The sequence below is a fragment of the Tyto alba genome, unplaced genomic scaffold (assembly GCF_018691265.1).
Source record: "Tyto alba isolate M040663 unplaced genomic scaffold, T.alba_DEE_v4.0 Super-Scaffold_13, whole genome shotgun sequence".
Classification (NCBI taxonomy): domain Eukaryota; kingdom Metazoa; phylum Chordata; class Aves; order Strigiformes; family Tytonidae; genus Tyto; species Tyto alba.
The window spans coordinates 20,518,846-20,663,024 of NW_024881275.1; the positions used below are offsets into that span (position 1 = coordinate 20,518,846).

Below are 144,179 nucleotides of genomic sequence, written 5' to 3' on the forward strand. Positions count from 1 at the left end.
AAGTGTTTATCAGAAGGCAATGAAGTACACAACATTATTCTTTCATGTGGAGTGGACTGCAAGAACCAGGATCTGTCAGGATAATCACTTTTTCTTCTGGGTTCGTGTCTACAAGTAGTTAAGACTGACATCTGGGCCTCTCCCACTTTTAACATTTTTTGAAGTATCACGTCAGTTCTCTGCTTCTCTGAGCAGAAAATGAGAAGGTCCTACCTGCTCTCCACAGGATTTTCTGTAGTTTCAAGCACTAGCGTAGGATTAGTGAACTCTGCTAAAATTGTTTAATCTTGTCTGCTATTGTTTCCAAACTGCATGGATGGCTTTTAATATACAATTGTTAGCATACCTCTACACAGGACAGTATTGTTTTGCTTGCAAGACAGTATTGTGAAAAGAAAGTTGCAGAGTGTGGAGTTGTATAAATTGGTCCACATCTGAGCATGAAACTAGGCAGCTGCCATCTATAAAACTGACTGAGTAGCAGCTCAAAATCAGATGACTTCCTGAAAGCATCAGCTTCTAGTTAAAAAAGCTTTCTAATTAAGTAGTTGTAGAGGAAATGATACTTACAAATGCTTCAAGATCAGAATTTGGAAGAACTGAATTCTGTACATAGGGGCTCAGAGCAGAGGGGAATGGAAAGGCTGTGATTCATTATTTTTGCATGCTTATGGTTGACATGCAAAACTTTTCCATTCAGTGTATCTACTCACAAAGCTCATAGTATAAACATGTCTATGACAGAAATTGTATGTAATCTTTAGAAATCTGTTCCTTATTAATTTTTACTAGAAAGAACATGATTGATGTTAGATCATCAGTTTCTACTGAAATGTTGATTTTCCTGAAGGCTATTGGATTCTGTTGTGGTTTGAGCCTGGTCGGCAGCCAACCACCACGCAGCCACTCTCTCTCCCTTCTCTTCTGGCAATAGGAAGGGACAGAGAACCAGGCTTGTGGTTTGAGATAGGACTGGGATGGGGAAAAAAATCACCCTTTATGGTCACAAGCAAAAGGCAGACTTGTTAGGGGAATTTAAAAAAGAACATAAATTTATTACAGACACTAACAACACTTAACAGAGTAGGACAGTGAGAAGCATTGCCACATCTTGAGAACACCTTCCCCCCACCCCTTTCCTTCTTCCTGGGCTCAGTTCTGCTTCCGATATCATCTCTACATCCTCCCCTCAGCGGCGCAGGGGCAGGGAATGTGGGCTGCAGTGAGTGCTGCTGCTTCTTCCATCGTGGGGGAGGGGGGGGGGGGGGGGGGAGGAGAGATTCTGGAACTTGTTCCCCCTGCTCCATTCTCGTCCCTCTCTCACAGGAGACAGTCCTCCACAAACTTTCTCCGGTGCAAGTCTCTCCCATGGGCTGCAGTGTTTCCTTACACTGCTCCGGCATGGGACACCAACTTTCTGCAACTGGAGCCCCTCCCACATGCTGCAGCACTTCCCGAGCTGCTCTGGCGTTGGACACCCCCGCATGCTGCAATCCTCCCAGCGCTGAGCTACAACAGCGTGGTCTAACTTCTCCCACAAGACCCCGGCCTTCTTCGGGCACAGCACCTTGATCAACCAGGTGAAAAACACAGGCCATAAATCAGTGTCTGCTCCACCGTATATCTCCATGGGTGGCAGGGGGGGCTGCCCTGCCGTCTCACCACAAGATACAGGGGGGTCTCTGCTCCGGCACACCTCCCCCCTCCTTTCTTCCTCCGTTCCTCCACTGACCTTGGTGTTCACCCAGCTGCTGCAACTCCTCCTCACAAGTCCGACTCTTCCTCACCACGTCCCTTCTTAAACATGTTATCGTAAAGGTGCATCTGATTGGCTCAGCTTTGGTGCAGAGGTGGAGCTGACTTGGAGCTGGGGGAGCTTCAAGAATCTTCTCACAGGGGGACACGCCTATAGCCCCCTCCCCTGCCACCAAAAAACCCCACCACTCACTCAAACCCAGGACAGATTCAGATTGAAAATTTACTAGGGCTACTTCAGGTCCACATGTTTAGTGAATAAACAGTTGTTTAATTAGAATTAATACTAGAGCTTGTTGTTAATTTTCCACAGGAATGATTTTACCTAAAAACTGGGTTTCTGATGTAAAGACTAAATCAAATATTTCACTGTAGGTGTCTCTCACTCATACATTTTATACTGTGCCAAAAAGGACATTCTTGGTTTTGAAATAACAAAATATTAAATAGCATTTCCCAGGCACTAAACTGCATTACAGAAATTATATGTCAGGCTTCCATTCCATTTTGGCCTAGGCTCTCCCAGCAATTTTTCCCACAATGCAATAAGAACTTCTTGTTTGAGCTGGCTGGTGCTACATGAGAGAGAAATTTTAATTCATTTTAGAAAGAACTGGAAAACAGGAAGGACCTGGATGCAAAGGCATTGCATAACATGTTTAAATTAGGCTTTTCTTCCCTTGTTGACTACTGGAACACCAAAATGACACCATACATTAGCTTAAAAAAAAAAAAAAAAAAAAAGCTGAGAGCTGACTAGTACCTCTCAAAGCAGTGTCTGTCTCAACTCCTGTCTGGACAAAACAGATCCTAGCCTCCATTAAACTTCCTTTACCACACCTTGTGCATAGCACACTCTTCTAACTCCTTGTATTTCACCTTTTGTGTTGGACCATGCTGCAAATACTCCAACTTTGTTATCATTTATGTGCATTCTTAGTGTCAGAGTGGTTTGTGTCAGAGTTCTTTTTCCTGGCAGCCCACGAATGACCTGCCAATGTGCTCTAAAGAAATTTCAGTTTACAGAATTCTAAGGAAAATTTTTACTCTTTTAGAAAAATATCCTATACAATTTTATTCTCATATCCCATTTATTTGTAAAAACCCTCTAGAATTTTCTGACAATATTTATCTGCCTTTTTTAAAAAAAGAAAATCCAGAGACTTGTCAATCACTAAATCTTAAGAATCATATTCCTAAAATGTTTCCACTGGACATTTGATGAGGAGGAAGATGGGTAGTACTGCAAGCTCTTGTCAGTGAAACCTGGAACAGCTCTAGCAGAGTGCCACATCCTGACAACTCTTTGGAGAATCTTGGTTCTTCTGAGGTAAGCACTATTGAAAAAAGGATTACTGCCCACTGAGTCCTGGTAGGCGATTTTCCTGTGAAGGATGACTTAGTCCAGATCAACAGACTGGCAGATCTATTTGCAGAACACAATCTCTAAAACATCTTTTGTAACCTGAGAGTCATCTATCAGCCTTTTTTGCTGTGTTTCTTGCATCATAAAGTTGGTTAGTTTTTCCTGAGAGAAAAAAAATGTAGAATAAAGGTGAGCACATATTTGCATGTCTGGTGGTGTAAAGAGAAAACTGCAGAACATTGTTGCCTGACCACAGCTTCAGGGGACCAGAAACTTCTTTTTATTTCTTCTTCCTTTTGGCAGCTCCATTTCACAGTGAGGCCCAGACAGGGCAGGGAAATAAGGGAGTACAGAAATTTCAAATACGAAACAGATGTTGGGAAAAAGTGTTAAAACAATGTCCCAACAGCTATTTGTTTCAGCACCCTGAATATCCCAAGAATGTAATGAAAATATATTATAACAAAGCATATATCAGCCTGGTGATGGAAATTAATAACACAGCAGCTTTTAAAAGTAACATTATAAAGTAAAAAGTATTGAAAACAGTGTTCCATATTTAAATAATTATTTATGAACTAATTAATTTATGTTTTACATAATTACATTCTAACCTAACAATACACAGCTTGGTAATATAATTTTGTAAGTTATTAATCAGTAAATTATTCTTAAATTAATACGCAAAAGCATAACTGATATGAGAGCTAGCAATGAAATGTTAACTTTCCAGCAGCTTCAGCAGGAACTTTTGTGACTACCATGGTTTTAATATCTGCAGAGTAAACTAAATGCCATAATATCAAAACACTGATGACTATGAAGACTTTTCTGAACTGAAAGTCCTATTTTGTTTCAAAAGTTACAATGTAGACTGACCCAACTAAGGATATTCATGCACCTTTTTTTATGTCTACAGGCAAGCTGACTGCTCTTTTTAGTTAGATGAACACAGACAGCTTTTCTATCACACCTTTATATATACTTCCTGCTTCATACGATACAGGATTTTGGGAAGAGAACATGCAATATGGAATACTTGCTCCTTCATTTTCTTCCCTTGCAAGAGGTCTATGTCATATTATCTTGTATCCGTGTGATTTGATTGCAGGTGGTTGGTTAGGCTATCTAAAGGTTTTTCAAGGGTACTTTGCCCACTTATATTTTACTGAAGGGAATGCCACCTCAGTCCCATTACTGCTTGCTATCATATCTTTTAAAGAAGTGAAAAGAAACAACTGAAGAAACATATTTCTTACCTTGGTTGATCTATATCTGGTTGTATATCTGACTACTTCATATACACTTACAAATATTTATTATGTTGGTTGAGCTGGATTATGGTATACATCTCACTACTTCATGTATTACAAATCTTGATTTTTGTCACATTTTCTGAAGTATTGAAGAGCCCTTTTCTAAAAGAGTTCAAACATTTGAGTAATTTTTAAACTCTACCCTCTAACGTCAGCTGCTGTAATATGATGTTGCAATATTTCTTTCAGCTACTGACTATCATATTCTTTGTCAGAAATCATATTGACAAGAACCATTTGCAACAACAGCTCCCCTACAGAGGGCTGCTGCAATAATGACCCTGGTATCAAGCAATTTGAAGTGAATCAACAGTAATAGTATTGTTAGTACAATTGTGTTTCTCACATTCCTTGTTCTATCAAGAACTAGAGATTACAGATGTGAGCTGGTGCTCATATCTAAACCAGAATAACAGTGCTTTGTAGACAGAAGGATCGGTGTCACATATTTCAGAAAATCCCAAAGTTCTGACTGTAATTTATTTTTACTTATAAGGAGGTGAATATTAAAGTAACTCTTAGACAAACCTTGGTGGACTTTTTAAGGAAAAGTTTTATATTCCCAAGAAAGCATTGGGTTTAAGGATGAATATACAAAACTGATTTCTACCAATATACAAAGCTACAAGGTCTTCATGAAAGAAAAGTTTTACAACTAAGTCCCTCCTTATTCATAAAAACTGTGAAATACATCCTTAAAGTCAATATCATATCTAAGCATTACATTATATGTATATAGGCATTTTATACATATGTGCTTATATATGTATATTATATGTAAATATTATATATTCTAAATAAACCAGAGGCTAAATTTTGGAAGAACAGATGTTAAACTTGTAATACTAGTTAATACATACTTTCAAAACAAAGTGAAAACACCTGACTAGTTTCTCATAACTAAATAATATCAAAGATCTTGTGATTGAATTCAACTTTCAAAAAATTATTCATAGATTTTTACTCAGATATTTTCTGGGTCTCAGATATTAAAAAGCTAAGAGAATAAACTCCAGGGCAGTGAAATCTAATGATACACAAGTGTTAAGATTTTTCTTATCTTGAAAAAGGGATCTCTCACGACCATCATGAATATCTCTGCATCTCATCCCTGCTGTCAAGATTTCTCCTGAAGAATTAAAAAGAAATAATTATCTTAAACAGTGTGAATATTCAGAAAAATAGTGTGAATGTTTAGAAAGCTGTCCCTTCTAGCAGTGGCAAGTCCTTGAATAACTCCAGCAGTAGTCTAAATTTTCTTTATTGTAAATAAAAGGATTTCAGTATCAACACAACAAAAGATGGGACATATATACTTATAAATGTATAAAAGTCTCCTTCAGTCACTGAATACTTCCTTCCCAAAGGTGCGTCCAGGTCTCGGTGGTAGAACACAGGCTATTTATTTGTTAGTGGGTAAAATTTGTAAGAACAGCTGTAATATATGATTCGATCTGACAGTTGAGTGATGTCTGAATGCATTTCTTGGTGATATTAAAAGCTGAAGAATTTCTCCTTCCATGTCCACCTTAATTAGTAGCTGCATAACATAAAGCTACAAATACCAGCTTCACATTTTCACTCTTTCTTGTAAGAGAAAGAAAACACATACAGTTCCAATACATGTGGTGTGCCTCATGGCTAACTATTTTCACAGGTTACTGTTTCTACCATGTAGAATTACCACACATTAGACATGTGACACAAAACCTGCTCACCAAGCACTTTCATCGATTTATATTCACAAAGCAGATAGAATTTGGTCAGTATTACTTTAAAATTATTATAAACTATTTTCTCTCTGCTGACTTAAGCAGACTGAAAATCCATCTGATCAGTGTATCACTAAAAATATGCTACAAAATGCATCTGAACATCTATGTAAATGAATATTGGTGGGTTTTGGACCTCCTACTGATAATAGCCAATAACAAACTCTGTAGGATTTCTTCATTTAGAAGCATTATCTTAATTGCAAACTGGCCTTCTGAGAGTCATATAAAATAAGTTTTTGCAAGATTTGTGCATTTTTTCAGCTTTCAAACCATTAGGGCAAGTACTGAGTTCTGCTGCCAGTACAATCATTCCTCAATTTACTGAACATGTTCAAAATGTATTTAACACATCTTGACATTGAACTGACAAATGTAACAATGAAAAAGGTTTAGTTACAGAGACTGTAAATTATATGCTGCAGGGATGAGCAAATTTGAATAAATTATTTGCTGAAAAATCCAGATGTTGCAAACTGAGACCCATCAAAAAATTTGGGTTAAACTTTCTCATTTCAGAGAAAAATAATGGGGGAATAGAAAGTGGAATTCAGAAACCAAGGGAGAAGAGATTGTATTGTTTACTCAAAGTCCAATGGTTGGGTCTATTTCTACTTTATCCTTCACCACAGGCACTAGAACACCTATTTCCTATGACAGTATTCTAACCATCATGTTAGGGTATATTCCAAGGTGGATTTTTTTTCTTTCTGAAGTTGATCCATGAATGTTTTTACTGGGTTGGCGAGACTGAGAAAGTGATGAAGATTCTAAACCCATTCCATAAGGAATATATCACAGAGAATACCAAAACCCTCACTCTAGACATAACTTCAGAAGGTGGATCCACAGAATAGCTCAGAAATTAATTCACAAGATCTATGAGGACAAACCAAAAGAAACTGCAATACCTAATGCATCATCAAATTTTAAATTAAGTTGCTATAACAGATTTGATTAAAATATTAAACTGACTGGAATATTAATGTTGATATTAATATTAATTAAGGACGTGAGCAGTATCTTCTTGTGTATCAAGAACACATACGTTTTCTCTACTGTTCAGGATGCAGAGGGAAATCTGATGAAAATATCTAAACGCTGATAAAATTGGAAAATTAGAATGTTTCACTTAGTAGTGATAATGTTACAAGAGTAATCTACCACAGACAACCCAAATCAGGAAACTCAGGTGGAGCAGGCATCTTCTGAGTCAATAATAGAATCATCCAAACCATCACACATGGCAGCAACTGGGAATTTTTAACCGTTCACACATCCAACTTCAAAACAAAATGGCAAAACAAAGACTATACAGAAACTCTTGGATAAAGTGGGGGTAATTTATCGATAACTTTTCAATAATTTGTCAGACTAATACAAACAAAGATGTAGGAAGAAAAATTTTTCTTTACTAGAGGCTCTTTCAAATGCTATTCTACACAATAGAAAAGATGTGGTTTAAATAGGAAGTGCAAAATTGGTGTAAATGACCACTATTTTAAATTTATAATGAGGTAATTTTGAACTTTTCTCCTTCAAGTTGCCAGGTTTGACACCAGGCCACAAAAATAAACTATTCACACAGCATTTTTCAGGCTATGAGTACAAAGTGGGTCTCCTCATTCCTTGCTCTACTTGCATTAGCCTGTGGAGCCTCGTGTATTACTTTAATGACTGTATAATCACTCAAAAAGCAGTGTGGAAATTGGCTTCTGGTCTTTTTCACGAATTTTTCATTTTAAGGGTATCATAAACAAACTCATCACCTCTAAAAGAAATACCTCCTAGAGGTAGTCAAAAAATCCCCATTGATCAGGTCATTCTCCCCCTCCCAAACCACTCAGGACTCAAGAGTAATCTTCGTGAGCTTTAACAAGAGACTTGAAATTAATTTGTATAACAAAGGTTATACAAGTGGATGAATTGCTTATATGAGCTGAAAGCCAACTCCTGATGTGTGAAGCCTACACACTAGGGTGCTACAGGTTCAGATACACTGATTCCAGCCTAGATTTTCTGGTTCCCAGTTGAGCTATGCTCAGCAGTAAGTTTTTGCCAGTTTTGAACTTCCAGCAGCCCTGAAACAGGTTTACTTGACCCTCACAGAGATTAAAGCATCCTGATAGCCTGCTGCCAGTAATTGCAGAGAACAACTGAGTGGCAAAGTACTATCCTGACCTTGCTTCCTCTTCCCAGGAGCTTCCATGTCAGGGTGAGGAGTACAACCAGAATCCATTAGCATTCTTTACCCCCCTGAATGTTATGTACAGAAGTCATATGGAGGCTGAGCTATCAACTTGCTATCTACCTTCCAAAACCATTGCACCGCACAACAGTCATGCAGAGTCTGGCCTTTTACCTATAAATCAGTGAGGAACCAGAAAGAGGACTGACAAAATCTTCCTTTGGAAATGAGTGGTTAAAGAGTTAATGCAGTAGGCAGGCCATAAAGATGGAAAACAGAAATCAAATCTATTTCCTTGGCTTGATCACAAACTTGAGCAAGAACTTTGAGCAAGACACTTAGGACCTTAAAAAGTGTTAAAATCGAATTTTATATTGAGTTAAGATTTATTGCCTACTCCTATCAGAATGAATCTCACATTGGTGAAGAAACTACTACAACATGATGACCTGTGTCAGCTGCTAGAACACAACCAAAACAAAAGACGCAAAGCTCTAATCACCATCTATCATGATACTGAAGAAATACACCATGTCTTCGAAAGAGTGAAGAAGGATGGAGAACATCATTGGTGGGAAACTCTTGGATGGTCACAGCAACAGGAGTGTTTAATCTTATGCTTCCTTCAGCTGAGATTTTGCTGACTCTACTATGCTCATTGTTTATAATTGTGTTGTATATAAAGATTTAGTACATGATAAAATAAATAATCCAACTTCAACCATCCAAAACATACAAATTAACGAATAACAAATAGCAGTGCTTCATTCTCTACTTACCGTGGATCTATAAGCACACAAATTATCAATATACTATTTATAGCACAGTTACAAGTGTTGACCATACCACCACTCTGTAACTGTAAGATGAATGGACTATAGTCACAGGGTGGATTGTGGTGGTGTGCTCCCCCTCACCACCCCCTTCTTAAGCCACAACCACCAGTGTGGGTTGTGATGGCTGCATCCAGCTTACTCTGGACTTTGGGGGATGGATAGCAACACAGTAGCCAAGGGCTGTCTGGAACAGAGATCTTGATGGTATGCAAATATAAGTCGATCATCTCACTTTATAGTGGACAGTCCAGGGCCCGTTGAGCTCTCCTGCACAGCAGCAAGCTGCATGCTAGGACCTCCTCTTGCGTAGCGATGCCTCTCAAGGATACTCCTCAAGGTTGAGAGATACCTTGCCACAACAGATTCTTGGTAAGTGATTAACAGTATGTGAAACTTTGAAATCTTAGCTAAGTGATATAAAGGATTGATTGTGCATGTATAATCCTTTAGATGTAAACTGTTGGTCAAATCTAGGACTAGGATCCAGTCACCTAGACTCCTATCTGAGAAGGAGTTTAGAAAGCAAGTGGTTCATTTCTGAACCTCATGCTTTAATAGGAGGGTCTCCCTGATGGTTTTGTCTGACCCTGTCCTCTATGCAGTAAATACTCAAGTGTACCTTGCCACCCAATCCTGTTAAACCACTGTCACATTTAACAATTTAACTCTGTTAACTTATTGTTTTATATCAATAAAGTATATTGTTGCTTCTCTCTTGTGAGTAAAGTTCATGACTCCATCCATGGTAAGTTAAATTCTTAAATCCTGAGCAGTATGAAAAGACCTTCTTAACGTGTCTGTTATGGCTGACCTCTCTAAAATTATCCCAGAGGTGAGTATGCATCATTGGACGGCAAGAAATCAGATGATGTGAAATCATTTCGCAGGACATCTTATTCATACATGCATGTGAAAATTTTTCTTGAAATATGCTTCTTTCTGATTGAAACACACTGAATATACTTGTTCATCTTTCAAGAATGACTGCCATGAATGGAAGAATTACAATCAGGTATTAATCAATACCCTATTACGGACTGTAAGGATTTTGTACATTCACTGGTCAAGAACCAGACAAGATCACTACGCGCATGCATTTCTTTGTAAAATAAATGCTATTCATTCAGAGCCTTCTGTCACCAGAACTGCCATCCACTTATGGATATTCACTTATGGTGACCATTTCAGGAGAACTCATATGCATATTTACTTACTATATTAAGACAGTCACCACTTTCCAAAGCTAAGAAAATCCAAGAGCCAGTCCCAGAATATTGTGACTGAATGATTGCTTGCCACTGTTGCCAATGTTAATTGTAGTTTTCTATCACAACAGAAGCATCAGAGAGGCCAGGTAATTCACTTAGCTCCTCTCCTGTTCTATTTGCTTCAAAAGAAACAAAATCTGGGCAGAGCTGTGTCTGCACTTTCAGCTATGCAGATGCTGCTGCACTAGCCTTATAAAGACCTTATGAATAAGTTTCTCTAATTTTTTCTCAGTAGTACAGAAGACTTTTCTATTTATTTTCTTATGTAGTATCAAAACAAAGTCACAGGTCCATGGCACCCATGTGCACGCACACACAGAAGTCAAACAGTGATAAAAAAGAACCACTAATGTATGATAACATAGATATTAGCAGGCTTAACAAATTTGCTAATGTTAAAAAGTAAATGTAAAAAGCAAGTAAGAAATTACACTATTCTTCCTGCAGTTATTATAAATTATAATGCAGAGGTCATAAAAGTGTTGGACTGCTAGCTGAAAACTTCAATGCATTTGCAAGAGAAAATGAAAACAGAAATGTCATGGTTTGGGCCTGGTTAGCAGCCAAACACCACGCAGCCACTCTCTCTCCCTTCTCTTCTGGCAATAGGAAGGGACAGAGAACCAGGCTTGTGGTTTGAGATAGGACTGGGATGGGGAAAAAATCACCCTTTATGGTCACAAGCAAAAGGCAGACTTGTTAGGGGAATTTAAAAAAGAACATAAATTTATTACAGACACTAACAACACTTAACAGAGTAGGACAGTGAGAAGCATTGCCACATCTTGAGAACACCTTCCCCCCACCCCTTTCCTTCTTCCTGGGCTCAGTTCTGCTTCTGATATCATCTCTACATCCTCCCCTCAGCAGCGCAGGAGCAGGGAATGGGGGCTGCAGTGAGTGCTGCTGCTTCTTCCATCTTGGGGGAGAGGGGGGGGGGGGGGGGGGGGGGGGGAGGAGAGATTCTGGAACTTGTTCCCCCTGCTCCATTCTCGTCCCTCTCTCACAGGAGACAGTCCTCCACAAACTTTCTCCGGTGCAAGTCTCTCCCATGGGCTGCAGTGTTTCCTTACACTGCTCCGGCATGGGACACCAACTTTCTGCAACTGGAGCCCCTCCCACATGCTGCAGCACTTCCCGAGCTGCTCTGGCGTTGGACACCCCCGCATGCTGCAATCCTCCCAGCACTGAATTACAGTAGTGGGGCTGCCTTTTCCCATGAGACCCCGGCCTTCTTCGGGCACAGCACCTTGATCAACCAGGTGAAAAACACAGGCCATAAATCAGTGTCTGCTCCACTGTAGATCTTCATGGGTGGCAGGGGGGGCTGCCCTGCCGTCTCACCACAGGATACAGGGGGGTCTCTGCTCCGGCACACCTCCCCCCTCCTTTCTTCCTCCGTTCCTCCACTGACCTTGGTGTTCACCCAGCTGCTGCAACTCCTCCTCACAAGTCCGACTCTTCCTCACCGCGTCCCTCCTTAAACATGTTATCGCAAAGGTGCATCTGATTGGCTCAGCTTTGGTGCAGAGGTGGAGCTGACTTGGAGCTGGGGGAGCTTCGAGAATCTTCTCACAGGGGGCCACCCCTATAGCCCCCTCCCCTGCTACCAAAAAACCCCACCACCCACTCAAACCCAGGACAAGAATACCAACAGGTGTTTTTACTTATACATTCTGTTTCACAGTTCATTGCATCAAAGACAGGCTTTTATTACAGAAGTGAAAGATAAACCAAGTAAGAACCAAGACCAAATGTATGTAATTTAGACAACTTGAAAAGAGAGGAAGAAAAGTCAGGAAAACCCTGACAATCACCAAGAGGAGCCTGTACACAGTCTACTCTTCAGTGGACTGAAAAGTCAGGCCTAATTTGGTGAGTGTGAAGAAAATCATGGCAGGTGCCCAAACTATTGATACAATAATACCATCCATGAGTCTTACGTATTCTAGCATATTCTTTCACTCACTTGGTACAGAAAGGAAAGGCCACCTTGTTAGAAAATTACATGTCAGAAATGAAAAATCAGAAATAGGAAGTCATCTTCTTTGTCCAAATCATTCAAGTCTATTGACTAACATCTCTTTACCATTCTAGTAGAAAGCTGGATAACCAAAATACAAGATTCTACAACTGATGTCTTCCCCCAAGATATGACAATAAATGTTCCTCAGAAAACCCAAATAGTTGAGACTTGCATCATAAATACTCATAAGCAGGAACTGCATATATTCTAGTTTCCAACACTTACTTATGCCGTTTCAAAATAGGAAAATAAACACTCAAAATTCACTTATACCCTGGGTTTTGTTGTTATTATCAGTTTGTGCCCACTGCCTTTTGTCCTACCAGTGCGCACCACTATTTCCATTGGACATTTATACATATTGATAAGATCTGTCCTGAGTCTTTTCAAGGCTGAACAATCCCAGCTCTATCATCTTCCCCTTGATGCTCTAGTCCCATAGGCATCCTCAAGTCCTTCACTGGACTTGACTCAGGATGTCTATATCTTTCTTGCAGTGGGGAGCCCAGAATTGGACTGAGCACTTCAGATGGCTCTCACCAGATCTGAGGTGAAGATCACCACCTTCAACCTACTGGCAATGCCTTTCTTAATGTAACCCAGAATACTGGTGGCAACACATTTGCCATGAGGGTGCACTGCTTGCTCGTGGTCAGCTAGTATCCATGAGGACACCAAGGCCCTCCCCTGCTTTCCAGCCTGTCAGCCCCCAGCATAGATGGATACAGGAGCATACTGCTAAAGAGGGACAGGACTTAACATGTTCCTTTGCTAAACTTCATGAGATTTCTTCCCTGTCCATTTCTCCAGCCTGTCCATGTTCCTCTGAATGTCAGTACAACCACCAGGTATACAATTCCCAATTTTTTATCTTCTGCAAACTTGATGAGCATGTGCTCTATCCTAACATTAGTGAAGACGTTACATACCATTGTCTCCTGTATTGAACTCTGCAGTACACCATCAGTTACTGGACTCCAGACAGGTGATCTTTGAGTTGCTATCAAAACACGTCTTGCTCAGCAGTGCAGCCAGTTTTTGATCCACTTCACTGGCCCTTTAACTACTCCATGCTACTTCAGTGTGTCCATGAGGATGTTACGGCACACAGAGTCAGAAGCTTTACTGAAGTACAGATCAACAACCACTCCATCTCGCCCACCAAGCTAGTCACCTCACCATAGAAGGCTATGAGGTTAGTCAAATGTGATTTCCCCATTGTATATCTATGCCAAATCAGCTACTTGTCTTTTATATTTTTTTCAATGCTTTTCAGTATTATTTGCTCCGTTCATCACCTCAGCCATTGAGGAGGGCCTGTCCAGCCTGCGGTATCCCTGATTTTCCATCTTCCCTTTCCAGAAGACAGGAGTGACATTTGCTTCTTCCCAGCTGTCAGGAATATCTCTCCCAAGTTGGTCCCGCCAGGACCTTTCAAAAATGACCAGGACTGGTGACAATGGCCAGCTTCCTCATCAACTATGGCTGCATTCCAACAGGTCTCAGGGACTTGTCTATGTTCACTTTGTTTAAACATTCCCTAAACTGACCCTCCTTCGACAAGGATAAGTATTCCTTGGTCTGGACTTTCCCACTGGTATCAGAGACCCAGGATTCCTGAAGGCTGCTCTTACCAGTGAAGACTGCAATAAAGAATGATTCATTACCTTGGACTTGTGAATGTCCTTTATCAGAAATCTCCTGTGCACTCATCGGTGGGCTCACATTTTCCACAGTCTGCCTTTGGCTCCCAACATTCCTGTAGAAGCCCTTCGTGTTGCCCTTCATGACCCGCACCACATTCAGCTACAGGTGCACACTTGCACAGTGTCTCTGTACTCCCCCCAGGCCATCCGTCTCTGTTTCCACCTTGTATGCTTTCCTTACACATCTGAGTTGGTCATGATCTTTCTGTTCATCCAGCAGGCCTCCTGCTGCCTTTGCTTGACTTCCTTTTCATTCCTGAGGTCGGAGGTGGCGATAACTGAAAAAAAAAACCTCTTCTGGACACCCCTCCAGGACTGTATCCCCATGGCATTCTTCCAAGCAGCTGGCCGAGAAGGCCACACTCTGCTCTCCTCAAGCCCAGGGTTGTGATCCTGCTTATCTGTCTTCTTCCTTTCTCTCAGGATCCTGAAGGCCACCACCTCGGGATCACTGCTAGCAATGCCAACCCTGACCTTCCTCTTGCTGACCGGTTCCTCCTCGTTTATATCTACCAGGTCCAGAAGAGCACCTTCCGTCACCGGCTCCTCAATCACCTGCGTTAAGAGCGTCACCATCAGTGCTCCCCAAAATCTCCAGGATTGCCTGAGAGCTGTGGTTTATGATCACTGCAGCAGATAGTGGGGCAATTCTAGTCTGCAAGGTTGTGTGCCGCGATTGAGAGACGGGACACAGCTTGATGCAAGCAGAATGTCGGTCTTATTATGATTCTTCACATACATTTATACTAGTTCTTAAATAGCGTGTTACAAACTACTTGGTTTCTTTAAAATATGCCAAAGGCTGATTGGCTTACATTCTACAATAGGCATTCACATATTGGTTAACGCTAAAGATATTTCTCTAAACATTTACTTCCTCTATCTACAACAATCTATCTTGTGCAAAGACAATAGCTCCTTTTTTACAGGGTGATTGTTTTACAGTCTCACCAACCCATGATTCTTGTATAAACATAGAGTCAGCACTCTCTGTTCCTTCTAAACAAAGTTCTTATCTTATCCTTCCCAGGGCCTGTGGCTGACAAGTTCCAGCACGTCTCCTTCTATCAGTTGTGCAGTGCTGGGGTTTTTTCTGAGACCAGCCAAACCCTGCCCTACAGTTGTGGACATGAGGCTTCCTGGGGATGTCTGAAGAAGGCCTCACTTATGCCCCGGGGAGGGGGTGCGCCACCGTGAGCGAAAGCTGGTGGTGGGCAAAGCGGGGCTGGGGCCGGGCCAGGGGGCTCAGGCAGTGCTGGCAGAGGACAGTGGGTGCAGCCACAGTACCCCCTGACGTGCCCCGTCTCCGGAGCTAAGCAGGGCTGGGCCTGGCTACCACTGGGATGGGACACCACCCAGAGACACCCTTTGCTGTCCCTTTCCATTTGGGGTTTTTCCCCTTCCTCTCTTCACCTGGCTTTCATTCAGAAGGACCTGTCGTCCTTCTGAAGCCTCCTCGCACGCAATGTGGAAAATGGCCAGATGGGTGCTAACAGGTGTAGGACCATCCACCCACCTCCTTTTTTCCTGCTGGTGTCACGATCTGCAGCGTCAGCACCTCTGGTGCTGCCTCGTAGACCACGAGACGCGTCCGCCACCTCCTTGGGGTGGGGTGGGTGGAGGCGCGAAGAGGTTTTCACTCCTCCCTAGCTAGGGTGGCGGGGGAGGCCTCCTTCACCCCCCCAGAGCAGCTGGGCAGGACCCCGCACCTGAGCCAGGTGGAGCATGTGGTGTCCTGGGAGGTGGTGGGAGGCAAGGGCAGGAGGAGGCAGGCAGGGCACTGGTGGCAGACTGCCGGTGCTGTGGGTGCTGGTGGAAAGTCCTCTCCAAGGGGATCCTCACCTCTGTATCAGAAATGCTGTGGCCAGCAGGACTAGGGAAGTGATTGTCCCCCTGTACACGGCCCTGGTGACGCTGCACATCCAATACTGGGTTCAGGTTTGGGCCCCTCACTACAAGAAAGATGCTGAGGTGCTGGAGCATGTCCAAAGAAGAGCAACCACTCTGGTGAGTGGTCTTGAGCACAAGTCTTATGAGGAGTGGCTGAGGGAACTGGGGGTTCTTTAGTCTGGAGAGGAGGCGGCTGTAGGGAGACTTTAGCACTCTCTGCAGCTGCCTGAGACTCTGGCAAGGTGGGTCTTGGTGTCTTCTCCCAAGCAGTAAGTGACGGAACAAGAAGAAATGGCCTCAAGTTGCACCAGAGGAGGTTTAGATTGGGTATTAAGAAAAGTTTCTTCACCGAAAGGGTTCTCAAGCACTGGAACAGGCTGCCCATGGAAGTGGTTGAGTCGCTATCCCTGCAGTTATTTAAAAGATGTGTAGACATTGTGCTTAGCAACATGTTTTAGTGGTAGACTTGGGAGTGTTAGGTTTATTGTAGGACTCCGTGGTCTTAAGTGTCCTTTTCCAACCTAAATGATTCTATGATTCTATCATCTGTTCCTGACCAGGCAGTGTGGAGTAGATACCAACAATAATATCTCACGTGTTTATCTGTATGAGAGTTCCAACCCTTATGTTCTTGTTCATTATCCGTCCCAAGGAAGAGTTCCATGAATTCCTTCTGCCTTGTCACATGACGGGCAATTTTCCCTTCCTTTTCTTCCTGGCCCTAGTTTGGCTATAAGGAGATTACAGGAGATTGTTTCACCGTCTTCACTAAACTCAAGGTATACAAAATCTGCTGCTTCCTTACTGTCCATACAGACAATCATCTCATCACAGAAGGTACTCGGGTCAGTCAAACACAGTTCAGCCTAGGTAAATCCATTCTGGATATTCCCAGTCATCTTACTGTTGCTGGAATTAGCTTCCAGAAAGACTCGCTCCATAACCTTCCCAGAGATTAAGCTGAGACTGACCAGCCTGTATTTGCTCAGATATATCTTGATGTTAAGCATGGTGTTTGCCTCTTTGCAAACATCAGTAACCTTGTTCAATTGTTGTGACCTTTCAAAAATGATGAAAGCAGCCTCATCATGACATCAGTCGGCTCCTTCTGCATGCCATGTACAAGGTATCTGGTCCCACGCACTTGTATATGTCCAAGCGATTTACGCATTCCTCAGCAGCATCATTTTCTGCTGTGGGTAACACTTCACTCCACAGACTTTGCTTGTTGGCTTTTGAAACTGAGAAGACCAAGGGTGGAACTGACCAGTAAAAACCAAGAGGAAAAAAAAGCCCCGAGTATCTCACCCTTTCCATATCCTCTCACTGAGCTGTGGATCCTTATTTTCCTTTAGCTTTCCCTTTGCCCTCAGTGCACTTACAGAAGCCATTCCTACAGACCTTCATATTGCTCGTGAGTTGGAAATCCATCCGAGTTCTGTATTTGCTAACACTACACGTGCACTCAGGCAGTGTCTCTACATTACTCCCAGATAGTCTGCTCTTGCTTCCACCTTTGGAGGACCTCCTTTTTGTGTTTCAGCTTAGGAACACAGTGTTTAGCCATGCTGTCTTCTGTGTTATGTTAGATGCTCTTTACATTGTATTTCCTACTTGAAAGAGCTTTCTGTCAGCCCTGACAGAATCTGAGGTATCTGTTAAAAGAATATTCAGAGTTTGTATAACAAAAATAATCCTCCTTACTAGGGCATACGTTACCTTGAAGAACCACGTAAATAAAGAGCCATTTGCAAAGTAGAACGTGCTGTTGAGAACACAAGCAGTAAAATTCAGTGTTTCCTAGAAGTGCTTGACTTCTTGCACATATGCACCTGAGTAATACACATACGGATTTATCCACCACTCAAGGCACCATGTTTCCTGGATTACTACAGAGAAATGCAGCATGCATGGATAACAACTCAGGCACTTGCCAAAGCAAGAATCTGCACTGCTCCATTGAAGGAGGGCTGAATGACTTGGAGTTCTACCCTTTCTTCCTTCCCTGAAATAGTCTAAGTGGCATCTTGCCCATATCATTGTGAAAGCTGGACCACCCCGCCTCTGTCTTTTGTTGAGAAGCATCAAGGACCCTTCCTAAACTGATTACACTAGAGTTTAAGAGCTTCCCATTACTATTTCAAAAACCTTCAAAAAGTTAAAGATTCTATGACATTAATATGAAAGTCTGCTACCTATTATGAAAGAAAATATGCAATACTGTTGTTAGAAACGTATGCTAGGATGATAAAAAAAAACAACCCCAGAACTGAAAAAAAGTACTTTAGGCCTCACTCTTAGGACAATTCTACACTGAGATGTTATCTGAAACCAAGGCCACAGAAGATGAAACCACTACTGTTAAAAGAAAAGGCTTTTTGAAAAAGCCTCATATTTCAGGATGCAAAAATTCCATGCAAAAGGACCGTACTAAAAGAAAGATCTATCAAACTCCTTAGGCTGACCTACTCTAAAGTTATCAGTTACCCAATCCTGAGCAAAAGCCCTTTCTGACCCATATCACTATTACTTTCATGAAATTGGATGATTTTTGTTCCAAGAGAGAACAAAAATCTCTCCCTTTAGAGATGATCTTAAGGGTCTTTTCCGACCTAAATGATTCTACGATTCCATTATTTACCTGAGAACAAAGCCCAATCCTAAAAAAACAATACTTCCTACTTCAGGGGACACTTAATCATATTCAGAATCCATGCTCCAATGTTCATGATCCCATAACAGTTCTGTCTTTGTAACTTTTTTAAAAAAAGAAACGAGGGTTTTTTTTTTTTCCAAATTGGAAATTTCTGAAAGATTCTTTTTCAAACAACTCTCTAATTTTTGTATTCTGCTGGTAATATTGAAAGTGAGTTAAAAATTCAATGAGTTTGTTTATGTGTGATTTTTAAAGATTTTCAAAACCAGCCAAATCCCAATGAAAATTAAGCTCAAATGATTTAATTATCTCACAAATTAGAAGTAATCGGTAGAACAGATTAAGAAATATAAATTGTTTATTGGTAGAAATTTTGTATATAAATTCCCAGAAATAATTAATTTTTCACCGAAAACAAAAAACTGAAACATAAAGTCAGCACCATATATTTCCTGGAAGCTCAAAAATAAGGAATATCTCTGTGTGTAGCATAAACATTATAGCAGTGATTTCCTTATCACCTCTTTCCTAACAAAACTACCTCTCCTCAAACTGAATATAGAAACTAGTGTGTAGACACTGTTGATACTTTGAAACATTGCTGTAATAGAGAAAAGATGTATTTGAAGTCAAAAATAATATACTTTTAAGTATTCAGAATAAAGGAAATTATGTCCTGTTTTTACTGGTTTCACAGCAAACATTCAACAATTGCTTTGACATTGGAAAGACACCAGATTTTTTCCATTATTTTGTGGCTTGGAAGTTCAGTAAGTTTAATTTTTGCCAAAGGATCACACGTTCCATAAATTCTGGGTATATAACATAATGTACTCTTTTACAGTGATACAGAGTGCTTTTAAATCAAACCCTTTTTGATGGTTTTAATGGTTCAACAATCTTGTAAATTAAGAAGACTTAATAATTTTCGTCTGTATTTTTCATCTTCATTTATAAAAACCTCAAAACACAATTCTGCAAATGCTGCTGCAGGTACAGATTCCTCAGTCAGAATTTCCACTACAGGTCTTACTCTCAAAGCTACATCATTAAATTGTATTTAGGCATTAACATTAGCTTCAGATTGTTCTCCAACTACTATAAACTATTTCTAATTCAGGACTACTGTCGTGGTTTGAGCCTGGTCGGCAGTCAAACACCACGCAGCTACTCTCTCTCCCTTCTCTTCTGGCAATAGGAAGGGACAGAGAACGAGGCTTGTGGTTTGAGATAGGACTGGGATGGGGAAAAAATCACCTTTTATGGTCACAAGCAAAAGACAGACTCATTAGGGGAAGAAAAAAAAGAACATAAATTTATTACACACACTGACAATACATAACAGACTAGGACAGTGAGAAACATTGCCACATCTTGAGAACACCTTTCCTCCACCCCTCCCTTCTTCCTGGGCTCAGTTCTGCTTCCGATATCTCTACCTCCTCCCCCAGTGGTGCAGGGGCAGGGAATGTGGGCTGCAGTGAGTGCTGCTGCTTCTTCCATCTTTGGGGGGGGATTCTGGAATTTGTTCCCCCTGCTCCATTCTCGTCCCTCTCTCACAGGAGACAGTCCTCCACAAACTTACTCCGATGTGAGTCTCTCCCATAGGCTGCAGTGTTTCCTTACACTGCTCCGGCATGGGACACCAACTTTCTGCAACTGGAGCCCTTCCCACATGCTGCAGCACTTCCCGAGCTGCTCTGGCATTGGACACCCCCGCGTGCTGCAATCCTCACAGCACTGAGCTACAACAGTGGGGTCTAACTTCTCCCACAAGACCCCGGTGTAGGTAGTTAGGGTCCGGGGACCGGAAGATATCACGCTGTACGGAAAGGTAGGACCCCTCTCCCTATAGTGTTTAGTTTATGATGTAAGCAGACGGAAGTGATGTTGTAAACTCAACCTATATAAGGCTGTGTCATTCAGTAATAAAACGCCATTTGCCGTCCACCACATTGGTGTCTGTGAGCAGATGGACCGAGCGGCCTGGGGTTGGCCGCCGTGCCGTTCCTGAACCAGGTCGCCACGCCAACAATAGGCAACAAGTGGTGCCGAAACCCGGGATCGTCATCTGGATTCGGGTGAACGGCGGCCGGAGCGGCTGGACCAGCCCGGCAGGGGAGGTCAGGGGAGGACGCTCCCAGACCAGGACCAACAAGGAGGATGGAAGCCCTTGTGAAGGTCGTATCCCAAATACATAAGCAATGGGGGATTGATTGTAAAGCCAAAGATTTTATCCTTGCAGTTGCGAGGTTTTTACAAATTGGGGTCACTGACCAGCGTGGGATAAATGCACTAAGGTGTTAGCGGAGGAGACTATGTCTTCAGGCACGGCGAAACACCTTAAGGCATGGGGGAAGGTCGTTCAGGCCTTGAAAAAAGCCCTGCAGGAGCAGGAAACATGGAGGGCGGTAAAGGACTGTTTATTAGCTGTCCCGAAACTTGGGGTCGGAGCAGCCATGCAGACCTTACCCCCTTTTAATGATAATAATCCAGCGGAGCCCGGGGATGGGCAGGAGGGCGATACCCGCCCCCCTAAATCCTTAAACCATCCTATTCCACTCGCGAAGGATCAAAAACAAGCAGAATCCTTCTGGGGGGGGCTAGCGGAGGAGGCCAGAAGCATAGCAGAGAAATTTGAATCTGATAACATTTGGGTGAGACCACCGCCTTATGCACCTCAAAATGGCGCCACCCGGGGAGAGGAAGGGAGGTGTGAAGATGCCTTTGCAGAAGATAAGGGAGGAATGTTGGAATCCATGAATATGCATAGACAAGAGGAGGGGGAGACTAAAGAGGAGAAGGGCGGTACAGACAACAAAAAAGGAAATGGGAATGTAAACCAGATAAGAGAAAACAATCAGAGCATTTACTCAGTAATATGCCCTAATACGGAGAGTGAGGAGGAGGAGAATGGTTGGGATGATCAAAAAGGGGAGGCGGAGACAAAGAAGGAGAAGAAGACTACTCAGAATGTCCGTTTACAAATATGCCCTTATCGAGTAACCCCCCCTCTGGTCGGACAAAGGGGCGGATCAAGAGGAAGGGAATTGCTTGATCACAAAGAAAACAGGAGGGGCAGAAGTCCCAAAAAGGAATGTAGGCGGGACAGAAGCTCAAAGAAAAAGCATCAGAGCCCGGAAGAGACCAGTCAGTTGAGTTCCGGCTCTGAGTCAGATATTATTGGAGACGACTGGCTTACAACAGATTTGAAATCAAATGAGGATGAGATAAGAATTGGGACTCGAAATATTACTATCCACAGCAAAAAGGAAATACAAGAGGATAAAATCCCTCTTACGGACTGGAGGAAAATAAAAATTGCGTGTGCAGATTGGGCCCCCTCTGCAGCGTTAGCATACCCGGTCAGAGTAATGGGAGAAAGTGACGGGGCACGAAGAGTGTACTCTCCTATAAATCCTAAGGATATACAAACAATCATCAAGGCGATAGCAGATAAGGGACTCAATTCTGCTATGGTCTCTACTCTAATAGATGGTATTTTCGGAGGAGATGACATGCTCCCATTTGATATAAAACAAACTTGTAGGTTGATTTTTGATGGGGCAGGAATGATAGTTTTCAAACAAGACTGGGAGGATAACTGTGCGAGACAATTGACTCAGGTAACAGGAGCGGACCATCCATTGTATGGTTCTAGTCTACAACGATTGATGGGAACAGATCCAACAATGATTACACCTCAAGCGCAGGCTCAAGGTTTACGAGCCTATGAGGTGATGGCAACTACCCGTGCTGCTAGAGAAGCTATTTGTACAGCTTCTAAGGTTATTATCAAGCCGTCTCCATGGTCAACTATAAAACAAAATGAGAGTGAAAGTTTCGCACAGTTTGTGGATCGCCTTCAAGCGGCGATTGATTCCTCCTCCCTACCGGTAGAAGCAAAAGGTCCAGTCGTTGCAGACTGCTTGCGCCAACAGTGCAATGCTAGTACTAAAGAAATTCTACGATCCCTACCGGTAGGGTCGAGCTTGGCAGACATGATTAGACATGTCGTGAAAGAAGAACATCTAATTCCAATTCAGACAGCTGTTCATACTGCAATATCTAGTATAATGGCATGTTTCGAATGCGGCCAAGCAGGCCATGTTATGGCAAACTGCCCGCATTCTCCACCAGGGACGAGGGTATGCAGCTGTTAAAAAAGATGGCAAAGTTAAATGATGTCCACTCAAGTCTATCAAACCAGATCTTCAGGCTGACAATAATAGCAACAATAATAATAATGTAAATAATGCCAGTAGTGGAATGAAACTAACAGAAACTGTAAGTTTTTATTCACAGGACCAACTTATCGGACACCCTCGTAACCCATACGCCCCGGTGACAGGAGAGGAAGAGAAGCCAGCAATCACTCTATCTGCTCCCTGGAGCTCCACACCGATGGAACTTAAACAAGGGCGAAATAGCTCCCATAAAAAGGGGCTGCAACGTCTTTGTGTGATTTTCATCTTAATCCTGGGGTTTGTAACGCCATCTCATGGCTCACATAAACATCAACCGTGGGAATAGATGTTGATAAGATGGGAGGACCATAAAATAGTACAGAGAGTTGTTACCACAGGACTCCCTAGTTTCTCGGTGCACCTCTGTGATTTAGCTCCAATAGAACCCTGTTTTAATCAGATAATGTACTATATGTGCCCCGGCTCTAATCCCGGCAAATCTTACTGCAACTTCCCTAATTCATATTATTGTTCCTACTGGGGCTGTGAAACCATCGCGTCTGGCTGGAAGGTAGTGGAACCAGACCAGTTTCTTAAGACCAGCTGGGGTCCAATAGGCTGTACCCCCTATACAACAGACTTTTCGGGGGGGTTAGTATGCCCGCGTGGCAAGCAGTGCAAATGTCAATATATTTTTTTAAATGTAACCAATGAAAACGACCTAGGGTGGACTGTTGGCAAAATTTGGGGCTTTAGATACTGGGAACCTAGCAAAGATAGAGGAGGACTGATAAGGATACAAAAGAGATCTGCACCACAGGAACCTCATGCTATCGGGCCTAATCCAGTTCCTAATCCACAAACACCTAAGCCTATAAAACATGACACCGTAACCACTGCCAAAAAAGCCACCCCTACGGAAAACACTACCAGAGAAGCCACTTCTATTGAAGCTGAGGAGGTGATAACTTTTGGTCCCAAATTACCCCTTCTATGGAAATTATTGAACTCAACCCATCAATTCTTAAATTCAACAAATCCAAATATGACAACTCATTGTTGGCTTTGCTATGATGTAAGACCTCCTCTTTATGAGGCTGTAGGTATACCTTCCAGACCAAAATGGGTGAACGGGACAAATCCAATACAATGTTGATGGAATGATACTCAAAACAAACAGGGAATAACGATGCAACGTGTGTCAGGACAAGGTACATATGTTGGCACTGTACCTCTTGGGAAAAGAAGTCTATGTAATACCATCATAAAAGCAAAAAAAAAAAAAAAAAAAGCTGATTGGCTAGTCCCAGCCAATAACACCAAGTGGATATGTTCAAAGGCCAGAATTACTCCGTGCATATCTATTAAAGAACTTAAGACAAGTGCTGAGTTTTGTATACAAGTGCTAATTACCCCGAGAATTATATATCACCCTGAGGAATATGTTTATGACCATCTGACTCCTTCAACCTCGCACCATGTACAGAAATGAGAACCTTTTACTGCTTTGACCACAGCTACCCTATTAGCCATAGGAGCTGCGGAGGCAGGAACAGGAATAGCTTCATTAGTTGAGCAGAATCAAAAATTTAACTCCCTTAGAATTGCAGTGGATGAGGATCTTACTCGAATTGAGAAATCAATCAGCGCCTTAGAACAATCACTGAGTTCATTGTCGGAAGTAGTTCTCCAAAACCGTAGAGGACTAGACCTCTTGTTTTTACAACAAGGAGGACTATGTGCCGCTTTGGGAGAAGAATGCTGTGTATATGCAGACAAAACTGGTGTCGTTCGTGATACCATGGCCAAACTTTGGGAAGGTTTAGAAAAAAGAAAAAGAGACAGAGAAGCCCAGCAAGGATGGTTTGAGTCATGGTTTAACCATACGCCGTGGCTAACCACCCTTATTTCTGCATTAATGGGACCAACCATACTGTTTATGCTAGCATTGATTCTTGGGCCATGTATATTGAACAGGCTTGTGCAGTTTGTTAAAAATCGATTAGAAACAGTTAATCTAATGTTAGTAGAACGTCAACAGCTGCTTTAAGAGCGCAACACTGGTATTAATCTTTGTTTAATTTTTATATATGTAAGGTATGTCCTATAATTAACAAGTGTCTTCTCTTCTCCACTTATTGTTGTGTCTTATGTTTTATATAAGTTTTTTATTATAACCTCTTGAGTTTGTTACGTTTTTATTAACCTATTTACATATATTAACAGAATTTTTAGCCATCTTAGGTGTTACTAACCGAATGTGCCTTGTATTTTATATTGTTTTTCTACCCATTTATTTTGAGCATAGGGAAGGGGGGAAATGTAGGTAGTTAGGGTCCGGCGACCGGAAGATATCGCGCTGTATGGAAAGGTAGGACCCCTCTCCCTATAGTGTTTAGTTTATGATGTAAGCAGACGGAAGTGATGCTGTAAACTCAACCTATATAAGGCTGAGTCATTCAGTAATAAAACGCCATTTGCCGTCCACCACATTGGTGTCTGTGAGCAGATGGACCGAGCGGCCTGGGGTTGGCTGCCGTGCCGTTCCTGAACCAGGTCGCCACGCCAACAATAGGCAACACCCTGGCCTTCTTCAGGCACAGCACCTTGATCAACCAGGTGAAAAACACAGGCCATAAATCAGTGTCTGCTCCACTGTAGATCTTCATGGGTGGCAGTGGGGGGCCACCCTGCCGTCTCACCACAGGATACAGGGGGGTCTCTGCTCCGGCACACCTCCTCCCTCCTTTCTTCCTCCGTTCCTCCACTGACCTTGGTGTTCACCCAGCTGCTGCAACTCCTCCTCACAAGTCCGACTCCTACTCACCACGTCCCTTCTTAAACACATTATCACAAAGACGCATCTGATTGGCTCAGCTTTGGTGCAGAGGTGGAGCTGACTTGGAACTGGGGGAGCTTCGAGAAGCTTCTCACAGAGTGCCACCCCTATAGCCCCCTCCCCTGCTACCAAAAAACCCCGCCACTCACTCAAACCCAGGACAAATGCATAAAAAAACCCCATCTTTAAAACATAAAGTCTCCCTGTAAGCTGTAAAAAACAAAAAGCCACCTATTTAATAAGCCATATTTTTTGAAGAGGGATTGTCCAAAATTTATTTTTAATCTTTTGCTCATTTTAATGAAAGAAATGATGCATTCATCTTTGAAAACTTGTTACTACAAATGAGTATCCATTGATTGGACACCCATGCTTACAAGTAGAACTTACTGATCTGAAGCTGTTACAATCCATCTCTTATATTATATGTATCTTTAAATTGACCAGTAATGTACCTTCTGTTGTAACAGATGGCCAGGTGAAGACATATAAGGGCCGTTTATGAAACACATATGAGAACATAAAATACAGCATGCACCTAATATTGCAACTTTTACTCCTGTTCTTAGCTACCCCAACTTTTTAGAACCTCCTCTATTTCTGTGATTACGCTTATAAGTGTCAGCAGCAGTTTCTTTAAAGCCAGAAGACCAGTGATAGAAAATGTGATCGTTCCAAGAATTACTATGAACAACTTAAGAAGAGGTATAATGCACTCTAGACTTGTGTTTGCATTTTGCCAATTTTCTTTGAAAAAAAAGTGAGGTTTTTTTCCTAGCATAAATTTAGATTACTTTGAGAACAAGATATGAAGAAACAATCCCTTTAGGAAGCTTAGGTTAAAATGCAACAATCCTTTACATATTCTGGTAAAAAACCCTGCTTATTAGTAGACTGAAATTCAGAGAACTTACACCATTACAAATTGGTCTTGTATGTCTGTTATCTTTCTCAATATATCAAAACTATCATTAGTACCAATGCTGAAACAGGATTCTCATTAATCACCACCTAATAATATTGTGCAAATATGTGATTCCAAAGTAGTACTGTTCCAAACTTTGATTACAAAAAACTCTAATCATGAGAGTTACCAAACTAAGGCTTTACTTCTTAAAAAGTTAGCAGGCTCTACAAGATCACCTTCTGATCTGCAGCGTTTGATGAGTTCCTTTTTCTCAACTCCTCTGAGGGAGGAATCCTGGATGAATTCTGCTCAGCTCCACAGATTTAACTTGTAGATCAGTTTGAAAGAAAACAGAGAGTGAGCTTGATTAGTCGTATGACCCTTGAAATACACTACAAGACTCAAATCCCCCAACTGCTTTTGTAGATGAACCTAATGAAAGATGACACTGACTCAAACACTGACTTCCAATTACCACAAGAAGCACTCAAGAATCACCTTGTGATAGCTGGAGTAAATCACATCAGTTTATGATGTCTGCTTAGGTAGACAGTAAATACCAACTACACTCTTCACATTTCTGAGCTTTTCTTCACAACTATAACAATGATACCCATGCTAAAATTCATCCTAATCCTACCTAATTTTTAGCTGAGGCATTTGAGTTAAGAATCTAGTCACCCTAGACCTCTATTATCCTCAGCAGCAAGATTTTAGATAAGCTTAAGTACTCTCTGGAAGTATCCCTCTGTCTCCCTCTGATGGGAATGGATGGAGTAATTAATGCTGGTTTGACTCCTGATTAAACATCCAGCTTAAAAAGCTAACATTTGGTGTGATGAACTCTGGCCTTCAGACTGCTCTATACAGAAAATTTAAGCTTACAAAATATAAAATCTGGAATAAAATAATTTCTGAATAGTCAGAGTACAATGCTTTATATTTTCACATAAGTAACTAACATTACTCTATGGATGCTAAATTATATTCCATTTTAGCCATGAAGTTTCTCATCTATTCACCTATTCACACCTCTCCATTTGCACTAACGATCCCACGCTGTTCCCAATTCCATTTACTTTCAATTTCATACCACAATTTATCCCTTCCTTGCCCACCCATTTTCTGCAGCTTTTTCTTTACATTACACTCAGCACACAGTCTCACCGATCCCATCAGTCACTTCAGCTGCTACCCCAGACCCGTTCCCTGTTTATCTCCAAGATCCATTGCCCACTTCTGAATTCCCTTCCCAGGAGCTGGTATTAGTGCTCACCCTATATTGCTTTCACCCTAGAAGCTATATACACTCCCAGTGCATCTTTTACTATGAATTCCAACGTCTCTCTGAGTAAGAGTGAGAGCTGCTTCACTCCCATCTTTCCCAGTACCTCAGTTGTTTGTGTGCTATGAAGACCCACTGTTAATCTTGATACTGTATGCTCACACAGCTTCTGGTTATGAGATCTCTTTAGACTGCTTCTGCAACTTAATTTTCAATTGATCTTCCTGCAACGGATTGGAGAGAGTTCGGTCTTTTGTCCTCTCCTCCTCCTGAATCTCACTTTTGAGTAACCTCTTCTGCCGTCACAAATTCAGCAGTCATCTCTGGTCTGAAACATACAGATGTGGCTTCCTACTCCAAACTTGCCTCTCAGTCAAACTCATGCTTCAGCCTGTCTTCCTGCTATTTTTTCAAGTCTAATCATCAACTAGGCTACTACCCTAATTTTACCCTCCAGACATTTCTCCCACTTCCTTCCTGAATCAATGACAGCAGCACCACCCTTTCAATAGACATATACGGGGCACCAGAATCCATATACTGGACCTTGAATATTCAGACAACTCTGTTGTCGAGGGCATAACGATTCTGCCTCAAACATAGAGTCTCTCCTACACACCCATGGAGCTGACACTCTCATCAAGGTTTCTGTTACGACTTTTGTATTACAATTACTGTCATATTGTAGTCCATGCCCACAACTAATACAGTTCTGTGCCTTGGCACTGTATGCATAGATCATATTCCTAGAAAGTAATTTTCACCTTACCACCCTTCTCTTTGCAGCCTTCCTTATGCATTAAATACAAGGTTTTTATCTTCATGTTCAAGATGTTGATATTCTTTCCCAGACACTATTAGAGTCAACGTAAAACTGTGTATAGACGGTTACTATGCTGAGGTGAGGCAGCAAGCAGTGTCAAACCTCAGGTCTGGCTCTCAGTGCTGCTCAATACTGCAAGCAAATAACAGTGCCTTAAAGATCACATTCACATGGCATCTGCACAATTTGGAGTGAAACAAGCTTGAGCCTGCTTTCAGTACAAGCAAACAGTGTTTGAAATGGGAGAACAGCACTTTCATGTCTGTTCATAATGCATTGTGCATTTACAAGGCAATATGAAAAGCAGGACAAAGATACACTAAAATGGCATTAAACTAGGAAATGAAAAAAAGCAATAATCCTTTGCTGAAAACCAACCATTATATGGTCTTTCTTTGTCAGATGTCAAACTACTTTTATAATTTGAAGAATCTTGATTTCTTTGTATTATTTGAAAAAGCATACTTAATATATTTTGAAATAGCCTTTTTACTGTCTTAGAAATGTTAATAAAATGCTGGCACCTTTCTCTCAAGAAGTTTTGCTCTATGCCTTTGGAATAACTGCCACTGTTCTGGAATACTTTTTTATAGCAATTTCAGTTGGATACATTGACAGAACACACCACTTCCAAAGCATGTGCAAAAAGTGCTATACCAGACGTTATTCCTCTGGTGGTGTGTTTCTAGACTCTCCCATATTTAATATTTTAAACTTTTACAAAGTCTTAGCCCATCATACAAAAAAAAAAAAAAAAAAAAAAAAAAAAAAAAGACTATACTTAACACATGACATGCTTTCCATTTACGTTTCTTGTAATATATTCTCAACACACAGAATGTACTATGCCATACATGTATTATGAGCCCAGTTACAGCTGGATCTTATTCCAGTCAAGCCAACCTACCACAAAATGCTACTGTCATTATTTCTGTAAGGGTGTGTTTTGTGAATGCTATGTAGTTGCTATAAAATGGGTGATTTAATGAATATATGGCGAACCTGGTTAATAGTTTAATTATTGTATTGAAATGTGAATTCTTCTTTTTGTAAGAAAAAGACTCATAAATATGTATTAAAAAATTCCTTGGTAGTCTATAAAAATGTTTTATGAAATTAGTTATTTTGACTATTAGGACAGAATAGAAAAATTGGCTCTTGTTATTGCACACTTATTTTTCTTAGCACTTACTCCAATACTAAAAATCTTTGTGTCTTCATACATGCTTACTGGCTACTGCCCGTTATATACACACTAGAACATGCTCTTCAGTGAAATTCACAGTATTTCAATCTCAAGTGAACACATTCCTCCATTATTAAAGGTGCAGAATTCACTCTGAGATTGCTTCTTACTTAGAATCCATTCAACATTCAGCCACACTGTGAGTACTTAAATTTCAAAAATATTTCTGAATTTAATGAACATTTTGATGTATATGAAAAACAGAGCCTGGAAAGATGATCCTGTGGTGAACTCCAACCTGGGACATTAAGTTTAAATGCGTAAGGCACACTGTTTTCTTCTGCAATGCATCACAAATCACTTAATAATTCCTATATCCTACATTTTCCTTTTATAAGCAGTTTCAGTAGTTCACCTCGCTATTTCAGTTGGTTGATGTGTAATGCTGAAATTTTCTTACTACACATATGTAGAGAGCTAAGTAAAAAACAGGATCCTAAAGTCAGCTAGCTCCTTTATTAAAAAAAAAAAAAAAATTCCTATAAAAGAAAGAGAGCAAGCCCAGCACAGATGCCTTGGTACAGTAAAAAGAAACTCCTCTGGGAAAAGCCTGAGCACAAGCTACAAGTCACAGAACACCTCCAGGTTTTGTGATCCTTAGTGTCTAGTTAATATTATTGCTACTTTCATTGTGTGAAACTTCTTAAATTTGGTTCACAAAACATGAACAATTATTTGAAATTGCTAAAATTTACTTAATTTTCAATACAAAATACACAATACATATTTCATTACATCTGCACTGTGCATATGAGTGCAAGTGTCTGCAATAATCACAAATTCCAGTAAGTACTCCAAAAATATGACTTATATGCACAGCCTCTGGGATCAAGGCCATATGTAGCTGCAAGATGGCCTGCACAGCTGCTACCACATCACATAAGCCTGGAGAGTGCCAAGATAAAGGGAGGGAAATGACACTGAGTCATAACCCCTTTTTCCTTAAATAGCTTATCACTCTGACTCCTCTGTATTGTTCTGCAATGTATTATGTCCTACAAATACATGCTGCCCTGCCATGTGCACACACAGGCAGCTGTTCTCAAAGGAGAGAAGACAGCCCAGAAAAATGGATTCAAACACTGAGAAAGCATGCCAAAATAGCTGAGTGAAATACTGACATGAAAGGAAGAAAGGTCAGAACAAAGTATGAAAGTATCGAAGTGTTATATGGGGCAATGCCTCAAAGCGTCCTGACTGTGACAAGTTGACAAGAAAATCCTGACTTAGAATTAATTTAAGTCAAAAAATAGTATGACAAAGAGCCAGTGAACCAGCTGTGCGGCACAGCGATTATAAACTCTGGAAGGCCACTGAGGTTTAAAAAGATGAAAGCAACAAAAATACATATTTTCATCAGTGACCGACTGAGTTACAAAAAACCAAAATTGTTGGTTGAAGAAGGGCCAGAAGTATGTCATCAAGGTCTACAAGAAACTTCCAAAGCAAGTTATTTCAGTGTCCAGAGGAAATGGAAAGGAAAACTCAAATCATTACCCAGTAGGATACACAGACATGAAATAACTCTAATTGATGGGAGGCCAGGAGGGAACTGGTTGGAGTCACAGAACCACTTCTGGCTCCCTGGTCCCACTTTTGTCTTCTTCTTTGCACAACAGAATTTAAGACTCGTATATCTGGGAATTAGTTTTACACGAAAAATCAAAAAGGAGGGAAGCACCTCTTTATTTTCTTTGAAGATCTTTCCATGATGAGTTTCTGATTCCAATTTTATACTCATTGCATGCAAAACCAATCTAGGTAAGAGATCACATTATTTAGTTTTTCAAAATACATTGATGGTATTGAGTGCATCACATCCAAGACTGCTTTATATGCAGTCATAATCAAATTCAACTAGTTCTTATGTAGAACCCACAGATGTTTGCCATTACTAGTACTAAAAAGCAAAGAATGCTATATGACTTTAGGCAGGCTGGATATAACTTCAGGTCAGAATTTTTCCAAAACAGCAGCTGTGGTAAATACCCCTCACCTGTAGTCAGAGCCAAAGCATTCTTGGCAATTCTGTGGAACAAAATACCTTGACTACATTATGAAAGGATGGGTTTGAAGAAGTTTCCTTTCCGTTGGATCTTTATTAATCCAAATGAAACCTAGACTGCTGCTGAACAACCAGTGCCACTTTCTGAAACATCCGAAATGGAACTCTGATCCCACTTGCATGGAAGACTTGATGAAAATTACCGCCAAAGGTGATTTGGCTGCAGTTCACTTACAGAAGATGCCAGAGCACCAGTTAGAAATCAAACATTGAAATACAAGATCTAAATGCTAGACCCTGCAGACAAAATCCATTACAGAGACAGCTGACAACAGTTGTATTTGTTTAAATATTCGGACTTCAAAGCAGAAAAATTCCAGGTGCAACAGTGCCATCCAGGGGCCAGCTAATTGCTGGTGAACATCCACAGAATTTCCTAAAACTGATTTTATTCCTATGAACAAAAAAGCTTTATATTTGAAACAATTTCCCCAAAGATTTTCAAATAAGATCGCAGGACTTTTGAATACTGCCACAGATAACCAGCAATGTGAAACAGTTGCCGATTCATTCCCTAGACATGGTAAGACTTGCTTACATTTAGGCATTAGCTTTGTAAAAGTCCCGTCTTGGTAATACAGAAAAATATATATAACAAATCAACCGTTCCTTCTAGCACAATAAACTGGAAACAATGAGGAAAAGTTCTGATGCAACTTTGCCAAACTTTTCAGACCGAGTCCAAAACATGCTCAGCCCCACTTCACTACAGCTACTTAAAATGAACTATGTAAAATTTTACTGCGCTAGATCATTTGGTTTCTGCACGATCCATCCTTTCTGCCTTCTGCACAAATCGAAAGGTCAACGTGAACATTTTAAAGCAGTTTGAAAATGGAGGCAGGTTTTGTGTCATGGGGGAAATTAGGCGGGAGTGGGGTGGAGATAATGAAACCTAAGTCTAGAAATACGGCACTGTTCACTGTGTACTCACGTAATCTTTTTTTTTAGGCTAGTTAAATAATGGCAGCAACAGGACGAGAAAAGTAAGAACACCAGATTATTTATAAAATGATAAACTATTCGGGGGGGCAGGCAGGTACCTCTTCAGTTTAAGGATTTAGAGGTGTACATTTTCCTACGTTTCAGATTCAGCCAGCCGAAGAAGCAATGCGGCAACGTAAAACGCAAGGCAAGGGCGAGACGTTCCCGGTTTGCGCCCGCGCGAAGGCAGCTCTGTCCCGCGGCCCGCCCCCTATCAATCACCGCCGCACGGGCCCCACCCACCACCCCCTTCCGCCCCGCCCCCCGCCCACAGCCCGCCCTCCCCTGTCCTCAGCGAGGCGGCACCGGCGTGGCGGGGGCGGGGCCGGAGGACCGCGGCCTTCGATAGCGGGGCCTAGAGAGGCCCGACCCATAGAGTTCCAGCCCGGAGCGGGGCCTGCCCGGGCGGGCGCGGCGCATGCGCGCAGTTTCGATTGGCGCCGCCGGTGCGACGGCGTGAGGAGGGGGAGGCCGGAGGCCAGGGCTCGGCTCGGCTCGGCTCGGCTCGGCGCCATGGCCCCCGTGCTGAACCTCAACAACGAGGTGAGCCACTAGCTCCCCGCGGCCTCTGGGATGGTGGTCGGCGCTTAGGCCGGCGGGGGCGGCCGGGGAGGGCCCGGCGCGGGAGCGGGGAGAGGAAAGTGTCGGAGCCTGGCGGCGGCGGCGGGTCACCGTGTGCGCGGGCAGGGCCGGGGCGGGCCCTTCCCGACCCTCCCCAGGGCCGGCGTGGCTGCCTGGGGCGGCAGGGAGGGCCCCGGCCGCGGCCGTCGCCGTGTGGCCTGAGGCGGCTGCCGCTGTCCCCCGGGAAGGGGCTGCGCGGTGGGAATCAAGCTCTGCCTTGCGAAGACGAGCAGCCGTTACGGGGGGTGATGCGCAGCAGTCGGCACGTGCGCTTCGGTTCCGTGTCCCGTCGTGGAGTGCCGTGTCATCACCGTGTCGTGTCATGGCTTACTGCGTTTGTGTTCGCACTGGGGTTTTGCAGGTGGTTCTCGCAGACCTACCAAACTCTCAGCTCCCTGTCTCCTGGATAGCAAAGATAAGATCTTGCCCTATTTTCTTGGAAGTGGAGGAGCTGATAATGAGAAATTAATAGGTTAGGCCTAACCTTTTCCAGTTCTATAAGAAGGTTGGTGTTTCATATTTATTTCTGAATTCTTTCCTGTTCTATAGCATGAATTAAATTAGGCGTGTTTCACTTGCAGTGGGTTTTGACTACGCATTTGCAAATCGTTGCGTGCAATAAGTCTGACCCAACTAAACCATGCTCTTTAAACAGTTACTGCAGCACCTAAAGAGTAGCTGACAATTCTGCTGAGCATGTATTGTATGAGCTTCTGCAGATGGCATTGTGCACTTCCGCGGTTCCTAGATAATTCACAGCATGGTTAAAGTTACTGTTTGTCATCAGCAGAACCAAAATGAGTATAATACAAGCATTCTCAGATTACGCTTGTATTTAACGTAAGTTTTATGTTCTAGACATACACTAGCTATGAGAGAGGTTGATTTGCAAGTCAAGAGTTTAGTGAAAAGTAGCCTTTTCATCAGAAAAAATGTCATTTGATATTATGTAAGATGTAGATATTTACTCTGATTTATTACAAGCTTTTGATTCTTGCTATTAACAAATATCTGATCAAACATGAATGATTTCACATTGAAGTATGATAGTGAATCACCAGAGAAAGAAGAGAGCATTTCATTGCTGAAGCAGGGATTTTTTTGACTGAGTTCAGGTGATGATTCCTAGTCTTTCATCAAAGAGATACTTGTATAACACTGGATGAAGAAGGAAGCATTGTTTGACTGAGGAATGACCAAACAGTTCTTCGGAAAAAGATAGAATACGATGAGTTTCTGTACAAAACATTGAAAAATTTCAGTAAGGACGCTGGGAATGCTGTTGCTTCTTACAGTTCAAACATAACCCTATCCTAAGAGGAAACTCAAAGTAGGTTCTTAGATTTTGTGGAGGTGGGAGCTTTCATCAGAGCTAGCACAAAAGTAGGAATTCTCTAATAACAGGTCAATCCAAGATGCAAGGTAGTACAGAGACTAAAATCCTGGATGCAGTCTTACCAAGAGGAACAGAAAGTCAGGCAGGCTAAGAATATCATGGAGGCCTAGTGTGAGTAGATCAAACAATATTTTCCATTTCTGCACCTATACCTTTTCGTAAGGATCAGAGCTGTATTACGTACTATGGTGACTAGTCATAAAGTCTGAAAGAAATGCTTTCTTTACCAATACCTGGATGTCCTCTGTGTATTTGTTACTGAGATGCCCTTGTAAGAATGTGTGTTGCTGGTCAAAAATATTTATCTTCCTCTAACAAGGGTGAAATGGTGGAATTTGTGTGTGAATAAAGTAATGATTTTAGAAAGTCTAATGTTTTAAACTATTTGTGTAGTCTTACAGTTTGCTAAGGGAAAATGTTATTACAAAGCAGCTGTCTACTATGCACCTTTGGCTGATCGTGGAATGCCAATGCTAGGGATCACGTAAATCTCTTCCCCCATTAGGCTGTCAAATAGACGTGATGGCAGTTGTTGAAGAAAGAACCTTGTGACCCTTATACTGGTGATAAACTTGTCTTAGCTGGATTTACAGTAGTTCTGTATAAGGCCTTGTAAATTCAGCTCTCTTAAATTAGCATATTCTAGGTTTTAATTCTGGCAAAGGCAGACTTATGCTGTTAATTAATATAACAAACTGTAATAACCTGATAAATGATGGAATCTTAAGAAATTCTAGGATGATAGGTTTAGATTTTTTTTTTTTACCAATTCATATTTTGTTTCTAGGAGGAACAAGTAGTCCAAAACCAGTGTTTCTCAGTAAGATAAATTGGCACCTTTCTTAATGTAAATTGACCTTTATTTCCATTGCTTCCTTTATATGTTTGATACCAGTAATTAACAAAACAAATAGTTATCAATATCCCAAAACTTTTTTGTTCTGGAGTTTCTACAGCATTCCTATAAACTGTATTGTCATAGGTAAAAGTTGCACAGCATCTGCTTTTTACAGATAACATATACTTGTTTAGCTTATTTCTAAATGAGAAGGATAGTTACTGAACACCTGAGTAAGTAGCTTCATTTTATTATAATTTAATGGCATGAGTTGTTCTGGCATTACTGTGCTGGTGAAAACACAAAAACCCCTCACTCTCAATGGAAAGTTTTGTTAGTGCAGTGTAAAAATCAAGCCTTTGGTTCCAGTATCGGAACGAAGTCAAGTGTATACATGTTTTGAAATTAGACGACATTCAATTTGGTGATGATTTACCTTCTTATCACAAAAGAAACTTGAAAATTGAATATTGTTAAGAAAATCTAATCCTCCAAGGAAATGAGGCAAATGAAGGACTGACGTGTGTCTCCTTTCTGACTGCTTTTTAATTCCTTGGCTAGTTTCAGAGAATTTGGAAAAGAATGGAGACCTCAAAAGTTGTTCGTTTTGTTGCTTTTTAAATTATCGTTTGGTTAATGAATAGTGCCTTCATGAAGCAACATGCTTGTAACTGTTCTGGTCTAATAGGGAACAGAGAATGAAAATGTCATACTGTTAAGGTGACTGTATGAGTGGGATCTGAAGTTACTGTACAGTGGTAAGGATTCTGGGTGAAAATAAGAGGGAATTACAGTTGTGATGAGGTGAAATAAGACAAAAATATAAAAAATCTGTCATAATTATTCAGCTATTCACAGAATAAATAGATATATTCATAATTTATTTTAATTTTTCATGTAAAGTTGTTTATATCAGTGTAACAGCTTGAGAAACTCACCTTATTTCCATGTTAACAAATGGGTATCGTGCCAAAAGCATATTAATGTTATTTTTCTTTTTCCCTAATCGCATATATATACCTAGATGATAGAAAAAAGCAAGATCTTGACAGAACCCATAGTTAGCAAGGTCCAGCAATTTTAGGAAGCCATCATCTTGATACTGGCAAATAATGTGGTACAGTTTCAGTGTGACTGTATGACTGAAAAATTAAGATTGAAGAGAGTTAAACCACACAGATGCTTTTATAGTTCAGACATCCCATTCCTGTATGGATTACTGCATTTTGATTTCTGTGCACAAGGTGTGGGAGGGAGGAAGTAAAGACTGCAGAAAGTTAGAAGAAAGTGAAACAGTGAGGTCTAGAATTTTTGAGAAAGAGGAGCAAAATGCAGCATTTCTTGCCATTTTTTTATCATCACCTTCTTTTATACAAGGGAAAACATAACTTGTAGAATGAAAAATTAAGTTTTGCAATTATTATGTAGCAACTGTGTGCGATTATGTTTTTGTAGGGTTTGTCTGTTATTAAGCCTGGTTAGGCTTAGTATTCTCATCTTGTGTTTAATTTTATAAGCATGCATGCTGAAGGAATCTTTTGAAAAAACTATTGCTCTCTTGTATATGTTTCCTTTTTTAAAAAGCTTTCTAAGAATTTTCAGGTGTCTTGTCACAGAATAGCTTCCAAAGTTAAACTTTTCTGGAAACATTTGCTAGATGGCAGCACATAATCATCAACTGTGGTAGACAAGGGCAAGTTTAAAGGGAGATAGCTCATGTTTAATATGAAAAATGATTGTTAATCAGCATTATACAGTAGTGTAAAACTGAAGATTTTGAATGGGAATGAACCCAGATTTCTGTTTTCTTCAGAAGCCATTCTTCTTAAATTATGTTCTTGCTTTTACAGTTATGCTCTGCTACCAATATCATATAATTACAATAAATACAGTTATTTCTCTGCCCTCTTTTTTCTTTTCTTTTAGAATTAAATTCTGCTTACTACTACTTCCAGGAATTAAGATGCAAAAGTCCATGAAGCTAATGCAAATGATGTCTCAAGGAATTGTTTTAAAAATAAATGTTCTATTGTGTATCTACATGAGTGCTGTAATCACTGAAGTTGAATAATAAGGCATCATGTTATGTAAAGAAACTTTAAATGTTCTCAGAATTGAGAGTTGTGTCTGTCCATGGGACATGAATTGAATTTGCCAAACTTGTTTGGGTATGGAAACTTAAGTATCAGGTGAAGTTTTCTCTTCACTTTGTATTTAATAATCAATTGAATGCATTCAAAATAACATCTGTATATAAGAATGTTGTGGACATCTCACTGAATTAGAAAAGATTGAGCTTTGTATACAAAGTTATGCTTTTAAATAATAAAAGCTGATGTCTACACAATGCTTGTTACCCACAATTGAAGTATTTGGGGGTTTGTTCCCTAAAAGGTGGAGTCAAGGTAAAAGTATATCTTCAGAGTAACGTGTGTGCACACGTTTTTCAGTCTGCTAAACAAAGTGCAGATTTGAAAAATGTTATGTAGGGAGCTTAGTAATGAAGCTCAAGGTGGTAGATTCCATTCAGTGGTTTGGGTCCCAACACTTTGTGTTGTTCTACTCAATGCAGCACTACTCAGGCCCTTTGACTCTTTAGATGTGGTACTGACATCCTGTCCTCTGAGTTATCTGGACTGCAATTTAGGTGAAGGACATGCTCAGAAAACAATGTAAATATGTGGCTAAGGATTTAGACTGGTGTACAGCAAAGTCAAAGATGCATAGCATGGCTGATTATGAAAAAAAGAGCCATGGGAAATAACCTTAGCTTGTGAAGAAAGACTGACATGCAGTCTCTGAAAGTCTGAAACTGCAGTCTGAATTATAATTGTAATTCTGTGAAACTTGCATCTTTTATCACAGTGCAACCAGAAGGAAGTATATATTTGGAAATGCTTATTTAAAGGCTGTGTTGACCTGGTGTAGCATGGGTAGGTGTCCTGTTTGTCGTTAAGTGGTCAGACACAGCTAAGATAACAAATGTAAACAGGAGAACACTGAAATTGCGTTTACACATGCCTTCATTCAGAAATTGCTGAAAGGCCAAAAAACTAAATCACTTTTGGTGACCAAAGTTTCTGTATAGCAATGGAAAAAAATGTGGTCTGATTGGGATATCAGGTGGAATTGTTAAAGAATAGAGAGGGGAGAATTTGAGAGGGCCATTCATTCCTTCTGAGGCTGAATTGACTTGTATAGCCAGGAACTGCATCATGATTTTTGTAAGGTGCATTAAATGTGAAAATGTGAAAAACCTCATTACTTACATGCTTGTATAAGTGTCAGCTTTAAATTGATCCAACATTAAATTAACTTATAGGGTTTTTTGATCATTGAACGATCACCATTTTTGCAGAGAAACATTCCATCCAAAGTAAGTTTTAAGACTTCTCCATGGTATTTATTTGCTTTTACTTAAGCTCTTCCATATTTTCAGCCTTCTTCAGCATTGACTTCCATACCACTCAGATGTCATGCGCCTGTCTGTGTTTTCATTGACTTAAGATGACAATTTAAGCATACAATTCAAGATTTTGTTATTAATCACTTTTTTTTTTTCTCCCCACACTTTAGACTGTAGAAACTGAGACGCTTTTTAACATTGAAAGGCCATTCGTATAAGACTTATTGTGAAGCATTGCTTTGCTGTTCAGTGTGTGCTGTCTGACACATGCAATGTGCCCCTGAAGGACTGTGATTCTCTGGTGCTGGTTTCACAGGCAGCTGGATTCATTGTCTCCGAAGCTGGGACTTCTTATTATTGCACCTCAGCCATTCCAGCCACATTGTCCTGCCGCCCTCATCTGTGAGCAGAATAAATATTTTGCTAAAGCAATTTTCTGCTACTGTTTTAAGGTAGCAGGGTCTTATAAGGAGTGAGAGCAGCAGGAACACGGGACCAAGAGTGAATGGGAGGGATGTGAAGGAGAGGTGGAGGTGGACTGTCCCCCATCTACCCCAGCGAGCTGTTCAGTTGCCGTGTGGGACTTGTAGAACTGTGCTGCTTTGCATCTCATTGGAGTGTTTATCGTTAGGCAGTGGCATTTGTATGAAGTAAGCATAAGATTTGGGGAGGGTGTTCAAAAAGTAAAATCTACGAACATCTGGATGATTATATGCCGTGCAGTTATGTTGTCTGCCAGGTGCTCATGTTACAGAAATTATATATATAAACAAGGGAGCATGAGGGTTCAGAAAGGAAGCCAAAGGAGCCCTTGCATTGATCTGATCTTGACAACGTTATATATAATGAGTTCTTTGGAGAGTAGTTACGTATCAGTTTGAAAGAAGATTCTTATACTTTCACTGTTACAGTTAAATAAATTTTTGTTTATTTTTGGAAAATGTGACCAATGGCTTATCAAGGAGGGGGAAAAAACCTGTTGCAAAATAGCTCTTAAAACAAGTTGCAGTCCAGTAGTAAGTAAACAAAACATAATTTTCAGGAGTTGTATTTCCCACAGTAATCAGAGAACTGAACACTTAGTCCTTCTTTCCTGGGTTTTCTTTAAAATTGCTTTCCACTATCATGAAGGAGTTGATGTGAGCATTCAGTTTTTTAGTGTATTATATCCAAATGACTAGTGTTACCTAAGGTATGTTGCGATATTTTTAAGTGCATTCCTGGACCTACTTTACTAGTGATAAAAAAGAATCCTAGACGGAAACTTTCAAAATTGTGACTGAGTGCTCTAGGCATTACAGTGTTTAAAGCAGTCTGAAATACTGGGCAGCCAGCCCAGTGCGGTGATCCAGGCTTCTCTTTGAAATAAAGTAGCTACCCCCAAAGGTCTGTTTCATGTGCTATCCCCTGGGCTATGTGGGAATCTAGGAGTTCCTTTAGGGCAATTTAATATTCCTGTGTGCTGACTTCATAGCTGCCTGAAGGGGAGGTGAGGTAGCTGACCAGTTATCCAGTATTGGACTGAGCTGTGAGGTATCTCACTGCTCATAATTTGAAATATTATGCCTTCTTTCAAAGTATGTCTCTGATGGGGAAAATGCTGCATTTATTGTCTAATGGCTTAGTTGTTAAAAAACCTTACAGCTGAACAAGCTGGTGTACAGGTTCTCTGTCTGAGATGAGTGATCCTGTGATCTCAACGACCAGCAGAGTGCACTAATCACAAATGCTAACAGTGGGCTACTGTCCGGCAAAGAAGGGAGACTTTATGAGGTGAGGGGAGCCTGGTCATGTATTTCACCAGTGGGAGCATTTCCGTAGGAAAAGTCCTTGGCAGTGGTCCAAAGTCTGCTTATCCAACAATTAACATAAAATACGTGAGCTGCCTCAAAGGAAATACTGGAACTTAGAACTTTTTACCCCTGAGGAAATTCTTACTGGTCTACAGATGAGTTCCCTTTTGCTGTTCTGTTGCTGGCTTATGAGCCTTGGTCGATCCAGCACCTAACCAGCATGCTGGCCAAGCTTCTCTTCTGAAGTAAAAGCATATGTCCTAGACTCCTTCACATTGAAGAAGGTCTGTAATTTTAGGCTTTTTAGTTCTGGTAAGTGCTGCAACATCTAGATTGTTCCTCAGATAGTGGACACCAGTTCTGGTGCTGTTCTGAGCTCTCTGCCAGAATGGTTGAACTATATCAGAGAGAGAGTCTCTTGGGTAGCTTAAGTCAGCTTTAGGTTCATCTGTGACCACTTCAAAATTATTCTTAAGGTAAAGTGGTTAACATATAGATACTTCTGAAAAAATACCGGTGTCTAGGATGCTCTGTGGTCAAAACTGAAGGTGTCGCTGAGTTCTCGCACTTGCAAGATCTGTGTATCCCTGGCTTGCACATGGTCTTAAATACTTCCTTGAGCATCGTCATACAGTCTCTTGTATGTCACTGAAATCGGTCTAAAGTCTTGGAAGGACGTACAAACAAGTCACAAGAACAGAGAAAAAATAAATTTCTATGCAATTCAAAACCAAATATCTAACCTTTTCCATCAGTTTATTTTTCCGTCTACTGGCAAATCACTACTTTTTTTCTGGAAATTACAAGACTGTGCAAAGTTAGAAAGCAAACAGGAATTTCTCTTTAAACTCTGGAGTACTTCGCAGCAGTCATTTTAGCTCTGTGGAAATGCATGTGAAAATTCTTGCATTACTTGTGTTACTAATAAATAATTTTAAGCACAACAGTTTCTTGAAGGAGAAGAAAGTAGTGCTAGATTGGGCTTGAATTCTGCTTAAGTCAGTTCAAGTGTTAAATTACTGACATTCTTTTACAGACCATGTAAATGTCCTAAGGAAAAGGTCTTTTGAAAGCTTATGAAATTTCCAAACTTATACTCTGTGAGATAGAATTCTGAGGAATTGTGGCTTTGTTTTTTTTCCTAGGAACTGTTCCAGCAGCTGTTTCTAAAGTTTCTAGAGTTGCCACATCATCAGTTATACTAATATTAACAGCAAATTCAGATCTGCTATTTGCACAGATTTTGTTTCAGTGGATTACTAAAGCAATTAAACATGGCAAACTATGCTGGTTTTTGCTTCTGACAATATTGTATACAGCCATTATCGAACTGCTGTACTTCAGGACAGAAATGAAAACTTTTCCTTAGCTCAAGTGGTTTATATGAAGTGTGTGTGGTAGGCCACGTAGACTAGTAAGATGCTCTCATAAAACAAAACATCTGTGGCTCCTTGGTGTGGTAGTGTACAATAATGAAAAAAACATGCAAACTCAGTCATGGGAAACTTTGTAACTTTTATTTTAAAGGAACTGTGAAATACTTGCAGTACCCAGTATAATCTGGTATCAGATGTATTTTATGGGTATATATACGTGCATAAAATATTTTTTAAAAAGTCTCTATTACAGTAAGTGTGCTTAATTGCTTACTGCTGTCATTGCAGACATCTTTCTGCAACCTTTGCAAGCTTGCTACCAAATGAAGAAGGAAGCAAGGCTGAAATGAGTGTAGAAGGGAGAGGGTGGTGTTGGATTTTTCTTGACAGGATTTGAGGCTTGGAGGTTTCCTAGAAAGAGAATAGTAATCAATGGCCAGTTGATACAGCATTGATAAAATTCCTTTCAGTTTGTCTTATGCTGTGTAGGTCAGTATAGTGAAGAGGAATTAAGGGAAAAGTTTTTTAGTTAGGGTTTTAGCACAAAAGTGGCCAGCTACTAAATTCAATTACTTTTTTGATTGTCCTTTAAATCATGTAAGAGAAAGAGATTTTAAATTCTTGTACTGATTTGTATGAAAAATAAATAGCATTACATTATTTCTGTTGCAAACATGGTTCACAATGATACATGTTTATTCATATGGCATTTAACACCAAATAAAATCTGTGTGTGTGTGTATATATGTATTCAAAACTAACTACTTAGAATGTGAATTCATTACCATTTTTTTAGAATGCAAATATTCTGTTCATTTTTATTCTGGTGTATTGTCTGTTCTGTAGTCACCTTAGTCATGCTTTTATGTTCTGTAATTTTTGTGTTGAGTAAGCAGGTCAAAATTGGGTCCAGCAGAGTATTTGTATAATGGCTTTTAGAGAACTCCCATTTAAATCACCAGTAAGTTTGATAACGAGAGCTCCATGACACCAAAAAAAAGCTAGGGGCTCTAATTCTCAAATTTAAGTTTGAGTGTATTTAGAGATCTGGTTGGATTCATTCAGTTGTGTTGCAAGCTAACTTATTTTATGTTTGTAGACTTGTATCTGTGGTAAAGCAAAGTTTGGATATAAAGTGGCTCTCAGCAGTTGAGTTAGACAACTATCAATTTAAGATATTGTTGTATAGCAGCTTGGTAGGGTGCAAAGGTCTTTAAAATTGATACGATGTGATAGAGTTCAATCTCAAATTCATTACCCTGACCAGGAGCGGAAATGAGTAGTGTTCCAATAGGAGCAAGAGCGCACGAGTGAGGAATAAAATATTAATGACATTTAGTTTCCTGTTTTTAATGACTCAAATGCTGGAATTAGGGCTTGTCTTTCTCCTAGAAGTAACTGTGTGTTAAGATAAGGTGCAAATGTAAGAGGTGAATCAGGAATAGCTCTTTGTTTGGAAGCTGTTCTAGACAGAGTGCCATCTTATGATGCGTCTTACTCAGTTTCCGAATAACTGTAATAATGAGAATAAGACAGTTTAAAATAAAAATCTCCAAATATGTTTTAAAACGGCTATAAAATTGCGTTATTCCTCCATTATTTTTGTTCTCTTTTTTTCTTTTGCATTTAAGGAGTTCTTAGCTCATTTTCCTAGATTCTGACCTTGATAATTTCAATAGAGAATGAAAACTAGCCAGCAAAATAAAACTGACCAATGGAAAACAAAACTTATTCCTCAGGGTATAATGCTAGTACTTTTTAAACTATACATACTGAAATAACATTTATTTTGTCTTGAAAGAAAGTGTTCACAAAAAAGCCCACCCCTTTTAAAGAAAACAAATTATTTAAATTAATAATTTTTTTAATTCTAAATCATTTATATTAACAAATTATTATTTTAGTGGTGGATCAGGGCAAACAGAAATGTTATTTTTATATAAGCAATATATATAGTATATTACTGTCATAGAGCTATCAGTAAATGCTGAGTATGGACATCTGAATCTCTAAGTGGTATGGGGAATGTTTTCTATTAAATTTGTAGCCATTGTGATGTGCCAGGTAGATGGCATCTCAGGGCTTTTACTATGATAACAGGCTATCTTCATTATTTTAAGAATCAGCTATGCCCTTGATATCCACCCCAGGATACTGAGGGAGGTTGTGGAAGTGCTCACCAAGCCACTTTCCATCATTTATCAGCAGTCCTGGCTAAGCAGGGAGGTCCCAGTTGACCAGAGGTTAGCAAATGTGACACCCCTGCACAGGAAGGGGCCAGAAGGAGGATCCAAGGAACGACATGCCTGTCAGCCTGGCCTCGGTGCTGGAGCAGATCATCTTGAGTGCACACAGAGGACAACCAGGTGATCAGGCCCAGTCAGCATGGGTTTATGAAAGGCAGGTCCTGCTTGATTGATCTGATCTCTTATGGCAAGGTGACCTCTTTCATGGATGAGGGAAAGGTTGTAAATGTTGTTTACCTGGACTTTAATAAAGCATTTGACACCATGTCCCACGTCGTTCTCCTGGAGAAACTGGCTGCCCTTGGTGTGGATGGGTGTAATCTTTGCTGGGTAAAAAACTGGCTGGATGGCTGGGTCCAAAGAGTTGTGAATGGAGTTAAATCCAGTTGGTGGATGGTCACAAGTGGTGTTCCTCAGGGCTCATTATGGCAGCCAGTTCTATTTAATATCTTTATCAGTGATCTGGACGAGGGGATCGAGTGCACCCTCAGAAAGTTTACAGACAACACCAAGTGAGGTGGGCGTGTTGACCTGCTTGAGGGTAGAAAGAGTCTACAGAGGGATTGGGACAGGCTGGATTTATGGGCCAAGGCCAACTGTATGGCGTTCATCAAGGCTTAGTGCCAGGTCCTGCACTTGTGTCACAACAACCCCATGCAAAGCTACAGTCTTGGAGGAGTGCCTGGAAAGGTGCCCAGCAGAAAAGGACATGGGACTGTTGGTCAACAGCCAGCTGAATATGAGCTGGCAGTGTGCTCATGTGGCCAAGAAAGCCAATGACATCTTGACTTGTATCAGAAATGCTGTGGCCAGCAGGACTAGGGAAGTGATTGTCCCCCTGTACACGGCCCTGGTGACGCTGCACATCCAATACTGGGTTCAGGTTTGGGCCCCTCACTACAAGAAAGATGCTGAGGTGCTGGAGCATGTCCAAAGAAGAGCAACAACTCCGGTGAGTGGTCTTGAGCACAAGTCTTATGAGGAGTGGCTGAGGGAACTGGGGGTTCTTTAGTCTGGAGAGGAGGCGGCTGTAGGGAGACTTATCACTCTCTACAGCTGCCTGAGACTCTGGCGAGGTGGGTCTTGGTGTCTTATCCCAAGTAGCAAGTGATGGAGCAAGGGGAAATGGCCTCAAGCTGCACCAGAGGGGGTTTAGATTGGGTATTAGGAAAAGTTTCTTCACCGAAAGGGTTCTCAAGCACTGGAACAAGGCTGCCTATGGAAGTGGTTGAGTCACTATCCCTAGAGGTGTTTAAAACACATGTAGACAAGGTCCTTAGCGAGATGGTGTAGTGTCGAACTTGGTACTGTTAGGTTAATGGTTTGACTCTGTGATATTAAGTGTCTTTTCCAACCTAAATGATTCTACAGTTCAATGATTCCTGTTTGCTGTTTTATGACAGCACATCTGAAAAAGTTAGAGGTCATGTACAGATACGCTAATGTAGTGGATGAGTGGATAGAGGATGGTTGCATTAGAGGCTGGTAAGAACTGTTGTGAATAGCAATTGGTTCAAAATAATGAGTAATGGATTTCATTTAGTGGCAAAAATCACTGAGGGACTGTTGAAAAGGAAATGAGTAGCATAGAAGCAGGAGAGCATAACTTATACTTAGTTACATGATAAAATAGGAATTTCAGAAGATATGAAACAAAAGGGCAGTTAAGGTGATTGCTTACTTATGGAGCAGTTCAGAAATAACAAGAGTGATGGAAGGAAGAGGAGAGAGATAGCTTATTCTTTAATTATTGTAACAGTCAAAAGTGATAAGTGGGTAATGAGGTGTGTTGGACAAGAGGAAATAGGATGAGGAGAGCTCATAAGGAGGGGAAACATGTATCTGGCATGAAAAAGCTGGTGACTTTAGAAAAAAAAAAAAAAAAAGTAGCAAGCTTCAGAAGAAGGGAATCCCCCCAACAGAACCAGCACTTGGTTTCGGAGAGGAGGTCTAAATAGCTGGATGATAAACACACCATACCTAAAATAGATGGGTAATGTGAGATCACTTGTTCTGTTACAGCAAAAAAGATTTTTGCAGGAACTTTTGAGCTCTGCTGTAAGCTATTAGTAACTAATACTGGGATAGTTAAACTACCTCTTGTAAATCTGGTATCTTGGCAACTGCCTGATGGAAGACTAATTGCTTGAAGGTATAGTTCTATACAAAAGAATAATGTGTCAGACATCTGGCAGGGATATTTTAAGCTCTTTATTCCTTCTGCTTCTCATACTTGTCCATTTCTGCAGTTTCTATTTTACGTCATGAAGAAACTTCCAGGAAAAATGCAGATTATTAGATTTTTCTATATTTTTTTTTCAGACACTGACTTTCATTTGTGTTTATGAAAAGCTTTCATCATGAAATTGAAGGGGTTTTTTAAACTGTTGTCAGAGAATAAAGAACGCTCTTTGGTTTAGCAAGGTAATTCTCTAGTCACACTAGAAAGAATTTTTCCTGTCCTTACAAAAAGACTGAAAAATAAAATATATAGGAGTACTTTTAAAATACCTCAACTTTTAAGATTTTTTTGGCCTAATCTATAATTGCTGTGTGAGAGAAAGAGTTCCCACAAAAAAGGTAAGTAATAGAGTCATGATAGCAGAAATAACCTTAATGGAAGAGCAGGGTTTTTTTTTGTGGGAAGTAGTATACTGTTTCAGAGTCTGGCAGGCCAATAATATTGAAGCATCTTTGAAGCCAACAGAATCTCGCCTCACATTCTGGTGGTTTTAGTAATCTTTGACACAGGCTGAATATTCATTGTGTTTGAGAAAGTCAGAAAAATCGGTGATACAAATCTGTATTTCCCTTTTATCAGTGGTTATCAGAGTGTGGCCTCTGAGACCATGGATTTTGCCAGTCACTGGAGTACCCCAGGTCTGGACAGGGGTTGTACTCATTGGATGTACTGTCATACATATATTTTTATATGCATGCTAGGTGGCCTTGTTCTAGGGGCAGCATAGGGCACATGAAGAGCCTTATGCTAGACTTCTGTAATCTGTCAGTAAAAGTCAGAAATCTGATTTTGTTAGCCTTTTTTAAATAATGGGAAGGCAGAGTTCTTACAAGGTTTGCAAAGGTACCACGTATTTTAAAAGTGTAAAACTACTGTCATAAACTGTTTGAAAAGAGGATGTCTCAAGCGATTCAAGTGGGCTGCCCTGGGGAAAGGGAGGGGGAGAAGTGGGTTGAGTTCTGTGGTGGTGGGTGGGCTGTTTCTCTCTGTTTCCCTCCTGTTGCTGCCCAGAGGCAGAACTTGCCCAGCTGCACCGGGGCAGGCCAAAGAAACTGAAAACCTTCTGGAACACCTATTGAGCAGATGTGAAAAAGATTATATAAAGATGACAGCCCTGCCTGTGTTTTTGTCAATCCACCACCTAGGGATCAAGCTTGCTACTCTATGACAAGACAGGATCCAAAGGGTGGTGATTCCCCTCATCCTATTCCACCCCCTCTTCTCTTTTCCTCTTTCTGTCTCTTTCTCTATCATTCTTACAAATATTCAGAGATATAAGTTTTGTACAGGTTATTAGAAAAATAGTCTCTTCATCAAAGTGCCTTTAATTGTTCGCTGGAGATTATCGGTTGATTGTTGTCAGATTGTCTCCACTCACTCACCAAAACTGTCAGTTAATAAAAGTAACAGCTAAATTGTTCCTCTGAGTCACTGTGGTGACTTGACCCTGCTGTGCAGCTCTGCCAAGCAGAGACTGTATTGTCCCCTGGTACACAGGGCCTTGGACAATTCAAAAGGTTCACCACTCTTGTAACCCACCGAGTGGGACAAGACAACTATATACACATCTTTTCTGTTCTTTCCCTGTTTTCTTGTTCTCTCTCTTTTTTTTTTTTTTTAATAGAAGAATTCTTCCTTTGAAAACATGAATATTAAATCCTTATTACACGTTTATTGCTACAGCTTTTTTTATCCCAGGCATAGAAGTTCCCTTCTTGAACTTCATTCACTGTAACTTTTGTCTGATCATTTTATTGGACTAGGCATCATTCCTTGCTTTCCTTATACTCCCTCATTCCATGACATACCTCTCTACATATCTGCAGTGTGATGGTTTTTGTTACATTATGATGGTAGTTATATAGATTATTTTTTTTCTGTTTGACCTTTAGAAGTGTAATATTTGAGTGTCACACAAGAAAATAGTCACTTGGGAGTTACGGATTAGAGACGAGAAAATTTTATCATTAGTTTAAAATATACTTGCATGGTAGAAATTCCTTCAGCTTGTGAGGAGAGTGTGGTACAGGGGGAGCTGCTTATTCTTCCAAAATGCATCAGTACTGGTGATACTTACTCATAAGATGAAAATTAGATTTAACTGTTGCATGGTGCAACTTGAGATGTGGTTTGATTCTATCTAAAAGTTAATTAAACTTAATAATATTGTTTTGCTTTAGCAGCAGGAGATGATAGTTAAGACCTTCCCCTTTTTTGATGGGAATTTTCACATACCTGAAGAACCCTCCTGCCTTTTGGTTTCCTCTTCTTTTATATATAGACAGGGAGGAACTTCTCTGAGAAGGAGCTTGGAGAAAAGTAGTTTAGATTTGAAAACAAAAAGCGTATTTTTCTTATCATAGTAAGATCAGTTACTTTTATTTTCAATTTTCACAAAACCAGGTTATACATGGTCTTTATACACAATCTAAAAATTGTGGTATTTAGTTCATTTTTTTTATCCTTCAAATTTATAGAGAAATTGAAAACTGATTTAATAGGTATTTCTCCAACTCCTCAGCTGATGCTGAGTTTTGCTTTATTTGCTTAATTAACTTGAAACCATTTTTCCTTTATGATTCCTTTATGCCTTTATAGTAGCAACTATATATATATCTCCCGGCTTTGAAATAAAAATTCTGAAGTCCTAGTACAAAGTGAGTGGTTGTGTTGAATGACAGATTCACAAAAATAATGCATTTTCTGGTAATACTGAGATACAAATATTTGGCAAATATTGCTGTAATGTTGTACAGGCTTCCCATTCTTTCCCGGGCTTCTTAGCATTTGAGACTAGTGTAAGCTGAAGGCAATTGAAGTAACTATAAAATTGTCTCTTTTTATATGAAGTATCTTGCATGGAAGAACCTCTCCTTCTTCTGTCCAGTTCAACAAGTGTCAGGGTCCTAATTTCTCTTGAAGCTTCAATCACCATATTAAAAACATCAGTCCAAAGAATGTGGTAAGAATAAAACATACTGTATCTTCAAGTTGCAGAACCAGTGATGCCTGGCATCTTACAGCTTTGAGTCCAGTATTCGTTAAAACTTCGTACCAGTATCCTCAGTTATCTTAGTCTCTATAGTTTTTTAGTGTATTATCATTGGGGTTGATCTCTTCAAGTGCTAATCAGTAATTAGTTTATGGCCCATGTTTCCCACCTGTTTGGCTGATCAGGAGATGTGACTGGTGTTCTGTGGCTGGTTCAGAGCCAGATGTGCTGGTGAATGAGTATCTATGTACTAATTGGCAGCCAAAATGGAAAAGATTTGAATTCTGCTTGTGTATTTCTGCCAGGCACGCTCATTTTAGTTATTATCTCCTACTTGGCTACTGGTTTTCACAGAATATGTAGGAGCTCTGGCCTGTGTTGATTTGTCAAATTTGGTTTCTGTTTAGTAAGCCCAAAAGTACTGGGTAGGGATACTGACAGGCAAACAATGTGCTGACAAATTTAATTTCCTCAGAAACCAGGTTAACAAATTTAATTCCAGAACACACAGTTTAAATGTTCCACTTTTTCAGGATAGCTTAGAAAAGTTGTAGTGTATTGTCTCTCGGGACTCTTGAGGTTTTTTTCTTGTGGCTTAGGATGCCAATACCACTATCTCTTTGCAAAAATGATCATTAATTAAACTCAGTTGGAAAAGCTGTGCAGCAAACAAATTTTGAAAATCTAAATTTTGAAGCAAAGTTGAGAAAGTGGGACTTTTGAGATGACATGGACCCGATGTGTTTTAAATGTAGGATAGGATATGTTTTCCTTAATTTTTTGAGCATGTAAATAATTAATCATAAGGTCAGTGTTACATAAAAGTAGTTACAGAAATTGATGTAATGTTTAAAGAACTTCAAGACTAAATAAACTATTAAAAGACAAAATTATATATGGAAGAATCAGCTTAGCTGGCAGTCTTCAGAATTTCCATCTTAAGCTTTGAGTCAGTTTGGGTGCCGATTTTCTGCTTGCTTTTAAAGCCCATCATAAGCTGTGCCACCTTTTTGGATGCAAATAATTTCTTTCAGTGGATGTTGTCCAAATCCCTTCCAAAAATAAATTAATGCATGAATAATGTGAGATCAGATCTACCAGTGCAAAAAGAAGGGGCAGCATCCATTCTTGTAGGGCTAATTGGCATACAACTGCCACTGTCCCTATTTCCCCATTCTCATCCCACACACAATTAGTACCCTAGTGCAGCAGACTGGTTTTACAGCTGGAGCTGAGCAGCTTTGTTGTGGTTTGAAAATGAATCTTTATGTTTTAGTTAATGATAAAGCACATTTGCATGCCAATCTGTGTGAGACAGTATGACAGGTGACCCGCTGACTGTTTGCCCATAGGACATTGGAGGTCTACTGATGAGGGATGGATGATCCATGAATGCCACATTCACGAAGTTCCTTGAAAGTGAACTGTAGCATGCAAAGAACAAGTTGGCCAGGGTCCTGCAAGGTCCTGCACCTCAGTCAGGGCAACCCCCCCATATCAATACAAGTTGTGGGCTGAAGGGATTGAGAACAGTCCTGCAAAGAAGGACCTAGGGATACGGGTGGATGAAAAACTGGATGTTAGCCGGCAATGTGCACTCACAGCCAGGAAAGCCAACCATATCCTGGGTCACAACAAGAGAAGTGTGGCCAGCAGGCCAAGGCAGGTGATTCTACTCTGTTCTCGTGAGACCCCACCTGGAGTGCTGTGTCCAGCTCTGGAGTCCCCAGTACGAGAAAGACATGGATGTGTTAGAGCAGGTCCAGAGGAGTGACACAAGATTTTTCAGATGGGTGGAACATCTCTTCTGCAAAGAAAGGTTGAAAGAGCTGGGGATGTTCAGCCTGGAGAAGACTCCAGGGATGCCTTATTGCGGGCTTTCAATACTTAGAGGGCTTATAAGAAAGATGGGGACAGACTTTTTATTAGGGCCTGTTGCTATAGGGCAAGGGGTAATGGTTTTAAACTAAAAGATTTAGATTGAACATAAGGATGACATTTTTTTTACCATGAGGGTGGTGAAACACTGGCACAGGTTGCCCAGAGAGGTGGTAGATGCCCCATGCCTGAAAACATTCAAGGTCAGGTTGGATGGGGCTCTGAGCAACCTGATCTACTTGAAGATGTCCTTGCTCGTTGCATTAGACTAGATGACCTTTAAAGGTCCCTTTCAACCCAAACTATTCTATAAATATTCACCAGTCAAGTGCTATGTGGAAGTAAATGAAGGAAGGTAGAGAAGAATATAAGGGAAACAGCATTGTGTTAACAGTTTGCCAAAGTTTATTCACTTTCTTACCATCCCCCTCTTGTAAACATTTCTACAGTCTACTTTTTCAAGTGACTGATACCCATGACAGACAATCAGTCTGAGGTAGAATAAGGGAAATGTTCTGATGCACTGGTTTGTCCTTTCAGCTGAGCTGCCAACTAGTTGTTCTGCTTCTGCTTTCCTTGCAAGATGGAGTGATATCTATTCAATTGCTTTAGTTACATGTTCAGTTGCAAATGAGTTGGTACTTAGTCGGCCTCTTGCTGATTTATGTAGCAAGGAGTCTTGCATCTCTTAGCTCTGTCAGACAAACCCATCGCTTGATGTTTTGGAGTTTTTACGGGTGGGCTGAATTTAACACGCGTTTAAAGCACGTGCTGATCTGGTAGCACGCGGTCAGAAGACAGAGTTCTAGCTCTTCACTGGTGGCTAGGCTAATACTATGGTTTGTGAGTTATGGTAAGTGAAAGCGTGGCGAGTGCTCAGCAGCATTACTCAGGCTTATTTTTAGATAAAAGGAGGTTAATCTTTAAAAATTATGCATTAACCTGAGTCATGTTATATTTTTAGAATATCCTCAGTACACAGGTCTAAGTTTGTAAACCTCTTCTGACTGTATCTTTGTTTTTTTTAAAGATGAACTGTCTCGAAGTGGAAGAAGTAGCAACATGACAGTTCATCTTTAAAGGGAAAAAAAAATAATCCTGAAACAAAGCAATCACACACATCCCCTGAGATTAATACTGGAAACACTCACTGCATTTCTGATTTTGTTATGTGAAAGGTGTCACATGCAGTTTTGACACATTCTTCTCTTCATGAAAGCAGTTCAACTCCTCAGGTTTGGATAATATTTGCAATTTGTATAATTAATCAAAAAATTACACACATTGTTAGTATAGTCAATGTATGGTGTTACGCTTCAGATTGTGTAAGTACTGTAGAGATTCATAATGTTGGCTCTGGGAGCAGAGCTTTTTTTTTTATCTGCTTTCAAGAAGTTCACCGTTTGAAGAGTAAAGGGGGAAAAAAACATCACCACTCATTATTTATGCATGTGTGTTCATCCTGATAATTCTTGTGTCACTACTGTAGCTTCTGCTATTACCATCTTCCTGTGAAATCAAAGCATAAGGACATGTGAAATTCACATGTGGCTTCTAGCTAGAGCTCTGGTCTAATTGAGAAAACGTAGACATAGAAATCCATTGATTTCAGCTTGTCTGTGTTGACTGCCTTGTTCACATCCTCCTTCCACATTCCATGAAAATATTTTTAGCGGAGTGCTAGCTGGGGGGTTTTCAAACTCATGTCCATCTGATCAATTAAAGTGTTAGAAATCACCTTCAGGTAGTTACCTGTTCTGCAAGACTTGTGTAATTTTTATTTCCATGTGGTGACCTACATGCTGATTTGTGTAATATAGAATATTTGGTCTGGTTTATCACAGTTTCTTCTTATCTGGACATTTACAACTACTGCTATTTAGGGTTTAGAAATATGTCTAGCCAGCTCTTGATCCTGGTTTGGACTCGAGAGCTCGAATGCTTTCTGAAGTACTACATAGAGCCTGACTCCATACAGTGAGACACTGACTTTGAAGCAATAAATCCATTAAATTTAGGTCTTTGGCAATGAGCAAGTAATTCTAGACTAGCCTTACTCCCTCCCAACTATCTGAGATATTTGGAATTGCTTTTCAAAACCTTTAGATGAAAATGATCTTTGCTAGCAGTCTAAGTACTCATTGCGGTTTCCACTTGGAGAAACTATGCTAGAACTGACAACTGTTCTTCATGCAGGAGGAAATACGCTGCTATATTGAAAAAATAAATTCGTATTTTAGTGCTTCAGTTGAGAAAGGACAAAGAAAGCAGCATGGACAGACAGTGGAGGAAGGGTTTAACGGGAATGTGTGCATTAGCTCTCTTGTGAGAAAGGTGGGAACACGCCCAAGTAGGCAGTCTGCTTTTTCCCATTCATCTTTAGCGACCCTCCTCAGGAACCTGATGGGGAGTGCCCAAAGGACTGAGAGGCTTCTGGTGTTTTGCTTTGTGGGTGCCTCCAGCTAGCTTCTGCCTCCTTTGGGCTGCAGGGTGCTATGTTTTAATCCAGAAAAAGTTGCTTCATGTTTCATGAACTTGTCTACATTTGTTAGATGTATAGAGTTACAACTTGTTTCAAACCTGTTTGCATGTAGCTCAGAATGGCATAGGCACTGGCTGAAGAAACTGTGTGTTCCTTAACACTCTCTGTGCTGGGTTTTGATCCTTATATTAAATACAGGGATAGCTCTTTTATCGTAGTCTGATTGGTTTGTTGTAGCTATCTCTCTGTCTCCTTCTATACATTCTAACTTTGTTGTTTTCCCTGGCACTAGCTAGCATTCATGTGACCATAAGGGGAAACAGTTTGGGAAACTGATCTGGCTGAAAACTCACCTTGTTTTGTTTTTTGTAAGGTTAGGATGTGTGGGGTTTTTCTTTTTTGTGGATATATATTTGTGTAAAACTGTACTGGAACCGAACAACTGAATTCTGATACTCCACATAGGTGCATTTACATTGTTCTTGCTGCCTTTACCTCCCTACTTATGTATGTTTTTACAATGCAAATGTATGAAACTGTTATAAGTCTTAAGACTGGCCATTTCCAGATATTTTGACATGTATAAAATATATACTGTAATATAGTGATTTTTTTTCTAAAAATGAAAAAAAAAGTAAACTTGGCAATTCTTAACTTTTCCTAAGAATCTAAAAATCGTTAGATCTTTCAAGCTGACATTCCAGATAATAGAGAGAAATATTTGTAATGAAGTTCCAGAAACATTTTTTCACTTGGATTATTTACTCAAAAGATTATGTACTATTGTTAGTTCTGGCTAATATGGAATCCAGCTGCAGGTGTTTTGAATTTTAAAACTCTCCTTTGCCAAATAGCACCAAAAATTAACATTTAGAATACTCTGTTGCCATGGTAATTTCTTGGTTAGAAGACTGCCAAGTAACTGTAAAATGAAACTAATGCTTTTGGTGTGCCCTAAAACGAGGACAGGAAAGAAAATCAGTGAGAACTGAAACACTACTTAGTTCCATGTTTTTCTTGTAGATATTGGAGAGACCTTGAATACTCAACTTCAATACATTTCACTTTTTTTTTAAGCTGGATTTCTTGCTTTGACATTTGTTGATGCATAATTTAAGCAACATACACAACTGATTTTGGTGTGTTTTTTAATGGCCTTTTTTCCATTTCAACTCCAGCATTGCTGATTAACCTTTAGGGGGTTAAGAAGCAAATTTCTCAATGCAGTAAAATCAAAAAGCTATTGTATACCTTTACCACATGTAAATAATTTTTTTCTTTGAGCTGTTTAGATCTTAATGGATCAGACTCACATTTCAACTTTCTAGGGTTCTTTTGACATGGAAGGGCTTCACTAGGACTGAGGTATATCATGTACCTACAATTTCATTTATTGCTATCGTTCATTCACTAGACCCAGTTTGTATATATGGTGATTTGTTGATAGCAATATGATCAGGTATATTTAAAATAGATTATTTTCTGGTACAGAATTTACAAGGTAGATTCTTGATGTTTTCTCAGTGTCATCACACTCTCATGACCTTCATGTCCGATAAAGCCTGTTAGCCTTGAGAGCACAGGAAGAAACTGAACTAGAAAAGCAAACTCAAACTTACCCTTTTATTTTTTCAAGCATCAAGTGACATTAAAGACCTAAGAGACCTTATATGGCAAAGTGGATTTGGACATATCTGTGTAAAATTACAGAACATTGCTTAGGAATGATACCTCCAAACTCTAAATGAAATTTTTTTTACAATTGTGTCTTGACCTTGAAGACATCCTGCTTATAAGAGAGACTTTACCGTGTTGGGGGAGAGTAGGGAGGCCTCTGTTTAATGGGTATGTGTTTGTGTAAAATTATGGATATTTCAGAATGCTATTAACTCTTACAGTGAGTTTTTTCACTGGATGAGGTTAGGTTTAGTGTACTTCTTTGAGGAGAAGAGAATGACTTGTCTTTTCTTGTTATTTGTGCAAGAACTGGGACTAGACTATGTGCTGGCATACAGCAGAAGTTGATGAATAAACTCAAGTCTATCTAGTGCTGGTTGTTAAAGGATTTAATAATTTGTTTAGGTCCATTATTGGGTCAGAACCAAAATGTTAAGCACCTCATGGACTGAAGCCCAAAGAGAACAGTTCTATATGCTTCAGGCTGCTCAGAGTAAAAAAATGTGGCCACCAGTTTATTGGCTGTATTGCATTTTGGATAGCTGGGGCCAACTGCATAAATAAAGTTTCATTAACTTTGAATTAAGAAGAATTTAAGACATTCTGGGTCTTTCAGGTATTTTCATGCACAATACTAGCTTTTGTACATGGTAACATGAAAAAAAATGGTTTTCATATTGTAAACTTACACAGTTCTTCTAGTATTTCAGTAGTTTTGAATAGAATATATTAAGTTGTGGGCAGAAACATGTAATTACTTATTGTTTCTTTTAATCCACTGGATTAATATTTTTGAAGAATAGTTTGGTTTTGAGGGTTTTTTTGGGTCAAGTATAGTTGATACTATCGTTCAGAGTAGGCACGTACCTTTCTTGATACAACTACAAATCTTTAGTCACACTTCCCTTTATTTTTTTTTCTAATTGGCTGAACACTAGCTTAGTTTGGAGGCATGTTGCCTGTACAGACTGTAAAACAAGTTTCAGAATTGGCCAAGGGTAACATTTTATTCTAATGTAATGTTCCTTTGAGAACTTTGCTGCTGTTGTCTTAAAAATGTGAAGGCAAATACCTTTGACTAGTCATGTGAATTTGAACGAAATGTTGTGCCTACACTGTCATTTTGTCCATTGGTCAGTGTATTTTTCTTGCCAGTACCAATATGAGGATTGTCCTGTAGTGATCTAGGTTTTTGAAACCTAAACCAGATATTTTTTCAGTTCTTTCATTAAAAATACTCTAGGTTTCTCTTCAAGAAACTTGAAAATTTTCATAAATGGTTTTTTGCAACAGCTTAATTGTGTGGATGGTTCTTAAAATAACTTTGTTCTATGACACGTTTTGTCTTGTATTATATACAGTAACCATCTCCTATTAATCTAAAAGGGATAATGTATGTGATCAGAAGTCCTTTATCCAGTGAGCCTAGCCCTCACCCAGGCACTTACTCAGCCCTTCCAAGATTTTTGTTAGCTGAAATTAAGTAATTTGTAACTATGACTGAAATATCAGTATTCAAACCAAACTACTTTCTTGAAAAAAAAAAAAAAAACAAAAGCCCAACCAAACAAAAAAACAAAACAAAACCAAAAAACAACAACAACAACAAAAAAAAAAAACCACAAACAACCTAGAAGGAAACTTAGAGATCAAAGGTATGATTAAACAATCCTGTGTCATTTTCTTTCCCTTTATTCCCCCTCCTTGGGCCTGAGAAGGGTTTGGACATGCTGAGGACTGGGGAGGCTTCACTGAACTACTATATAAGAGGACAAATCTCTGGGAATGGTTATTTACCCTTCAGAGGCAGGAGCAACCTGGAGAAAGAAGGCAAAGTGGCTGAAGCTGTTGATTTGTCCCTTCCTTGGCTGTAAATTTTGGGTTAAATATAGTTCTTGTGATGCATTTAAACACACACTTGTTAGATGCATTGTTTGCTGGAAATCATCCTCTTGGTTTGACATACACCCTCTTGTTCCTTTGTACCATGCCAAGTGTACCATCCAAATCAGGGGTCTTTTTGTTGCCAGATACTGCTGCTAGTAGCGAGCAGCAATTCCTATTACAAACCCCTTCAGTAACATGCACTCCCTGGGCAAAGATAAACTGCAGGAGAAGTTTTCTAGTAATCTGCTGGTCCCATGCTGCACTCTTTGCACTTTCTCTCTTGAAACAGCAGCAGCTAATGTCTGCCTATGGCTTGAAATGGTTTGTGTGCAATTGTCTGGTACATGTCATGTTTTGTGGCAGCGCTTACTGTAGGTTGCAAGTTGTTGGGGTTGTGGAAGCCTCTCTTTGTGGAATACCTGTAGCCAAGGAATTTTTCTGCATTTCATCTTTGTTTAGGACCTGTAGTAATATAAATACTTGCAGTATACTGTGGAAGGCATAGTGTGGAGTTGATGTGATTTTTATTCCTAACCATAGCTTTTGAAACATTACCATGTGCTTTCAGGCTAGCATGTGTTACTACCTAGGCTTGCTTTTAAGTGAGTTCACTTCCCCTATGATTTCTTTGAGATTTAATAATTTATATATTATCTTTACATATTCTTACTTTTATATTATCTACCTATTTAAGAATTGTAGTTAATAAATATGCATTAGTCATTAATAAGCACGGATAGTTGTTAGCATTAGTAAATAGTAATGGCTTAATTGCCTTGTAGATATTGTTTTCCCACAGAATAAAGAAATGTCTTCAACAAAGGAAAGCATCTCTTGTTCTTTGTTGCAAGGAATTCTTGAAGTGGTTATTTCCACTTATAATTGCAGGCTTCCTGAATTTCCAGGAATCCTAGAATGCGTTCCTGTTGATAGAATAAGTAGCTTGCTTTGAGATTTGCCTGTGTTTATTCTCTTGCGTTTACTGCGACCTCCAAGTAGATTAAAAATCCTTATAGCCCGATCTTAAAACATTGATAAGTCTGACCCTGACTCACACTGCAGCCTTTCTAAGTTTCAGTGCAAAGACTTCTCCTTTTCTTGTATTTCGTAACCTCTTTATAAAAAATTTCTTTCTTATTGGGAGTAATTATTTGTTACTGTTTTTCAAAATCTGCTGCTGGTTTTGGTGGGGAGGTTTTTGGTTGTTTTTTTTTTTGTTTGTTTGTTTTTCTGGGTTGTTTGTTGTTTTGGTTTTTTTGGTTGTTGTTTGGGTTTTTTTTGCTGTTGTTTTTGTCTTGTTTTTTTTACTCAAGAGGAAGTTGCCTATTTCACTTTGTAACATGAGAGGTGGATAGTTCAGTGAGTCCTAGGAGCCACCCTGGTGGTCTAAGCCGCATTATTTCAGGCACACTGTAAATCTAAAGCAAAACTTTTTTGATTTCTGTCCCAAAGAGCTGACTGCTTTCTTGAGAACTTTATGAGTACTTCCAAGAACACAGTTGATGCATACTGTCCCGTGTGAAAGAAGTGACTGTGGATTACATAAATTGATATTCCTAGTCTGCCAAAGAGTGAATACCTTCCCTCATTCCTGCTGTCATATGTCTATACAGCCTTCATTGGCTGGCAGTGGGGGAGGCTGGGGTTTGGCTCTTGTAGGCCCCAGAAACATGCTGTGTCTGCATTAGTATTTCTATTAAAAAATACATCACAAAATATTTTTTGAAAGAAGGTTAAATATACCTCAGGTTTGGGTTTAAAGTAACTAATGTGTAAGGTATGAGTTATTTAAATTCAAATGTGTCTGTAGCTTGCTGATGTTTTTTATAGTTATTTAAAAATCAGAAAAGAAAGCAAAACAAACAGTCGCCCCCAAAACGTTCTGACAAGTCATATGCAGTTTGCATCTGAAGTGCCATACTCTTTGAATGTATATAGTATCTGAGAGGTGTTCAACCAGAAGATGCTTTATTTTCTTCCATTTAGGAGATGTAATATAGGGAGCTGTGATAACGTTCAATATCTTACAAAAATAAATGTTTACATATTCAGATGGCTAATGGTAATGTTAAGGATTTCTTCCTTAGTGCATAAAGACTTGAGCAATGCTGCTGTCTAGCAGGGACTTGGCACAGGTGCTTTTTGGCAAGTGGTTTCTGCTGTTAACTGAAGTAGAAATGCTTGTAGGTAGACCTGTGTGTACGGTTATTTTTACTAGAGTAACTGAGGTAAGTACTGAACTTTGCTGTATCAATTTTAGAACAGGAGACCAATTTCGTCTGTCATTCTTGTCCCAGAAATGTTCTTTGCCTTTTCCCTGCTCTCTGTTCAAGTGCCAGTAATGCTGCGCCAGTACAATTCTCCTTCCCTACTTTTCGGGGAAGCACTGCTCCACATGCTTCTCCTCCACCCTGGCAGAGGTGGAGCTGGCAATCGGCATGTGCCTCTCCCTAGAAATTGTTTTTCTCTGCCTGATTCAGTCTTCAGTAGAGACAATGCTGAGTACAGTTCAAGGCTTAACCACTTGCTTGTGTTGGTAACCTAGCTACAGACATAATCAGGTGTGTAAAATATGTAGATTGTTTTTAAAAATAAATGATAACATCTCACCTTTATGGTCTCTGCACAGGCAATATATATACTAGACAAGCTTCCCATCATAGATGTGAGGTATTCTTCTGTGAGCTTTGAAGAGTTATTTTTTCTCTTTTTTGGTCAAGCTTGATGCAGGTCTATCACTGATAGTCCCGGAGGAACTGACTTGATGGTGCAATCACGCTTAAGCAATCATTTTGGTGTTATCTTTGAGAAACTAGAAGATAAAATAGAAATCCGAGGTAAAAAACTTCCTCAAGAAATAAATGCCAAGTTACTTTCGAACATCTTTAAGAGAAATTTGGCTTTTTGCCTGAAGACTGATTTTCTTTTTTTTTTTTGTTTAATATTTCATATTTTCTAAGTTTAACTTAAATACAAAATCTTAATAGTAATAGTACTATTTATATGAACAAAGAAGGGGTTCTTCTGAGTTGTAAAAAAGCAAGGTTATAAGTCATTGTTGACTCCCTGTATCTCCAAAATGTGCATTTTGAGAAGACAATGCATAGGCCTAAGGTTTCCTCTGGTGGAACTTAATAGCAAAAGATGCCAAAGATTTGTCTGTTTATACCATCTGTCTAATAATAATTAGAATTCTATTTCTTTTTTTTCGGGGACAAGAAATAAGACCAAAACATGATTATTGAGTTTTATTTAATACTGTCTACTTTGAAATACATTTTGGGAACAGATTACTGGGTAGGATAGAAAGCTGAAAGCTACAGTAGTGAGCTGGAAATCACTTTGATTTTATTTACAACAAAAATCAAATATGTAAAAAGATTTTCATATCTCAAATTCTGTTCTATAATAAATAATGTTTAATTTGGGAGTATCTCCTTAAGCTTTCAGATGTTTCATAATGAAAATACTTTTACATGTCATGTACTAATGGAAAAGTACTGGTGCTGTTTCACTGGGACAAAAATAAACAAAAGGAGAAAGGTGAGTCTCCTCAAATCTCTAGCTCAGTCTAGCTCTAAGAATAATATTAAAGTATGGCTAGTTAGGAATGTCTTGTCTTCTGTTTAGACCTCAGACACATTTTTAGACTGGTGGTTGTTCCTCCTCTGATGTTTGTGGAAGCAGTTTGATTTTAAATGAAATCTGAATTAAGTTGAATTGGGTTTTGGTTAGCAAGGGAATGCACTCTTCAAAAACCATTCTTTTTGTTGAATTAATTTCTAAAATTTAAGTCAATGTAATGAAGTGGAAACTAATCAAGGAAAACAAGATTAATAATGTCTTCCATCTTTCTGACAGGTGGTGAAGATGAGAAAAGATGTGAAGAAGGCCAGAGTCCTGACTATTCGCAGACTAACCAGACACATTGGGAAATTAAAGTTGAAAAAGTCAGTTTTAAATATCAGTGTTCTTGTTTGTGTGTTTACAAATGAAATAGTGTCCTAACTGTTTTCCAAGAAATGGAGAAGTTGGAGAAACATGTATTACATTTAAAGCTTAAAGCATTATGATGCATAAATTTTCTTTGTCTTATGTCTCTTTAGATAGACTAAAAATAGTAACTAAAAGCAGTTTCATAAAGCAGAATTGGGATAACATTTTTTTAAAGGGGCTTAGTGTGTTGGAAACTAACCTGAATCACTTACAGAAACTTTTACAGCACTTTTTTAAAAGTGTCAGACTTGATCTTTTAGGTTATTCTGCTGCTGGATGTCACTGTGCAACATTTTCTCACTGCAGTTTCCTGCAAGGTTCTATAGCAAAAAATCCTGTTCAGTTTGCACAGATAGACAGGTCATATTTTATTTTTAATGATGAGTATCAATTCATATTTAAGTAAATAGTTAAAACAACATTTTGTAGATTATGCTTTTAAAGATAACTGGCACAGAGTAATTTATGATGTCTCATTGGAGACGGTGTAACATAACATCTGTTACTGCGTTCAAAGTGTAAATTAAGCCTACTCGTCTCCCACAATTCTAGCAAATTGTGCAAAATAAGAAGCAAGCCCGAAGATCTTTTATATTTAAATATTACCGATCTTAATGGGATTATATTTGAGATAGCAGTGTCTCCTATGTATTGTTGATAGGAATTATAGTTACTATTTTCTAATAGTCACATTTGTCTTTCTTATTATTCTGGTAAATCCTCAGTGTTTCCCCCTCTGTTCAGTACAGCAAAAGCATTAGATTATGTTCAGCTCTGTACTGAAATGTTCATTTAACAACAAGAGAATTTGTTTATGCTCTCTCCTGTTATATTTTTATTTTGCTATTTAGTATTAGCCTATGGGGAAATAAAGTGAACAAAACCCACATTTTTTTAACAAAGACTGACTTCATTTTCAGGGGTTCAGAAGACTTGAAATTAAAGAATCAGAAACGAGTTGAGAGATTAATAGAAGAAATCCATGCCATGAAGGTAATACTGTGTTTAGATATTTAAATAGGAAAGGCAGTTCATTTCAATAACAAAAAACTTCGTCTGTTTTCTGGGACTGCAGGACCAGAGTCAGCTTGGTCATTATTGTAATACAGTTGGAAAATTATGAACATTTGCATATTTCTGTGTTTGCTGCATCTCTCAAGGTGTTAGACAGTTTGAGTCTTTAAGGTTGCAAGGCGAAACATTAATTTGTTCAGAAACACACTTGAAGTTTTTACTATCACAGTGAAAGTGCAGAAATTAAAGTTCTCATGCTTCTCAGGAGTATGGAAAGCATTTTGTGTGCCTGACTACAGTATCCTCATTGTCAGTTCTCTTAGCTTTAAGTGATGCTACTTATATTTTACTTTCAACTTCAAAGTTCTGCGGTAGTGTTAAACTTTAGCTGCAAGGGACTGGTCAGATTTTTTTTATCTTCAGCCTTGCTGTCAATTGATACAGTTTTTATATCTTATCTGTAACAACATATCTGCAAATGCCTCAGAAATTCAGAAATTGTATAGCTTAATGTTTTATACTAGTCATACCCTAGTTTTAACTGATACTGCTTAAAATTGTGTGTTGAAATGAGGTACAAATTCCAGTCATAAGGCTTGAGCACAAGACTCCTGTATACACCAAGAAAATTGTTTTCACATAAAATGGTTGTTTTGTTTGGTTTTCCATGAAGACTGTAGTGATTAAATCACCCTTACTGTTGTGTGTTTGGTTTCTTTTTGTTTTGTTTTTTAACCTTCTTCTCTTTTTTTTTTCTTTTTTTTTTTTCTTTTTTTTTTTTTTTCAAATTTCCTGATCCTTGCACAGATCTTAGTCTTCAAAAAAGCTGGCAACTGGAAAGGCTTTATTGATCCATTTAGATGTGCTTTGTGCCAGATTCATCAGGTGGAATCATAGGGTCTTTTTAGCACAGTACTTGTGAAACAAGAGTCCTAACAGATCTGTAAAGGGGAATAGAAAAAAACGGGCAGCACTGTATTAAAGGGTGAAGCACTGGTAAAGCAATGTGACAGTCATATTGAGGCAGCATTCTTCTCTGGCTTGCCATCAGTGTTAAACTTGGTTTTGTGAATGCTCTGTTTTGATGACACATTTATGTATCTGTTGGAGCATAATGAGGATTCTGGAAATGTCTATAAATTTGTAAGAGTATATATCAAGTGATCAGGTGTAGTGCAGCACTGAGTTTACAAGCCCATGTTTTATGGGATGTCTGTGAGTGCTCCTGAGAGGGTTTCACTGCAAGATCTGTGCAGCACACATCTCCCAGAGTGTTCACTTTGTCCACATTGTGCTTTTCCATCCAAGATTGGCTCATGCAGACATCCTAAAGGCTGCCTGCACTAGGGGCTATGTCGGCCAGGTACATTCAAGCTGTTTCTTTAGCTGACGGTAATGAGCACAGGACTTGTGTTAACTTTAAGAGCAATTGTCAGGAGAGGATAGATTTGTAATCTGGATTGCTGGAGGTGAAAAAATTTTGCTTTGAAATAGTTTACAGAAAGGGAGGAGTTTTCAAAGTGAAAAGCTGAGAAAGAAGAAAGAAAAGCTCTTCCACTTCCCAGGCAAATAGCTAGTAAACATGCTTGGTTATCTGAAATTATTCTGTAAATGGTCTTTACTGTTAAAAAAAAATATGCACCCTTATATTAATACTATATAGCAAAAAGGTTGGGTTTTTTGGGTGTTTTTAGTCTTTAAAAATGAACAAATAAACACTTACTAGCTCTACAGTATATTTCTTTCTTAGATGAAAGAAAAATCCCTGTTTCTTGTGAATCACAGCCTAAAAGGCACTAGTTGTTTACATGTTTTTTCCCTGATGTTGATTTCTAGACTGAGAGAGATGTTTGTAGAGTTGGCGTATAAATATTTGTCATTCACCATGGAAGAGTAACAAGACAGCTTTCACAGAAATCATTGATATTATTTGAGATAGTGGGAGATCTTATATTGGTATAATGTCACTCCCAGCAATCTTTTAAGTGATTGGTCATAGGATTCATAAAGGAGTCTTTGCCTGTCCTGAATGGGTATTTTAGATTTTTTTAGGAAAGAATGGGCGAACAAAAATGATTAATAAAGTGAAATGGTGAGTGATCTACAGAGTTGCAATTTACAGCAGGCTTGTATTACCCAGACTGTTCATGTCCATCCCAAACACTTTTCAGAGGAGATACAAATACTTTCAAAACAGATTGACTGTCTGTGTTCAGAATATAGGAATTAGTCATTTTCCATGTGACATGCAGAAATAGTCTATAAACTTCCACTTATGTGTTTTATGTAAAAAAAAAATGTTTGCCTTCTCTCTTACTAAATGCTTAGCCTTGAGGTCTATAGCAAACTGCAGACAAGTTCAGTTGAAAAGAAAAAAGAAAAAAAAATAAAAAATAATTGTAGCAGTTGAAGTGGTTGTGAACCAGAAAGTGGATGTTAGACCAGTCTGACAGCATGTGTATTTTCAGATTAGAAGATTTCTTGAAATGGCTACTTATAACTTCTGGAACTTCTTTACTGGATGGACAAAGACACAAAGTGTTGCTGTAGAATTAGGAAAATACATCTTTGAAAGAAAAGGAAAATGGTACAATTTTTTTTCTGAGTTTTTCCCAGTTGCTGACATCTTTATAAATATGCATTTTTCTTCCATCTGTCAAAAACAGACCCAGACCACTTTTCTCCTACCATATATCTAGGGGGGGGGAAGAAAAAAAAAAAAAAAAAAAAAAAAAAAAAAACAACCCAAACAAACAAGCCTTCTAGGGACTGCAGGCATGAACAGTGTTTTTTGTGAAGGACTTAATGTGTCCTGATGACCTCAGGAGGCACGAGAGGAGAATTCCATTTCACAAGGCATTTGTTTCGAGCTTGGGGAAGAGAGACTGAAATTCTGGTACTTTGACACAGTTGTCTGTTTTACTGCAATAGCTTAAGTTTCTCTTACACAGGAAAAAAATCTGAGGCGTTGAAATCCCAATAAGGGGGAATTCCTCGCCTTCTTAAGAATTATATTTCTGCCTTCAGCTGCCCATAAACCCACAAAGCTTTTGTACTAGTTAATTTACTCAACACATTTGTTTCTTGGTCAGCACAGTGTTTCAGTATGGCTGCTGCCACTTTGTGGAACCACTGTTATCTTTTATACAGACCGTAACAACAAAAAATCAATTGCCTGATGATTATCTGTTGTTGGAGGCTAGCTGCCTGCAGCAGGATGTGTAAGAGCTGTTATCCTTCAGAATGAGAAAAATGTGAACTTCCAGTTGCAAGATCTTAACTTCTCTTTCTAGTGTGGATCTTTAATAATTGCAATCTGATATTATAGTAAGGAGAAAATGATTGCTGTTATTTGATAGCTCTTAACACTGACTCTTGGACACGGTTTATTCCTGTCTTCAAGTAGACTCTAAACAGACACTGGTGACATTTTCACTGTAAATAAACTGTTTTCTAGGAGTGGAACATAATGAAGTGCTCACTTTTCAGGTTAAATACTGTGTAAGTGTCTAATTTTTCTTGTATATCCTATACATACAGACACGTGCACAGTTTTGCATATATTGAAAGCCTAGGAAGCGTTGGTGCTGGGCTATATTAAGAAACTTTTTGTTATTTTAATTTTTTAAAATAGCATATATTGTTGTGCTATTGTTGGAATGACGTTTAACTTTTGATTCTATATGTTTTCATTGTTAGAAATGGAGATTAAAAATAACTTAATTGTCAAATACAATTAATAATGTCTCAGGCACAACAATCAGAAGTAAACTTTGTGGGACATGAGAGCAGTTAAAAAGTCCGGATGTGGTGGTGCAGGAACTGGGTTAATTGTTCTCAAAGCTACTGAAATAGTATACTGTTTTTTGAGTTGTCAGATTTTGTTTTGTGGAAACCATATAAAATACTTATTTAATGAGACAAAAAGAATAGTAAAATCCTTTCTAGACCTTCTGCTCTGATACTACTTTTTTAACGTATAAAATTATGTATACTTACAGGAATTATGCTAATTCTTTGTCAGGATTGATGGTACTGTCAAAATGGATTCATTATCCATTGTAGAGTACTTCTTGCCATATTTTGGAAGATATGATATTTTAAAAAGTTTCTCTGCACAAAAATAACGGACTCTCTAGTGATTCCTTAGCAAAACATTGCTTATCTTGTTTTAATTTCTTGGCTGAAATTAGCTCATGGTACAACTCTATGTGGTCACTTTACTGTGTATTTAGGAGTACTTTTAGCCTTTATCTTACAATGAAAACCTTGGTATTATGGCAGGTGTTGCTATAGCAATTTCAGTTTTGCAGGATGCCCAATAATGAGATATGGAAGAAGGCTTGTTTGCAGAGTTTGAAGGGAAAATGTCTTCCAGTTTTGGGGAATGAACAGAGTTGGTTACAAACATTGTTAAATGGCTTGAAAAGATACATTCGCTACCCTGAAAATTACCACTGAAGAAACAGATAAACCAATTAAGTGTTTCTGATTTGATACCCTTAATACACAATATTTATCACAGAATACTGAGATTAGTACAAGTATTTAGTATTATTTTATCTCAGCTTTATATTTTAGGAAGGTATGAACAGAGGTAGTTAAGTATGAAGCAGTTAAGTATGAACTCAGTATTACTGTCAGGCTTTTGAAAACACAATTATTAAGGTAGAGCTTCAGCCTGAAGGATATTTTCAAATTCTCTGGCTTTGGAACAAAAATCATCCAATTTCATGAAAGTAATAGTGATATGGGTCAGAAAGGGCTTTTGCTCAGGACTGGGTAACTGATGACTTTAGAGTAGGTCAGCCTAAGGAGTTTGATAGATCTTTCTTTTAGTACGGTCCTTTTGCATGGAATTTTTGCATCCTGAAATATGAGGCTTTTTCAAAAAGCCTTTTCTTTTAACAGTAGTGGTTTCATCTTCTGTGGCCTTGGTTTCAGATAACATCTCAGTGTAGAATTGTCCTAAGAGTGAGGCCTAAAGTACTTTTTTTCAGTTCTAGGGTTGCTTTTTTTTATCATCCTAGCATACGTTTCTAACAACAGTATTGCATATTTTCTTTCATAGTAGGTAGCAGACTTTCATATTAATGTCATAGAATCTTTAACTTTTTGAAGGTTTTTGAAATAGTAATGGGAAGCTCTTAAACTCTAGTGTAATCAGTTTAGGAAGGGTCCTTGATGCTTCTCAACAAAAGACAGAGGCGGGGTGGTCCAGCTTTCACAATGATATGGGCCAGATGCCACTTAGACTATTTCAGGGAAGGAAGAAAGGGTAGAACTCCAAGTCATTCACCCCTCCTTCAATGGAGCAGTGCAGATTCTTGCTTTGGCAAGTGCCTGAGTTGTTATCCATGCATGCTGCATTTCTCTGTAGTAATCCAGGAAACATGGTGCCTTGAGTGGTGGATAAATCCGTATGTGTATTACTCAGGTGCATATGTGCAAGAAGTCAAGCACTTCTAGGAAACACTGAATTTTACTGCTTGTGTTCTCAACAGCACGTTCTACTTTGCAAATGGCTCTTTATTTACGTGGTTCTTCAAGGTAACGTATGCCCTAGTAAGGAGGATTATTTTTGTTATACAAACTCTGAATATTCTTTTAACAGATACCTCAGATTCTGTCAGGGCTGACAGAAAGCTCTTTCAAGTAGGAAATACAATGTAAAGAGCATCTAACATAACACAGAAGACAGCATGGCTAAACACTGTGTTCCTAAGCTGAAACACAAAAAGGAGGTCCTCCAAAGGTGGAAGCAAGAGCAGACTATCTGGGAGTAATGTAGAGACACTGCCTGAGCGCACGTGTAGTGTTAGCAAATACAGAACTCGGATGGATTTCCAACTCACGAGCAATATGAAGGTCTGTAGGAATGGCTTCTGTAAGTGCACTGAGGGCAAAGGGAAAGCTAAAGGAAAATAAGGATCCACAGCTCAGTGAGAGGATATGGAAAGGGTGAGATACTCGGGGCTTTTTTTTCCTCTTGGTTTTTACTGGTCAGTTCCACCCTTGGTCTTCTCAGTTTCAAAAGCCAACAAGCAAAGTCTGTGGAGTGAAGTGTTACCCACAGCAGAAAATGATGCTGCTGAGGAATGCGTAAATCGCTTGGACATATACAAGTGCGTGGGACCAGATACCTTGTACATGGCATGCAGAAGGAGCTGACTGATGTCATGATGAGGCTGCTTTCATCATTTTTGAAAGGTCACAACAATTGAACAAGGTTACTGATGTTTGCAAAGAGGCAAACACCATGCTTAACATCAAGATATATCTGGGCAAATACAGGCTGGTCAGTCTCAGCTTAATCTCTGGGAAGGTTATGGAGCGAGTCTTTCTGGAAGCTAATTCCAGCAACAGTAAGATGACTGGGAATATCCAGAATGGATTTACCTAGGCTGAACTGTGTTTGACTGACCCGAGTACCTTCTGTGATGAGATGATTGTCTGTATGGACAGTAAGGAAGCAGCAGATTTTGTATACCTTGAGTTTAGTGAAGACGGTGAAACAATCTCCTGTAATCTCCTTATAGCCAAACTAGGGCCAGGAAGAAAAGGAAGGGAAAATTGCCTGTCATGTGACAAGGCAGAAGGAATTCATGGAACTCTTCCTTGGGACGGATAATGAACAAGAACATAAGGGTTGGAACTCTCATACAGATAAACACGTGAGATATTATTGTTGGTATCTACTCCACACTGCCTGGTCAGGAACAGATGATAGAATCATAGAATCATTTAGGTTGGAAAAGGACACTTAAGACCACGGAGTCCTACAATAAACCTAACACTCCCAAGTCTACCACTAAAACATGTTTCTAAGCACAACATCTACACATCTTTTAAATAACTGCAGGGATAGCGACTCAACCACTTCCATGGGCAGCCTGTTCCAGTGCTTGAGAACCCTTTCGGTGAAGAAACTTTTCTTAATACCCAATCTAAACCTCCTCTGGTGCAACTTGAGGCCATTTCTTCTTGTTCCGTCACTTACTGCTTGGGAGAAGACACCAAGACCCACCTTGCCAGAGTCTCAGGCAGCTGCAGAGAGTGCTAAAGTCTCCCTACAGCCGCCTCCTCTCCAGACTAAAGAACCCCCAGTTCCCTCAGCCACTCCTCATAAGACTTGTGCTCAAGACCACTCACCAGAGTGGTTGCTCTTCTTTGGACATGCTCCAGCACCTCAGCATCTTTCTTGTAGTGAGGGGCCCAAACCTGAACCCAGTATTGGATGTGCAGCGTCACCAGGGCCGTGTACAGGGGGACAATCACTTCCCTAGTCCTGCTGGCCACAGCATTTCTGATACAGAGGTGAGGATCCCCTTGGAGAGGACTTTCCACCAGCACCCACAGCACCGGCAGTCTGCCACCAGTGCCCTGCCTGCCTCCTCCTGCCCTTGCCTCCCACCACCTCCCAGGACACCACATGCTGCACCTGGCTCAGGTGCGGGGTCCTGCCCAGCTGCTCTGGGGGGGTGAAGGAGGCCTCCCCCGCCACCCTAGCTAGGGAGGAGTGAAAACCTCTTCGCGCCTCCACCCACCCCACCCCAAGGAGGTGGCGGACGCGTCTCGTGGTCTATGAGGCAGCACCAGAGGTGCTGACGCTGCAGATCGTGACACCAGCAGGAAAAAAGGAGGTGGGTGGATGGTCCTACACCTGTTAGCACCCATCTGGCCATTTTCCACATTGCGTGCGAGGAGGCTTCAGAAGGATGACAGGTCCTTCTGAATGAAAGCCAGGTGAAGAGAGGAAGGGGAAAAACCCCAAATGGAAAGGGACAGCAAAGGGTGTCTCTGGGTGGTGTCCCATCCCAGTGGTAGCCAGGCCCAGCCCTGCTTAGCTCCGGAGACGGGGCACATCAGGGGGTACTGTGGCTGCACCCACTGTCCTCTGCCAGCACTGCCTGAGCCCCCTGGCCCGGCCCCAGCCCCGCTTTGCCCACCACCAGCTTTCGCTCACGGTGGCGCACCCCCTCCCCGGGGCATAAGTGAGGCCTTCTTCAGACATCCCCAGGAAGCCTCATGTCCACAACCTCTTGCAGACTGGAATTGCCCCACTATCTGCTGCAGTGATCATAAACCACAGCTCTCAGGCAATCCTGGAGATTTTGGGGAGCACTGTCTTAACGCAGGTGATTGAGGAGCCGGTGACGGAAGGTGCTCTTCTGGACCTGGTAGATATAAATGAGGAGGAACCGGTCAGCAAGAGGAAGGTCAGGTTTGGCATTGCTAGCAGTGATCCCGAGGTGGTGGCCTTCAGGATCCTGAGAGACGGGAAGAAGACAGATAAGCAGGATCACAACTCTGGGCTTGAGGAGAGCAGAGTGTGGCCTTCTTGGCCAGCTGCTTGGAAGAATGCCATGGGGATACAGTCCTGGAGGGGTGTCCAGAAGAGGTTTTTTTTTCAGTTATCGCCACCTCCGACCTCAGGAATGAAAAGGAAGTCAAGCAAAGGCAGCAGGAGGCCCGCTGGATGAACAGAAAGATCATGACCAACTCAGATGTGTAAGGAAAGCATACAAGGTGGAAACAGAGATGGATGGCCTGGGGGGAGTACAGAGACACTGTGCAAGTGTGCACCTGTAGCTGAATGTGGTGCGGGTCATGAAGGGCAACACGAAGGGCTTCTACAGGAATGTTGGGAGCCAAAGGCAGACTGTGGAAAATGTGAGCCCACCGATGAGTGCACAGGAGATTTCTGATAAAGGACATTCACAAGTCCAAGGTAATGAATCATTCTTTATTGTAGTCTTCACTGGTAAGAGCAGCCTTCAGGAATCCTGGGTCTCTGATACCAGTGGGAAAGTCCAGACCAAGGAATATTTACCCTTGTCGAAGGAGGGTCAGTTTAGGGAATGTTTAAACAAAGTGAACATAGACAAGTCCCTGAGACCTGTTGGAATGCAGCCATAGTTGATGAGGAAGCTGGCCACTGTCACCAGTCCTGATCATTTTTGAAAGGTCCTGGCGGGACCAACTTGGGAGAGATATTCCTGACAGCTGGGAAGAAGCAAATGTCACTCCTGTCTTCTGGAAAGGGAAGATGGAAAATCAGGGATACCGCAGGCTGGACAGGCCCTCCTCAATGGCTGAGGTGATGAACGGAGCAAATAATACTGAAAAGCATTGAAAAAAAAAATATAAAAGACAAATAGCTGATTGGGCATAGATATACAATGGGGAAATCACATTTGACTAACCTCATAGCCTTCTGTGGTGAGGTGACTAGCTCTGTACTTCAGTAAAGCTTCTGACTCTGTGTGCCGTAACATCCTCATGGACACACTGAAGTAGCATGGAGTAGTTAAAGGGCCAGTGAAGTGGATCAAAAACTGGCTGCACTGCTGAGCAAGACGTGTTTTGATAGCAACTCAAAGATCACCTGTCTGGAGTCCAGTAACTGATGGTGTACTGCAGAGTTCAGTACTGGAGACAATGGTATGTAACGTCTTCAGTAATGTTAGGATAGAGCACATGCTCATCAAGTTTGCAGACGATAAAAAATTGGGACTAGTCTTCTGGGTTATGTTAGGAAAGACATTGCTGGAAGCTTGAGGGTGGTGATATTCCTCAGTGCAAGAAAGATACGGGCATCCTGGATCAAGTGAAGTGAAGGGTCATGAGGGTGCCTCTGTGACTAGAGCATCAAGGAGCAGGTGCTAGAGCTGGGATTGTTCAGCCTTGAGAAGGCTCAGGGTGGATATTATCAATGTGTATAAATGTCCAATGGAAGTACTGGTGCCCGCTGATAGGCCAGGAGGCAGCAGGCAAAAACTGAAATACAAGAAACTGTTTAAACTTAAGTGGAAGCCTTTTTATTGTAAGAGTGACTAATGACTAAAACAAGTTGCCCAGATTTTGTGAAGTATACATCCTTAGAAATACTCGAAATCTGCGTGGACATATCTCCGAGAAATGGTTTCTAGTTTACTTGCTTGAGCATGGGGGTTGGACTAGAGATTCAATCTCTAGCTGAGTAGTACTCCAGAGGTTCCCTTCAAAACTCTTCAATTCTATGATTCTTTGGCAAGAGGTGAAGTGGACAGCTGGGCAATAAGAGTGTGTGAAAAACTGTCAGCTTCAAAGGGTTGTAATCTGTTGTAGAACATCCAGCTGGTTGCTGGTTAAAAGTCATGTCCCTTAGGGTTCTATACTAGTATCAGTACTGTTTAGCGTGTTAGTAATACCATAAATGATGATATGGGGTGCATTCTCTTCAGGCTTGTGTGATACCAAACTGGGAGACGTGGATATTACGCCTGAGGGCAGGACTGCTATTCAGAGGGATTTATGCAGGTTAGAAATTGATCTGAGAAGGACCACATGTAGATCAAGAAAAGCCAATGAACAGTCTTGTATCTGTCATGGAATAGCTCCACGCAACAGTCCAGGCGGGGAACCAGCTGCCTAGAAAGGAGCTTTTGTGGAAAAGGGCCTGTGTGTCCTGGTGGTCAAGAAGTTGAACATGAGACAAAGAAGTGCCCCTGTGGAAATGAACACTGCATTGTGGGCTACATTAGTGTAGCTGGCAGGTCCGGGACAGTGATCCTTCCACTCTGGTTGTATTTGGACTGCATCTGGAATGCTGTGTCCAGGTCTGGGCTTCCCAGTACAAGAAAGCTGTGGCCATACTGGAGCAAGTCCAGCAGAGGGCCAGGAAGCTACCTAGCTGCTGGAACATATGATGTACAAGGTAAGAGAACTGTGTGTGTTCTCCCTTAATGAAAAAAGGCTAATGGCAAACTTTATTAATGTCTGTAGCGACCTAGAATGGTCTAGGAAGATGGAGACATTATTTCTTCAGAAGTGTCCAGTGGAAGGATGGTGGGCATAAGTTACATCCTGGAGAATTTTGACTTGCTGTGTGGGGAGGAGCAGAGAATTCACCAGTGGGGTGATAAAATGCTGGAAAAGGTAGTGAAGAGAGGGTGTGGGATCTCGTTCCTTGGAAATGTTCAAAACTTCAAAAGGGCCCTGAACAGCATTCTCTGTCTAAGGCTGCATTGGACAGAAGGTTCCACCAGATATAGAGGTCTCTTTCAGCCTACATAAGTCTGTGTTTACACAGTCATAAGTAGGAGGGATTTTAATCATAAGAACAGTAAAACTGTAGATGTACAATAAAATATTTTAGATTAGTTAGTGAAAATCATCTCATTAGTTGTTTGTCTGCAGTAAGAAACAGCTTTGGGAATTAGTCAATAGAGTTGCATGCCTAGGTTTTGATATACATGAATAACTGCTATACTGTAGATATACCTTCCAAAGAATGTGTTGAAGAGCATCATAAACAGTATTGAATATCTGGCAGCTAGGTCAAGTGCTTTAGAATATACTGTGTGGAACAGTACTGTACATCTGCTTGTCTGGACAGTGAAATTTAATAATGCTTTCATTGATAAACTTATGGATATTCTGTTTTGTGCTAGTTTGTATCATTGAACTGGTACTACCAGTAAACAGACCTGTTTCAGAGAAGATGTAAATAAGTGGCCCTAAGTACATTTTCCATGCACAAGTAGCAAAGATATTTGTATGACAATCAATGTCTCATGACAGGAGGTGGGGAAGAAAGCATCATGTATATCTCTATTTAATTGATTGTGGCACAGTGTTTTATCATCCTTTCCATATGAATATTAAAGCATTCTGGGCATTGGATTAGAAGGGGAAAGGGTTGGTGGCTGTAACTTCAAGGAGGGGGTTTTGTCTCTTTCACTTTTACAGTATACTCTCTATCCAGCTTGTCTATCAAGACTATCATGATATATGGTTGGATGTGCTCACTGATAACTTTTAGTTTTTTCAAATCATGAAGTTCCATGGAGTTCCTCTTCTATGATATCCTTGTAGGAGATAATTCCTCTGATTCACGAGCATTCTGTTTCAGATGTATTACGACTTTTTGATACTGAACTAAGTCTTGAAAAAAACTTCTTCCCTTATGTTTTTTAAATTAAAAACTTTACATTAACATTGAAGTAATGAGCAAAGACAATGTTACACTTCCAGAGAGAAGTGAAAGAATTTGAACAAACATAAATTATTCCTGGAGCAAATGCTAGTGTGCATAATTGGTGTGTGTGTAAAGCCAAGACAGGAAGGATGTGGCTTCCAAATGGAATTTATTTAATGGCAACTTCGCTTACACCTGTCTACTGATACATACATGTGTTTATCCTTAGAACTGACTGATGACAACTTTTTTTATCAGAACACAAATATTTTAGTTTTCCTAGTTGAGGTGGAATAAAAGTATACAGAAGAAGTGATGAGCTTTCTCAGTATTTATGAGGTCTGAGACTTGGATCTTAATATTCTTGATCAATAGGAATGAGGGAGGAACGCCTTGTCAGGAGACTGCGTAAACATATCTCCTCAGTATACCCACTTTCCTTGAATATTCCTACCTACAGCCTTTTTGTGACAGGATTCTTACAGTGAGAGGGCAGGTTGTTATATTCACTGATAGAGTTCTGTTTTGTTCTTAATCTTCAGAGCATTTCCTATCATTTTCACCAATACATTGCTTTCATTCATGTTTATGCTAAAATGAGAAACCCCATATTTAATAAACGTTTCTTGTTTGCTGCTCTTGTGGGGTCAAAATATCTGAACTGAGCAAGCTTAATCTCAGCATGAGAAAGCTGTAGAATGTGGTAATTTTTTTTTCTAGTTAACAAGCATAAAAGAATACTTAGAATTATAAGGAAACTGAGAGAAAAATTGGGGGGGGAATCTTCTACTGTACAATCAGAAACCAGTTGACAGCCATTCCTGTTCGTTTATTTTGTTATGATAACAGAAGTAATGATTTTTTTTTTTTTTACACCAAATACTGCTTTGGTTTGCATAAAAAAAAAAAAAAGATGAGCTGCATTTCTTAAATACTAAAAGTCAGTAAAAATATTACCAACTTAATTTTCAAGACTTCATCATTGACAAGATACTTCAATGTAAGCAGTTATCATGTCCTTTTTTTCTTATGCACTAGATTCTTAGTTACAAAGTGAAAACAGATCACAAAGGCAGATTTTTGTTGGACTTGAGACAACTTAAGAAAAATATTAAAGTAGGTTCTAAGTAAAGGTTGTCAGCTCTCTTAAAAATATGGTTTGCAGATGAAACTTTTTCCTCTTAGTCTTGCGTAAGAATTTTACTATCTTATTTTTTTGTAAGGATGCAAAATGAGCTATTTTCACTTTTTAAAAAATATGGCTTGCAGATGAAACTCCATCTTCTTTCTGAATTCTGCATAACTATTTTTATTGTTTATTTTAATAAAGAGACAACCTTTGCAGTAGTACAAAAAACAAATTAATGCAACCCATATGCCTTAATTTATTTGAAAATTGAACAGTGACAGCAAACCAAAACACTTACTGTTATTGTTATTCAAAATAATGACAGAAGTGTCATCAGGTTTCTGCACTTATTTTGAAAATATTTATGCATATTCCAAATAGATGCTTTCTTTGTTGTTGACTTCTTTCATCATGCCAACACGTATTTCACTTTAGTGCACCAACTTGGGTTTCTTCATTAACCTTCCCCACAGTTCATTTGAACCAGAGATAGAAAAGAAAGTTGCTGTAATCACTGCATACCTTTTATTTACATTTTGGCCATCCCATGCTGAGGCATACTAATAGTTGACAAATAAGATTGTCTGCTCTGAGGCAGTGCTAGTTAATTTCTTGCTTCATGCTAGCTGGTCTTTGTACTTAATTTATTCTAGAGAAGCTAAGAAGAATATCTCCAGTAAATAGTGAACCTACTTAATGTGGTGGATCAATATTGAACTATTTCAGTATTCTTAATCAAATGGTCTTTTTGGGACTCTCTCTTCTGAAGAAATTTTCTACAGAAACTAGGTCTTACATTTTTCACTGCTAGAAAAGAGATTAATCTTGAATATTGTAGTAAAGGTTTTATTCTTATTTATTCTAATTGGAGGGGTCGAGGGCAGGGAAAGGAAGGAAGGAATTGGAGACCTACTGTAAATATCTTTATAGTCACTTGGAAACTAATTAATTCAGAATGGTGACTGCGGCTGTTATGACTCCTTGTTGCAATTGATGCTTTTGTGTGTAAAATCTTATTTCTTCCATGGTTGCCTCCTGCTTACAAAAAAAAAATACATAAAGTCTGTTCTAGGAATGTAATACTAATGTAAATATGATTTCAGTGCTAGACAGACTCATTGGCATTTTTATTAAAGAGTGATTTTAGTGAACACATGGATGAATAGGAGGAGGCAGAATAATTGTACCTTTAAGAGTTGAAAGTCATGCCTTGCAAATCAGTGGGAGTTCTTTGAGGGAGTAAATATCTACAGTGGCTGTTGCTGATTGAGTTTATTTATTGTTTTAAATTTCCAAAAAGCTGTTGTCCAGCTTTCACCAAAGCCTTTGGTGTTTCTTTGTGGTTTTGTTTGTTGTTTTTTGTTTTTTGTTTTTTTTTAAAAAGAAAAGCCGTTCATGGATATGAGTTTTCTTCTTTTAGTCACAGAGTTAAACATAATAAGTGGAAGAGAAGAATAGATGGAAAGCTAACAGTAGAGTTCTGTGGAAATCAGTTCTGTGTATGATTCAAGAAAAGCATAGGAATGACAGAGCTTGATGATCAAAATTTCAGGATAATGAAGATACTAAGACACTGCAGAATAGTTCTACAAAACTGACTAACTGGGCAAGTAAATGAATAAAGAAATTCAGTAGTTATAAATGCAAAGAGTTATAATGCAAAGAGAATTACAGTTCCAATGGATTGAAATTGTCTATTACCAGTGAGGAGGTGGAGTTACCATAGATACCTGTGTGAAAATGCTATATTGCTATTTGGTGTCTTCATTCAGAAGACAGTCTGTTGCTATTCAGTGGTTTTACTGTATACTGCATAAGTCTTCTGGAGTATTTAAAAAAAAAAAAAAAAAAAAAAAAGAAAAAACTGGTAAAAGTATAAAGAAAAATGTCAAGGATGATCAGAAATATGGTATGTCATCTACAGAAGGTGTGACAAAATTGGCACAGGATTCCCCAGGATACAAGGTAAACTAGTGATGCTGGAAGTTTACACAATTCATGTATTTGTCCTGAGTAGTTCTTTTACACTTTGTATATTAATATTTTGCCCATCAGCTTTTAGCAGCCAATTTGGAAATCTGCAGGTACTGAAAGAAATCGTACTTTTCATGTTTTGTTGCTAGATCTCTTCTTTGCACCTTTATCCCTCACCTTGGGCAGATGAGATGGCAGGTTTATCTTGGTCAAGTTTAAGATCTCTAGGAAAGGATAAAAAATAATTTATTTTCTTCCCTATGGTTCTTTAAGAAAAGAATGGAGGAGAAGTACTTTTCCTGGAGATAGTGCATATTGGGAAAGGGAATGGAAAAAAGGAAATTACTTCTTTCTCTATTGTGTCTAATCTTTGAACTCTTATGCCCTCTGGAAGCAGACAAAACGGCTGTGTGTATGGCTCTGTGTATTCACAGTCTTCTACCTTTTTCCGCATCTCTCTGGGTTCTTCTGTCTTCATTATTCATTTCTGTTTCCATATCTGTTTCAAACCCGTATCTGGCGGGTGGGGATTATTAGCTGGATTACACCCATTTGTTAGTCACTGTCTTCATTGGAAATGTTGTGAGAATATAATACATCCTCTTCCTGGCTGCTTTAGTGGCAGTCTTGCTGGCTCAAGCTCCTGCTGAGAGAAAAGAGGCTAAGCTGAGAAAGAGGCATCTTTCTGCTAGTTGTGCGTAGCGTCCCCTTCTGGCAGGTAATGCTGTTTTTCTTTAATTTTTACAAAAACAGTTCATCTGGCAACCAGCGATATTGGCAACGGTTGTGAATACCGGGGATAGTAATTCAAAACCAAAGATAGTTCCAGCCAACATAGGACTGCTTGGAAATATGTTAACCCTGAAATCGCATGTGGTTGTTATTTTAATATTAGAAAATCAGCATGGAACAAATTGCCAGTACAGAGTGAAATTACAGATTGTACCAGTCCAAGTGAACACTGACTGAACTAAAAGACGTTTGAAGAAAAAAGAATATTCAAATAACAGTAATTTTGGCATCATCATGCTTGCTGTACTGAATAATCCAGTGAACTTGCTTTTTTCCTTTTTTGTAACTTTTCTTTTGAATGTTTGTAATTGTCGTTTACTTCATGATACCTTCTTCTGAAATCATCACAAGGTTACAGACTTGCTAACTCTTTCTTTTTTTTTTTTTTTGGTATCCTATGGTGGAAACAGTGACTGTTGCTCCCCGAACGTGGCTACTGAATCAGATGGAAACCTTCAAAATTAAACAATTCATTTAATCTAATTGACTAAATAAAATGCCAAGTTCACAGTGTTCATCTCAGTAGACTGATGTAATTCCTGGCATTTGACTTACATACCTCTTGAAATATTAAATTAGTTTATAAACGTGGCAGAAAAGAGCAGGCTATACTTGCCAAATAAAGTTTGGGTATTTTACAACGGCTTAAACAAACTAGCCATGTTAACTCTTCTTTTGAGGAGTTCTTTTTTCGTTTTTGTTTTGTTATTAATATGCATGAATAAGTATTCTGCCTCAGCTGTGTTCTCTGCTTTTAAGAGAGTTTGTACAGCATAACAGAATATAGCTAGAGGAACGTAACCATTTGGACAAAACTATGTTTATAGAAATATTGTGTAGTTTTGTTTGATGAGTATTTTAATAACTTTAATTTTTCCAGAGAACAGTAAAACCAGAAAACTATAAAATTTCCTACTATGAAACTTAGTAGATGAAAACTCACAGGTTGATATTGAATTTCACTTGGATCTAAACTGAGACAGCAATACTGTAGACATTTAGTAATGTTTAAAATTGGTGCCAGCAAAAACCTGACACCAGTGTAGTTTACAAAAAGAACAATTGCTAAGCAAATTCCACTTAAAATACATTCTTGCATTCCCAATGATTAACTGTAATTTTAAAGTGCTCTTTTTTTTTTTTAACAAGTTAGTAATAGTTAATTCCCATCAAAATCAAATGCCATATATTCATCTAAAGTGAGATGCTTGTACAGCTTTTGATTTTTGGAGAAGTTCCATTCTGATAATTTCCTCTAGTGACTTTGGTTTTGTTAATTTAAAATGAGAACTAAGTTTTACTATTTTTTCTTAGTCTCTTCTGTAGTATTCATGCCCAAGTTGTTACTAATCCATCAAGGCTGAAAAACAATTTTTTCAATTAAGTTTATTTTTAATTTTTAAAAGACATATTAAAATAAAAGGCAAGTTAAAACACCATTAAATTCTATAAAGCTTTTGAAATGTAAAGCAATCGATGAAGCATGCAAAGTCATTAAAAAATACATGACATTTTCTTTAGTGTATACTTTAGGAAAATTAGCAGCTGTAGAACCCTTTATTTTTATGCTTTCCTTTCTCTTTGTAATACAGAATCTATATATTTGATAAATGAAAAATACTATAATTACTGTAGGACATAATAATAATCTTAAACCCTAATGATACAGGGGAATGCATTTAAATTATGATTCACTTAATTTGTCTGCAATTAGAGAGAAAATGTCTTCATTTCTACTGGATAAAACCAGTATGTGATGATATAGAATCAAGTCATGCAGTGAGGTTGCCAGGAAAAGCTTTGTTGGCTAGACTGGTAGAACAAAAAAAGATCTATGGAATCTTTTTTTGTTGTGGTTTTGCTTTCCTGTAGTTGACTGTTCTCTGACACAGGTATTTTACTGTAAAACTTGATGTCTATGGAAAGCTATATCTATACATCCGCATACTTAGAACTTTTATCAGACTTACTACATTGGCTATAAGCTTAGCGAAAGTTTTACTTCTTGAAGTAATTTATTTAAAGGAGATGCCACTCCTGAAAATGTGCAAACTTCTGAAATAGTATTTATTCAAACAATATCAGTAAATATTTGTAAGACTGATAGTATGAAAACAGTTTAATGGTGATGCAACATACAGGGCGTTGCTAACTGGACAGACATTTCTACGCCTATTGTAATGTGACATGCTATTTTCGCTCAGAAAAAAAAATATATTAGTGATGTGCTGATTTATGTGTTTTGTTTTTATTAATTTTGAGTGCATTTATGCCTCAACACACAGTATTTACTTTGTCAGCATATTACATTATACTACATGAAAAACGTTGGGAATTCATCTTCCCAAACACATTCACCTTACAGTGGTTAATTGTCTTTTGTGGTCTCTGTTAGCACCCAGTACTATGTATTTGTATAAGCTTTACATGTTTGCACCTCTTAGATTTTGTGTCCATCTGTAATTTGAAAAGTAAGGGTTTATGCCAGTGGGGTGCCAGTGAGTCACCAAAGAAACCATGATAGCAGCTCCCAAATAGACTTCCAGTTTCTCCATCTGAAAGGTTCAGGCTGTGGTATAAATATGTACAAACGTTGAAAATACAGAGTGTCACCTTGCCAGGAAGAATGGTGAGTCAGCCTGAGCAAGGCAGACAGATCTTTAACCTCAGTGTGAGTAGATTAAGCACATTTTGTCTTTCATTTCTTTACCTAAGCTTTTTATAAATATTACTCTGTCTGTTTTGAATATGACAAATAAATGCTTTTAATTGCGTTTTATTTAAATCTAGCATGAACTGAGTGTGGTTTGGGAGACATAGCAAGGCCCTTCTCTGTGTAGTACAGGCATATTCTAGTAAACTGGGGAAGCTGAAGTTCTGAAGTTTCCCAGCACATCCACTGCTCTGAGCCCCAGGTGTGATTCACCCAAGAACCCCAAAATGCATCCCTTCTTCAGCTGCATGGGCCAGTAGGTGAGCGGACACTTCTAGGATTGATGGGTGCAGGTTTATTCCAAATGATTGTTTAAAAATAAAAACCAAAGTCAAGAAAGCTTTTATCACGGAGATATCTAGATACTTACTTGACTCATGAAGAGCAGTAATATTCTGAACAAGTCATTTGTCAGTCTTTGTACCTTCTTAACTTCATGGGCATCAGTCAGATTCAGACCTGTGACAGGGATCACCGTAACAGTGCCATCCTAGACTCCATGTGAGTCAGTCTACCCACTGGATTCTCACCTGTGGGTTGAAAACCTCAGTCCTACTCCACAGTGATTTGAAACTCTTGGTAGCTGCAGCTTAATGCTTTCACATCTGCAGATGAGAAGCATTATGTAAAGTATCTGTTTGCAGTCTGCTGCAATAGGAGGCAATGGCAGGTCTTTTAAAGTTGAAATGATGAAATGCTGGATTGAATTCCTGATGAAGAAAATCTGTTTTTTACTTGCCACGCTTTCAGATTGTGCTGTATTTTTAGTAGAAATATATGGGTGCAAAGGCTGGAGATTTCAAGGGACTGCTAGCAACAGAATTTTTAGTATCATAGTGGTGCTACTGTATCCATTTAAATCAGTGTATCAGCTTATATTTTTGTAAATTAGAAATGAAACATTTTAATTATTATTAAATCTATTTCTTAGCACCAAGTAAAATCAATGATGCAGTTGCATCATTCGGGCGTTTTCATGTTGTCATTCAGCCAGAGGAGATAAATGTGGTTTTGGGATTATTTGTCACAGTCAACAAAGCAGGAAATCATTAAAACAAAAGTCTTGAGTCTTTAGGTGTCAGAAGTTTTACTGCAGAAGGTGCAGTCATAAACAAGTAGCATATACAGTGTTCTGAGTTTACCTAACATCAAGTTACAGTTAGGGAAATTTGAGACAAATCAGTAGATCTCTCTGGAAGGATTTTATGTAATTTAAAGGTGATGGATAAAGATGAGTGTGACCTGGATTGCCTGGATTCCACTGAGGAAAAAAGTAAAGCCAAATGGAAGATTAAATTTCCAGGAGTAGGGAAGGCTATGGGCTCTTTGTCTAGAATGAGAGTTCTCTTCTTCTGTATGGTACTACCAAGACAGATACTGCATCCCATTTTATTCCTATTTTAAAAACTGGAATTAAAAAATGAAAGCAAATGCAGAAAAGACTTAGAGAGGTTACAGATGGACAAATTTTCATTCTGTGGTAGGTGAAGTTCAGGTACGTTTAATTGCTTAAAATAGGTCTTGAGAAGTGACCTGGTAATAGTTGTTAAGTATTGGCAGGTAGGCATCTAGCTACTTGAAAATGCTTAATTTTGTCTGTTGGTAAATTGCGTAGTGGTTTTACAATAAAACAGATATCTCAGTGTAGCGCTGATCTGTTTAATAAACTTATTGATAAGCTTAAGCCACACTTAACTTGACAATATCAAATTTTTACTTTCCAATTTAAATTTTCTGTCCTACTGTGTTATTTATTAATTTAATCCAAATTCCCCTCTTGGCAATAGTATTCATCTTAGTTTCACATCTGGTAAAATGGGGGTTGGGAGGGTATGGCTTTGGGGGTGGATTTATTTTATTTTTTTACATAGGCAGAGTGCCACTTAATTTGTTATGGTGGTTCACTAATGAGACTTACATCTGTAGAAATTCTTGCGTGTGTGTGTATATACACACACACAGATGTTTGGGTTACAGTTACTCACAAAAAAATTGGAAAATATTCAGGAGGAAAAAGCATCACTGTTTCTTCATAATCAGTTTGGTATAACCAATCAGATTACTGCATTTCTTGAAAACTGGCCTTCATAGCTGAACAAACTCATAGTCTTACCATAGATTTAGTTACTCTTGAAAAGCATATAAACTTTCAGGTGAACTGTGGCTCATTTATTTCACTACTTTGAAGACATCCTGCTTATAAGTGCATGATCCCATTTTTGTGTGCTTTCACAATGGCAGTATTTATGAGTCAAAGACTATCTCTGAATGACTAAAATACTGAACTTTTACATACTTAGGGGAGCAAATTTGTTCTGACAAGAAGCCATGAAGGGATTAAATTATAGAAGACAGAAGCAGGAGACCTCTTCTGAAATTAAGTTTGGGGTTTTTTTCCTATCCTTTTCTCCTCATTAAGGAACCTAGAAGAATCACAGAAAACAGCAAAATGAAACTGAATGCTGTGGAAAAATATAAGAAACTTTGCAAGAAGGTAGTTTCAAACACCTGTTCAAGGGTAAAAATTGTGATAAATTATGATAATGTTTTAAAAGATGTAAGTGCAGCAATGAATAACAACTTACAGTTGAGATTTCACCAGAAATACTTGATTTTTTAGTATGGATGGTCTGTTATCTACTTGTACATACCTTGATTCTGTTACTTATTTTGTATAGAAATTCCTCCATTTTAAGACAAAACTAATCTTATAAAGATGGTATATATGGTGTGATTTCATAACGAAAGGCTTAATATTCATACCGCTAAGAAAATGTGAGAAAAAAATTAGGAAAATGAATGAATTGTGTGATAAAGATAAAAGGAAAATACTAGTTAAAACAAAACTGAAATTGGGTAGTTTTTTATAACATGAGGACTTCTAAATTGCTTCTACAGGCCACTGCTGGCAAGCTTTTTTTTCTGAGTCATCTAAAACTGCCTTAGACAGCATAGCTGGGAATACATTTTATGTGTATAATCTTGCATTTCTGAGATGTGTCAAAGCCTCATCTGACAGGGTTTTTTTGTCTTGTCTGTCTTGTGAAGGCTATTCAATAAATTACATTTCCATACCTGTTATGCTAGAAACTGTAGCTTCTTCAGTATCACTTGGATGAAGTGCCATCTAAGCAACCATGATCAGTATTGGCATAAAATCATATTTTCAGATGCCATTTATGCTTGACATACTTCAGTTCAATAGTCTTGGCCATCTGTGTAAGACAGTTATGGTTTATTTAAATAATGTCATAATTTAAAAAAAAAAAAAAAAAAAAAAAAAAACAAAAAACTTTTCTATTGTAAGCTTCTGTAAGTAGTGGGGTGAGCTCGCTGCCTCTGGTACTGGGACTCATCCCAGAGCTGCATGGCTGCCCCACAGCTACCCCGCTGCACACTGCCATATCCCTTCCTGTGCCGCAGCACTCCCTTTTCCCAGCCCAGCACAGCCTTTTCCCACCCATAGTTACTTTTTTCCCCAAATTTGGTATTTCAGTGTGACTTCATGGGCGGTCTTGGCTTTGTGTGCTATTACCAGTATGATTACCTCAGTACTGTCAGGCTTGCAAGATGTCCCCCCCTAAAAAGCTGCACTGTACTCCACCTTTCCACTGAGCTTGTCTGTTTTTCACGTAACTCTCCCTTAATGATCTGTAAAATCCAGATGCTCTGTCAGCTTCTCTCATTATCTGTCACATCCAGCAGTTTTCTTATGTCATGTCCAGTAGTTTTTCACATCCTGTTTATTCAGCTTAATCTCAAGCCAAGGCCTAGTCACTGCCTGCAGCTGTGATGGAGTCCAATTGGCTGGCGGGTGGGTTCGCCTGATGTCCCTTCTCTGGAGTGTCGAGCAGCTGCTCGGGTGGTAACTGCTTGGAGGAGCCTCAGGCATTGAAAATTTGTGTAAATCCCAGCTCCCAGAGCCAGGCTGGTCTTGCTGCTGTTGCCTTCGCCACTTTCTTCCAGCTTCATATTTGTTGCTCATGTGGTGGTTGTTGACTCAGCTCAAGCACCAGGACAGAGAGCTACACCATTGTGCTTTGGGTCATGTACAACAACCTGCTGTCGTGGTTTGGGCCTGATGGGCAACCAACCCCCGCAGCTGGTCACCCTCCCTTCCCCCTCCCCACCTGGGAATGGAGGAGGGGATTAGAGGGGTGAAGGGACACTCGCAGGCTGAGATAGGAACAGGTTAATAATGGCAATAAAATGAAAACGATAACGATGATGGGGGGAAAACAAAAAGAAATATATAAACAGGCAATGTACAGCGTAATTGCTCACCACCCGCTGACCTGGCCAGCGACCCCGAGATACCAAGATCCTACAATCGCAATCCTGGAAGCGAGAGAGAGAGAGAGAGAGAGAGAGAGAGAGAGAGAGAGAGAGAGAGAGAGAGAGAGAGAGAGAGAGAGAGCGCCCCTTCCCGACCATCCCTCCTCTATATAGTGAGCATGACGTTCCATGATATGGAATATTTCACTGGCCAGTTTGGGTCAGGTGCTGTGGCCGTGCTCCCTCCCTGCTCCCTGTGCCCTTGCGCACGGGCAGGACATGGGGAGTCGGAGAGTCCTTGAAGTCTCGGTAGCAGCTGAAAACGCCAGTGTGCTATCAGCATTCTTCTCATACCAAACCCAAAGCTAAATCCAAAACACAGCACTCATCTAGTCCCTGAAAAGGAATATTAACTCTATTTCAGCCCAAACTAAGACACCTGCATATAGTCTTCCCTTGCTCACATTCCTGTCTCACAAACGGTTTTGTGGCAGAAGTTGAGATAGGGGTGTAGTCTGTAATTAAAAGAAAACTATCTGTTCTCCTTTGGTGCTCACTACCCATTATCCATCACCATGCCAGTGTTTGCCAGCTAGGGCACTGATGTGATCAGTGCTGGCAGTGTATCTGAAAGTCATTAGCTCTTACTGTAATTGTAATCTCTTTTTCACAAGAGAAGACATGGTCAGCATTCAGGGGAGAGGGATCTGTTGATCCCAACAGTTGTTTTTCATCATCTCTCAAGATCTTATTTTGAAGGCTTTTTGTTAAATATTTGGGGCTTGTTTAAAATGTCTGTCAGAAATCATTTGCAAGGAGAAGAGTGTGTGTTGCTTAGTAAGGGGGCTTTGTATTTACTTAATCTAGGATTATGGTCGACCAGATACTTCGTAAAGTAAGATACTTACCTGGTTCCCTCTTCACTTAGAACATAACACCTCATTAATCTTAGAAACTTGCTGGCACAGAATGTTATGATACCATGTATTAACGTGATTTCAGAAAGGAGCCATAATATGTGAGGGCATGTGGAAGGTGACGAGCATTCTTCATTATGAGCCTCTAGTAGTGGACCTTCTCGATGCTAATGGAATAATAAGTGAAGGGGGAAGGGGTGAACAAAAACACAAAGAGAAACAGAGCTGCTGGACAAGGCACAACCAAAACAGTGACAAAAAGTCTTCAGCCACTAAGTAACAGGCCATTAGGAAACTACTGGTATTGCTTTGCAGAAGGCCAGCCTGGACTTTGCAACTGATAGGGAGGGGAAACAAGAACAACATGAGGATTTTGGGACACGGGGGTACCTGTGGACTATGCAGAACTTAGTGAACAGTGTTTAAGGTGCATAGGTGAGAGCGGATATCAGAGGGGTGATTCCCCATGAGTGCCAGTCGGTACGCTTACCTGACCAAGGCCTGTGTCCAATTGCTACAGTCTGTCATCTTTTTATAAATCTTTTCTTAACTCTGTCATTTCACTCTTTATCCTGTGTGTGTGAGTGCTGTAAGGACAAGGTGCCAGCTACAGGGGGGACCAGCGTGAGTGGATGGAAGGCCAGCAACAGGAGTCAGACAAGTAGTGTAGTTGCCCTGAGCCTGCAAGTGAGCAGTGAAGCCTACAAGTGAGACTCTCGGTGCAGCATCTGGACAGGGACTGCAAGTCGCAGCCCATGTGCCTGGTGCCTGCTGCTGATGAGGGCAGGCAGAGTGTCTACATTTTCACATTATTTGACACCATGCATGTGTAATTCACTAGCAAACTCCAAGTTAGAGAAGCAGTGAGTGGGAAGTGCTGGGTCCGGACAGGGATATCAGATGGGTAGAGGGCTTGTGATGGTGTTTGGGAAGGACCTGTGAGCATGAGGCACCTGTAAGACAAAAAGTACCTGTAAGACAAGAGTGTGAGTGCATGCATCTGTCTGCTAGTGACTTGCTGCCAGACAGCAAGTAGGTGGCCCATGAGATGGATAAAAGGGCTCTGGACAGAGGGATATGCTGTGCTGATATTTGAGGGATCCATGAATCTAGAGGGTGTGAGTGGGAACATACTCTCGATAGTGAGTTTCAATCCTGGCCAGACAAAAAGAAGGAAGAGGTCTTGGCTGGTGGTAGTGAACTTTATGTGAGTCCTGGGAGTATTACATGGCGGTGCTGTTGAAGGCAGTAGCTTGTTTGTGGCAGCTAGCTGCATAGCTGAGCTTCACTACTGGTTGAACCTGCCAATGAGAAAGCAACTGTTCCTGTATAGACCTGGGATGGAGACCCTCAGGTCTCTGGATGCACTAGGCTGGGCTCTGACAGCAAGGCAGGAGTGGACTGGTCTGAGAGATGCTGGAGGTAGCAGCCACTTATAACGTAGAATCATAGAATGGTTTGGGTTGGAAGGGACCTTAAAGACCATCTACTTCTAACCCCCCTACCATGGGCAGGGACACCTTCCACTAGATCAGGCTGTTCTAGTGAACATCCCTTAACATAATTGGCTATGAAGATTTCATAATAGATACTCAATACAGAGGCTCTCTTTGCGATCAGGAATTCTTGAGCTATGTGCATCTCAAAGTTGAGAAAACTCTGCTGGGGAAAATATCACTATACCCTTTTTCTATTTTCTTGTCTGCTGCTGACCATTAATAAACACAAAAGAAAGGCCTTGTATTCCAATAACTTGATTTATGTGACTGCTTTTACAAAGCCAGGGTGCTGCTGAAGACTATATAAGTCAAAAATGCTTGTTTTGCCTTGAATCTAAGGCAGGTGAAGGATGTGCTTTATAAATTTGGGAATTTAAGCCTTAACAGGAGGTTTTTGGCCTCATTCTGTATACTAAGCATTTCAGTGAAGCTCCAATGGTGACTTCATATTCCAAACTCTAATTCTTTCTCTACTATTATGCATGGCTCTGCAATATTAAGGGAATTCTGCAGTATTGTCATACAAAAATTAAACCTTTGACATTCTAGTGTAGAGATTTCTGAAGTTTACCTGCCTTCTCTCTAAGTCGGGTTGCTCCATTTAAATCCTAAAGAGACAGAAAATAGGCGGTTTTGTTTGGGATGAAGATCACATAAATTATCTTCTTTTTCAATAAAGCAAGAGCTTGATTTAATGAATAGTATTGAATTCCAGAGTTTCATTCATAGCCCCCAACCAACTATGCGCATGTCACTTAACCACTGTGTCCTACTTTCACCATCTGTGAAACGCTTTGGAAAGTCATGGAAAACTGAATCATAGGTCTTTTCCATCTCTAGATCCTATTAGGTCATCCAACTGTCCATCTGCCAGTGGAAGATTGTTTCCACCAGTGTTTTTCCAGTCTGGATTCTGTCCTCCAAGTGACTGGGCTTCCACTAGTACCTTTGGGAGATGATTTTGCAGACTTCTAGACCTTATTGTCAGGAAGCTCTTCTGACATTCAAAAAAAGAGATTTTTTTTTTAATTATTATTAATTTAATTTAGTTCTGTTAATTTATTCTCATTATTAAATGCTTGTTTATAGTTTTAAGGCATGCAATTTATGCAACACCTTAAAGATCTAGATAAGACACAAACACTCTTTAAGTTACCTAGTATATAGAAGAAAGGACAACATAAGGTTTTGAAATAAAAAGTATGATGCTCTATAAGAAAGTAAGCTAATTGGTTCTTCCTGAAATTACATCTAAGGAAGTGCTCAGAATGCCCCAGATTTAGGACAGAAACAGGATAGAATATGGAAACTTAACAATGGAGCAGGATGTTAAATTAAAGTATTGGAATACTTGCGAAGGACAAATAAATAAGGCAAAAGAGAGAAAGGAACAAGTATAATTTAGTTGTTGAGCATGAAAGTCCTTCCCTATTATATAGTACATTTTTTTCCTAGACATTTGTAAATTATCATGTCTCCCATAATTTAATTTGCATTTGAATCTTTCCTAATAATGATTCTGAGCCAGTAGTTACAGTAACTGCTTTTAAGGGTTTTCAGTTAGTGTTTTTCTTGTCCAGACCTAGGCATAATGTTAACTACAGATGCAGCCCAAGCACTTTGACATGTCACATTTTTTCAAGCTATAATACTTTGCATGGGCATTTCCAATTTAAGTTTTCTTTATTGACCACGTGTTGCAAAATTACTGTATTTTATATCTGTCATCTACTTCCCTGCAGTTTTAGAAATTAAGCAAACAGATAATTTTCTTCAGGTGTTGAAGCTACCTATACCAGGTATAGGCTAGTTCTGTATGAAAGCTCTCAGAATAACTGGGGGTTTGTGTACAGAGTTTTTCATTTTTCAGAACTATCAATGTGTGGAACTTATTTGGGCTCTGCATAACAGTAGTTAAACAACTTTTTAAATCACCATCTGGCAAACAACTAATATGTAACATGATTTATTTCACACAATACTGTAGGAGGAAAAAGCCAATATTCAGTGCATTCAATTGATAAGGTTAATAGGGCATTTTGCAACACAACATATATAAAGCATGTATTTTAAAATAATGAGAGATGTGTCATGTGGGCATGTTTCATAAAGTATTCAACTTTGAACAAAATCCACTTGTCCAGAATTTTCATTGCTCTATTTCAGCTGCCAATGGAAATGCTTAAGTCGAGGAATGAAAACTGCATGTATAGTGAGTCTCTTCAGGAAACAGAGTTTTTTTTTTTTTTTCTCAACTTCATTTTCATTGTCTTAAACTTGTATATTCACGTATGTTGATAATTTCTGATGTAACTTCAGAATCTAAGATATATGGAGCATTTCAATACAGGTGATTTCAACACTTCCGTAACTAAAATCACCCTTCTACATACTTCGCTGTTGAAAGTCTTTATTGCCCCGAGTAGCAGTAGATACGGTCAGATCTGGTGTAAGTAATGTTTTGGAAGTCAATGAATGTGGTGTTTACATATACACACATACGAAAAAAAAAGTCTTCATAGCAAACTGATTTTCTTCCTTTAAGAGATCAGTGGGAGATGCCATGAAGTTAGAATGTTTATGAGGAAGGTGAAACTTAGAAAGATTTCATAAAGATCATAAGAAGATTAAAGATATCTTTTGTCCACAGGAAATAAAGCCAGATGAGGTTACCAGACTTGCTCTTAGGACAGAAGTTAATTTTGAAAGTATCTGCAAAAAGGTAAGGCTTGTTGATTTTTGATTTCTTTCTCCTGCTTCTGTGATTGTGAGAGTGCTCCTTTGAAAAAGGTGTATATGTGGGTGGGAGTACATGCATTTGCACAGTGTGTTCTGTATGTTATACTGCGTCTTCATTGTAGACCTTACTTAATTTTCTAAGGAAATTTATCCACTGGGACATATCTACAAGAAATTGCATAGCTGTTTAGTACAAGTGGCTTGTCATCTGGGCTGGTGGGCTAATCCTTAGTAACTGGAATAGAATACCAGGAAGCATAGCAGTGGGTTTTGAGTCTTTATAAATAGATTTGTTTTGTTTATATAGTACATGTACATGGTTCAGTTAGTGTAAATAATCTAAACTTTCAGCAACAGTTGGAAAAAGGCTCTAAATGCTTTTAAATGCAGAGAGAAGTTTCCCCATGTGAGCAAAACATGACAAAAAGTAGCCTGAAATAAAGATGGAGTTTTAATACCCATGTGGCTCATTAATTTCAATGCAGTGTTTCTCCTGAAGCCCACTGATGGGACTTTATTAAATATTAACTGTCTAACTGGTGATGTCTGTAAGAGATGAAAAGAAGACGTACAAGTGGGAAGATGCTTGTTGAAATAAGCAGCTGAGGTTGAGAGCAGACAGGATACTCTAAAAGAAGAGTAAAGAAGAGCAGAAATAAGTACTGTTTTAAGGGATGAGCTGCAGAAGTGATGCCAGAAAGCAGTTCTGAATCAAAAATACCGGTACATGAAATTGTGTATTTTCTTCCACATTATCTTAAATTCCTGTGGGTGGTCCACTGAGGGAGTTTGAAATCTGAAATGTTTATAGTCCACAGGCTAAGTTTTAATGTAGATCTGGGTCATTTCCTCCTATAATGTCATCATTAGTTTTTAATATAACTATGCTGTTGCAAAGCAGTCATGTATGATGTAATTCAGCTGTTAGCATGGTGCACAGCAGGATTTCCATGTTTCATGTGAGCAAAATCAAGTTAATAGGAAAATATTATTGGACTTTCGTATTTCTAGAGCACTGTTTGGATGGAAGCATCTTACTGCTTTTCCTTGTCTTAATGATAGAAGACAGTAAGGAAAAAGTCACATATATGCTGACATGGAGCTAAAAAGCAGCATTCCTTTAGATTTATTTGACCAAAATTTTCCAGTCTGAAGGTGAGCTAGTCAGAAACTGGTTACTATCATGTTAGAAATGGTGCGGAAGTGAAGATTCTAGATGTGTGAGGACACATAGAGAGGGATTTCATGCTTGAAGAGAGATGCTAAATTCAAACGTTAAGACTTTTTGTCACTTCCTGCAGGAGATTCTTCTGCCAAGAATTCAAATTCATCAGGCTTATGCTGGTTGCATAAAGTATAGGAGCCCCAAAATGAAATAACTGACGCTGTTGTTTTAAAGGTGTTTACAGTTGGAATTTTATTTTCTAAGAGAACAGTTTTACTACCAAGACTACAGAATGAACATTATTAATCTTACTAGGTTATTTTGTCCATTAGTTTTGATGTACTCATAGTCAAGGCTGATTGTATGCTTTCCATATTTATTTAAAATAAGCTTTCATTTAGCTGTAATCCTTGAAGACGGATAATACATGTATCTTCATGGAATTGATTTGGGTCTTAGAACTGTTATTTCTGCTACTTTATGCTGTTGGTCCTGTGTTTCAGTGGTATGGAAGTCTGTTAATCTCATACCTTGTAGTGAATAGGTGTCATGTTTCAAATCAAGTTTATGGATGGGTACTGATGCTTTTTTAAAACCTGAAAGGGTTATTAACCTCACTGCAGTAGAAGAACATGTACAGTTAATTATTACAGTACTATTGACAAGTAGTGGCTAAGCCATCATAACATTACTGGTTGCTGTTTGTTGACCATAGCACACCCTCAACTAAAGAAGGCATCCCTTATGTGCTTTAACAAAAGTTAATTTTCCAGTGTATTATTTCTTCTTTTCCCACAGTTAGTTATTAACCATACAATAAAAAAAGAAAAATCATTGATTTTCTATCCCTAGCAATATTCTGTAGGTCACATGAAATGCAGACCACACTGTTTACCTTTTCATTAACTCGAATTTCGAAATACTTGAAGGGAAACTTCCTGTGGCTGTTTTCATTTTCAGAATAGGTTTGTTTTCATTGATAAAAGGCAATCTGCTTTTAATTCACTGTGGAATGCTGAATATTAGTTTTGCATAGTGGACATGTAGTCAAGATATTTGTTTAATTCCTTCTGCCCACTGAGATTTTATGTTCCATTACTATGTTTCCCCATATATTTTTCAGAATAAGATAAGCATACTTTTCTATGTAGACAGTGTGTGCACAGATTTCAGTCTAGTACAGTAAAACTGTGCTGAGTGTTTAGCAAGTGGCAGTCTAACTTGAGTTCTCATGATTTAGCTGTCAATATTCCTATACTGATGTTTGCTAGTATACAAATCAGATTTATGATAGTTGCATAGTGAGTTAACAAGAGTCACCAGCCACGTGACACAAGACTTCTTCCTTTTCTAATTTATAATAGGCTTACCACATTACTGTAAGACAAGAAGCAGTAGGTAAACAGTTCTTTGTGCATCTCTGCTGAAATATCTTTAATCCATTTTAATATTGCTGCAGCTGGCACCATTGCTATCAACAGGTGATAAATTCTATATAAAAATTGTAATGAATGTTGCCATGCGACTTTAGGCTTTGTATTGTTGGTGCTTAGCTGGGTTTCAACAACTGTTGAAAAATGGAACCTGTATTTTCTAGGTTTTGACTACATTTTCGTGTACTTTGTATGCACAGTTCTGTACTGGCTGCAACAAATATATTTGCCAGCCATTAATAAAATTGAAAAACATGGCAGATGTGTTGGCTAATGTATTTTTTAAACTGGGATTTCCACCTGTGGTTGCATTTTGAAGTGTTCCTTATAGCATAGGTACCCAAACTGTTACAGGAGGCTTAGTTCATTAGTATTGTGCTGCAGCACACCGTTATAAATTGAAAGCTAATCTTAAAAATGCTGTTCAGTACAAACAGGAAACTGACTTGGGAACTGACAAAGGTCTTAACTGTTATCTTCAACTTATTGCTACCATAGGTTTAAGGTAACTTAGCTAGGTTAAGATAGGCAGGATAGATATGTTAATATGTATTAATATTTTTCCAGTATTAGAGAAATCATGTATCTGTGCTGTTTCTGAAGAAAAGGGGATATTGGTCCACCTGTCAACACCTCCATCATAACCGCAGTTGGTTTTATTGCCTTTGCACTAGTGCTAATTGGATACTAACTTAATGTAGCATCTCAGTTAGGTTTTTTCCCAGTTAGTCTTTGGTATACACGACATGAGAAGAAAAACAGTGTGATTTAAACACTGAGAATGACAGAATTATGCCCCAGCATAATGGAAGTCAAAATACTACTTATTTTTTCAAAATAATAAAGTCTGTGTGCTTCAAAAATTTGGTGACTTTCAGATTATTGGGGGGTGGGGGGGGGAACTGAAACTAAAACTGCAAAGAACTGTTGTGTTTTTCTTTCAGTGAAGAATAGTGTACCAGTATACATTATTGTCAGAGCTTGAATTGAGCACATACTTCTCATTTGCAGAGATACCAACAAATAAATACAGATAATAAATGCATCTTCTGACTTTCGCTTCCAGATGCAATCTTCACATAACCTCAGTAGCATAGTTTTGGGTTTTTTCCACTGAGCTCTAATCTGTGGTCCTTGGGAAGAGCATCACCTTTTCCTACTAAATCCTGTATTTTCACCCATTACTCCAATCCTATCATGTTTGAATCCTGCAGATGCTTGTCCACAAAGAGGATTCTGTACTGCAAATTTGGAGTATACAGTGATCTTCAAAGTTTGTTGGGGCCATGCCACATCACTTTGATTCTCAAGATTACCGAAAAGCTTGCCATAATTTCTAAGTGTGGTGAGAAATTTCTTCTAGAACAGAAATATAAGACATTACTAGCTCTTAGACACTTTTTTTTCTTTGCTAATGTAAGGCCTGGTAAGCTTATTTTGGATTGCTTCATGTTTAGGAACCAACTTAGTCTTGTTTGGAATTTAAAAGGAATTTGAAGGCTTTAGAAACAGGATCTCAGGCAGCTCATGCATGGCCATAGAGAGACGTGCAAGGATTTGAATGAGGAACCTGGCGCACAGTATGATTTTGGTCATTAAAAGTCTAAGCTGCTTGATAAGAACAGCTGTACTTAGCATGATTTTGGAGGGATGACATTAGTGTTGTCTAGCTTTAGGTCCAGATATTTTTCATCGGTGCCTAAAGGCTGTTATGCTGTAGTTAAAGTTCTGGAGGTTATTTCAGGTATGAGTGAATTTAATATATGTGGTTCTTTACCTATATGGTTCAAATTAATTTGGGATTGAGGAACCAGCTAAAATACTAACAGTAATAAGAAAATGTTTTCCTTGATTTATCAAATGAGACTTCTACTGTTTCACATGTAAGAAGATCTTGTGTCACCTCCCAGACACCTCCATGAATTCACTGCATCTCAGGTGCAGGACTAAGGAAATCCTTGGGCAAGAAGGACATGAAAAAAAAAGGTAGAAAGCTATTTCTTCCCAGGACAGACAGGAACAAAAAGGATGAAGGTACAGGACTGATTATGTATTAGCTTTATGTCTTTCAAAAGACTGTTTAAAACACGTTATCAAAATAGCATTTCTCAGATTCATATCCCCCTTTTTAAACTATGCAAGTGATAGCCTGAGACTAAGCAGTTTATCAGTCCACAACCTCTATCTCATCAAAAAGAGCAAGGATAGGGTAGTCACAGTGCTTGTGTTGTTTTATGTTGTTCTTTGTAGATTTACACTGAAAATGTGTTTCACAGCAACAATCTGTGAGAGGCAATTTATAAAAGGCTACTAACTTTGAGGCGTTAATTAACAGTCAATAAGTAATTACTTGGAGCATCAGGTTCCTTGACGTGTATCAGTAGATGTTAATCTTTGGTTACAAGACACTAACACATACAAGACATAGTTGCACAACCAATAAATGCATAACATTTATTCTAATGAATACATTTACTTATTAAGGAAATTTTAAACTTGATACTGCTAGTACTTTTTAATTGTGACAGGGAAGCATAGGAAGATGTAATTTCTGAATTGAGTAGAAATTTTGATTAAATACATCTGAATCAGAGTAGAAACAGTCATATCTGTATTCTCTAACTTTGAAATATATAAAGGTTCCTATTTTAGCTGATAATCCTAAATGTAGACTTGTGATCTTTGCCTTTATTTTAAAAATGTACTTTCTAGTGGGAAATACATAAAAACAAAACCTCTGGATTCTCTGTGGATTTAATGTGAGGAAATGTACCAAATCATAAAAGGGGCCTGATGCAAAGTCTCTTGCAGTTTAATTGAAGACGTTCGGTTAACTTCAAAGGCTTTGGATCAAGCACAGAATAGCTGCTGTCTTTCGTTTGGGCTTTAGGCGATTTTTCCACAGCCTCCTCCCTTCTTACTCTTCTGCCCCTCCCCTTCCCCCCCAAGCGCCCCTGAAGAATTCTACTCACTACAAAAACATTCTGATTAGGATAGATGTTATTACTGATATAAAACTTCTGTTTCTGTTGTTAGTGCCTTTAATAGCAGCATAACTAGATAATTACTTATGTGGATTTTTAACATTTTTTGCTTATGAAAATCTTTCGTGTGCAATCCATAAACCATAGGGAGAGGACTACTGTATGAATCAGTCTTTTGTGTAATACTGATGTGATAGTACATCAGCTTTGTATAATATCATTATCATCAGTTCTTTGCACTTTGCTGTTTTGTGGTTTGATTTTGGCAGTGTCGGGGCTGGTGTTTTTGAGGGACCCATGAAAAACCTAATTCTCTTTTTTTTTTAATCTAAATTCTGGTTGTTACGTTCTTCTTAAATTAGAAATTGTGTATAGACAGTCAGAGTGTAACTGTAAGAAGAATATGTGATAATTTAATAGCTTAATGGTCAACTATGTGGACTCTGTTAACCGTCTCCACCTCACTCCTCCTCTTCCCCCGCCTTCTTTCTAAGTGTCACTTATTGGAAATATTGTTATCAATTTTACTTACTTTTGCTTCAGAGTGAATTTATTGCCTTGTACATACAAAGATGTTTCCATTCTCCAGCAATGTGTTTATGCTGCAAATAGTAAAATAATAATACTCCATTTATTTTCCTACATGTTAAAATGTTATGTTCCTTTCTTATTTCAGGAAATAAAGGTATTTGCATATGAGATACCAGATATACTTTATGTAATAGTTTTATCTGTCAACATCTTACGTTTTTGGAAATTTATTGCATTGATTTAGTAGCACAATTTCCTGTAACACAGTCTAAAATAATTGGCTTGATGCTGGGAATCAGTGTTGCAGAGTTGAATTCTTTGTCCTGAGTATTTTGACTCTGTTTGAATGGAAGTTACAGTGAATGTATGAAACCACTGTTTCCTGAGAATTTTCCATGTCAAACACCAGATGTTAATGTTAAACAGGAATGTCTGTGGTCTTAATAAGACTACTGATGAAGTGAAGAATTTTGCATTCAGTGATGAATATCACATTCAGGCGTAAATACTTTCTCTGTGTGACTGATTGTTTTTTGTTTTCTTTTCCTCAAGGTTCCTCATCTTCCAGATTTGACCGCTTGAACTACAAGCTGTTTAGCATCTCTTTTATATATACTCCTCTGTATTTTAAAGCCTAGAATCCATTGCTATGGCAGCAACTGAAGTTTTATGTCTCTATAAAACTAAGTCTGTCAGTCTGACAAATCTTTCTCCACTCTTCTCCCACTTCTTCACACAATTGTCCACCTGTCTGCTAGCCCAGCCTGTATCAATCCCTTCCTGTGTTTCCAGTGGGAGAGATCAGACTCCTGTTTATGCTATGTTTTGTCTATTGCTCTCTCACCTTTGGTTAGCCGTTCCCTCCCCACCACCACTCTTTCTCTTACATTCTCTGGACCAATTTGTATATCTCTTCTTCATTAACCCCTTTGCATTTGAACTAGGCTGCCACACATGTGCCTCAGTAGAGTCACCATTTGAGAGCAAGGAGATAGACTAGACCAAACTGACCATCATCTTCAACAGCAGAGTGGCAGTTGCAGTGATCTCAGTTTAATTACAGTTTGGATTTTGTCCATTCCGGAAGGAATGGGTTTTAAGTTCAGTATTGAAATAAACTGCGAGCAACTTTGGCAGTTTTTCACAGGAATACCATGTTTATCTGACACAAAAGGCTGTCTCCTGTAAACTTTTAAATTACTAGTCCAGGGATTTTTTTTCTACCACTCATTTGTGTTCCCATGAAGCTGTATTACTTAATTTTGTTGCCTAGCTGAACTGATCGTTCAAGATTAAGAAAGTGTATCCCTGTCTTTAGACAAGGCTCAATCTCAAAAATGATGTGATTACTTTTGATTTGAATATGTTCATTTCACTTACTGTGTTAGAACAGAATGTGGGCAGGCATATTGTTGTCAGTAAAGCTCAGAGGGACTAGATTCACATTTTTGTAAGCAATATTTGGCTTGGATTATCTAGGCAATTCAGACATGATAAACACACTTGCAAAAGCATAAATGGATAAAAAGGTGGGTGGGGAAGAGCAGTGTTTTTAAGCCCAGATATGCCTGTGGTAGTGATGTTGTGATGCATGGTGCTTCACATGCACATGGCTGTAAATTTTCAGTCCCAGAAAGATTTGTATCACAGCACTCATGAACAACAAGCAACTCTCAACTTCTATTCCTGTTTTAAATGAGTATTTAAGTGATGTGTATTAATATCTTACTGTGTATGAGCTGAAATGGAAACAATAGAGGAAAATGTTAGAAATAATCTTAGTTTTATGCTTTCCGTGAAGAAAACTTGGAAAAAAATGTAGCATAACAAGAGGTTCTCAAGGTATGGTGGTTGGTTTTGGTTTTTGTTGGTGGGTTTTGTTGTTGTTTTGTTGGGTTTGGTGGTTGTTTTTTTTAAGAAAGGAAGGCTAAGTTACTGATCTCCAGGATCTCCTTAGTATCCATCTCCAGAATATTGTTCAGACTTGCATACAATGCCTAAGAGGCAGGCAGAGATCTAGAATCTCAATGCATGGATGAGAGTATGGTATAGAAAGGAAAGATTTAGGTGTTTGGGGTACCTTTGGGGTAGTTGAGTTGCATCACGATCAAAGTTGTTCTAGGATGCTGGCACTGAAGATTTTAAAGACCATAAAGGAATACTTAAAAGCAGGAGGAAGATGATATGCATGGAGAATCATCTGATTCACAATGGCATGACCAACATGGGCCATGTGGCTACTTTTCAGGATATCTCTTAAAGGCCAAGGAGGAAGCCACTTAATCCAATAAATAACAAAGGTAGATCAAACTGCCTACAGTCCCAGTTGATTGGCACTTCCACTACTAAACTACAGAGAAAGGCTATAAATTATGAATGTTTCCATACCAGTCCTTGAACTGAAAAAGATAATGAGGGGAAACTAGACTATCTGACATAAAATATCATCACAGATATAGTAAATATCCTCTTCCTGCCATGTCTGCAAGATAATTAATGGAAGGTATCATGTTTACAGGGATAATTGGGTAGGATATATGCATGAGAGTGGTGCTCTGTTGTAAAGCACTGTATTTCAAGTCTAAGCACATATGTGTTACAAGAAAAGAGAAACACTAAGAAGCTTTTTGAATGGAAGTTTCAGCTGTCATAAAAGTTTGATACTATTAATGTGCGACAGCTTCCAGTCAGAATGATGATTGTGAACAGAAAATTCTAAATGAGATTAGAGAAGCTACAAATTTAGGACAGATACTAACAGTGAGTTTTCAGTTACCATTAATTCATTTTGGTACTAAAGAGAGACTCTTCGAATTGCGTCCTTTATGTATCCATAGAGAAAGTAATCTGTTTATAAAGTTGATCCACATGAAGGGACACGAGAGGGATATGATCAAACAAACAAAAAAGCAGAACGTATTCCCTGTCTTGCCATCTCTCTGTCTTCTAATCCTCTGTGTATTGGTACCCATTGAGCAATTTCAAACAAGGTTACTGGAGATGGTTTTAAAAACATTAATATCCAACAGGGTTTTTTTGTGTGAGAAACAAAGATCCACTGAGGGAGAGGTGGCCATAGTTCATTACCTCTTGATCTTGTTTTGAGAAACACCACAGAGTTGGCACAGAAGATAAGTGCAAGGATACAAAAATTTAGAAGGATGCAAAGATAAACTGGAACATACATGGATTGGAATCTTTCAGTGTTTTGGTTGCTTAGAGAACTTAAGGTGTTAAGATGTCTTTAATGTTATATAAGCAATTGTAATCACTTATGTTAGACTCACACATTACTAACTGGAAAAGCTCTTTATGTATGTTTTGCAGTGTGGCTCAGAATTGCATTACAAAATCAGAGAAAATTAAATCTGACATTCCTGATATTTCTAAAAATTAAAAACAGCTGCTACTATCTTTTGCTCTTTTTATTTTTATAAGTGAAACTCTATCAGTTTTTCATTACATATAATATAAAAATAAAGTACAAAAACATTCCAATTTCTTCCCCCCTTTCCTATCCAAATCAATGTTTAAAGTGCTGCAACTCAAAATTAAGAAACTGATATTTATAAAAATAAAATTTTAAAAATTTACAGAATTAGGAGGGCTTTTTAAGCTCAATATGAAGCCCATCAGTTTGTTAACACTGGAAAATTAGATGAAAAGTGCTGGAGGCACTATTGCTTGAACTCTTCAAAACTTAACTGTAGAAGGATCTCATCTATGGGATGTGTTTGAATGTAGCTGCTAAGATTGGCTACATTAAAAAGTTACAGCTTGGTAAAATGAGAGAATAATTTTATAGCATATTGATCCTCTATGTCAAGATTACTAAGCAAGGTGAAGTATGGGAAATGTGAGGTAACTAGTCACTTAGTGAAAGTATAACAGCATTAAATTCAAAGGGTAATGGTCTAGTTTTTCTTGGGTTTGGAATACAAATAACTGCAATACAATTGTAATGGTAGAGTGATTACACATGAGGAAAATCCTACATGCCAGAGTTCAGTAATAATAATGTTAACAGCCTAGAAGATGCCCAAGAGCCTCTAAGTATAAAGGTGACTGTTCTGTGTGCCATATGATGAAATACCTGCTATAAAATGTGAACATCCAGGATTCCTATTTATTTTTACATCCATCATCTGCTGATACGCTCAAGTAATATCAGGGCTTCCATATATATCTGACATGTGTTTATCATTAGAGTAAGTTTCAAATGCACATACTCCCTCGATAGACTTAATGATGGAAAGTCTACATTTTGGTGCCAAAGAACTGGTATGTTTATCTCAGATGTTTTAATAGTTTTTCAGTGAACAGAATTTGTATTTCCATTGTCTTTTTCAGAAAGTGGCTGAAAAACATATAGATTAAAAGAAATCTGTTTTCAGTTGTGGACGAAAATTGCAATGTGGTATGCCAAGAAATTCTGTCTTGTTTTGAATAGCATATTATAACATGGCCTAGCCCTCGCTAGTGTGTGCAGAATTCATGAAGTCTTTAAGTTGTCTGTGCCTCCAAATCCCTGGATCTCGTATTGAGTTCCTTCAGTAGTGCTCTGAACATAAATACATCTCTCCTGAGAGTTTTATCAGAAGACATTGACCTGACAATGCTTTAGTTACATATGGGTGTGTTCCCTGGTGGTAATGCTTGTAAGTGTGAAAGTCTGAGCAAGACAGGGTTTGTTGTCAGGGATAAATCTTTAACCTTTATGTGATAAATTACCTGAGATATACCTGATTAAATTGGAGCTTGTTTTTCAAATGTTAGCTAGTTTTGAAGCTTTGCATCTGTTTTAAATTTGAGTATCTGCACTATGACTACTTTCTCTGTTATAAGCTGTCTTTCATATGTGGTTATACATATGGTGCTGTATCAGGCTGCATCTAACAAGTGATAATTTGAGGTTTGAGCGTCTGTTTTACAATGAAATACTGTAAGGATATCTCAGGATTACATCTCTGAAAGTTTGGTACAGAGTTTTGTTACCAAATTGACTTCATATGGAAATTGGTGGATATCTCAATTCTCAGGTTTGTCCAAGGCAGAATACTGTTAAATTCTTAGTCCATTAAATACTTTTAATAATGTGGAACTCATCTCTGTATCTCACCATCTGCTTCCACTCAGTCTTTGGACATGCCTGTGATGCACAGCTGGATCTTGGGAGCTCAGATGCATTCAGGTTGTAGTGAGCTCGGACAATTCTGTTTCCTGCTTAGCTTGCAGCACTGCCTGTGTTGTTGGTCTACTTTGCATTTCTGCTCTCTTTTCTATAACAAATAAGTAATCAATTTTTAACGTTTTGTTTTCCCAAATAGTGTTTGTTTCAAATTTCATCTTGAAGTTGGTCAGCTTAACTCCCTGTTTGGAGGTAATAACCAAATGCCTATTTGGGAGTCTCCAGACCCTCATTCTAGGTGGCCAGTTACAAGCAAACAATCTGTCAACTTCACTTTTCTACAAAAGTCAGTTGTGGTTTCAGATCTGATATATAGAGGTTGTCAAACTAATTTATATATGACCTTTCTTTCAAATTTCATTTTGTTCTCTGAAGAAGTCTATGTGAATTTTGTGGCAAAGACCTTTCTCGTAGTATTGTTCACAGCTACTGCCTGTTACTTGAGATGTATTTTGTTTCTATTCCCCCTAAAGTATGTTTTTTGCTTCAGGGTTTCAATTTCATCATGTTTTGCTTTCCAGTTTACCTTCTCAATATGATTGTCTTTGCCTGATTTAGGCTGGAGGAGGGGTTAATTGGTTTCTTTATGGGGTTTTGTTTGTTTTCTCAGTGGCATCTAATTTACTGTGCTGTGTGCCAAATTTTTTTATTTAGCTTAACAAGACACATTTATAGTGATATAGTACCTCACCTGTTTAGATGTCAAATATATCACTATAAATGTGTAGCTTTTTTACTGTTACATTTTATGTATTTGGTTTTACATTGCTGTAAGTCAGAACTGTACATTCTTTATGCTGCTTAACTGTACTAAATGTTCAAATTATGTAATACTTTGACATTACAGGTATTTCTTAATACTTTTTTTAGAATCTAATGTGGAGAGTACTTTGTTCACAACTACTTTCCACTGGGAATTTGTCTACATCATAGACACATTTGTTGATAGCATAAGGTAATGTTTAGCCCACTTCTAGGTTTTCTTAAAGGCCAGCAGAGGTTTCAGTGTTTGTTATCACAGTGAGTTAGACCACCACAACTGCGGGGGGTAGTTGGCATGGTGCTCACTTTATGTCCTCTTTCATAACCTTAAGAAGTTTGCATTTTTTTCTTAAAAAATGTGTACGTTGTTTGTGTGGGATTGCAAACTGAGAGAATTATGGACACATATTCTTACTAGCCCTCGAAGAAGTGAGGAAGAGTTAGCAGCATTTGAGTTTTCCCACAGTCTTGTTTCAGCTTACACCTAGAGTTGACTGTTCGCCATGAGGACATAATTAAGAATCCCTGCTTGCTTTATTCAGGATTTTTTTGCTCTGACTTTTTTTTTTAATTGAAACAGTCATAGGAATTATTTTATGCATAAAGAAAAGAATAAAAATATTAGGAGAAGATTAAGTACATAATTTGTACTTGGGCAGGTCTGGGGTTTATGCCAAGCTCTGCTGTAGATCAATCACTTCGGTAGTTTGGGATGAAACACTCCGTTTCTCTTTGACCATTTCCCAATCTGAAGAATAAACATTTACCTCATACTTGTATGGTTGGCTAAATTAGTTGTGACAGGTTAATTCAGAGGAACACTATTGGCTCTTTTATATTCCAATTAAATATGGTCTTCTAACACTTGTAAAGTGCTAGGCTTCTTAAAGGGCCTTTAAATTTTTTCAGATGCTTGGATAGTAAGTAAATTATATCATGCATGCAGCAAAGAACAGCAAGAAATCTATTTTTGTTTGAATTTACGACCTATTTTGAAATTCTTATTTTAAAAGAAAAGTAGACAATGATAGAAATAAGTTTATACTTCATTTTCCTTTTTAATAAAAGGCAAGCCAAACTGGATGTAGCAGCGAAGGTAGATATAAACAAACAAACTGTGAGGAGAAGAATAGCTTTGGTCCAGACATGCAAATGAAGTTAGGGTGCTGTAAGGACCTTGATAGTATTTAGAAGAATCCCAGTGTTGTGATTTGAGTTTGGTCAGCAGCCAACCACCCTGCAGCTGCTCACCCACCCTCCGCCCCCACCCCCCACCTGGAAATGGGGGAGGGAATTGGAGAGGTAAAAGGAGACTCAAGGTTGAGATAGAAACAGTTTAATAATTGTAATAAAATAAAACAGCAACAGTATAAAAGGGCAATGGACAATGCAAATAGCTCACCACCCACTGATCAATACTCAGCCCTTTCCCAGTTAGTGATCCCAAAATACCAAGATCCCACAATCGCAATCCCGGAAGCGAGAGAGCCCCTTCCCGACCCCCCCTCCTCTATACAGTGAGCATGACGTTCCATGGTATGGAATATTTCACTGGCCAGTTTGGGTCAGGTGCTGTGGCCGTGCTCCCTCCCTGCTCCCTGTGCCCTTGCGCACGGGCAGAACATGGGGAGTCGGAGAGTCCTTGAAATCTCAGTGGCAGCTGAAAACATCAGTGTGCTATCTTCTCATACCAAACCCAATGCTTTATAAGAAATTGTTCAGGTTTTTTTTCTGTTGTTCTATTACAATGCATTATCCTGCTGAGGTTTTTTGCAAAGGCTTTAGATCTGTTAGGACATACATTTTAGCTTCAGCTGGAAAATTTTCATCAGTCTATTTTAAAAACTATATGTAGTCCAATTAAAAAAAAAAAAAAAAAAGGTTGAAACTTGCATGAGTTCCTGAAATCTGTATAGAAGTAATTGCAATAAGTACTTCTCACCTGTCTTGCTATTGAGCTTGTACAGCTACCTCTTTGTAATATCTGTACCGTCATTTTGGTGTTACATGGAAAATGGAGAAAGCTTGAGTAAAAACTGAGTAAATATTGCTTATAAATTTGTTAGGAGAACCACCCTCTTTTAAATGCTTGCCAAATCCAGTAGAGACCTGTGTACTGAATTCCTTAGTTGATCCATCAAGGTGAGTGTATTGGATTTGCCTGGCAAGGTTTTGATAATGGGAGAGCTACAGGGGTGGTATCTGTAAGAAGCTGCTTGAAGCTTCCCCCATGTCTGATGGAGCTAATGTCAGCCAGCTCCAAGACAGACCCACCACTGGCCAAGGCCGAGCCCATCAGCAGTGGTGGTAGTGCCTCTGTGATAACATATTTAAGAAGGGGGAAAAACACTGCATGGCAACAGCAATTGCAGTCAGGAGAGTGGAGTGAGAATATGTGAGAAGCAACTCTGCAGACCCAAGGCCAGTGAAGCAGGAGGAGAGGAGGTGCTCCAGGTGCCAGAGCAGAGATTCCCGGGCAGCCCGTGGTGCAGCCCACGGTGAGGCAGGCTGTGCCCTGCACCCACGGAGGTCCATGGGGGAGCAGATCTCCACCTGCAGCCCAGGGAGGACCCCACGCTGGAGCAGGTGGCTGCACCCTTAGGAGGCTGTGACCCTACGGGAAGCCTGCATGCGAGCAGGATCCTGGCAGGGCCCGTGGACCCGTGGAGAGAGGAGCCCACACTGCAGCAGGTTTGCTGGCAGGACTTGTGACCCCGTGGGGGACCCACGCTGGAGCAGCCTGTTCCTGAAGGACTGCACCCCGTGGAAGGGAACCATGCTGGAGCAGTTCTTGAAGAACTGCAGCCTGTGGGAAGAACTCAAGTTGGAGAAATTCATGGAGGACTGTCTGCTGTGGATGGGACCCCATGCTGGAGCAGGGGAAGAGTGTGAGGAGTCCTGCCCCTGAGGAGGAAGGAGTGACAATGTGCCCCTGTCTGGCTGAGGGTGGGGAGTGATAGGATGGCTTTGGTGAGCACATGGTGTCCAGCCAGGGTCAACACACTACAGTCAACGAACAATTCCATGCTGTCGGGAGCTGAGACAGCAATGCTGCCACAAGTGATACTAATAACCAATTGCCTCTCATACCAAAATCTTCACCATGTCTGACGGCCACAAATCACATACTGTATGTCTTACAGACATAAAGTAAGAGGGACAACTAGCAGCATTTCACAGTCAGAGAGTAACTTTTCTCAAGGGTCTTATTCTAAAGCAGTATGAGGTCATGGGATGGACTTGGGTGGCAGCCATGATCTGGCACCTTCAGCTACCCTGTGACTCCACATTACCTACATCTGCTATTATGAAAGACAGCTGTAACTAGTTAGAGCTCTGGGAAGAACGTGTGGATTAACAGGTTTTCTGGTTTGTTTGTTTTTTGTTTTTTTGTTTTTTTTTTTTTCAGTAGACAGCTCTTCCCCTATGCTGCTACAAAGAGTATTGCAATGACATCTTGTTCTGACACAGAATTGGAGATTATTTTTTTTTTATGCTTACCCTGGTTAGCATTATTTCTGCCTTTTTTTTTTGCTTAAAATAAGGCTGTTGTTACACTCGACATTCAAAAGTACTTCTAGGTAGTTTAGAAACTTGAGTATGAAATGCTTCAAGGTTACTTTTTGTGTCATGGCTTTTGCCATGTACTGCATACTTGTCAGTGGTGTTTCTGTCTTCATTTGAATGTCATTATTTTAAATAACTGAGAGATGATCTAAAGTGGCAGATGTAGGGCCACCAAGCATTGCGAGTTTGGTAGCAATGTCCTTTGAACCAGTTGAAATTCTAGTAGTAGTCTTTGTAGTAGTATACTCTTCTAGTAGCAGTCTTGTTTTTGGCAAGACCTGTAACAAGGCAGTCCCCTTTTGTACAAAAGTAAATTGAAGAGCAGAAATATGACCTTTTTCTTTTATATTATTGATCATAATTATAGCACAGAGAGTACAAACAGAAGTAGACTTGAACAGGAAGAGTAATCAGAATGAAGTGATGGTCTGAAATCTCCATTTCATTTTCCCAAATTAATCCCAGGTTTCTGCCCTTTAATTCTTCCTGAAGCTCTACTGTCTCAACCATGCTAACAAGGTATCACTTTCACCTCCTGCAATCCCATCTGCCACAAGGCCCTGAGACACCTAGTTTCTCCTTCCGTTTAATACCTGCATTGTATAGAGCAGGTACTACCCACAGAACTTTGCCTGAGTGTTGTTTTTTTGTTTTTTTGTTTTTTTAACCCAATGCTGCCAGCTCTCTGAGCCATTCCTTATGTCTAACCTCTATTCCAGCACCTCAAAACTTGCATTGTGAAGCTGTTTTTATTTTAGCAAGCTTGTAATGTCCATTCTCTTCCCAATCATTGCCAAATTGTACAAACTTTGTCTCTCTTATGTGGGGCATACATGTGTGTTTGCACATGTGTAGGTTATAAACTGCTGCTTTATTATGCTATAACTGGCAAGTTGTGTTTTGAGGTTTGTGCATCTTTGTGCACATCTACAATTCAGGATGAAGAATGATTGTTTATGCAGTTGGAATTTCTTTTAATTTTAAGAAATTTGAAAATATTGAGATCAGTTAATTCAGTTGAATGTCCACATGGGGTTTAATAAAATATATCAGTGTTGATAGATAGACATCTTTAATACGATATACAGAAATAATGCTTCACTTACCAAGAGAGAAAGTTTGAGGAGACTCTGACTTTCACGTGGTTCTGTATGTAGTTTACAGCTTCTCACTGAACACTGTGACTATACACTGCTAAGTTGCTTTGTTCACTTTTCGGCGCCTCAGTTGCATACTGAATGAAGGAAAGTGTTCCAGTGGGAAAGTACTAGGATGTTCTTGAATGAAAAAATTAATAGTGCAAAATAATACAAGAAGCAGCAGAAACATGTGAGAATAAATGTGTACAATTCCAGTATCTGCATAATTAAACATACTGGGGGCCCGCAGAGGGGGAGAGGGTGTTCTTACTGTTTTAAATATAGTTGATGTTTTTCTGTTAAGTTTTCTTTTCTGCCAAGGTTTTATATACTGGAAAATACTTCAGGAAAAATAAATTGAGCATTGGATGTGCCAAAAAAAAACCAGAAAAACGGGAAATTTTTAAGAATGTGAATGTCATATTGTATGTTTGTTGGCTGCTACCTATCAGTGTGAGTAGTGTTTGTGAAGTATTTTTCTATAAGGAAAAAATGTGGTTATTCCATATGGATTGGCATGTATATGCTTACACCCTTTCTATAAATATTTGAATTAAAGGACACCAGATGTTGCACAGAAGCTGCTGCTGCTTTCTGAACTTCATGGTATATTCTTTCAAAACCCACAGGAAGTAGCTGAGGGGAAAAGTGTATTAATTAAGTTCAGAAATAGATTTTCCAGCTATAGAAAAATCTCCAAAGAAAATAGCGTTTGATCTTCAGAAATGTGAGCTTGCTCTCCCAGGAATCTGGTGGCAGCATGCAGCACTGTCACATGGGGATCAAAATTCAGATTTCAAGTTCCCAGAGCTAGGCTAGCCTGAAAATAAGCCAGTCTGTGGCCCTTGGAAATGGACCCATCTTTTGACCCGTCTCTTCTGGCCAGTATTTGTAGTTTTGTAGACAGACTACAGAGAAAATATTTTTCCAGTTTTTTTGACCTGAACAAATAACATTATAATAGCAGAGACTTGAGGAGAAAAGAAAGTACTAGAATTCCCAGATGCTCTGCACTTCAAACATAAAATATGACCAGACATACTCAGAGTGTATTTTGTAAGCTCTAGAACTACAGAAAAGAAATACAAATGGGATTTGCCTTACATTGATTGAGGAGCAAGATTTACATTTTGCAAACCAATCAAATGTTTCTGTATTTAGAAGTAGTGGCTCTGCTGCAGCTGCATTGTTGTCTTCTGCTCTGTTTCCTTCAGACCAAATCACTGAAAGTGACTCTTTTGCACTAGTAGTTGGCATGAAGCATCCATCTGTCTTTATGCAATTAATACATAACTGTTTATACCAAGTGGCATAATTCTGGAAGAAAATGTACATACAAACAAGTAAGATTCCGCACTGCGCGCTCTTATGTCAAGGAAAGCAGATACTTTAAACATGCATTGCTGGTGTATTAGGTAGTGCTTGTGTTGTGGTTTGTCCCCAGCCAGCGACTGAGCACCCAGCAGCTGCTGGCATCCTGCAGTATGGGGATAGCATCAGAAGAGCAAAAGTGAGAAAAACTGGTGGCTTGACATAAAGACAGTTCAATAAGTGAAGCAAAGCTTCACTTTTGTGTGCAAGCGAAGGAAAGTAAGGAATTTATTCACTACTTCCCATCAGTGGGCAGATGTTTAGCCACATCCTGGAATGCAGGGCTTCATTTCACATAACAGTTACTTGGGAAGACAAATGCCATAACCACAAGCATCCCCCCCTGCTTCCTTTTCCTTTCTTTGAGCTTTTATTGCTGAGCGTGACTTGACACAGAATGGAATATTCTTTTGGTCAGTTTGGATCAGCTGTCCCAGGTGTGTTTCCTTCCCAGCCTTTTGCAGTGCCACCCCCTGTCTGCTTGTTGGGAGGGCAGAGCGAGGAACAGAAGCCTTGATGCTGTGTAAGCAGTGCTCAGCAATAGATAAAACACTGGTGTATTACCAACTCTAAAATGTTGAGTCGTGAACCCAAAGCACAGCACTGTCTTGGCTGCTATGAAGAAAGTTAACTGCATCCCAGGGCAGAGCCAGTACCATCTCCACCCCTTATTCCTTACATTTACATACCTGTGATTTGAGCTACATCTGTTGTAGTGGTCACTCAGGACAGGAGAGGCAGTGTGTAGTCTTGAGTTGTTGGGCACCAAAACCAGCTCAGGTTGGGTCACAGGGCACTTGCCTGGTTCTTTATGAGGCATATCATCTGTTGGTTCAGGTGGTTTTTGGTGTAGTACTTTCTGTAGCCTATAGATCAGATCACAGGTAGCAACAATTTAAACATATATCCATTACACTACCACTAGGAGGAGGGGAGGAGGGTGTGTCTTTTCTCCTCTTTCCCAATGAATTCCACAGCAGACTTTAAGAAATCCTCCTGCTAAATTTGTGTTTTACAAGCCTGTTGCACCTCCTTTTCCTCCCTTCAAAAACAATACAAAGATGTCTTTGGAAAAGTCTTAGATACCTCTCATTTTGTTCTTCAAGCAGAGTGATGACAAGAACCTGAAAATGAGACAGTTTTTACTGTGTGTCATACCTATTATTTCTAATATATAAAAGAGGAAGTCAGAAATAGAACCAATTCCTACTCTTCTCCCTTTTCTTCAAATTAAAGTGTAAAGATGATATTTGTTCTTTGAATCAGTGTACAGAGTTCCAGTATTCTACCACAACAAATTCAAGGTTGTTTGTCGTTAAGATCAGGTTAGACCTTGCCTCTCAACCACATTTAATGTATATTTCTTTAATACCTGCTGTGACATTTTGCCTACTTTTATGGCATCCATACTGCACTTCTTGCAAGCTGCTGTATTTCTTCATGCAGAATGCATTCTACCAATATGACATTCTTTATCCAAGGGGTTCATGAATTTGCTTTGCACATGTGAAAAATAGTGAATGTAAAATCAGCATGTCAGCTCTGAAAGATGTGTCTGGTATGCTTTAAAAAGAAAAATCATGTTATCCCTATTTAGTACCTGAAAAATAGCAGATTTACATGTGTGTTACATTTTTGTCATTATTTGGGCAGTCAGATTTTCCTTCATCTAGAAGGACAGTAATATAGGAAAAATAAGAAATATTCAAGTACAGCAGTGTCATAAGCTTTTCCTTTTGTTCCATTAATAGTCCAGAATCACATTAGTATGCATTGTAGCATAACTGATACAGACCTGTGTAAGTATTCACTGTTCTCTTGACTTCATGCTTTTGAATTTATTTTCTATAGCCAAATTGCACAGCAGCTGAGCGAGCCACTGCAAGACTTGCAACACACCCCAACTTGAAACCCAAATTTGCTGAACTTAAAGGTATGAAATGTTGTGTTGTTTATGACTTCAGCAGCTTACTGGTGTGGTACCTTGGTCCTGTCTATTCCTGACATGAACAACCAATATAAAAAGAAATGTAAAAAAAAGAAAGGAAAAAAAAAAAAAAAAATCTGCTGTAATTACCTTAACTGGCTGCAGTGAACCAAATGTCACTAGCTCGTAGGCATTCATAGTTTTTGAAATGGGCTTATACGTGGCAGTATGCTATATGACATTTAAGATACAGGGTGTAGGACAAACAGGGTTCACAGTGGGAACTAGAAAAATTGAATGGATATGATGGAGTATCTCTAAATTAAATAGGACTGAACTGTCAGTGAAAACGGTAACATGCAGATACAAATGTAAAAGGAGCATTACAACTGGTTTTCCAAAGACAGCTAAAAGGTTTTGCAAATGACTCCCTTAAACTTCACTGGAAACTGTCCCTAGAATCCTTATGGAATCTTTCCTGGTTCTTTAGACTATCACCTCTTCTCTTTAAACTCAAATTTTCCATCTAAAATTGATGTTAAAAAGAGTCAAGTCCTAGTAATATGTCACTGATTTTTTTGTTAATAACAGAGCATGTCAAATACTCATTTAATTACGTCTGAGCAATTTACTGTTTGTTTGCAGATTTTACACACAAAGTAATGCCCTAAATTAACATGATTATCAGCTGCAGATTATTTGCTGAAAGAGAAATTAACAGTTAAACCCAAGTTTTACAGTGTATTCAGTTGGTAATAATTTCAGGTTCTTTTCCTCACTTTCCTTAATGCTGTACTCTAAGGTATTTCTTGCCCCATGTGTTCAGTAAATGATTGATAAGGACATTCAAAATATGCTTACCCAATACAATGTATTTAACTTGCAAAAATGTTTTAATGTATTAAAATAACTCATGTTAACTCATGTGTAGCTGCAACAAAAGCTTTTTCTTCTGCCTCTTGAATAGCTGCTGTAAAAGCTTTTAAGGATGCAAGAAAGGACCCTGACAAATCCAGTCCTTCGAAAAAGGCTAAGTCAGGAGAACAGTCTAAATCAGTGCAACGTTTAAATAAAAATTTGGATGACCAAGCTCTTAAACTTGCTCAAAAAAAGCAAGGATGTGAACACAAAACAAAAATGATTATGGAAATAGAAACTGACACAGTGGCTGAAGAACTTAATGAGGCTGAATCTGAGCAGAAAACTGCAGAAATGGGCAGGGCATATGCTCCAGAAGAATCTTCATCTCAGGCATTAGAAATGCACACAGTCACTCAGAATAAAACAAGAAAGAAACTTGGCTGCCAAAAAAGGAAAGAAAATGTGAACGTGAACAAAGTAAATGCAATAAAAGAGAAAAATAATGATGTTAGTAATCAGAAACATCCTAATGAAGAGGAGTACTTTGATGATAGTACTGAAGAGAGGTTTTATAACCAGTCATCGGATTCTGATAGTGACAGCAACGATGATTTCTTCATTGGCAAAGTAAAAAGAAAGAAAAAGATAGCAGCAGTTACTGACCCTTCTTCAGCAAAAGAAAAGGATAGACTACAGAAAAACATAGTGAAGAAAGAAAAGAACACAGCGCTTGGGACAGCGCAAGAGTTGATCGTGGAAGAAGGAAAGCCATGTGCAAAAGCAAGCAAGCTAGAATCAGTGTTCTGCAGTTCTTTGTCTGCCTCTAATCAGAAATCTCAAAACAGAAGGTAAACCTTTTCCACCTGTTACGTTCTCCATTCCCTCCCTCCTTCTCAGTAATGGAAATTGTTGTGATTTTTAGTATCCCTTACCAAACAAGGAGAATTTCAGCCAGTTACAGCTTAGAACATTTTCACATAAACAACTCTGCAGTTTTCTTGTGCTTTCTTGACACTTATTTTTCATACTCACCTTAGCACTGACATATGCATAGGATTCCTAACTAGACCTGCGTCAAAATTAAATCACTACTGAATACATCTGGTTTTACTTCTTTATTAACAAACAGGGAAGGATTTTGCACATTATGCTTAAAACGTCATTGCACCAGTGTTTTGATGATGACAGTTCTTTATTCATAGGTGTTTGTCATCTTACAGTTTTTTTGAAAAATCCTAAATTCTCTTTTTATTTTTAGAAATACTAAAGAACAAACTCTCAAAAATGGAAGAACAGGTACGTATGACTTAATCTGGTAAAGTTATAAGAGGGAAATGTCTTGAGATTTTGTTGCCTCTGCAGTCTGGTCATGATAGGTTGTTTTTTCTTTAATTTCAATTTTGTGGCACATACTTTAACATTTGTTGTTAAAATGCTCAAAATGTTGAGCTTTCATTTAATCTGTGGATATTGTTTGCTATTTCCTATTTTTTACTCTTAGAAATATTTAAAGTAGGGTTTACACAGGGGAGTACTTTTCTGTCTGTCTTCATGTTGAGCAATTTAGTGTTACCTGTGCACAGGCGAAGGTGTCAGATTATGGTATTTAACAAGTAGTTTACCTCATGAGTAATTCCTTCAATAGCTCCTTCAGTATTTTTATCAAGTTATACTATATGGTTCCATTTTGAATTTCATTGGATCAAGGATATAATTTCAGTCATATTGAGATACATTGTGTAGTATCTCATTGATTTATTATGAAGAAAAAAGTTGAGATTGTGCTGAATATTTGTCTACACAAATGTTGAATGTGGTCAGTAATAATAAATCATAACAATCTGCAGTCTATAAGTGAGTATTTACTGGGCTGCAAGGTGAGAAAATTTTGCCATGAATGTGTTCCCCGTGGGTCATTAATAAATTATTTAAAATACCTGCAATCCCAAGGTAGTTTTAGCACATTTTTATGAAGGTTTACAATGTAGTTAATGATTTATTTTGACTTCTTGCACAGCTCTTCTTAAAAAGGAACCACAACTCAGGAAGCAACCATTTGCAAAAGCTGCAGGTACTAAGTGTGACAATAAGAAATCATTTCTGGAGCAACCTCTTCATCCGTCATGGGAAGCAAGCAAGAGACGTCGGGAACAAATGTCTCAAATTACAGCATTCCAAGGGAAAAAGATTAAATTTGATGACTAGACTATCTGTAAGTTGCGATTTTAACAAAAGATTCTTTCAGGTTTGCATCCCATAGTATTTTCTTACAAAGTTACAACTGCTGTTTGAACATTTTTGTTATACTGTCCTTATCTTTTGCAACCTATAAAATAGCAACTGCTAGAACTTACTTATCATCTATTAATAATGAAGATTGCGTCATTTATTCAGTGTGCTGTCTGTTGATTAATGTATGGTCATATAGTGTTGGTTCATAAGTCCCATTACATGGTGCCACCATTTATGAAATACACCCTAATATGAATGAATGTTTTTCAGGAACATTGTTTGTGCTCTGTAGAAATAGTACAGATTCTTTGGAGCTTTTTTGTATGTAAAAATGTACTTTATATCAGGACTTGGATGTCAGAAAATAGGGGAAAATACAAAATATTGAGGTGGTAATCCTAGGACTGTATTATCAAATACATCTCAACTGAGAAAAAGTAAGAGATTCTTAAACCTGAGCGGACTCCACAAATTCATGAATGTATCCAGTAGCTGGAAAAGCCAATCAGTAGTATGCATGATGTGAAAATTTCTGGAGAGCAATAAAATATTGGCCTGTTAAATTGTGATCTCTGTCCTTTGATTATATTGCAGATTTGAAGAACTGAAAGAGTGTCTTTAATACTGTTGTCCCGGAGGAAATATCTGGGTGCTCCAACATGACTGACTTACACTTTCTGAAAGAATGCTGAAAAACTGAAAAAGCCTGATTGTATTTTTCTTCAGGGGCATTTCCCACTTCTTAACTGAAAGAAGTTCTGAACTTGTAATGAATCTTTGAAAGTTTATTTAAATATAGTTATGTTTCCTAATCTTGTGTCTTTCATATGACTGCAGTGGGCATAAGATAATACACTATACAATTCATGTATCATTTTGTAGTGCCTAAGAATAGCCCTGCATCACACCAGAGGTGCATCTAAACTTGTATCTTCAACTGTAGTCAAAAAGGGATGCTTTAAGCACAGAGAGGGAGCAGACAGTGATACATCATCCAACTTCCAGCTCATCAAGCTTCCAGTTTTATAGCTCGGGCACATCTTGTGATATTGCAGCTTATTGTGTTTAATAATCCTCAATGGATTTCTTTTGTGCAGATTTGTCTGCTCTTAAATCCATGTAAGCTTGTGGAATCTGTAATACCTTAAGGTATAGAAGTTCTTCCTATATATTACACTTTTACGAAAAACAATCTTTTTCTATGTCTTGGCAAATAGGGCCAGCGGCCTCCTGGGCTGCATTAGAAAGAGTGTTGCCATCAGGGTGAAGGAGGTGATCCTTGCCCTGTACTCAGCACTGGTGAGGCCACATTTGAAGTGCTGGATCCAGTTCTGGGCTCCCCAGCACACGAGGGACAAGGACAGACGTATGAGTCCAGCAAAGGGTGACTAAGACTATTCAGGGCTTCAAGTATATGACATAGGAGTAGAGCCTGAGAGCTGGGACTGTTCAGAAGAATAGAAGGCTTGGGAGGATCTTGTCAATGTGTATAAATATGGGGATGGGGGGGACAGGGAGAGGGGATGGGGGGGTAATCAAGTGTAAAGAAGATTGAACGAAACAAGAAAAATCTTTTTCACTGTGAGGGTGACAGAGCACTGACACAAGTGCCCAGAAAAATTGTGAAGTTTCCATCCTTGGAGATACTCAGAACCTGACTGGACATAGTCCTGGGTAGCCATCTCTAGGTGACCCTGCTTGGACAGTGAGTTTGAACTAAATGATATCTGGAAGTCTCTTCATATGTCATCTACTCTTTGTGATTTTGTATACTTAGGACTGAGTCAAGCAGTGACTCCCTAACCATCAGTGGCTTCACAGGGGAGTTATTGGATGTGTCTAGAATATGTAATCAATGTGTAATACCTCTGTATTCCACTTGGGATGACGTTACAGTCAAATGGCAGGAACAAGTTTAGATTTTTCTGATGTAGCGTTACTGTGTAACTGATATGGCCACCTCTCTCTCTCCCTCTTTGTCTTCCAGACTTTGTGTCTTACAGCCCAGCAGTTTCTGCCCATTCTCCCATCCTGTGTTAAGTTCTTGAAGACTAACATACCAGCTGGTCCATTTTGTATTATCTAGACATGTCTTTGCCCCAGCTGGTTAGGCTTTCTTTTCTGCATCCTAAACAAATGACAGTGTATGATGTATTATCCTCCTGAATGGCATTGCTGCTCAGATGAATTAGAAATTCAAGTAACTTCCCATTTCCCAGTGTTTTTGTTGTTGTTATTTTCACTGTACCATATGGAACAACGTTTAAGGCCAGAAGCATCAAAATAAAACATGGAAACATGTTAACTGTGGTTTTGTAGAGAAGGATCATATTTTATAGAAGGAGCCACGCATTTGCCTGCTGTATACAAACTCTTGAGTTTTCCAGATGCAAACGCTAATCCTTAATGCTTTAACTAAGTAAGTAAATAAATCCTAGCCAAATCCTATGCCAGACAAATGTTTGGTATGTGACTTCTCTGGTTCCAATAAAAGGCAAGAAAAATTTCTTTTGGTAGACGTCAGCAGCTATAATCCAGTTTTTCATGGACAGCTTATCTTTCTTTTAGCAGATGAGCACCCTATTTTAAGAGTTGATTCACATTAAAGACCAAAAAGTTAAAGATTGCGAATAGTTGGGGGGAGGGGGAAACACTCTTTAAGGAACTTATGTTCTAAAGGCCTTTTCTGCATGTGTTTAGAGATCTAGGAGCATTGGTTTATCTTGGCATTTGAGCAAGTTTCTTACTCCATTCTTACAGCTGTAATTTGTGGCCATAGAATTCTTCCTGAAGGAAGCCTGACTTATCAAAACATCTTTTTTTTTTTTTTTTTTGTCTTCAAAAACACTTCTGAGCTCTTACTTTAAAGAAAATAAAAAAGATAACATACACTGAACATGAATGAGAGAAGAGAGATTAGGTTACTGGCATGACTTCATATTTCAATGGGTTACTAATTTAGCTGATGCCTAGTGACTCACCTGGATCACAGCCTTAATGCACTATACAAACAAGTAGTAATGGTTGAGACTTGATAATATTTTTTATGTGCAACTGGGCAATTTTTTGGTGAACTGATAAACCCAATGAACTTGCCTGGAGGATGTTGATAAAGTTCAGAACATTTTCTCATTATAACAAGAACATTTTCAGTATATATATGATTTTAACATAACTTGTATCTGTAATACTGTTTAGACAGAGACCTCTCACAAAGGACTAGTAATTTATTTTTATAGTGATATGGAAAATTATTTCATTCTGTGATGATTAGATTTAAAAAACCTTGAGAACTATGCTTTCCAGTTCAGTACCATACCATAGAAGAAATGTTCTCAGTCAGGGTACATACTGTCAGATACGATACTACTAGACTGCCTCAGGTGCACAATTTTTTCACTTCAGAATTAAAAAACAGCCTCAGATTTTTCAGCATCTCTTAAGAGAGTCAGTTTAAATGTAATTAAAAAAAAAAAAAAAAAAAGGTGTACTATTGACAGCACCAGTTTGAAGATTTCTAAACAGGCATAAATATTTCTCTCATCAGCTTTTATGGACTGATTAGATCAGGAGAAATAGGGCTTGAATGAAAATCCAGTTGCAGCAATACTTTCTTAGCCAAAACTGTTGGGCTGCTTTATAATTCTAGACTGCTGACAGATCACTTTGCAATACTAGACAAGTGATATAATGTGAAAGTGAGATAGTACAATAGCAGGTAGAAGATACTTGGAAACCAGGAGATGCTTTATTTTCAATAAATTTTAGTATACTTTCTGCAATGATTGTATACATTTTTGACTGCATTTTTGTATTTGCATGGATTCTGATCCACACTGAGTTTTACACTCTAGGAATAGCATTCGGTTTGAACCTCATAGCTCTAATATATGGTAGTATAGGTGTAATTTTGTTGAATAAATTACAGAAACGTCATCACATTTATATCTGAAATAATTCTACATTTATTTTACAAATTTTGAAAGATACATCATTTTTGTCTCCATCTACTCAAAGCTAAGAATGCCATTAGTTGATATTTAAGTGGTTGTCAACCTCTTCCAAAGTTTTTAACCCTGCTTTTCTGTATTAATCCCTCCATGAAGGGACAAGAGATGCTTCACAATGTAGACTTTCTACCATGGACTGCTCAAATGTTCTTCCATTAAAGTTTTGGGAGCAGAAATTCTGAAAGTGGTTTCTAAATTCCTAGAGACAGCCGATATGGTAAGGAAATCTTGTATCCAGATGAACCATACCTCATCCTGTTATGCCTTCACGTGTTAAGCCTTTGTGTAGTGTGAGAGGTAATCTATCATGCCTTGCAACTTTTTGTTTCTTGTTTGTAAGCTGTGGTATTTTTTTTGAGACCATGTCACTGTGATAGAATCTTCCTCATTTTCATATCAATAAAACAACTTTAACTGAAGCTTTCTTACTGAGAGATGGATCTGGCTTATCCATATAGTAAGTATAATACTTTGACAAGTAGAACGCTTGAAACATTTTATTCAAGTCATTTTCACATAAACTTGCAACCATAATACGGGCATGTAACACAAGAATATGAAAGTGCAATGAAGAATACAAAGCTAGTGCCTGCATATTATAAATTAGAGCTCTTCAGATAAAGATGCAAAGTTACTGAAATTAAGACTCTTGGAAGAAAAGTGAAGGAAATAATGGAAAACCTTCAAAGAAGTTGCAAAAACAAGTGGCATTTCACTGTATCTGTAGCATTTAGTTGCATAATAAAAACCTCCCAATAACATACTCTTTGGTTTTAATTCAAGTTAAAATCTTTCAGCACCTTTTAGGATTTGGAGAAAATGAAAATGCCTTATTGGCATAAATGTGAGACACAGGATAAACCACCTTTCAATGTCTCATGAAATTCACCCTGCTGGTTTTGAATGAGTACACTGCAAACAATGCATGAAGGACTATAGGAAGGTACATTGAGTGTTTGCACTCATTCGACACTGCATAGTAAACTTTGGAGCAGAGAGAAAATGAGTAGACCTTTACTAACACAAAAACATCTACACAATATGTTGGTTCCATTGGTGACCAATCTGTCATTTTTGTTACACTTTTGTCTAGAAATATGCAAATATCAAATGTATTTCAGGATTAAAAAAAATATATAACAAACCCCTCCTGTAATGAGCCTAACATACAATATGTTCCTTATGTGCAATTTTTATCTAAAGATCTGAAATGTGGGAGGTAATTGCTTCACACACGTTTTTACTGTTTGGCTTTTCAAAGGAAATCTGAGTGCAAGACAGCAAATTCGTACTAGAATTCTCCGAAAATTTAAATCTGATTTTGCTCCCACTGAGACCAATGGCAAGATGCCTTTCAAAGATGATGGGAATAAGCCAAATATCTGGTTAAAAGGATTCCAACATATAATCTGCTGTATAAAATAAGGGTTTATCAAAACAGTTTTTATAAATGTTTTTCAACGAAAATGAACGTAATCCCATAAATATATTCCAGTATGAAAAAAGTAAGTTAAGGTGTCTGGGTCAAAACTGCAGAGCCAAGATACTGAAATTACTGGTTGGTGCTTCCCTATTTAGAACTACTTCTACACACGCTATATAATAAACTCTTCTACTGCGTTGTGATTTACTGTAGTTAATCAGGGGAAGTTAAAGTCACATTCCTTCATTTTTTTTAATCCTAAAATCCCTTGTTTTTCTAAATAGACTGTTCATGTTATCTTAGGCAATTTTTGTGCTATTGTACATCACTGTCATGTTTCTTAACACACATTTCAAAACAAATACAATATTTTGCTACGGAAAAAAAAGCTACATTTTTGTAGCTACAATATCCCCAATATTCAGTTATGGCGTTCAACACCTTTCCGAACCAGGCCATTCCCACTGAAAGGACTAAGTCCAGTATTACAACTTGTTCCACCTACACAGATGCTCAAGGTCCTCCGGCTCCTTGCGGACTTCAGTGGAGTTCTGCAAGTAGTTTGGGTATAGGCATGTGAGCAGGTTACTGCCTCGTAAGCCGAGGGATAAACTCAATTTCTGTGGCTGCTCTGTGTCCAGTTAGTGCTCTCGGATCCCACATTCAGCATCAGGCACGATGAGGTACGAGCACACAACCTCTTGCCAGGAAGCAGCCTGTGCCCACAGCCTAGCTTCCATTACAGTAGCTTTTGTGTCCATTGCCCAAGCTGCTGCCAGGACTTTCACCCCAATTTTGACCTAAGTCTATAGAAAGGTGAATGCACTTGCATCCCTTAACATCTGAAAAACTCTTTGGGCCGAGATTTCAGAAGCCTAGACTTTAAACAGACCCTCATTTTTGCAGACGTAGGTAATAAATGGCTTTCTAATACATCTAGTTTCCAAATTTGCTTCTGTTCATTGCCCATACTGGTGACTGATTGCTAAAATGGATCTCAGCAAGCAAAAAGGGACCTGCAGGTATAAATGGTATTCATTCTGCACCCACTCCCAATGTTGGGTAGTAATCCCTGGGTTGGTGGTTCTTAGATTCTTTTAGGTATAGATACTACTTGTGCAAATTTGTACTGAAGTTATGATTAAGGTAGAAGGAAACACTTTATAATCACAAAATAAGCTTAAATATATGTAGTAAAGAACAAGCTGATCCTTAATGGATATTACAATAATTCATTAAACTTCCAAATTATATCCATAGGGTTCTATTGCATAGAATACTTCCAAACACTGCCTGAAGTATTGTCAACAGTGATAATAAAACCTCTCCACACCCCTCAGATTTTTCCTTTTTTAACTATACTCAATAGCACACGTATCTTTCAATAAAAACAAAAAAAAAAATGTTGAGCTTTCTGTTTCATTAGGCGTTTTGAAATGCTGATTAAACTTAACCAATCCTAATCAATATTTCTAGGTCCCTCTGTTTCAAAAGTAGATCCTTCATTTTACATGATCAGAAATCTGAAAAAAAAAAACGCCAGATCCCCTTGTGATATGTTATTTCACAGTTTAAAAACAAAATCACAGCTACTGTAGCTTACAGCAGGGTGCACTGCAAAAGCAAAGTAATTTGGGGATGGGAGGAGGAGTGGTGTACCCAGCACCAGTTAAGCAGTTCAGCAAAAACTTGAATTTGGGCTGGAAGTTTTTCCCCTTAACAATGTTGTATTTGGTTCCTGAACAGCCTAAAGCAGGATGTTAAATACACTGAATTTTGTTCTCCCTCTATATATAGTATATTTTCAAATTCATTGTTTGAATACTGAGATACACATTTTAAAAGTCAAATACAGTACTTAAGGGGAAAGCAGGTAGCAGGCTTTTTCATGATAAAAATACTTTGTTAAGAGATTTTGACCTACTTCTGTTTGTGGTGCCACCTGAGTTAATTGCCTGTATTGTTTTGATGGTTAACCTGTTCAAGTTGGATGTTTTTCACAGATGACTACATCAGGGACTCTTCATCATCTCCAAGAGCCCTTTTCTTGACAGGTATTTATTTTTATCCACATCAAGTTTGCAGAAGTCTTTTAAAAGCCCCACCTTGAAACATCTCTTGAACATAGAAAGGTGGATAAGTTCTTTAATTCATTCCACAGATGAAAGGTTTTTTTCAAAACCCCATCTGTTTTTTACTTAATAAAATGGAAAAACTTCTAATGTATTAAAAATGTAAACATAACTTTTCTTGCAGGGGTATAACTGATATATATGTATATATATGTATTTCTCTGCTATATGTTAATATTCCTTGAAAACTGAACATACTTTTCTCATTCATATCAACGTGTCCTAACAAGATTTACTTTAATGGTACTGTAGCATTACTCTTAATCTGTTTTTCATTCTGTTAATTTCTGAGATAGCTGACATTAGTACTCTCTACTGCATTTTATTTAATTCATTTAACATAAATTTTTGCTATCTTTTCAAATATGTTATCACCTAACCTCCAAATTTCAGAAGTTAGGAAATGCTCATGTTTTTATGAATGAGTTAGTTTTTCAAAATTTAAAGTATCTGTGCATGAATCACCAGTTCCACACATTTCATTAATAGTAAAAGTAATGCCAATTTAAAAGCTTAAAATCCAGTTACAGATTTGGTTGAGGAGCAGCTGAAGTGCTTCAAAATCACATAAGGTGTGTGGGTGTATGTGTGTATGTTCTGTAGTTTTGTTTCTATAGTGTTTACATCCTATTGAAGTTTATATAATGATACTTCAGTTCAAAACATTTGGCACCGTCTCATTCATGTTCCTGCATCTTTCTCAGTATCTGTCAAAAGAAAATAAAATAATGTTATGCAGATGACCAAGCAGATATGAAAAAGTATCTGCTAAATACACTTCTGTCAGCTTGAAGGCACAGGTCAACAACCAATAACAGAGATTTTGTTTCCTCACCCTGCATGAATACATTTAGTGGTAACATTTGCAGAGGTAAGATGGGGAGACTAAAGGCGTGAAGTATGAATTCCACATGAATGTGAGCAGAAACTGTTCCCAGAAGTACCAATTAGTCAGTCCTGTTACAGAGAAATGCTTTAAAAGCTCCTGCCACAGGTCCGCCAAAAATAATCGCTCATGACCTGCAGGATGCCTGTTGTTCTTTTTCCTCGGTCTCCCACAAGTCTGACCACCACACAGTGAGAACAAATGGTGGATTTTGCTGAAGCCATTTAACTTGTCATGTTCATGACCAAAGTGTGATTATAAATACAGATTTCCACACTGGTGTGAAAAAATGTTTCTCATTTTAGCCTCATCTGACTACTGGTTTCCTAATACAAAAGTAAGGAATTAATATTTTAAAGGCTAATTAAGCAATAGTCATGTTAATTCAGTATGTTTGTTTCACTGGTGCTGTTACAGCAGACTGTACTGGTCATTTATTTTTACTTTTCATTTACTGCTCTGGAATTGATCTCACATGAACCTCTATACAATGTTAATACTCCTTATACAATTCAAATTAAACCATTTAATAAATATTTTGTATAGGCAACTAATATATTATCCTGAGAACTGCTTACCTCTGTGTTACAGAAGACTGATTGCTTTTTGTGTGTGTGTTTCACAGATACTAAGCTACACTAGATCTACCATGAGAACATCAGTTAAATGAATTTGCCTTCTTGGAGGGATCCAAAAAAAAAAAAAAGCATAATTGTGGCATTGTTTAAACTTTTAAAGAACTGAACTGTAAATGGAGTGTGTCTGGACGGACCGTTTCAGGGAGGATGGCTGCTATGTCAGCAGCAGCAGCAAAGTAACTAACATACATGTGTGGGACTTTGCAGAATGTCTTAAGAGCTCTCTAACTGCTCAGCAGTTCTGTGTGGATGCTATAAATGGGTACTGAATGAGCACAGAAAGGTTTCAGTGCAAATACAAAGAAGGTATGAGCCAGAGGTAGTTACCTAACCGCCCAGACAGTAGCAGCAATTTGAAAGTGCTATATATCCAGATGACAAATTGCAAGAGAAAAATTATCACTTATGACCGTTCTTCAAGACTAAGTAATTTTTAAAAATCCATGCTAGCCTTACAGAAATAGTTTAATTACCAGAGATCAGGATTTGAAAGCTATGCGGTTATCAACAGCAAAGCAACTGTTCCCACCATACTTGTCAAAGAAGACTTTTGAAAAGTACCATCTGACTTTTACATCCTGAAACCCAAGAAACAACATACTGAAGAAACTGGTATCACCAGAATTAATGGTGTGAGTTATTTTTTCAATATAAAGTAAATCTCTAAGCTTTATAAATCTGTTTGTTAACTTCAGTACTATGAATATAAAACAGTTGCAAAGACAAAGGAATGTACTTACGGTGAAATTGTACAGCCAGATGCATATGCATGGTGGCCTGTATAGCGTATATCGCAGCGTACTATATTGTTGGAGTAATCAGATTCAGGCACCAAATAGCTGGGGTTTACACTCACCTTAAGGAGAAAAAGCAGAGTATTGTCTACTTCCAGGTTTGAGTTGATAAATTACATTCAAAAGGATATATGTATATGATTTGCTTCTTTAAAAAACAACAAAAAATAGTCCAAACCTCCCCACTCCCAACACCCTTACCTTCAGAATGTAATTTCCAGGTTTTACATCTGTAATATCAATCCACTGGCAGTCTATATCAGCATTGTAAGTGTCATAGCAGCCAGGGCTCAGTCCCTTAAAAATTAAGTTAAGATGGATGTCAAAAAAACATTAGGAATAGTAACATTCTAGACGTCAGTGTCACTCGGACTGAAGTTCACTTTACCATCATGTTTGACTACGAAAATTACCTCAGGAAACGAGGCTTATTTTTCTTAGCATTTTATTTGACTATCTAAACTAGAACACGTATGGCTAACATATCACTTTTACGGGCAGCACTGTATTACTACAAACACCTGTACTATTGATAGTTCATCTGTGAGCTATCTGTATTTTATCTGTATTTTATTAGCAGTTATTACAGTACTTCTTTTATGTAAATATTATCGATGCTATTATTCACTGTTCTTTACAAAACGTGAGAATAAAATCAAAACTGACCAAAGACTGGACATAAGTGTCTGTAAATCTCAAGTAAATCACTTCTGAGGTCCTTGAGTACAAACTTGAACACCATGTTGGAACCAGTCTCTACCCTTAGGAATTATGCTACTTTTTGCTATAGTCATAGAATCATAGAATACCACGTTGGAAGGGACCTCAGGAATCATCTGGTCCAACCTTTCTGGCAAAAGCACGGTCTAGACAACATGGCCCAGCACCCTGTCCAACTGAATTGTAAAAGTCTCCAATAGACATACTCTGCCAAAGTGCCACCTTTGAATAGTAGAGTCCAGGGCCATTTTCACGTTGAGATTTGCACGAAAATGGTATCTCTTCAGGCAAATAGTGACACAAGAATCTGAAATAACTGAAAAATGTAGCCTTTCCTCAGATCAATCTTTTCTGAAAACTTTTTTGCTCTTAGGAACATTAGTAAGAATCTCCATATATGAATGTATCAGTGGTTCAAATCTGGTGTCTTTAACTCTGGCGGATACAGATTGCTCTAAGCAAAGCTCATCTGTTCTGGCAACATGCAGAGTGCACAAAACCCAAGTCTTGCAGGAATTCCCTCTTGACCCAGCTGGTGATCAGCTCAGACTCTTGCGTGTATGTGCCAAGTCTAAGGCTGGAGGAAAGTTTTACAATCCAATTACAAACCCCTGAAATATGGGCTCCCAGTGGAAACGCTGACACAGCCATGATTCTAGTGACACAAATACTCCAGCTGTAAAATACGCATGTTGCTTAGTTAGATGTCATCGTCTACACAAGGAGAAAAGATATTTATAAAACCTCTTCAAAGCCTTTATGTATTGCAGATCATTCATTATAGTTAGAATTCAAATGGGGACACGTCAGCCAGTGGAGCATAGCTGTCATTTCTCTGTGATAAAATAACTACCTTCTAGATTAAAAACTGCAGAATAAGGGATACAAGTTTATGTGTAAGTATGGCCACATTGAGTTAAACCACAGATCCATCAAACTCAGTGTCATGTCTCTCACAGTGGTCAGCAACAGATGCTTGAGGAAAAAAGAACGTAAAAAATGGGATGTGTAATGTCCTTTACACAGGCAAAGTCCTTCCACCAGCACCAGGCATTTAACTGTATTTAAGACATGGGGCACCATCAGATTTTTGTGTTTAATAGCTTCCATTATTTTGTCTGATTTTTTTTTTGAACGCATGTAGATATTTTTGATCTCTGCAACATCCTGTGGCAAGGAATTTAATAATTTATTCTTGTGTCAAAAGAGCACTCCTCTCTGTTTTAAAGCTTTTGTCTGACACTTCTTTTGCATACCTTAAATTCTTGTAGTGTGAGAAACTGTGAATATCAGTAATTCCCTCTCTTCATCCAGGACCACTCAAGATTCGGTATTATTTCTGGTTTTCCAAATGGAAGTCTATGAAATCTCTTAGTGTGGTAGCCATAAGACACTGCTGATCATCCTTATTCTCCTGGGATTGGCTGGTGCGTTTTTTTAAGCTTTTCTGTAGCAGTTTTGAGAGGTGGTGACCAGTCCATGCAATATTCAAGGTAGGAGTCTATCATGGATTTGTATCATAACATAAAGGTATGCTCTATTTTTTATCTCTACCCTTAATAATCCCTAACACCTTGCTTTGCATTTGTATATGACCCATCATAATGTTCATATAGCTGCCACTAACAGCCTTCTGTACATGCATAAACAATGGTTTAAGTTTTCTGTGTTGGACTGCCAGCCGGTAGCTAAAAGTATCAAGGGAATTCAGGACCTTGCAGACTCATGCTCTGCAAGGGAGAAAATACTAGCTGTCAACTCTGGGACCAGCCAAGGACATCACTGATTCTGCCTTGAGTTCCCTTTAGCTCGCTTAACCAGTCCTATAACCACAAGAACTTGTGGTGTGTTTTAATACAGTTCAGTTATCAATGATGCTAGCTAATGAGTGTTAATGAGACCTCCCTATTTAGCAGCACCTGGGTAAATTCTAAGTCTTCAAATTGCTATCCTGGCCTCTATGATGGAGAATTTCAGAGCTAGTTAAGGCGTCAGATAATTCAGGGCATCAGATGATCAGTAGAAAAAATATCCAAAGATAAATTAGAGGGGCAAAAGAAACTTGGTTGTCTCTGAACCAACCCTTACCTGTGTATGTGCTGTACATGCATATCGTCTGTAATATCCATAATCACAGGAGGTATCTTCAAGACAGAAACTTGCTTTGTGTCCTTCAGCAACTTTTCTGTGTGAGCTTGCATCCAACAAGTCATAGTGGCTGAATTCATCCATGCTGTGATAATGTCTGTAAAACCATAAATACATTATTAAAGATGGATCAGATCTGGTCAATAGTTTTGACATCTTCCTATTTGATCTACCTTTTGTTAGATCTGGACAAATTTCACTTTTTTTACGCAGAACTTGTGTGTTAGTATACTCTCCTATTACTTCAATTACATTTTACTTTCATTATTCTCATTTTCAATGACTATAAAAATGCCATCTTCTACAAACAAATAACGGATTTTAATTTGTTAAGGGAAAGACTCCACATTAGCACTGTTTTTCCAAAATTTCCTGCTTCAGCCCTTTTCCAATAACAAATATTAAGTAGTTCATATTTGAGTTGTAGATCTTACAACTGCCTTTAGCCAGAGTTTTGCTAGGAATGCTTACCTTACATACTATAAATGCCAGGGAAGTTTGCTACTTACTAGCAAAAACACAACAATTTATTTTCACATTTCCATTGCCCTCAGTCAGTGTAACACATTCATAAGGTTAGTGAAAACAAAATCTGCATAAAGAAATCAGCTTCTGTGTAATGTCAATTCAGGTCTTGTCCGATGTCAAAAATTTTTGTAGTCTATACTTAATGTAGTCTCTCTTTCAAAAGCGAGTATGTTTTGATCTGGACACAGTCGTGTATTTTTCTTGCTCTCACACAAAGTGAGTTCTAGCTCTTACTGTGGACTTGAACTCCTATTATTCTTGTGATTTCACTTTTTCCAAGCACGTGGAAAACTAGTACTATCTACCTGCACTTGGTCTGTGCAGCATTTGGCTGCCATTACTTATGAATGCTTTCAGCTCAAGAGGTATATGAAAAAGCTGTAATTAAACAGAATTCGAATGTACTGTTAAAACAAAGAGGAGCACACAAGTCTCCCAAGCATGCATGTCAAGAACACTAAAACCAGTCCACAGAGGATGATGACTAACTGATAGCTAGCCAAACTGCTGGGCAGTTATAGTTCATTTCCAAATGATCTTGTTTCACTGTCATGGAAATTATCACGAGAAATGCTTCTTTTTTGTATTCAATGTATTTTCTGTCCAAGAACAGAATCAACATCAGAGACATTTTGCATCTGGATACCAATAGCTGGGCTATCGTGGCAGAGTAAGAAACTGCTTTTCTACAAATGGAAGATTTCAACTGCTCTCTATCCATTTCATCCATTTATCAACTTTGTGAGCACCAGGGTTGGTTGTTTTTCATTTTTTGGTGTTGGTGGTTGTTGCAGGGATGGGGGTTAACTAAAACATTTACGGAGGCTTTTTTTGCTTGGTTTGATTCAGTTTTAGCTTTTTGATCCTTAAAAGATTTATAGACTAGTGGTATCAGTCTTTTTTTGAAAGAATTTGTTGTAATGATACTAATTTTTCATTCAAACCTTAAAGCCTCTGAAGCTAGAGAGAAATATTCCATTGACTCCATGGGCCTTTAAATCAAGCCCACATTATGTGTTGGTTTTTTAATAGAATAATATTAAGTTATCACTTCTGTACCCATGATAGCAGAATTGTATTTTAAGTAAGGAGGAAGTAAGCTAAGGTTTCTACTATTTTACAATTGGTCCTGCTATAAAATAGCAAAAATTGGAACAAACCTGCAAACCGACTGCTGAACGTGAAAAGGTGCAAGTTTGCAGTGTTACCTGCTCCCAAAATGTTGAAAATGTTCTACTACATTTGCCTTACCATGTTTCCAGCATTTTTGCTATTTCTAGAGCAATACTGTTATGTGAAAGTATCATGATAGGGTAAGGATATTGATAATGGGTTCAGTCAACTCAGTATCTTCACTTTTCCATATTGATCAGACCTTTCCCTGTCAAGAACTAACCCATGAAATCCAGCTTAAGAAGTATGTGTCAATGTTTACAATGATGTATTATAGGGAACACTATAGTAAATGTGCAAGTTAGCATTTCCACAGTTATTTTAACATAATTGGGACTTCTATCTACTGGTTCCACTTCAATGTAATTGGACTATAACCTATGTAAAATATACTTAAAGGGAGAAGGTGCCACTGTCAAAACTGATTTAAAACTTGTGCTTATAATGAATTTATACTTGTAAGAGTGTTATAGATAAGCTTCATATCCATTTCACAGGGCTATATAAAGAGAAGTTACCACTATCACAAAATTAATCAGAGAGTAGAAGGCTAAAGTTTCCCCCTGCCTTCCCCCTGCTGCACTGCAGTTTCAGAAAATGTCACCTTAAAAGTGGCAATTTGCTTGCGGAAAAGATAATTAGAAGGTACCATACTGAGCACTTCACTCACTGGTGACAGCTGTGCCACTCCCATGAATAACGGGGTCTGCTGGGCAGAAAATCTGACGTGCCTTGATTTTTCACTCTTTGGGGGAATCTCAGGAGCACCCGATTGTCATAGTCTCTAACATCTGCTCGATAAGCTGAACTGTAATAATGCAAAAAAGAACTGTGAGTATATGCAAGAAACACTTTAACAGACACTTTATATTGTCTCAGAAGTAATTGATAGTACAGATCTTTTCAGCTCCCTTAAAGCTGAGGCATTGGAGATACACAAGAATTCCTCATGGTGTGCTCAGAAGTGCCTGGGGTCAGACCACAACCTGAGTAAGATTCAGATCTGCTTCTTATAATACAAACAGGAGTTCAACCACTGACTCTGCCTCCATCTCTGAAGCAGATCACCACTTAGCTGTAAAATTACACTGGTACCAAAAATACAATTTCATTAGTTGCTGTTAACCAAAATAACTCACTGTGTACCTAAGATCACACAACATATGTTTGTTTCTGTTGTAACAAAAAAATTAATAAATACATGATGTAATTTCCTATTTCACATATTATCTACAGCTTTTTAAATACTGAAATATTTTAATAGGTTGATAGCCAGTAAGAACATTTAAATTAGTCTTCACTGTAAAGTTAGAATAAAAAAATACTGTTTCTTATGCCATGTTTTCTTTTTCCAGCAAGTGAAAAAAGAGCATGACCCTGGAAACAGTCTGACATCAATTAATGATGTTGGTAAATAAATAAATCTGTTTTGCATGATAAGGTATCAAACAAGTTAGAATGGTTAAAAACAGCCATGTTGATTTATTTCCAAACAAAACAGGAAAAATCCCCCTTTGCCAACTGGCCAGGATCTAACTTCATCGCAAAGCTGTTGTTTCAACCCATTAAAAGACTTTGAAACACTTTTCAGGGAGATTTTAGTCTTAAGAGACACTACAAGGCATAGGCCCAGAAACAATTAGCATGTTATAATTTTAATAGTAACTTGTGCTGATTAAGAATAGGGGATTTTTTTAAGTGGAGTAAGAATATGATCTGGTTGGATTAGAGAAGGGAGATGAAAATCACCAGATTCAAGTGGGTTTTTTAGGTGCCTCCATTTTGCACAATTCGGATACGTGCAAGTGAGCCTGGTAACAGAAATGTGCAATGTAACTTCTCACAAAATGTAGGTTCTTCAAAGCATCTGTAGCTTGTCTCTCTAATAGGACGGTATTGTTTTCTTAGGTACACACACTGCCATCTGCCACAGGCTTAGAAGAAGGTTACAAACCGGGCTGTGCTTCCTCGGGCCCTCCAGCCTCACTTTTCTTTCACTGCCGCCCTCAGGTACTCCGTGGTGGGCACAGAAGCACGAGAACCCCCAGCAAACTGGCAAAAGCCGGGGCGATGCCTACCTCGCCAGGCAGTTCTCCTCGGCAGCACATCTCAAGTTATACATGGACATCCTCTGGACGTACGTGGACGCCTGGATGTAATAGGGATCCGGGACTAAGTCAGGGAGACCTGCAGTTCATCAAACCAACCACATTAACAGCAAGATCAACCCAGGACACGTCTGCAGACACTTGGCTTCCACCCCAGTCCTTAGGAGCGGTCGTTTTGCTACGGACCCCTGCCCCCGCATTAAGCTCGCTCGCCCTTTTGCTCAGGCCCTGGAGCTCCTCTCGAAGCCCGCATCCCAAGCACGACGCCCGCACCCCCTCGGGGGGCTTCCCGCCGTTCCCCCCCCCCCCCCCCTCAGCTCGTTCCCCCCCCACACCCGGGGGGACTCCCGCCCACCGCGCTCCCCGCGGGCCGGGAGCCGTGCAAGCGCCTGCCCGGCCAGGTTTTGCCCCAAGCGAGGGGCAGGCAGGACCCCCCGACTCCGCACCGCACCCCGCCGGGACGCGCCGCGCTGGCACCGGCGTGCGCGGCGGGGCCGGGGCCGGCGGGAGGGACGGGACGGGAAATTAAAGAAAGGAAAGTAAAGGAGGGGTCTTACCATACTGGAAGTAGCCGGTGCCGTAGCCGGGTCTGTACCTGCTGCCCTGGCGGGGCCTCTCGTAGGTGTCGTAGTAGTTGTAATAGGGGTTATCGTCCGTGTACTTGTAGGGGTTGTAGGGGTCGTCCCCTACCATAACGTCTTCCCGCCCGGGTCGGAAGCTGCTGAGGGGCGGCAGGCCGCCGGCCCCGGTGCTGCTCCCGTTGCCGTCGGTCCCGGTGCCACCGGCGGGGCCGCTGGGGGCTGCGGGCCGCGACGCCCCCGCCGAGGCGCTCCTGGCCGCCCCGGCGGCCGCGGGGGTGGCGGCCCCTTGGGTCCGCGGCCCGGCGGCGGCGCGACCCCCGGAGGGCGTCCGGTAGCCGGCCTGGAACCAGTGCCGTGCGCCGGGGCCCCCCCGGCTGCCGGCGGCGGGCTGGGGCTGCGCGGCCGCGGGCTGGGGCTGCGCGGAGGCGGCGGCGGCGGCGGCGGCGGCTCGGGCGGCGGCTCTCCGCGGCAGCGTGCCGTTGTTCCGCAGCAGCAGGATGGGGCTGCCCGCCGCCTCCGCCGCCTGCCTGCGCCGGGGGGGCTGGTACTGGGAGCCGAGGCTGAGCAGGCTGTACACCTGCCCGTTGTTCTCCCACTGGATCCGCTGCCTCCAGGCGGCGGGGGGCGGCGGGGAGTCGCGGCGCGGCGGCGGCGGCTGGCAACCGGCGGGCCAGAGGCAGCTCCAGAAGACGCACGCGTGGAGCTGGGCGAGCAGGAGCCCCGGCGGCGCGAAACGCATCTTCTCCTCTTCCCTGGGCGGCGGCGGGGGAGAGAAACGGGCGAAACCGGGGGGGCGATCGGAGAGCGAGGGGCGCCTTCCCGCCGGGGATGGGGCGGGGGGGAGGAGGGGGGGGTGTGTGGGGCGGGGGGGAGGCCGGGGCGGGGGTGCGGGCTGCGCCTCCGAAAGGGTCGGGCGGGCAGCGGGGTCTCAGGCGCGGCGGCACCCGGGCGGTGCCATCGGGCAGGTCAGGCCGTCGGGAAGGAAACCCGGCTCGGGAGAGGCGGCGGGAGCGGCTTTTCTTCTCCCCGGTATTTATAGGCGAGGGGATGCGAATGGGAGCCGGAGCGAACAATCAGCCTCTCATCGTCCTCCGGCCCGCGCTGGTGTCTGGAGCGAGGGAAGGAGGAGGAGGAGGAGGAGAGAGCAGGGACTTTAAACTTGCTGGCACGCTCGCAAAGTTACACAAGCCCCGCTGGCTGGGCTGGCTGCGCCCCCGCCATTTGTTCACGTAATGCGGCTGGAAACGTGCGGCCCTGACAGTTCCCCCCACGGCCGCCCCCCGCCCGCCGCCACCGCCCCCCGCCCCGCGCGGGGGGGGCCACGGGGCGGCGAGGGCCGGGGGCTCCCCATCCTCCCTCCCTCCCTCCCTCCCTCCCTCCTCATCCTCCCTGCCTGCCTGCCTCCCCCCGCGCCCCGAGCCGAGCCGAGCCTGCGGCGGGCGGGCGCGCTCAGACACACGTAGGCTGCCAGAGTATGCCGTGGGGCAGCGCCAAAGTATGCAAAGGAAAAATGCTATTAGCTCATCAGCGCTGGAGAGACTAGAAACGGGGTGGCGGGGAGGGGGAAGGGGCCGCTAGCGAGAGAGGAAACATGTTTCTGGAAAATGTGCTGGCCGGCACATCTCCCGGGCTGGAGCAGCTGCTGGGGACCTTCGTCTCAGCGCTGAGTAACAGTCGGATCCCCTTAATGACCTCTTAATTAGGAGAAAACCTCCATCAAATAAACTCTTGACTATTGACTTTCGCGTTTTTTGCGTATGAGTCACACGAGAAACATACTAGCGGTGCTCCTCCCGGAGTAAGTTTTCATTGAAAAGTGAAATTTCACATGGGAGAGGTTTAGCCCCATTACCAGAACAAATAAACCAGGTTCCCACAGCGTCTCCCCAAAACCGTGCTGGAGAAGAAGAGCAGGCTGTGGCCGAAAGCCTCTCCCTCCCATCCTGCTTTTACAAGAGTTCATTAACGCTGTGTTTTGATAAGTCCAATCACCCAGCGAGGCAAACGAATTAAAGTCCATGGATTTCAGCCAAAACTGCTTTTGGGTGTATTTTTCCAAGGTCTGTTTGCTTATGAATCCTTGCAAAGGAATGGAGGAGAATACATAAAAGTTATCCTTCACCGAAAGTTTGGTAGTGAGGATATTTCTTAAGTGGTTCCCGTCAAAGACGAGCAGCCCAGGTTGGAAGGTTTTACCTTACTGAGGTAGATGCAAAGCACCTTCCCATCGCTGCCACCTTCCCCAGGTCAGGTTAACGGTCCACATGTTACTGGCCAAGCAGATATTGTCACCGCACTTTAATGTTCTTGATACAGTTCTCCTGTCATTTTTTTGCATTGTAGTTTATTTTAATTGCATATTACTTCAAATGGTTCACAATAATCGAAATCCCGCAAAACACAGTCCTGTGTTTGGACTGTGAATGCTGATTTACATTCCTATCTAATTAGTAGTAGCGGTACTTAGCTTTAAAGTAGCTCATTACAGCCCCTGAAAGCAGTGGTGCCATCCTGGGTGTCAGTTACCCCTGTGGAGAGGTGGGTCAGGGGCTGCGGCCAGTGTCCAGTACCGGCTGCTCGCCAAGCCAGGCTTGCTTGATCTGCTCTTGATCTCGGGAGACCTGTGCTGCAGTCAGGTGTGCAGCCCAGCGCACTCACCTAATCACGGTTCACACACACCCCCCAGTCACCCAAGCAACCTGGAGGGTTAAAAACAGTGGGAAAACGGCAGTTAAGTGTAAAAATTCCCACTTCGGAGAACACTGAGGAGCACAGGGCAGGTATGCGTCAGAGAGCAAAGTCTTCTCACTTGGGAATACCCCCAACAGCAAAGTGGATGTTTATTACCACCACTAGCCAGCACCCGGCTGGTGAGGAGCATCTGCCAGACTGGGCCCCCAACCAGAACCAGCAACTGGTGTCTTTCCACAAGCGGGTTGTGCCCTGGTGCTCCAGTCAGTGCCAGTCTGGGCAGCCTGCTACAGATGTGGTTGGGTTTCGGTTCTCTTATTCATCCTATTTGCAGGCTGCTCATCCCCTCTGATCCTTCTCATTGTGGCTTTGAAAATATGATTCTCCATTTAAGGGTTTGCCTGGAACAATCAGTGACTAAGATTGAGTAAAATGGAAAGGTTGAAGATAGGGAAAATACAACACTGAAGGAATTAGGTTTCTGTCTTTCTAATCTTCCTCTAACTCTTACTAGTGTTACAAACATCAGGTTGTTGCCCAATGTGTGTTATTAGACAATGTTTCCACACAGTGGGATTCTAGCCATTTTTTTTTTATTATTTTCTTTTTTTTTTTTCCAGATTAAGTAACTATTTTTCATGAAGCTACAGAAAACATAGTTGAGGCTAGTCCTGCCCATTTATCAGCCATTCACGTCTGCCATTTTTTCCATAGTGGAATTTTTATTTGTTAATTAATTTAGTTTTCATGAAGAATGAAAAGCACTACCAGCATCCCTAGAGAGTCATGTCCTTCGCTTATCATTAGGTGCCTGTGTGCATTCAACTATTGTCCTCCCCTCACAGGTTACCTAACAATACCTGACTTTTATACCTTGGGTCTGCCTAGAGCATCAAAAAGCCCACCAGTATCTGTGACCAGAGGTAGGCAGGTGAAAATCTCTGCAATACCTTAAGAATCTTGTAAGCAAGCCAGGTACCGTGATTACTTTAAAAATGCTCTAAAAACTGTTGGGTACTCTGTTATTAAGCTTTCTCATGAGTTTAATATGGCTTCTTCATAAAGCCCAGTTCTGATGCTGGATCACAGTTAATTTAGTTACTTAAATATTTGCACACCTCTTCCTTTTTTGTCTGGAATGAGCGGTATGCCTGGGTGCTTGTTGCAGTAGGGATTTTGATTTCTGCCACCTACAGAAATAAATACAGTCTATTTTAACTGATAAATTAAATTTTCCCTCACCATAAAACGACACTAATTGAAGAAGATATCAGTAAGTAATTGCAATAATATCTCAAAACCTGAGATCAAGAGGTATTTTATATTTAAATTTAATTGGTAGATTGTTGCAGTCCTCGTTCAAAGGTTACAAATGAAAAAATGTCTGCAATGGCATGTGTAGCATTTTGAGCCCTCCTTATATGTACACCACTATTAAACAGCAGTTGTGAATCTCAAAAATGGAAAAATATTAACCCCTTCTTCAAAACAACAACAACAAAACAAAACAAACAAACAGGACAAAACCTATTTGAATTTGGCATGTCTCAGTACATGTCATAAGACATTTTAAGGTTCTCTAAACTTACTGTTCACTGTGTGGATGAAAAAAGTGTGATAGTGTAGAAAAGGAGAAGTTATTTTAAATGACAGTTTGCACCGATCACATTATTTGTTACCTTTGATGTTATTTTTTTAAAAATCATCAATTCTCTTGTTATAGGGTAGCTAATTTGTGTTCTTGTTCAGTGTTAAATTGGGATGCTTAGCTAGGGTCACATATGTGAAGCAAGAAATATTAATAACTTTATAAAATCCTAACATGAAAGTAGACAATATGTGTTAAGTGTATTTCTTTGAAGCTGATATTTATTTGTTTGGGCTCAAAGGGTTTGTTATTCAGGAGTCACTATAAGAAGAAGCTTGAAGAGTAGTGGTTGGTTTCACCTTTTTGTATCTCAGAAAAATTTACTCATCCGAGTTATGTTTGAGTAGACAAAGAACTTGGATTTTTCTGTTCGCATAGACACTGAGTTGCAACTAGATTATTCAAATTTATCTTGTTTTGCAGATCTTACTGATAATATTTTCTATGACTTGTAATTTTTTGCATTCAAATATTCAAGACTGGGTAATATTGCTGCACACTACAACACTGCTGATTTTTCTGAAGCACATTTCACAGCAGGTACAGATTTCTATACTAAGAAACTCACTTGTCAATGTGTGGGATTAAAAGGTTCCTAATTCTAGTGAATTCCCTTTAATAGTTGGAATTAAGATGTTAAGATATTCTTTACAGCATGTGAACTTCACTAGAAACTAAGAACACCAAGTATTTTCAGATTCAGGTCTGTAATGAGATTTTTTTTTTTTAACAAACCAACGTAGTTAAAGACCAGGGTTATAGACTTTTTCTGACATCAGTAGTCTTTGGAGCAGACTGTAAGGATTTATTTTCACAAAAGTTAGTCTTCTAGTTAAATTTAGCTACATTTTCTAGGTCTGATTTTGAAGTCTCTAATCAGGCAGCTTCCTACGACCATAAGTAAAGTGCAAAAATAAACTTTCAGACTTTTTTTAATAAAGGAACACATAGATTTTTGTTGCTTCAACGAACTTGTCAATTTGTTGAAGAAAGAAAGTGGTTAGACTTCTATTAGTAGGCAACATCCTCAATTCAAAATTACCAGCCAAATTGCCACCTGGCCCCTATCTAATATTTTTGCATTTATCCATCTGCATTACAAAACTAGTTTGTACTTACTTTTATACACTGTGGGTAGAGCTACCGAATTGCACATATCTACACCCGGTGAAGGAAATTAAGCACACTCCTCTTGCTCTGCAGGATTTGTCCGCATTATTAAGAAAAGCATCTACAGGATGGGAGATAGCTGTTCTTTTCTTGTGTGAGACCTGAAGAAAAAAGCCTTCTGATGTCAGTGGCTTTTTTGTCAAATCAGGGTTTTACCATGGGGTTTTAACAGCAGTGTTTTTTAAGTTTAGAGTGTTGATGTGTTGGTAAAGCTGAATATGAATCGTTTCACAGCATGCAGTTACATGGTTTCTTACTTGAACCTAGCCTTTCAAAGAGAAAATTAAAGTGAATAAAAGTGAAAATTAAAGTGAATTTCAAAGTGAAAATTAAACAAAAAGCCTCTCCCTTCTTGAATTTACAGTGTGTTTCATCTCTGAATATTGTTTGCTAACTTTTATATTTGTTTTCTGTTGGTCTCCCAAAGGTTTCTATAACAAGTGAGATTTCTAAAAAAGTGACATAAATAGGTAAGTAGGCAGCTACTGCAAATTCAGTCAGAGATTTGAAAATTCAGCAGTTATTTACGTTCTTGCACATCAGCGTCTGTAATGAAAGTTTCCTTAACTATTGTATTTGAAGCCTTCATTGCAACAGTATGCAAAACTTACCATCAGTAATATAACCAGGTACATTTGTTTTGATTTCAGTAAGTTGTCTGATGACATGTACAAAGGAATAGAAATCCAAGGCACTCAAAGTAAAAAGACCACTATCAGTGCATTAATGCCTGTGACAGGTACAAGTTAGTTTCATTTAGCAAGGTTAATAAAATTAAAATTAGATTTGTACAGTGCATGTGCAAACAGCACCTTTTTGTTTAGGAAGTTCAGTCCTGACTTGTCTTCATAAGCAGAGCGTGTGCTCAAGAACTACCTGCTATCTCAGATATAACTACTTAATTTTATTGACATTTTTGAATACTGAGAAGAGGTTATCATGATGAACTTGAAAAACCGAAGTAAATTCAGAAAAAGCAAATGTTTGGCTGAACAATACTATACACAGGCATGTCTCTGTTGTGGCAGGGCTCCAAAATGAATCTTCCCTCCTGTGTATTTTGCACAAAAGCAAAAAAAAAAAAAAAAAACAAACCAGAAACCTAGCTAGTAAATCCAAGATGAGGAAGACTTGAGAAAACAATTAGTTTTGAACTGAGGCATTCACCAGACTGTTCTGAGATTAAGAACATTATGTATGAAGGGAGAGGAATGGATAACATTTCAAATCCATCATTTTCCTTTCCTCTTCAGCAGAGGAGAAGTCCTGGTAAATCTTTCACAAAGTGGAACTCTTGTCCAACATAATGTAAGAGCAGAAGGCGTCGGCAGAAATTTTGGAACATGATTTTACTATGCATCTCATCAAAGATAGTCAGACAGTGCAGCAGTCATATCTCTAAAACAAAGCTAATGCTGTAAAAATAGCTTAGAGGAGTTCCAGATTCATTGTGTCTCATTCATTGTATCTAGGTTGCTTACTTTACAAGTAAATGTAATTTCTAACTCTCCTATATATCTGTATCGGGTGATGGTTCTTTTCCACCTAGTGTATAGCATCTTCGTCTTTATAACCATCCCTAAATTTGTATGGTTGTCACAGAGACAGGTCATTTTCTCTGTGGAACTTCAATATCTGATGGAAAAATACCAGTGAACAGCCCACCTTCAAATCCTGAGGTGAATTTTCATAATTGACATCAGGAAAGAATTCTGTGTTACACTGATAATGTGCATACAAAGGCTTAATTAAAATAGTAATCAATAATGCTGTTCATAATGCAAATGTGAATGCATAAATGGGACAATGGTGTAGGTAATAAAGAACTGGCAGAGGAACTCCTGTATCCCTGTGAATATGATTTTAATTGTCTGCTACTTTGTTTTCATTGAAGAATATGTACACAATAAACAACAACAACAAAAATAGCCATATCCTTGCATTAGAGAGAGTGTTTTATAGGTGAGTTTCAAGGACATTAGAAATACAGTTTGCAGTTCATATTCAAAAAGAAATGAGGGAAGAATAGAAACAGATGGATGGGTCACCTTCTCCACAGTGAGATCTACTTCTAGCAGAACAGAGAAACCTACCTGACAAAAAGTATTCTGATAGAGATGCTGGTACAGACTTATAAGGTACCTTATATTAGCCAAGTTTCCACAGAAAACCAGTATAATTTAGGCATTTATCAGCCCTTAATCCCTCCTAGATGTCTCCAGCAGTGTTTTGCTGTATCTGATGTTGTCAAAATGTAAATGTCTGATCAGGAAGCAGGATTTTTCTAAAATAAATACCCTCACATTTGCAACTCAGTTTTGGTTCTTAGCTTGGTATTGGCAAGCAAATATTTGATATTATTAAGATACATTGCCTCTATTTTCCTTATCAGACAGTTATGCATAGAAGGTTTCATCTGTAAAACCTGAAAAAGTTTTTCTGTTTGGATTACTTAAATAGATGTGGTGCATTCTCCTGGAGGCTATGTCAAGATATATGGATGACAGAGAGGTAACTAGAGACAGCCAACTTGGCTTCACCAAGGGCAAAATCCAGAATTTCAGTCAGTAGCTCAATGTCCAAATGGAGATCAGTAACAAGGGGTGTCCCTCAGGGGTCTATACTGGGACCAGTACAGCTCAGTATCTTTATTAATGGCACAGACAGTGCGATTGAGTGCACTCCCAGAAAGTATGTGGATGACACCAGGCTGAGTGGTGCTCTTGATTTACTTGAAGGAAGAGATGCCATCCAGAGAGACCCTGGCAGGCAACAGGCCCATGCAAATCTCATGAAGTTCAACAAGGCCAAGTGCAAGGGTCACAGCAATCTCCAGTATCAACACAGACTGAGGAATTAATGGATTTAGAGCAGCCCTGTGGAGAAGGACTTGGGGACAGTGGTACATGGAAAATTGGACATGAGCCAGCAACATGCACTTGCAGCCCAGAAAGCCAACCATATCCTGGGCTGCATAAGAATAAATGTGTCCAGAAGGTCAAGAGAAGTGATTCTCCCCCCTCCACTCTGCTTTTGTGGAACCCCACCTGGAGAACTGCAGCCAGGTCAGGGGTCCCCAGTACGAGAAGGACATGGACCTGCTGGAACAGGTTCAGAGGAGGATTACAAAAATGATCAGAGGGATGTAACATCTCTCTTGTGAAGAAAGGTTGAGAGAGTTAGGGTTGTTCAACGTGCAGAAGACACACCTTATTGTGGCCTTTCAATTCTTAAAGGGGACTTGAAAGAAAGATGTGGTGTCAGGACAAGGGGCAATGGTTTTAAACTGAAAGCAGGTAGATTTAGATTAGATATAAGGAAGAAATTTTTTTACAGTGAGGTTGGTAACACACTGGAACAGGTTGCCCAGAGAAGCTGTGGATGCCCCCATTCCTGGGAGGGTTTAAGGTCAGGTTGGATGGGGCTTTGAGTAACCTAGTGGAAGGTGTCCCTGCCCTTGTCAAGGAGGTTGAAACTAGATGATCTTTGAACATCCCTTCCAATCCAAACCATTCTATGATTCTATGGTTTTATGAAGATAGGTATATATCCAGCCATTAAACAAATCAGCATACATACAACAGTGGAGATATGCCAGTTTGCCTAAATTGATGGTCTGGACTGATGAGCATTTCTTGGCTGCTGAGCATTTCTTTCTCTAGGCATAACTAAGTATAACTATTCTAGGAAGATGGAAAAAAGTAATGTCTAATTGAATGAGTCTTTGGAAGAACTGACTTTATTTATTTACCTTCCTTATAAGATGAAGAGAACACTAAACCTATTGAGAAACTGTTGTTCATATTCTCATCCTATCCAAGTACATGATCTCGATCCGGTTATCTTTCTTCCTTACTACTCTCTTGGTTTTTTTTTTCAATTGTTATATACTTTCTCAAGCCAGATTGTAAGCTCTCCAGGGCAAGGACCATGGTTTTCTATATACAGGCTCATTGATGCTCACAGTAGGGCACTGAGTCTGACTATTACTTTTGGCCACCGCTGCAACATGAAGAGCAGCACTGAATACAGAATGCTGTATTGAACAGATGCAACATTTAGAACATGTGAAAGCCCTCATGCAGCTGTGTGTATTATTGAACAAAGTTGACACTCAGTAATTCTGACTCAAGTAAAACACCCATGGTGGTTTTCCCTTTGGTCTAAATTTCATCATAATATTTTGTCTTACATACCAGTATTATGAACTCTTTTACTATTCTGCTCTACAGTAGATACTTTTTGAAATACATTTCTAATTTAATTCCTATTTTCATCTTTAGGCAATTATCAGATTTCACTTTAGGTCTTCTCATTGCTCAGATGATTGGAGAAATTATTTGAAGTAAAACATTAATTCATGCAGTTAGATTAAAACGAATGTTTATTAAAAGATGCTGAAGGTCTAACAGGGCAATAACTGCAATATTTGCTTTACCAACTAAGAGTAGAAGAAAAGAGATATACTTAGAAAGTTCTTGTTTGGCTTTAATGAGCTGAAATAAAAGTTGATTGTAAATACTATTTTCTTCTCACAGTGAACACACTGAAACAGCGACTAACTGAAGACCAATCTTTGAGGGTAAGCTTGGAAACTCTCATGGTATGCCAGGTTGATTTAAGTGGGTTTATTCTATCTGAGTTGAAGCCTAGCACGGTAATTGGTCTAAACTGCACTGCATGTGTGTTATTTCAAAACATTCAACATTGTCTCAACATTTGATGTCATATAGCCAAACAGAAACTTTCATGAAAAGAGATATTTATATAGATTATTCAGAAATATATACACTCAGTTGTGCTAATTCCAGCTGAATACTGAGTGACAGAGGTGGCTGCTCCCTTTATCTGAGAAAGTGGAGCCCCTTCACCATCCTTCCAGCTGAATTGTGTTTTCCCCTTTGATAGACGTCTGGATTGTGTGACTGCATCAGGTCAGGCAATGGGGTGATGCTCCCAATAGGGTCTCCAAGGGGTAGGCAATGGGAAGAGGGAGAGAACAGATGACAAACAGTCTTGACCCTGGTGCAACACTGACTTCTCTGTAGCTTTGGAGGCACTAGGGAAAAGCTGTGGTTTCACACAGTGGCTGGATTTGTATGTTATCTGTGTGGTGGCATGGGAGCAGGACATGAAGACATGAGATGGGGAAGCCCAGGAACAAATAAACCACTGATCTTCCCCATTAAATCTACAGCTCAACCCACAGTAGTTTTTCTTTTAGTCTAGTTTTACCATGCTAACTTCTTTCTGTACTTGTTCTTGTTTAGCAAAACTTCCTGTATGTATCTATCTATTTAATACGGTACATAGGTGCAAGTACCATTTCCCTGCATAGCTTGAACAAAATCAAACTATGCAATCTATAAAATACACAGATCATCATAAACAAATACATACAGTCCTGAGCTCTAGGAAATTTTATATTTCTGTTCACTGTCCATGCCTTGTTATGGGGAACTCAATAGGGGGATAGCTGTTCTGCAGAATGGGGTGTCTCATCAATCATAGTACGACAAGACTACAGCTTCTGGCACAGCAATCTGAAAGGACTGTAGGGAGGTGTGCCTGCTCCTCAGTTTTCTGCTTTTCATAGTGGAAGGTTACTGTGACTGCTCCACTGAAGTCAAGCTTCATAGAGGAAGCCAGAAAGAGTTTCTCCAAAGATCCATGAAAAATCAATAAGAAACAAAAAAGTCTTGACTTGGTGACACTGGTTTACTCAGTGTTATGGACCTCTTGAGGAATAAAGAGCAGAGCCCATAAAACTACTATAGGGCTTCTCTAGGAATCGTATCAGCAGAGGAGACCCTGTAGCAAGACAGAACCTGAATAAGCATTGGCAAGTTTAAGAAGCAAAGATGCTGCTTGAGGAGGACGATGCTTACTGAATGTCTGGTTCCAGAGCAGGTGTTTCTGACACAAACACACAAGAAATACAGCGTGTCTGGATTCCCCTTTAAAGTTTTGTGGGTGATACTCAACTCTAGTCAATGGCTCCCGTGGAAATCAGCTGAGTTATACCAGCATGGCACTTTGCAGCTGAGAGTAGAGCATTTAACATATTTGTATGTCCTGTAATGTACTTTTTAAAGAATGGAAATTCCTCCAGATACTGTATTTTTCACATTTAGTTGTAGCTCTAGCTTCACATTTCAATTTGCATTAAAATTAGAATGGTTTCCAACACAACTCTCCTGTTGTAAACCTTTGGTTAATTAAAGTTTAAATTTGACTGTGGTAGGGTGTAGGAGCAGAGGACAATTTAAAATGTTTGAGTTAATTAAGAAGGACAAGATACCGTCTTTAAAATACCATTTGCCTTTCCATCATTATTGTAGTGTCCTTAAAGGTTAAGTTAGTATTTGCCAAAGACTAAACAATAAGTAGTAACTTTAGTTTGCATTACATCAGGGAAGATTCAAAAGCATGTTACAGAAATCTCTTCCACCACAGTACTTTGCACACCACTGAGGAAGAGCATGTCATCTCTGTTAAAGTAATGCTAATGAGTAGTGTTGGACAGGAAGAAAACAAAATATTCTTTTATAGAAACCTCTGGGGAAGTCTGTAAGTAAGATTATATGTGTTAGAATTTGGACTGGAATTTGGATTTACAAAATTTTGAAGCCAAGAAGGACCTGTACAGTCTGATCTTCTGCATAACACAGGCAATGGAATTTCACCCAGTAATTTCCGCATAAAGGTCATAATTAGTCACTGAGCTAAAATATCTTTTTTAGAAAGACAGTCTTGGATTAAAGAAGTCAAATGATAGAGAGCATACCACATCTCAAAGTCAGCTGATGCAATAGTTTTTTCCCTTCACTTCAAAACAAAAAAAACAAAAACAAAAACAAAACAAAACAAAACTGTGCCTTATTTATAATTTGAATTTCACACCTCCACTGAAGTTGTCATTCAGGCCTGCACCTGTAGTAAAAAAGCACTTGCTAACACAAGCATGAACCTGTTTTAGGCATGAAAAGCAGTGACTGGAGAAGTAATTAAAATAAAGCAAAGTTTTGTTCACTGTCCTTGTTCACTCACCTTTGTAAGGTCTCTCACTTTTCCTTTCCAGCTGTTTGCTTCATGAGGGAGGACCAAGGTTGTGTTGAAGAACTGTGTGGCAGCTGTGAAGCACATTCTGAAATGAACCCTGCCATTATCTGGTCTTTGGAGTGACTGTCCTTCATAGTTTTCTACCTGTGAGTAAGGAGCATGTTGCTGTAAAGGAGCAGTTTTGGATGAAGCCTCTGATGTGCTGAAAACGTATTTATCTGACTTTGTATTCTTCATACCAGACAATGGAGTGCAGCTGGGGAGGAAGAGACCTGTTTACTCCCAGAAGCATTTTGGGAAAATTGGATATTCAAGCACCTGAAGACAGTCTCACGCCTTTTTCTCAAG

At 39.3% G+C, this 144,179-nt stretch overlaps 2 protein-coding genes across 4 annotated transcripts; one reads left to right on the forward strand and one right to left on the reverse strand.

Moving 5' to 3' along the window:
* Positions 1-33,461: 33,461 nt before the first annotated feature.
* SRFBP1 (serum response factor binding protein 1) lies at positions 33,462-114,931 on the forward strand. 2 transcript variants are annotated; one of them, XM_042787937.1, is made up of 9 exons: positions 33,462-33,658; positions 61,811-61,899; positions 62,866-62,938; positions 90,871-90,942; positions 110,951-111,032; positions 111,994-112,735; positions 113,146-113,183; positions 113,905-114,099; positions 114,714-114,931. In XM_042787937.1, the coding sequence occupies exons 1-8, from the start codon at positions 33,629-33,631 to the stop codon at positions 114,090-114,092; spliced, it is 1,314 nt and encodes a 437-aa protein (XP_042643871.1). In that variant the 5' UTR covers positions 33,462-33,628; the 3' UTR covers positions 114,093-114,099; positions 114,714-114,931. The 2 variants fall into 2 exon arrangements, with proteins under 2 accessions (XP_042643871.1, XP_042643870.1); XM_042787936.1 differs by lacking the exon at positions 114,714-114,931 and having other exon boundaries at positions 113,905-114,682.
* A 3,680-nt stretch (positions 114,932-118,611) lies between these two features.
* LOX (lysyl oxidase) lies at positions 118,612-132,333 on the reverse strand. Of its 2 annotated transcripts, XM_042788020.1 has the most exons (7): positions 131,237-132,080; positions 130,650-130,758; positions 129,242-129,379; positions 126,811-126,967; positions 124,204-124,299; positions 123,949-124,064; positions 118,612-122,391 (listed from the first exon to the last, which is right to left on the reverse strand). In XM_042788020.1, the coding sequence occupies exons 1-7, from the start codon at positions 131,997-131,999 to the stop codon at positions 122,385-122,387; spliced, it is 1,386 nt and encodes a 461-aa protein (XP_042643954.1). In that variant the 5' UTR covers positions 132,000-132,080; the 3' UTR covers positions 118,612-122,384. The 2 variants fall into 2 exon arrangements, with proteins under 2 accessions (XP_042643954.1, XP_042643955.1); XM_042788021.1 differs by lacking the exon at positions 118,612-122,391 and having other exon boundaries at positions 123,945-124,064; positions 131,237-132,333.
* Between the last annotated feature and the right edge of the window lie 11,846 nt (positions 132,334-144,179).

Coding starts and splice junctions, on each gene's coding strand:
- SRFBP1 (XM_042787937.1), top strand. CDS start 33,629: ATGGCCCCCGTGCTGAACCTCAACAACGAG. Junction 33,659..61,810: donor TGCTGAACCTCAACAACGAG/GTGAGCCACTAG, acceptor TCTTTCTGACAG/GTGGTGAAGATGAGAAAAGA. Junction 113,184..113,904: donor TCTCAAAAATGGAAGAACAG/GTACGTATGACT, acceptor CTTCTTGCACAG/CTCTTCTTAAAAAGGAACCA.
- LOX (XM_042788020.1), bottom strand. CDS start 131,999: ATGCGTTTCGCGCCGCCGGGGCTCCTGCTCGCCCAGCTCCACGCGTGC. Junction 126,968..129,241: donor GAGTGGCACAGCTGTCACCA/GTGAGTGAAGTG, acceptor ATGGTTTTACAG/ACATTATCACAGCATGGATG. Junction 124,065..124,203: donor CTGGAAATTACATTCTGAAG/GTAAGGGTGTTG, acceptor TTTCTCCTTAAG/GTGAGTGTAAACCCCAGCTA.